We start from the raw sequence: 140,749 nt of genomic DNA, 5'->3' as shown, positions 1-140,749 counted from the left end.
CACAGCTATTTCTGATGTCCTTCCTTCAGTAGACGGCACTGTCTCTGAAGAAACAGGAAGTGTGGAAACTGGTTCTGAGCAAAGGTCTATCTACATCACTGTAGAAAAAGGATTGGAGACCCACAGACTCCCCAACACACACTGTCTGCCTTCTGTCCCATCCCCTGCCTCTGCCCCTCACTTACTCAGTTCCCTGAGCCCCCTAAACCCACCATCATCCATCCCCCAGACTGAGGGCCTGGGTGGCAGAGGGGGATGGGTCCATATCAGCCCTTTCTGGGCTCTGCCCCAGAACGTGCCTCCTCGTGGAGGGTAGAGGGCCAGGGTGCACGCCCTCCCAGGCAAACCTTCCCTGTCCTGGGGAAACTCATTCACAGTTTGAGGAGTCTGCCTGCTTGGCAGATGCCTACATTTAATGGGGACCTCCAAAGCTTCACCCACGGATGGAGTCTAGCACTATAGAGTAATGTGGTGGGAGGCAGGGCCAGCTGTCTAAGAGCTGGCTGGGCCCCTGCCTAAGCAGTAATGGCAGCAGAGGTCCCAGTGTGGTCAGTGCTGGGTGGGACAGTTGGGGCTCCTGTGCCCTTGAGCTCTCCCCTCTAGAGCAGGAGCAGTCTCTCTCTGTACCTTTGTCCAGGGCCCTTCTGGCTCCAGGCTTCCAGTGGCAAAAAGTTCTGGGAAGCAGTACAGAGGCCAGTGCAGAAGCAGCAGAGGCCTTGGAGCTATCCTCTCGTCTTTGGGGCGCTGACACCCACTCCTGCCTATTCAGCTCCTGCAATGACTTGGGTCATGGCCTCAGCAGAGTGACTGACCCCATGCAGAGCCAGACATGTGGCTGGAATCAAAGGAGCCTGGTCCCTGTTCCTGATGTGAGCCTTTGACCTGGAGCCAGGAACCCCTCTAGTATTGGCGGTGCCAGTCCCCCTTTTTTCAGCTTCCCCTCCTCTTCCCATAGCTCACTCTGGAGCTTTTTGCTGGCTGATGAGGGAACAATGCCTGTGGGAGCGTGTGGGTGCACATGGGTGGGGGGGAGGCTGTGTGGGCTGCGTGATTTTCCCAGACAGGCAGGCATGAGAGGAAAAAGAAATTATTCCGTCTAAAATCCCAGAGCTAAGAGTGACTGCTTTACATCTGGGTGGGGAGGAACATTCCCAGAGACAGAAGCAAGGTAAGAAGGGGCCAGTCCTCAGGGAGGACCCCAGGAAGGCCACCACAACAGAGATAACCCTTTATATAGGGTTATCTCTATACAAAGGTATATAGGTGTCACCTATACAAAGAGCTGTGCCACCAGAGGGACTGGCAGGCAGGTAGACATTGTAATTAACCCAGAAGACTGAGGGTCTAGGAGTTAACCAGCTTTCCCAGGCCACGAAGTAGAGCCAGGCTTGAACCCAGGCCTCTGGATCCTGAAGTCTAATCGGCCTGGCACCTCCTCCTCAATGACCACATGGAGGCGTTGCTTCTGAAAGTACAGCAGGGACCCCCCAGAGCAAACAGCCGATTCAGTTTTGCTGGATCTCCAGGCAGACATTGTCAAAGTGCCCCCAGCCTCACCCAGCCTCCATCTTCAGACATGTCCTTCATGCTAGAGGAGGGGAAAGGTTGGAATGGGAGGAGTCTGCCCTACTGGGACCGCAAGAACCAGGGTTTCATAGGGAAGCTCTGGGAATTTGTTGGATCCTAGACTCTGCCATAATGTTTTGTTTTTTTCTACACAGGGAAGGAACCAGCTAACAATGGCTAGAAACGGAACCTCCCGAGGAATCTGTCCCTCCTGGGCAACATTTCTTTACGTAGTGGGAAAGTCTACAGTGAGAAGCCAAGTAAAAAGAGGGGGTCTTGGTGACAGGTCATTACAGTAGTCACTGGGACTGTTCACAAATGTCACCTCCCTTTTATCCCAGGCTCATTGGAGGATCTGAATTCTTCATCCACTTCAGTGTAGGCCTGGCCATCTGACTAGCTCTGACCAATAAAGTGTAAGAGTGATGTGGCCTGTGACTTCCAGACAGAAGATTTAAGAGCCCGTGTTCTCTTTCTTGGTCTCTGAGGTCCTGGACACACTGATTGAGATGAATCCTCTATCAAATTAGGTCACCGAGTGACTATACCCATGGTAGATGTATTGCATGAGCCAGAAATAAATTGTAGTGATTTAAGCCATTGAGATTTGAGGGCTGTTTGCTATTTCAATATAACCCAGCCTATCCTGATACAGCCATCAAGCTGGCCAATAAGAATTTTACCTAGGGCATCAGAATTATTACCTAGGCCTTTCTAATAGGCTGGACTCATAAAATGTAAACCTAGTTGCTGTGAGGAATATAGGAGCAGATATATAATTTTTTACAGAGAGAAGATCGCAGACCCACAGTAAGGAGAAATGAAGAGACATCCCAGCACTCTTATTTTCTGCCTAGGATCTGGATGCATAAATATCCCATGCCCTTTTTATTATACAAGCTTGGGTTGGTTTAGGTTTCTTTGAACCAACAGTCCTAATACAGAGTGAAAGGGGATTCTGGACAAGCCCCTATTTCACAGATGAGGCCGCTGAGGTTCAGAGTGGTCACAGAGTCATAGAGAACAAAAGGTCACTTGCTTTCCTTCTTGGTAAAATAATTCAAACAGAAAAGATAAAATGTAAGTCTTCCCTTCTTGCTCTCCCAATCCCATCTTCCAATAGCAACTACTCTTATCAGTTTGGTGGGCATTTTATGTTGGAACTGGAAAAGTCTGCATTCACGCTGCCTGTCACTACCAGAACCAATAAGTAGAGAAAAGGATTGAATCTTTATGGGAGCCTTATTTAGATGGCAGTTTATCTGAGAAGATGGCAGGTTATGTACCCTAAAGAATCGTCTCAACATCTCATCTAATTTGGCCTTTTTATAAGGAAAAGAAAAGGGTAGGTAATGGATTTGAAATTCAGGAGAATAGTAGGTAAGTGGTTTGGAATTCAGGGAAAAGGATTAATCAGATAAAAGTGGCATTCCAGAGATTTTCCTAGAATCCCTTCACCTGCTGACCCGTGATTCTGGATTTTTTTTTTTTTTCTAAAGTAAATTTCTTTCTTTCTTTCTCTTAAAGATTTTATTTATTTACTTTTAGAGAAAAAAGAAGGGAGGGAGAAAGAGAGAAAAAGAAATGTTGACCTGAGGCTGGTTGCCTCTCACAGGCCCCCAACTGGGGACCAGGCCTTGCAATCCAGGCATGTGCCCCAACTGAGAATGGAACCAACAGCTTTTTAATTTGCAGGCTGTAGCTCAATCCTCTGAGCCACACCAGCAGGGCTGACTGATGATTCTTTATCTGCATCCTGGTTGGCAGATGTTTCCTCCCTGGAGCACATTGGCCTGATGTCATCAGAACACTTGCAGTCCTCCTGGTGTTACAGAACCCCTGGGCTGCTCCAATTGGACAGAAACCCACGGGCTGTTTAGTTAGGGGCCCGATTGCCCGCCGTCAAAATTATAACTCTCAATACCAGAGTTTAGTGAAAAGAAAAAGAATTGCTTATTTAACAGTTATATAGATTTAGATTTGCGGATTTCTGCCATTAAGTTTTATGTTCCTTAAAACACCCTAAACACATATCCTTGCCTCCCCCTACCAAACCAGGCTAGTTTTAGAAAAGTTAGAGAAACCATTTCCCTACTTTCCAAACACAGTTCAGCTTTACCAGTAGCTGCCAATCATTCAGTTCTGATTGGGGAGACCTCGTCTGTGTTATGGTGTCCACCAGCTTTTAATCCAGAACCTCATGGATTCTCAGCCTCCTTGTAAATTGCATGGTTAGTCCTTTGTAATCCACACGGTCAGTCTGTTCCTTTTCAAAGCAGCAAGGTAGACCCTTCCTTAAAACTGCATCGTCAGACCCCTCAAAATGTCTGCCGCTTATTTTTAAATCCCTGACTACGTCCTCTGACGCAGTGTGTGTGGTAACCAGTTCTGACCATTCACAGAACCTTACGCAAGCTCTGTGTGCCTTTTCCATACCATCCCCTGGTGCAAGACCCCTCCCATCTGCCTGAGGCCTTGGAAGCATTAAAGATATTTTGCATAACAAAGACACTAGCCACCAGCCTCAGGCATGTGGAGGCATTCTGAAAGCTGCTTCCTTCTCCCCATCCCCCAGCTGCAAACTCTGGGGTTTTTTGGACACCCCTGTTTCTGTAACACCGGGGCACAAAAGTGGAATTGCTTGAGTGTCTCCTGGAATCAGGATAGGTCCAGTCATACATTCCAGTTCCTGGAACAACAGCTTTCTATGTGTATTAATCGCTAAACCTATTAACTATAACCTAAAGCTAAAATTTTTTAATTCTTGAGTTTCTCCATCAACCAGACTTCTTAAAAAGCTATTTATGAATCCTGGCTGGTGTGGCTCAGTGGATTGAGCATTGGCCTGCGAAGCAAGTGTCACTGGTTTGATTCCCAGTCAGGGCACATGACTAGGTTGCACGTCAGGCCCCAAGTGGGAGGCGCGACTGAGAGGCAACCACACTGTGATGTTTCTCTCCCTCTTTCTCCTTTACCCTCTCTCTAAAAATGAATAAATAAATAAGCAAACAAACAAATATTTTTTTTAAAAAAGGTATTTACAAACATATGTATAGCACACTCAAGGAGTTCTATTATAACAATGGGATCATATTATACCCACTTTTCTGAAAATTGCTTTTTTCATATCAGATTGCTGCCACTTTCAAATTCTGTCTGTTCCTGACCAGGCTAGTGACATGCCACGTGGAGAAGTGGTGAATGAGGTCAGGGGACAGACCCAAAGGACTAAGGTCAGAAAGCCCTCCAGGTGGGCAGTGAGGCAGGGCAGGAATCGTTGAGCTCTTGAGGCTTCCTACAGTCCTTCCAGCTCTGCAGATGAGAAGTTTGGCCTCCGTTTGCATTGAAATTTGCTCCCTTTTGAGTCCTCTCATTGGCCCAGGACCTCTCTATTAATTCCTTTATCAGCCTTCCTGCCTCCCATAGTAGATCAGGAAGGAGTGAAACCCTCACAGAATGGCCAGCTCTGCACAAGGTGGGAGCAAGCACCATTACTGACCAGGAAGAAATCAGGACCCCAAAGGCAGAGAACCAAGAACCAGGCAAGTGGAGAGACCAGGAGTCGCGAGAATGGGAGGAAACCAGGACAGCCAGAAGGCAGGTGAGCAATTAAAGGAGGGGGCTGAGTTTTCAATTAACAGGCTCCTCCGCTAGCAGAGGATAATTAACAGATTAGCAAGGCTGTTAGCAAGGCTGCTGTCAGGGAGGATTGGTGCTGACTCTGGGGTGGGGGAGGACTGGAGCTCCAGATTCCACAGGAATGAGGTACAGGTACCTGAGGGCAGCTGAGACTCCTGGGACTGAGTAGGGACAGTGTGCAGGCTGGAAGGTGGGAGGGCAGGCCCAGAAAGCAAGGGGTGGGGTGAGCGGGGGCAGTGCCATGGATTGTCCCTGGTCTGAAAGGGCCCTTAGCTTGCAGAGAGGATGGGTAGACAGTTTATGAGGGTATGTAGGGCTGGTGGTGTTGACATCCTTTGAACTTGCATATCACCCACCATACAGTTCACAACAAACATTCGCATCATTTTGGGCTGCATCATGCTGAATAGTGAAGGGGAAGAGCAAGGACTTTGACATTTGACACTCCTAAGCTAAAATCCTGCTCCCACGTCCTAACTGGGTGTGGCTCATCAGACACCCCAGCTGCTCTCCTAGATTTCTCCACTCCTTTCTAGTTAGGCAGGGTCACAGCAAAGCACAAAAGAACCGGGTGCCCTCCCTTCAGCTGTGTCTTTTCCTGGAGGAGCTTGAGAGGCCACTGTTCCAGAGAGCAGAGCCTTGATCACCCTGTGTCCCTTAGTGAAGTGACCTGTGTGAAGGAGATCCCCCGCCAGCCCCTGGGAGCCAGAAGTAAACTGTTGTGTTATGAGACATCGAAGTTGTTTGTTACAGCAACGTAACCAAGCCAATCCTGGTTATTTCACAGGGTAACCCTTGCCTCCCTGAGGCTCTGTTTCTTCATCTATCCAGTGGGTAAGAATGATTCTCACCATGAATGATTATTGTGAGGTTAGTAAGGGTACTAACACGTTGGCTGAAGGGTACTTTCAGCTCCTGGAGCCCACACACCTTCTAAGAAAAAGGAGTGCTGCCATAGGCCAAGGTCAAAGTCAGGGACATGCACTTGGTTAAGGCTAGTGGTTGGAACGTGTACAGTGCTGAGCAAAGAGTATACAGGTTGAGCCCACATGGGACTGGACAAGGTCCACAATTGCTGGAGGCCTGGGCTGTGGCTTCCCAGGGGAGGCCGGGTCAGCGCCCTCCCTCTCTGGAGCCCTCAGCAGTCTTCTGTCTGAAAGGTGAGGACAGAGGCCGAGGGCTGCAGGGAGGGTTGGCTGGACTGAAGAGTGAGTCTCCCAAGCCGCTGGCCCCAGACCACTGTCCTCGTTCTTGAAAGGCCCAGGCTGTGAGAGACCCTGTGAGCTGTCAGCAGCACAGGCTTTCCCTCTGCCCCTCTCCTGCAGCAGCCCCGCCTCCTTCCTTTCCTGGCCCCCTCCTTATGCCAGCCCTCTCTGTCATTACCTTCAGTGTGTTCTTAAGCTGGTTCCACTTTCCACCACAGAAGCTAGCAGGTCACAGCCATGGAAATGGCTGCCTGTCTTCTGCCGCTCTGCTTTTGGCCTGTTCCCCACTGTTCCTGTTTGGTCTACAAGATCAAACCCACTTTTTTCCTAGCTGATCTCATTCCTCTTGGAGTTTCTGACACTCAGCAAACAAATCCTGAGCAACAGTTTTCTGTCGGCTTTCCAAATGAGAAGCCCTGTCATGTTCTCGCTGCACTGGCTCCTGTTCTGAGCTCACCCAATTTTTCAGAGGCAGGATGTTCCAGCACAGGCTTTTGACATTCCCTTCCTAGCCTGCACATAGCCCATTGGAACTCTAACCCCTCATCCCAAGAAGCTGCCATTTCCTCCCAAAGCCAGCAGCCACAGCCCTCTCTTCTAGAGCCTTCCTGCCCACCATGACTGAGCCCACAGTTTCGGACTCAGAAATGCAAACATAGTCAGGTGCCCTCATATCCACTGAGGATACCTGACTGGGAAAGAACTGGGCTCTCACACGTCCTATACACAGCCACAGGCCATCAGGGGCTGGTGGGTCCCTTGTCTCTGTCACAAATGAATTCCTGTTGTGGCTAATGCCAGCTGCTACCACCCCAACAACCAGAGATACATCCACTAGGCCTGGGCTGTCCAACACGGTAGCTGTGGAGCCCTTGAAATAGGGGCAGAAAAATTCAAATGTGTGGTGAGTGCAAAATACATGTGGATCCTGAAGAGTCAGGATGAAAAAAGAAAGCAAAATATCTCACTAATCTCTAACTACTAGCATAAGTTATTTCACTAATTAATATCATAAAAATCTCAGTAATTTATACTAATTACATGTTAAATGATAATGTTTTGAATATATTGGGTTAAATTATATTATTGAAACTAATTCTACCTATTCTTTGAACTTTTCTAATGTGGCTGCTAGCAAATCTGAAGTGACATACGTGGAACTGCACTAAAATTCTAGGATTCCCTCATCACAGAAGAGGAGAGCCAGGGAGGCGGCCATCCTCAGAGGTGCTTGTTGCATTTCACTGATGAGGAGATGGCTCTGTGTCACTTAGGGTGAGCTTGGCTACAGGTAAAGAAAGTGCAATAATTGGGGTTTTAATTGAACAGGACTTTATGTCACTTACATTTCTGATCTATGTGGTTCTAGGATTGCCTCACAGCCCGATGGTCAAAGCATGAGGTTAGCATGCCTGAGATTTTCTTGGCCTTTCCCTCATTGTTGCAAGATGGGTGCTGTAGCTCCAAACATCACACTCTCACTTAATGGTCACCAAACTGGAAAGAAGGGAGAAGGACAGAGGAGAGTAAGGAAGAGGGGGCTTTCCTTATAGAAGAAAATCTTTCCCAGAAAGACCCTTCTTTTTCATTGCCTGGGAATAGGCCACATGGTTAACCCCAGCTGCAGTGGAGGCTGCCCAGGCAGGTATTTAACAAAGGGTAGAGGTGCTGCTGCAACTGCTTACACAGTCATGCTCCATCCCCTGTCTGGGCAGATTACTACTAAGCCAAATCAGGCTGTGAAGAGAGAATGCCTGCCAGGTGGGTGACTGACGGGGACCTGACTTGTCCAGGGTCAGGCAGTGACTGTTGGAGAAGACAAGACTAGAGCCTCAATTCCCTGTCCACCGACCTCTGAGTGGGAAGTACCTCTGCTTCCTGGTACAGCAGATGTCGCCAGGCATGTGCTAGAGTATATGGCAGGCGTGTGCTGTTGGGGTCATTCACGCCCTTTAAGCCAGTCATGGTTTTCTTGTGCATTTTGCTGGAGACTGACCAAGAATGGGTGTGTGATGTAATTCTGGCCAGTGAAATATGACAGGAGCTGCTAGGGGCATTCTGGGAAAAGTTCCCTCACTCTTAAAAAGACATACCCAGGAAAAGCTGGTTTCCTCTGCTGGGACTTGTCATGTCTGAATGTGAGACCTGGAACAGTGGCAGCCCTCTTGCAAGCTTAAGGAAGATTGTCCCGAAAACAGAGCTGGCCCACTGAGGAGGTCCGCAGTGAAATGTAGATGAAACCTGGGTCTCTGGTGATGTCATGCAACCCTGAGCTAACTAGCAAGGGCTGTTGTACCTTGGGGCTTTTTTGTGCAAGAGTCACATCTCCCTTAGTGTTTGAGCCCCTTTCAGTTGGGCCTCCAGTTCCTTGCAGCTGAAAGCACTCTAATTTCCCTCCACTCCATTTTCTGCTCCAGAGGCAGGTGCAGATCAGAACCAAGCAGCTCCATGCTGGAAAAAGCAGCACCCCCCAATCTTTGCCCACACATGGAGCAGAGCCTCTTGAGGCTGGCTGCTCATCATATAACCATGCTGTCCACCACAGCCAGAAAGGGGACAAGAACTGTGTCCAAAACTCTGAGCAAGTAAGGAGGAATGGCTTGGGTGGGGAGATATTGTGGGGGCCACATCAAGAAAGGCCATTCCTGACTCTAAGGAACCCCATGTGGCCCCCAACCATGGCTCTGCCCTGCCCCACATTGCCCCCAGTGTTCCAGAGACAATGCCAGCAGCCACCCACCAGCAGAAAGACTGGTGGTTAAGTACTGGAGAAGCCAAATCCCAGGTCTGGCCTGAATGGCCTATGGTTGAGGGAGTACGACCATTCTTCCTCCAAGGCTGCCTGGCGCATGATAGTACATACAGGTCAGTTAAGTACTTTTCTGGCAACTGATTATATAGATTTGCTTTCACATGAGCTCTCTCTTGCAATGACGCAGGACATCTGGAGGGCCCTCCCCCAGACATTTGTGTTGAAAACATTCTGAGCAGACTAGGCTCTTTGCTCTTAGGGAAAGAGGCTCTTTTACAGGGAAAAGGACCTAGAGGGAGGTACTTTATGAGGCATTGCTTTCTTGGAGGAAATGCTAGAGGGCCTGAATGTCATCACTCCCACCAGGCCACCCACCACTAGCAGCCAAGAGAAGCCTGCAAATTGCAGATCAATCTTGCTGCTCCCGGGCCAGGGATGCTGATGGTGGCTGCTGCCCCCGAATTGCTATGCCTGGTCCAGGAAGCCAGCAGTTCTGCTGTTCAAGCTTCATGGTGCTGAGCATTTGCTCATGCCATTCTCTGTGTCAGAATTCCCTCATTGTCCCTGGTGGCTGTCCCACCCTGGTGTGAACATCAATCATAAAAAGCCTGTGACTCTTAACGGGCCAAAAAGGGTCAACCCTGAGGCCCTTGGGGGAACCTATGGGAAGGCACCCCACATCTCTGGGTTTGTTAGCTGAAGAGCATACAGGTGGCATTGCTGGGAGGATGTCTGCCCCTCAGTGGGGTCAGCCTAAGAATGAAACCAACCCAGCCTTGGCCAGTGTGTCTCAGTTGCTTGGAGCATTGTCCTGAACCGAAGAGTCACAGGTTTGATTCCGGGTCAGGGCACATACCTGAGTTGTGGGTTCGGTCCCTGGTCAGGGGTGTGTACAAGAAGCAACCAATCAATATTTCTCTCACATTGATATTTCTCTCTCTCTCTCTCTCTCTCTCTTTCTCTCTCTCTCTCTCTCTCTCTCCGTCTCCCTACACACACACCAGCCCCCTCACTCTGGAATCAATAATATATATATAAAGAATAAAACCAACCCAGAAGAAAGCAGGTCAGAAAGACATCAGGGAATATCCTGATGACATTATTTGACCACCTTGAATCTACCTATACTTCTGTATTTTTCAGTCATTTGAGTAAAGAATTTCCCTTAAAAAAAAGTTTGAGCTGGGCTGTCTCTCATTGAAAGTCATTAATAATATAAAGCTGTGACTCCCTACCAGGTAGACTCAGTCTGTCCTTTGTTGTTCTTCATATGCTGCTCTCACGGCACTTACCCCCACTTAAAAGCTTTCACCGTTACTTTTTTCTTTTGTAGTTTTTTCCATTGCCATTTATCCCCCTTATACTCTCTTCTATCTCCCCCTCCTTCTCCCCACAGCAATCACCACACTGTTGTCCATGAGTCTTTTTTCCTTTCTGCTCAATCTCTCCACCCTCTAACTGCCTCCTCAACCAGAGCTGTCAGCCTGCTCTCTATCTATGAGTCTGTCTCTGTTTTGCTTGTTAGTTCAGTTTGTTCATTAGAGTCTACATAAGAGGGAAATCATATGGTACTTGCCTTTCTCTCACTGGCTTAATTCACTTAGCATAATATTCTCTGATCCATCTATGCTGTTGCAAAGGGTAAAATTTTCTTCTTGTTTATAGCTGAGTAGTATTCCATTGTGTAAATGCCCCATAGTTGTTTTAGCCACTCATCAACTATTTCCAAATCTTGGCTATTGTAAATAATGCTGCAGTAAATACAGGGGTGCTTATATTCTCTCGAATTAGGTTTCTTTGGATAAATTCCCAGAAGTGGAATCACTGGGTCATAACGCAGTTCCATTTTTAATTTTTTAAAGTATATTTTATTCATTATGCTTTTACAGTTGTCCCAATTTTTTCCCTTTTGTCCACCTCTGCCCAGTACCTCCCTTCCCTCCAACAATCACCATCCCCCGCCCTTAGTTCATGTCCATGGGTTGTGCATATAAATCCTTTGGCTTCTCCATTTACTTTACTATTCTTAACATCCCCCTGTCTATTTTGTTCCTACCAGTTATGCTTCTTAATCCCTGCACCATTTCCTTCATTCTCCTCCTTCCCCCTCCCAGCTGATAACCCTTCATATGATCTCCATATCTATTGTTCTGTTCCCGTTCTAGTTTGCTTAGTTTCTTTTTGTTTTTTAGATTCATTTGTTGATAGTTGTGAGTTTGTTGTCATTTAGTGTTCATAGTTTTGATCTCCTTCTTTTTCTTAAGTATGTCACTTTAACATTTCATATAATAAGGACTTGGTGATGATGAACTCCTTTAGTTTTACCTTGTCTGAGAAGCACTTTATCTGCCCTTCCATTCTAAATGATGCTTTGCTGGATGGAGTAGTCTTGATTGTATGCCCTTGAGTTTCATCACTTTGAATACTTCTTGCCAGTCCCTTCTTGCCTGCAAAGTTTCTTTTGAGAAATCAGCTGACAGTCTTATGGGAAGTCTTTTGTAGGTAACTCCTCTTTTTTCTTGCTGCTTTTAAGATTCTCTGTCTTTAACCTTTGACATTTTAATGATGATGTGTCTTGGTGTGGTCCTCTTTGGTTCCAACTTATTTGGGACTCTCTGTGCTTCCTGTACCTGTATGTCTATTTCCTTCACCAAATTAGGGAAGTTTTCTTTCATTATTTTCTCAAATAAATTTTCAATTTCTTGCTCTTCCTCTCCTCCTTCTGGCATCCCTATGATTTGGATGTTAGCATTTTTTGAGATGTCCCAGAGTCTTCTTATTCTCTCTTTGTTTTTGTTTTTGTTTTAATTCTTGTTTCTTCATTCTGTACCAGTTGACTGTATTTCTTCATTATGTTCCAAGTCATTGATTTGAACACCAACTTCCTTCCCTTCACTATTGGATCCCTGTGGATTTTTCTTTATTTCACTTAGTGTAGCCTTCACTTCTTCCCTTATGCATTTGCCATACTCAGTGAGTTCTCTGAGCATCCAGTATTTTGAACTCTGCTTCTGATAGGTTGGCTATCTCTGTTTCGCTTAGTTCTTTTTCTGGAGTTTTGGGCCATATTTCTTTGTCTCTATGCCTCTATCTTTGTATCATTATCTTTGATATACCTTTGATTTTAAAGTCTACTGTGTCAGATATAAGTACTGCCACCCCAGCTTTTTTTTTTTCCTTTCCATATGCATGAAATATATTTTTCCATCCCTTTACTTTTTTCTCTGTGTGTATCTTTCATTCTGAGGTGGTTCTCTTGGAGACAGCATATATATGGTTCATATTTTCTTATCCATTTTGCTATCCTGTCTTTTGATTGGAACATTTAAGCTATTTACATTTAAAGTGATTATTGATAGATATGTATTTATTGCCATTTTATTTTTAACTATTTTCCTCTGTTTTTCTTTTTTATCTTATTCTAAAGCAAGCCCTCTAACATTTGTTACAATACTGGTTGGATGATAACACACTTCTTTAGCCTTTTCTTGTCTGGGAAGCTTTTTTTCTCCTTTAATTTTAAATTATAGCCTTGCTGGGTAAAGTAGCCTTGGTCGTAAGTCCTTACTTCTCACCACCTTGAATATTTCATGCCAGTCCTTTCTGGCCTGAAATGTTTTCGTTGAGAAATCAGGTGACAGTCTAATGGTAGCTCCCTTGTATGTAACTAACTGCTTTTCTCTTGTGGCTTTTAAGATTCTCACCTTGTCTTTAAGCCCCGCCGTTTTAATTATGATGTGTTTTGGTGTAGGCCTCTTTAGATCCATCTTGTTTGGGAATCTTTACTTCCTGGACTTGTGTGTCTTTTTCTTTCACCAGGTTAAGGAAGCTTTTGGTCATAATTTCTTCAAATAGATCCTTGATCCCTTGCTCTCTCTTTCTTCTCCTTCCGGGATCCCCATGGTGCTGATGTTAGGCTTCACGTAGTCCCAATTTTTAAAAAACTCACCTCATTTTTAAAATATTATTTTTTCTTTTTGCTGCTCTGCTTGGGTGTTTTTTCCTACCATGTCTTCCAAATCATTGATTTGATCCTCTGCTTCACCTAACCTACTGTTTATTACTTCCAGTGTGTTATTCATTTCAGATATTGTATTCTTTATTTCTGACTGGTTCTTTCTATTGTTTCTATGTCTTTCTTCATGCTGTTGAACATCCTCATAATCATTACTCTAAACTCTATATATGATAAACTACTTTCCTCTATTTCACTTAGTTCTTCTGTAGAATTCTCTTGTTCTTTCATTTAGGGCCTATTTCTTTGTCTTTCCATCTTGGCTCCCTCTTTGTGTGTGCCTATATGTGTTAGGTAGATCTGCAAAGGTTCTGATGGAACCTATGTCAGACACTTCCTGTGACTGGCCCTGGGCAACCTGTTTGGAGCTATCAGCAATCAACAGCTTGTGACTCTCTCTGCTGGGCTTGGGTGTGTGCAGAAAGAACCAAGCTGTGCACCAAGGCTGTCTTTTACCAATATCCTTGCCATTTCTTTCTCTACCTGCCCAACTGAACTGTTCCCTTCAGGAGGAGTGGACAGCGCTGCACTTCAGCTTCCCCTGGACCTCAGGTGGGTTTATTTTCTTTTTCACTCTGCACATTACCTTTGGCCCACATAAGACTCCTCCCTTGTTTTATTTATTCTTTTATCTCTGGATCCACTCCATAGGCAATGTGCTAACAAGTCTTTTTTTCCTTTTGTATGTGCTCTTGCAAAATGGATATTGTCTTTATGTGATTTTAATTTCTACAGATGATAGTGTTTGGTTCTCATATTGTTTCTTACTTAAAAAAAAAACACAACAAAACTCAGCATCATTTTAAGGCCTAGCCCTGCTGCTGTTTGAGTAGCCACTCTCTCCTAGCTGCTACATTATTCTTCATGCTATGAACCATTCTCATTTTTCTTCTCATTATCCCTAAGTGGACCTATAGGTTACCTCCAAAAATCTCTGCCCCCATATTACCACAAAAAACTCTGTAATGATCATAGCAATATGGGTGTCCTATGGATCTCTGTCAATTTTGTTTGTATCTCTACCTGGACATGGAATTGCAGGGGTGTGATAAATGTGCACTATTGACTAACTACCCCCACAGTGACTCTTTGCTCTACCCTCCCATAAGCACTGCCCTCACCAACATCCCCACATCTTCACCCAACACCAACACTTGTCTTTAACCAGCTAACTTTGGCCTCCCTAACAGATTTCATTAGTTCTCTACTACTGGGTAACAAGTTACCACAAACCTAGTAGCTGAAAATAACACCCATTTTTTTGTCTCATGTTTTTTTGTGGAACAGGAAACTGGGTACAGTGTAGCTGGGTCCTCTGCTCAAGCTCCAGTCATGGTATTGGCCAGAATGCCTCATCATCAGAGGCTCAATTAGAGAAAGAGCTGCTTCCAGGCTGCCTCAGGTTGTGGCAGAATTTGTCTTCTTGTGGTTGTAAAACTCAAGGTGACTTGCTTCTTCAAGGTCAGCAGAAGAGACAGTCTCTGACTTCTACGTCCTTTTTTTTTTAAAGGATCACCTGATAAGTTGTGACCCAATTAGGTTACTCTCCATTTTGATTGACTTAAAGTCAACCATTAGGGGTGTTAATTATATCAGCAAATTCTTTTCCATATAGTGTAATATAATCAGGGGTGATACCTCATAAATTTTGTGATACTCTATTGGGTAGAAGTGAGTTACAGACCCTGCCCATACTCAAGGGAAATAATTATATAAGGGCTTGGGCACTTGGGCTCATCTTAGAATTCTGATTGTCATATGAGTGTAATGCAATATTTTATTATTGTTTTTAAAATTGTAGTAAAACGTATATAGCATAAAACTTACCATCTTATCCATTTTAAGTGCACAGTTCAGTGATATTAACTACTTTCACGCTGTTGTGCAGCTATAAGCACCATCCATCTCCAGAACTTTTTTCATTTTGCAAAACAAAAACTCTGTACCCATTAAACACTAACTTTCCATTTCTCTGACTCCCTCAGCCCATGGTAACCAACATTCAACTTTTTCTTTTTTTATAAATTGAATTACCCGAGTTATCTCATATAAGTGGAAACAAACTTCTGTGACTGGCTTATTTCACTTAGCACAATGACCTCAAGGCTCATACATGCTGTAGTGTGTGTCAGACTGTCTTTCCTTTTTAAGGCTGAATAATATTCCATTGTATGTATCTACCATACTTTGTTTACCCATTCATCAGTCAGTGGACACTTGAGTTGCTTCCATATTTTGGCTACTGTGAATAGTGCTGCTATGAACATGGGCGTATAAATACCTCTTTGCAATCCTGATTTTCATTCTTTTGGGGTATATACCCAGAAGAGAAATTTCTGGATCATGTTGTAATTCTATTCTTAAATTTTTGAGGAACTGCCATATAGTTTTTCTGGCAGCTGTACCATTTTACATTCCCACCAGCAATGCACAAGGATTCTAATTTTTCTATATCCTTATCAATATTTGTTATTTTCTGTTTTCTTCATAGTAGACATCCTAATGGGTATGAGTTGGTATCTCACTGTGGTTTTGATTTTCATTTTCTTAATGATTAATGAAGTTGAGCACCTTTTCATGTGCTTATTAGCCATCTGTATGTCTCCTTTGGAGAAAAGTCTGTCAGATTTCTTCTTATTATAATCTGCATTTCTCTACTAGTGATTTTAGCCATCTCGTCATATATTCTTGCTTTTTTGGGTTTCCCCTCCCAAAAATTTCCCGCACATAATCTTTGTCCATTTATTTTTCTTGTTAATTTGTAGGAGTTCCTTGTATATTCAGGCTCTACTAATCTTGTAAATTTTAGACTATGTATATATCTTGTCATGTGTCATTTGGAACAAATAGTTTTAATTTTGACATAACAAAGCCCTTTTTCTCTGCTTTATGAATTGTGCTTTGATATTTCATCTGAGAAATTCTTTCTCCCCTCTAGGTCTCAAAGATGTTCCCCTTCATGGTTTTTTTCTGCCAATGTTACAATTTGGTTTTTTACAGTAACTTTTTTTAGACTCCTTTTTAATCCTCACCAGAGGATATGTTTTCATTGATATCAGAGAGAGAAAGGGTTAGAGCAAGGTAGAGAAAGAGGGAGAGGGAGAAGGAGAGGGAGATGGGGGGAGGGAGAGAGAGAGAGAGGGAGAGAAAGGGAGATAGAGAGAAAGAGAGACATCAATGTGAGTGAAAAACATTGATCAGTTGTGTCCCATATGCACCCTGACTTGAGGTCAAACCTGCTTCAACCAACTGTCCCACCCAGCCAGGGCCACGTTGACTTTTAAATCCACCTTCTGAGCACTCATTTTGTATGAGATTACATTGTTTGTTTTTTTTTTCCTATAAAGCCAGAGTTTCTCCAGTAAAAACAACTCTTTCCCTACTGATTTATTATACAACTTTTATTGCACCTTAAGCTCCTCTATAACCAGTATTCATCTCTGAACTCCCTATGCTGTCCCAATGGTTGATCAATCTTCCACTAACACCATACTGGCTAAAAAAATGTCATTGTATGTCTGAATCTCTATGGGAGCAAGTTTCCTGTGCCCCTCCTGTTACTTAGGCATCTGTAGACTTTTCTCCCTTGTCACACATTTCATTGTAACTTCATGTAGCTGCAATTTTTATTAGGATTACAGTGAAGTTATAGATACATTTAGGGAGAACTGACATTATCATATATTAGGCCATCCCTCCCAAGAGCACAGGATAACTCTACTTGAGAAGTACAACCCCAGTTTGCAATTAGCATGCAATGGAATTTGCTAAATTAATGCTTCGGAGGACATCTCCAAGAGGAAGAAAGAGTGGGCCTGGAACGTTCCTTAGCGCAGCTCCATTCCCAACAAGTTGGACAATGGGGAGGAAACATGCTGTTACAGAACATATATGTTCTGTATAGAAAAACCCCAAGTAACATGGAGGAAATGCACATACATGTAAGCCTTCCACCCCAACCTGAGGTGGAGACAAGGAGATCACAGAGCAACAGAGCAACTCCTGGCTTTCTCTAGAGTGGCCTAACCCTCCTGGTCATCACTACTTTGTGGCACTCACTGGCTCACCATCATCCTTGATGTGTGCAGGATCAGTCATATTTATTAAACCCATGCACTCCACAATCTTACTGAGTCACGCCCCAACATACCAAGTAAGTAGACAGATTATCACACCCATTCAATAGAAAAACTAAGGTCTGTTCACCACTCAACAAAAATTTATCACCCTGGCTGGTGTGGCTCTGTGAATTGAGCATTGGCCTGCGAACCAAGTGTTGCTGGTTCGATTCCCAGTCAGTGCACATAACTAGGTTGTATGTCAGGTCCCCAGTTGGGGGTATGAGTGAGAAGCAACCATACAGTGATGTTTCTCTCCCTCTCTTTCTCTTTTCCCCTCTCTCTAAAAATAAATAAATAAATAAATAAACAGACAAATAAATAAATTATTTTTAAAAATAATTTATCAGGAGTCCACAGTCCTGGTCCCTGGGACACAGCAGAGACCAGACAGATGTTCTAGCTTAGTGTTGGAAAGTCAGCAGTAGACACCATGGTGGACATACTGCTTTTGTCAGTCACATCCCTTCTCTGATGGAAACAACCTCTCCATACTCCATTCCTGCTGGAGTAGTCATACAGTCAGGGAAGAGTGGAGCCAATACAGTACCATACCTCCTAGACTCAATGATTGGCTAAGAGAGTGGGCAGATTATCCTAGCAGGACAGAGTCTCCCCTGGGGTTTTCATATGGATGTTGGGGAAGAGATATTTTTCTTTACTAAGGTTGCTAAAGTGGGTGGGTGAGTCTTGGGCAGTCATCTTAGTATAGGAGAGAGTCTTCAGGCAGACATATGAGACAATCAGAGGCCTGAGAATGTTGTTTTGATCACTGGATCTGGTCATGCCTGAAGCTAACATGCCCATGTTTTCTAGTTATGTGAGTCAACCCATTATCTTTTGGCTTAAGTGTGCTTGAGTTGGAATCAGTGGTAAGTAAGAGTCCCATTGAACAGAAAGCCCAACAAGTCCAGCTTTCTGCCCACTCTATTGAGCTGTTATCCCTCAGGTATCACCAGGCTCTTTTAGGTTGGGGCTCATTTTGGTTATAATTCCCCTTTTCTCAAAATCTCTTTGAATCCTAAATCTGTTGGCAAATACCCTTTATTTATTTTTGTTTATGGCATCTGCTAGAAGGCTAAGCTAAACCTGCCTTCCGGGATATCATCCAAGTTGTTGGGGCAGAGGATAGAGTCCTATAACATGAAATACCCTTTTCCTCAGGCCATTAGCTCATTAGCTTTTCATACCACCTCCAGCCTTCACAGAATCCCAGATTCCCATTATTACAAAGAGCTTTACACTCTACACCGCACCCTCAAGCCTCTTGGCTCAAGTTTTTGTCCATAGAGCAGCCAACTTTGGCCCTGGAAGAAGTGGCCTGTGTGGTGAGCATCTGTTGGTGGCTGCCTAGCATCCATTTCCTCACTCTCCTGCCACCAGCACCCAGATTCCACTCCTCCATTCTCAGCTGTGTGGTTTACTGCCATGTCTAACAAGACTGTATAGAAGGTTTTGGAATAATGGACAGGAACTACGACACTGAGCACAACCCGTGGTTACCTCTAAAGGTGACTGCTGAACTGGTGGACCTAGGGTGATATCCAAGAAAAGGGCCCTGTCTCCAACCCCTTGGTGAGCCCTAGAGACAGGGACTGTAGCACCTGTGCCCAGATGAATGCCAGCCCAAGCCCTCTTCTCCAGATAATGTACAGCAGAAAGGCCCATCACATTCAGGGGGCACAGGCCCCCAACCACAGGGAGGACCTTTATCCTTGTGGGCCCAAGGTGTCAATTACACATGCCAGGACATTCTAGGTGATGTGGTCTGGCCTGAGCCCAGGGTGGGGCTCCCAAAGTCCATTCTAGTTTGAGTGGGGCCAGGCCAAATGAGTTTCTGTTTCTTCCAGGGCCAGTTAGCCACAATCAACCTTGGAGGTTTTGCTACACTGACGCTTTGCATATTCTGCAAATGACTTGAAGAGGAAGGAGCACACCGACTCCTTGGTACCCCAGTTAAGATCCAGGTCTGAGAGGTAATGCTTCTTTGAAATATTTAAATTGCAGCAAACAAAAACAAAACACATTTCTTCCAAAGAAACAACATAACAGAGGACGAAAGTCTACTAGAGGAAAGACAGGTCTCTGCCATCACAATCTGCTCAAACTTTCGAGTCTGAAGCCTCTCTCTTCAGACGACTTCTCAGCATCAAATCTCCCTCCTGACAACTGCAAAACTCAACTGCCTCCATAGATGGAGTTCCCAGAACAAAGAAATGTTGGGTAAATTCAAGTCTGTACTCTTAGGAGACAACATACAACTTCAAAATAAAGATGTTTTTGTTTTGTTTTGTTTTCAGCTTCAGAATCTCAGGGTCTAGCTGTGGCCAATGTACTCTGATACCAAAGGAAGTTAAAACAGGGAAAAAAATGGATACTGCAAGTGCTAAAAGGACATTGCAAACCTGGGTTAAAGTGGGTGGACACAGACATACAGGCTGGGTAGATAGACACAAAGTGCCCCGCCCCCAAAAGGGAGACACGGCTACACCCTGAAGGGGAAGGATGGAGGCAGTCACATCAGAAGTGGTGAGTCAGACAAGATGGAGGAATGTGAACCAGCCTTGTGCTCTCAGGGCCAGCCAGGTTCCAGTGTGTCTTTGCTCATGCAGTGTCATAGTGTTCGAAACTGTGGAATTCTCTGGCATTTCAAGTGGGTTCATTATATAGGTGGCTGTGTGGGAACAGTCATTCCCTCTTTCATGTTGTCTATATGGCTTGCCTACTGCTTGCTGGTCCCCTGGCGGGTGCTGGGAATAATCAAAAGATGCACGAGCTCTTTCTCGGAGCTTAGCGCCAAGAAAGGAGTTAGGCATTAATCAAATAACCACGCGAATAAATACCGGTCATAGGACCAGCTGAAACCCAGGCACGTGACTGCAACACGTCCCTGACTGATTTGGAGTTCTAATCAATAAAGGCAACGACACTGGGGACCCTTGATTTGTTTTTCATGACCCAAACTGGCTCCTGGTGATCCTTTGCCTTATCTAAGTGGCCTCCACTCCAAAGTTTGCTAGAACCTAAATTCTGGTGGTGTGTGTAGCCTGGAAATTTCTGTCATTAGAATCTGGCTGTCCTCGAGTTCTTGTCCAACCTTCGGGTACCTGGGGTCTTGTGGACGGATCCCCAGGTACCAGGGGAAGCCTGCTTGGGAAACAGCAGGTCCCAGCACACTGCCACCGACTCAATAACACCCCAGGCCCATCATGGGAAGTCTGCAGCAGACAGCGCACAAACTGCCCCTCAGACCTGCCTTAGGCACTGGGTCTCGTAGCCAAGCAGCACGCCGTGTGCGTAGGGTGGTGTATGGGGCGGGGCTTCGGGCCCAGCGTGAGTTTCTATTGGACCTCAGGGCTGCCTTCCTGACAGGCGCACAGAGCCTCCGGTCTGGGCCATTGACCTACTGCTAAGCTGCGACTTTGACGGGAGTCAGTGGTGGGTGTGAGGTAAGACTCACAAAGTCGCTGCTAGGCTGGGCCGGACCAGTCCCAGGATCGTCTAGGGCCCTTCCTGCTACAGTAGCCGCCCGGGTAACCCTCCTGGGGACGAACGGGTGGAGGAGCGGTGGCCCTGAGGGCCAGCCGCGCAGTGAGTCCTTGCCGGCAGTGGTGTGAGGGCCGCATTGGCAACACCGGTGCACTGGGGCCTCGCCTGTGGTCACCCTAGACGTGTATGTGTGTCTGTGCGTGTGTGCGCACGTCAGAGTCAGACGCTGCACCCAGCTTCAGGTGCAGGTGCCCTCTCTTTAATCTTCGGCTGTGCAGGGAGCATGCGCCACGGGCCTGGTGTGGGGCAAGTTCTGACGGCCGTCAGGCTGGGGCCTAGGGGTGAGGTCACATTTAAACTGTGCTTCTCTGTAGGGAACAGTTTGGGAAGTCATCCTCTGATGACTTCAAACTTAGGTATGAGCAGGGGTGGGGGCAGGCAAAAGGTGAGACTGATGTGGTGGCCAATGTGGCGGTGCCTGCTGCCTGGCTGCCGGGACAGTGACCCCGGGGCTCCACCAGCTAGTCTTGTAGGCTGCCTGTCACAGGTGCCACATCTCTGTTTTTTTTTTTCTTTAACCGCAGCAGCTGGAAACTGATTTTTAACCTAACAAGTTCTGTAGTTTTAAATGTTTATGTTAATTCATCAAGTTTAAGAATATTGTGTGTCAGAAAGCAAGTACAGTATTCCCTTACTTATCGCGCTTATTACGTTCTAGACCCCCCAGTGACAGGTGAAAATCCGCAAAGTAGGAACCGTACATTTATTTTAGTGTATATATATATATATATATATCAGAGAAGGAAAACTCTGATTCCAAAAAACCTCCGCTGCCTTGCGGCATACCTCTTCAGGGGAAAGGCTAAGGGAGTAAACCCCGACAGAAAATCCGGAGCCGGAGTCCCTAAGGCGGTTTGACGTTGTAGTCAACACCGGCAACTCCTGCGGCGCACCTGAAGCCAAGCTGTATTGACTCCGTCTTTCCCTTGGACCCTTCAGCTGCGAAGAGGGGGGGGGTCTGCTGCATGGGCAACAGCAGACCCTCCATATCACCCTGCCCAGGCTCTGTAGCTTCAGCTTCACTGGAGAGGACACTCCAGCGTCATCGCAAGATGTCGATTCAACACGGGAGGAGACAGATACCGTGTCACTCCCGAGTCGGACTGCACAACCATTCTCGGCGGTGCAGATAGACTCTTAAGAAGCTACACCATCGTCTCTCGAGACGGACGGCTGCCGACGAGGGGGATATATATATATGTTTTAAGGCTTTATAAACCCTTCCCACACACTTATAAACCATTCCCAGTCCCTTAACCTTCCCCACTCCCTTAACCTTTTCCACACTTTTATAAACACTACTTATGTCCTTAAACATATTCTACACTCTTAAACCTACATAACTTTAACAACATGCATATACAGTACCACAAAAATCCCACGCTACAGTGAAAAATCCGCGATAAATAATTAAATATAATATTTTAAAAAATCCCGCGATATAGTGAGGCCATGATAAGTGAATCGCGATATAGAGAGGGACTACTGTGTATGAACTGCATTTGGCTCTCAGGATGCCAGCTTGCCACCTGGGGGCGGGAGGTGTCCAGGTAGGAGCTACAGGCTGACACAGATTCCCATTTGGGGGGCTTGGGTGCTGAAAGACATATCCCAGAACTGACCTCTGGATTGTGTGAGGTAAGTAGTTGACCCAATTGGCGAATCGGAGTACTCCTAGTCCTGTCTTTTACTCTTTCTGGTCCCTTTAGGGTTAGCATATATCTAGTGGGGTTAGATTTTGAGAGTGGGGTGGTCTGAGGCTGAGGAGCAGACATTCTCTTTGCAAAGCAAGCAGGATTCTCCAGATAGTGTAGGAGCTCCCTATATCAAGTGTCTGTGAATGGGGCTATAAGAACCTCTTAAAGTAGGAAGTGCACTTGGAATGAGTCTACCAGAACTCATGCACTGCAGGGATTGTGATCCTAGTACCACCTGGCTTTATGGTTTAAATGGGGAGAGGAGGAAAGACCCAGTGGAATTCTGGGAGAGGAAATTAGTCAGTCATCTGGCACTTCATGGGTTCCTCATCTGTGCAGGGCAGACTGGGGGCGTCAGAGGTGAGTCAATTGCAGCCCTGGCCCTCAGGACATTTTCAGATGGTATGAGAAAGTGAAACCTCAGCTCTGAAGGAGGTTCCTAGCTCAGTGAGTTTGGGCTGGGGGAACCAAGGAGAAGGTGAGAACCCTAGAGGATGATCCAGAAGCATCGTAGACTTAGAGCCATGGGTAGAATTTGGTAGGAAGGGAGAAGGCACGCACATAGGCATGTGCGATGTGTGGTGGGGACACCGATAACATAAATAACTAGACCAGTCTACCCATCAGGGATGTGGTGAGAGATCAGGGTAGAGGGGTTTCTTAGGGTCTAATTTCTGGGCCCAGAGAGGTTCAGTGCTGCTTTATGGAATAGATGTTTGTTAGTTTAGAGGAAAATTATGGGAAGGAGGGGCTGAGGAGATACCCAGTGTGGTCTTCTGCTGAGAGTGCTGTTTAAGAGGGGATGTATTGTGGAAGTTTGTCTTGTCTCCAACCATAACAGCATTCCTTAGGGTATTTCTCTGTGTCCTGACTCCCCAGCTGTCCCCCACCTAGTACCTGGCCCACATTCCTGTAATGATTGAGTAGGTGAAAGGCCATCCTCTGGTGTGGAGGAGAAGAGCAGCTGGGCAGGACCTGGTGGTCTTGCGTCAGTGGTCCTGTTCCTCTTTGACAGTCACATGACTCTTTTCTGCCAACCCAACCTTGTTTTTTCCCTCTGCACAGAAAGGGTCTGAGTATCCAGTATTGCCCTCATCTGTGCTGGGACATGGCAGGGTGGGTATTGATGGTAAGGCAACTGATCTCCTTTATGTTAGCCCTCAGGTTGCTCCTGATCTGGACACTGAGACTTTTTGAGGACAGTTTGGTCCTTGGTGGGACCAGTTGGATATGGGCATGGCTTTGGTCTAAGCCAGCTTCCAGCCCAGTTTCTCACCACTGCTGGCCTGGATGTTGTCTGTCTGTCCCAGGGATGGGAATTTGGTGGTCACCACAGGAACCCCATGTTGTGGCCCAGACTCCAGCACCCCTTCCATCCTTCCATTTCTCCCCAGGTCCGATTCTTGTGGTGACAAGAAGAGAGGCAGAGGTGGCTGGTTCTCAGATCTTATAGGACCCCATGGACACCATGTTGGGAGCTAGACTCCAAACTCAGCAGAGGAGCAGCCAGAATGGCCAAGAGGTAGTATGGTCCCTTCTATTCCCAGAACACCCTCTGCCCTCCCACCTCCCCTCCTGAGCAGCTCATTCTTGGAGCCTCCCTCTGCCAAGGACCTTCAGTCTTCCCATCTCTCCCTGTGGCCACTTTCCAGACCAGCCTGTGGTCCTCAGGCTTGGGGATGAAGCTAGAGGCTGTCACACCGTTCCTGGGGAAATATCGCCCCTTTGTGGGTCGCTGCTGCCAGACCTGTACCCCTAAGAGCTGGGTGAGTAATGTAATGTAGGGGAGCTTTGGGGAGCTTGCTTGTGGGAGCCATAGCTTCCTTTATGTCCTTCCAGGTTTGGCCCTCCCTGCCCATGCCTTTGCCCTTGTCTTTCAGGGGGATAGAGGCACTGGTACTGGTTGCGTTGTTGGCCTGGGGCTGGGTCGCAGCCTAGGAGAGTTGGGTGGGGAAGTATAGAGGTGCCTGAGAAGATAGGGTATGGCCAGAGAGCTAGGATCTGAACATGCTTGCACAGTCTTGTTGTTCATTTTGAGGGACTCACCCACTCAGAGTCACCCAGCACTCAGCACTGGCTTGAGCTCTTCCTGTGTCCATGCCTCATGTGCTGGTACTGATGAGACCCATAGTTCTGGTGGAGATCCAGGCTACATGTACGTTCCCTGCGGTAGACGAGAGACCTCAGAGACTTTAATATGCTGCTCTCCAAGAGGGTGGTGCTGTACAGAATGCAGCCCTTCCGTTTTGACCACAGAACCCTGTTTCCTGCGTGAGCTTCAGGATCTTTTGGGAAATGCTGTGCTACAGTCCTGTCTTCTGGTAGGCACGATAGTCCATCAGGCAGAGACCACAAAGATAGAGCAGGGGCTTTCCTTTGCTGGTTTACAAAGGCCCCCCAAAGTCATGCTATCCCTTTACCTTCTTGGGTAGGAGTCCCTCTTCCACAGAAGCATAATGGATCTGGGCTTCTGCAATGTGATCCTGGTAAAGGAGGAGAACACCAGGTAGTCAAAGCCAGGGGTGAGAGCAGGGCCCTGAGGTGTGGGGCTGCTAGGACCCTGCTTTGTGGTGTCAGTTTCTTCCTCTAATGGGAAAGAAGTCCCCTGTCCTTTGCTCCACACCCACAGGCAGGAGGGGCAGGGAAGTGCAGAAACTCTCCTGTAGTTCCTTCTGTTAGCATTTACGGGCTGCCCATTGTGTGTCAGTACCCCACTCAGAGGGAGGGGGTGGGAATGGGGTAGGTGCTTCCTCATCCTGCTCTGTGATAAGCCAAGCTCAGGTGTTCCCAGGCCATGGGACTGGGAGGAAGGCCTCATGGACTACCCTCTGTGGGTCCTAGTGGGAGGCAGACCCTCTAAAAGATCTTGCCTCTACTTCTGGGGCTGTACTCAGGTTTCGGGGCTGGCTGGTTCGGAGGCTCTGCTATTTCTTGTGGTCCCTGGAGCAGCATATACCCCCCGGCTGGGATGAGCTACAGAAGGTCATGGAAAGCACTGGGTGAGGCAGGGATTGGGCTGGAGGCTCTAGGCAGGGGTGGTTGAGAGGGCTGGCTTCTAGAATGTTAGCTTTGCCTAGGTCCCTACCTTACAAATGGAGGGTAAAGACGAATCTGTTCCCTGGGGAGGTGGTGTGGCTGAGGGAAGTGACCTGAGAAACCTTACGCCTGCCCCAGCCTGACACCACTCCCCTCACACTATAGTGTACAGAATGCCATCTCAGGAAGGGCCCCAGGAGGGGCTGCTGAAGGCCAGGTGCCTGGCCTTGTGAAGAAAGAGGTACAGCGCATCCTGGGCCACATCCAGGCCCCGCCCCGCCCCTTCCTGATCAGGTAACCTTGTGCTACGGGACACTTGTCCCTAGAGCCTTCGCCCTTCTGGAGGGTGTTGACTGGGCTTGAGGGAGGACCAGACTCCACCCACTGGGGAGCCAGATGGTGTATTTACCAGAAGTCCTGAGGGAGCCCCTGACCTGGACACTGAGACCTTTCTGAGGACAGCTGGCTCCTTGGTGGGACCAGCTGGAAATAGGATGGGGCTTTGATCTGAGCCAGCCCCCAGCTTCCAGCCCAGTTTCTCACCACTGCTGGCCTGGGGCTGGGAATTTTGGGGTCATACCAGGAACCCCTGGTTGTGGCCCAGACTCCAGTACCGCCCTCCATCTTTTCACCCCTCTGCAGGTCAGATTCCTGTGGAGAGAGGGAGAGAGGCAGTGGTGACTGGTTCCCTGATCTTATAGGCCCCCATGCTCCCTCCTGCACCCATCCTGCTGTTACCACCTGCTCCCTCTCATATTCATCTGCACAGTCTGAGCTCCTTTTAGATGCAGGCGCTATTCCAGGGGAATGAAGGGGTGTGCAGGTCAGAGTAAACAGAAATACACATGGCTGCAAACACAAATAGGGCTGGGACTAAGAGTACCTGGAGGAGAGGAGGAGACTTGTAAGATAGGGATGAAAGGGGGAAAGGAACCAGCCTTGGGGGAAGGAGTGCAAGGATGGGCAGTCCCACTAGAGCGAATAGCATGAGTTATGGCCACAGGAAAGGGCGAGGTTTGTTCATGAAGCTGAGGTGGCTGGAAGCTGGCCAGTGAACTGGTGGAGATAAAATGAGAGGCAGAAGGGACCAGATACACAGGACTATACAGGTTTGGATTTTGATGTCTAAGCGCCCCTGTAAGCCTTACCGGCTGTCAGCCAATGCCCAGTCTTGTGCTGTCAGATGAGGGCATGCTGCTTGTCCACCACATCATCACACTACCTGCATCTATGCTTCTGCTCTCACTTAAATTGTCCCCTTCAATTGTCCTCTTTCCTTCTTGTATTACAAAATCCTCCCTCCTTATTTCACCTTTCTCAGCAGTTTGCAAAGAGCAAGCCAGGTTATGCCTGGAGAGAGTCTTAATCCTGTGATCTCCTTTGGGGAAGGGCGATGTTCTGAAAGCGATGTGAAGCAGCTGTACCAGCAGGTCTTCCTGGGGACGTATCAGCTTCTCACAGGCATGGGCTCTAGTGTCAGGCCTGCCTGCCAGTCCTAGTACTTCTTAGCTTTCTCTTCTACTCAACAGTTTCTGTACCCTCTCTGAGCCTCACTTTGCTCTTCTGCATAATAGGGACAATACTGGAGGCCCTCTGAGATGCTGGGGGCCTTGCCTTGGGGGCAGTGCCTGCCACACCTCATGTGGCTCCTTCTGCTCTCCAGGCTGTTCAGCTGGGTGGTGCTGCGGTTCCTGAACTGCTTCTTCCTGAATGTGCAGCTCCACAAGGGCCACATGAAGATGGTCTGCCAGGCTGCCCAGGGGGTAAGACTGCCCTCCAATGGGATGGGATGGCAGGACAGAGCTAGGCCAAGCCCTTAGTCAGGCCTAGCCCCATGCTCTGGTGGGAAAACTCCACTGCTTTTTGGTGACCTCTTCATGCCTCACAGCTCTGCTCCAACAGGGCTTCCCCTAACATTTTTTCATCATGGTCTTAACAACCATTGCATCAGTGCGTTTCCTTAAAAGTTGTCAACAGAACTTCTCTCCTTTTGGGAAATGTGCTCCAAGGAAGAACTGCACAGCTGAACCCTTCGTCCCTCTGTGGCTGCCCTGGGTCTGGAGGCTCAGGGTTTCAGCTCCCTGCATCTTCCGGGTGGAGATGGGCTGGCACTTCCCTCTGGCTTTCCCCAAGCAGGGCTCGCCGCTCGTCTTCCTCTCTACCCACAAGTCACTCCTGGACGGGATCTTGCTGCCCTTTGTGCTGCTCTCCCAGGGCCTGGGCGTGCTCCGGGTGGCTTGGGACCCCTGTGCCTGCTCCCCCACCCTCAGGTAAAAGCTGTGTGCCCCTAGACATACGTGGCAGTGCCCAGGCTGGGGTAGGGGTATGTGGGGGTGTGCTGGCAACAGCTCCCCACAGGCCCTCTTCCTGGCCTCGTAGCGCCCAACCTTCCACCAATTCAGCCTGTGAGCTCAGATGGTCAACTGTGGCTTCTGGGGCCATGCCTGGCCACAGCATGTTCAGGCAGAACCCAGGCTGGCCCTCAGTGGACCAAGGCTCTCACTAACTTCCTGCTTGGTCCCATCTCCTGAGCCTCTTCCCTTATCAGGTTCTGTCTGCCCTATGCCCCACAGAGCTCTGCTGAGGAAGCTTGGGGGGCTTTTCCTGCCGCTAGAGGCCAACCTCTCCCTGGACAGCTCCGAGGGGGTTCTTGCAAGGGCTGTGGTCCACGCGGTGAGTACCCCCAGTGGTGTTTCTTTGGGGTCAGGCCAGCTCTGGCCTTGATGCCTGCTTCTGCCACTACCTCCCCACCCCCTTCCAGGTTGTGGAACAGCTGCTGGCCAGCAGGCAGCCCCTGCTCATCTTCCTGGAAGAGCCCCCTGGGACCCAGGGCCCTTGGCTATCAGCCCTGGGCCAGGCCTGGCTGGGACTGGTGGTACAGGTGGTCCAGATGGGCGTTGTCCCAGATGCTATGCTGGTGCCAGTGGCCATCACCTATGACCTGGTTCCAGATGCACGTGATGCACACCATGTGAGACCCTCCTGCCCTGTGGGACCCCAAGTGGACACCATCTCCAGAGAAGAGGCACAACATATTGTGTCCTATGGCTGAGTGCCCCTCAGGGCTAGGGGCAGGGGGTGCAAAGGAATTATACCCCTACAGTCATCCTGTGGCACTGTCATACTATTTCATCCTCAAAAGACCCACTAGGGAGGGATTTCTCCTGTTTCATGGGTGAGAAAATGAGCTTGGAGAGGTCATGGTCATGTACCAGTTTGCAAGATCATGTTGAGTAGAGGGCAGTGCTCCAGGCAAGCCAGCTCCCTCAGCCCCTTCCTCCCTGCAGGCCACGGCCCCCCTGGGACTGCGGACCGTAGCTCTGGCTGCCCTGCGGAGTCTGGGAGGCTGGCGCCGCAGCCCTCGAACCTGCATTCGTGTGCACCTGTCCCAGCCCTTCTCTCTGCAGGTATGGAGTCTGTTGGGCAAAGCTGTGAGGACATGAAGTCTGTTCTGGGGCTTCTGGCAGCCTTGCCCTCAGAGCCACTGCAGGGATAGCCTCACCTACCTCATTGGGCTGTGTGCAGGTTTCTTGGTAGGCAAGCAGGCAACCTGAGAACTTTGTCTTGGGCAGGAATACACTGTCAATGCCAGAAGCTGTTGGGGCAGCAGGCAGACCCTGGAGCAGCTGCTGCAGCCCATCGTGCTGGGCCACAGGTAGGGGCAGGGGAGGGTGTGGGTCTCCAGGGCACAGCAAGTGGTCTTTCAGCACATACCCACAGACATCCCCAGCTCCGGCCTCCCTCACCAGATACAGTGCCTCATCTAGAACAGTGCCTGGGACCCCTCCTTGCCTGTAATCTGAGTGTGGGAAGTGGCAGAGGCTGAAAGGGGCTGGGGTTACAGGACCATCCCTGCTCTGGAGCCTGCCTGGCCTGGGGAAACACCCTCTTTTGCGAAACCTCTAGACTTCCCCAAGACTGTCTAGATTGGCTCCCCTCATCTTGTGATCTGTCTCTGTACCAGTACTGTCATCCCAGACACTGAGAAGGAGCAGGAGTGGACCCCAGTAACTGGGCTCCTTCTGGCCCTCAAGGAAGAGGATCAGCTACTGGTCAGGAGGCTGAGCCGTCACATCCGGAATGGTGAGGGAGACTAGGTTTGGGCCTTTGGAGAGGGTCCTGAGCTGCTCCCTCTCTCTGGGTCAGTGGATTGTCAGAGCACTCCATCCCAAGTAGGTCTCTGCACCTGACCCTCCAGCCTGTGTGGCCCACTTGTAATAGTGAGGAGGAACGTGGCAACCAGGGAGAACACAAGGGAGCCCCTAATGAGTACACACAGATGGCTGCCTGGGCCACAGAGGGTGGGGAGTACAAAGGACAGATACCTGGATCTAGGCCACCTACCCAAGGTCACCCAGGCCCTGCCTTGGCTCCCCACTTCACCTTTCTGAGCCTGGTCTCTGAACTGTAAATGGGGTGACATTGACTCAATGGAATAATGCCTGTGAGGGACTTAACACAGTACATGTCTCAGAGGGGACTTTGAACAGAATGATCATTACAACTGTCTTCTCAGGCACCCCTCTGTGGCACAGACCGCGGGTTGGCGGGTAGACCTATGAGGCAGGGAACGTCCCTGAGTTCCCTGTCTGACTCAGCATCTGTTTGATAAATGCCAGTTCTCCACTGGGGAGGGTGACCCCCAAGGACCAGGCAGGCCTGCTCTCCTCTTCCCTGGGGTGGAGTTTTGGGGAGGAATTCCAAAGAGGCAGGGGAGGACTGTCCTTGGCCTAAACACTGGGTGACGGAACTGGCTGCTTGGCCATGTGGCCCCTGACCAACATCCCCAATCCCGGCTGCAGCCAGTGTGGCGAACTCTGCGGTGATGAGCACAGCCATCATGGCGACACTGCTGCTGTTTAAGCACCGAAAGGTAGGCTCAGTGTGGCAGGGGCAGGAGAGGCTGAGGGAATGGTGTGGCCCTGCTGCTCAGTGCTGGCACCACCCACCTAGGGGGTGTTCCTGTCTAAGCTCCTGGGAGAGTTTGCCTGGCTGACAGAGGAAATGCTGCTGCGTGGCTTTGACGTGGGCTTCTCAGGTCAGCTGCGATGCCTGGTACAGCACACGCTGAAACTGCTGCAGGCACATGTGGCTCTGCTGCGCATTCACCAGGGGGACTTGCTGGTGGTACTTCGACCCAGCCCAAGCCTCATGCACTTGGCGCGCCTGAGCTCCGAGCTGCTGCCTGTCTTCCTGAGTGAGGCCGTGGGCGGTGAGTCCTGAGGGGTTCAGAGGTGGGTGAGGTGTCAGGTTAGGGGATGGCTTCCTAGCTTATAGTGGCTTCCTCCCCAGCCTGCGCAGTTCGGGCCCTGCTGGCAGGCAGAGTGCCGCCAGAGGGCCCCTGGGAGCTGCAGGGCATCGAGCTGCTGAGCCAAACAGAGCTGTACCACCAGGTCCTGCTGCTGCTGCACTTGCTGCCACAGGACCTCTTACTGCTGCAGGTCAGGCCTCCCACTGGCCCCCTCAGACCTGGGTGCCCTTTGGTTGTAGGAGGGGCTGTGCCTGCCCTGCCCCTAAGACCCCTGCCCACTGCCTGGCTCCCCTGAGGCCACATAGAGATCTTTCTCCTCAGCCCTGCCAGTCTTCCTACAGCTACTGTCAGGAGGTGCTGGACTGTCTCATCCAGTATGGGCTCCTGGTTGCTGAAGAGGTAGGTAGAGCTGCTGGAGACAGAGCCCCTGGCCAAGCAAACAGGGAAGCCTGGGTCCTGCCTTAGCAACTCTGTGCCTTGGGATTTGTTTGTCTGCCAGCTCTGGGCCCATGTGTGTCCGTCATGACAGGACTGCACAATTGTACCTCTGAGGTTCTCTGCACACCTCCTGCCCCCCACATTCCTTGTCCACAGGGCTGTGGCCCTTGAGGATGGGTGCCTCCTTCCTCTCACCCTACAAGCTGGCTCAGCAGGTCTCATGTGGGCTCCCTAGGTCTGCTTTTACTGGTTGTACCTCCATGGGCTTGGTCTGCCATGTATCTGATCTGGGGGGCTCAGGGCTGAACCTTGGTCAGCCTGACAGAGACTAATGACTCCTCTGGCCCCAGACCCCAGGCTCCCAGCAGGCCTGTGACACCGGACGACGGCGTTTTAGTGCCAAGCTGTTGTGGAAACCGAGTGGGGACTTCACTGATAGTGACAGTGACGACTTCGAGGAGACTGAGGGCCGGCAATTCAGGGTGCGTTGGGAGAAGCCAACGGGGAAGGGAACAATAGGGAGATGGTGGGAGCTGCTCTCACCTCCTGGCCTATTTCCCTCCAGCTCAGTCAACAGTCTCGCTGCCCTGACTTTTTCCTCTTCCTGTGCCGCCTGCTCAGCCCACTGCTCAAGGCCTTTGCACAGGCTGCCACCTTCCTCCACCAGGGCCAGCTGCCCGACACAGGTGAGGCCCACACTCCCCTGGCTGCCCTCAGAGGGGCTGAGAGCTCAGGGCAGGGCCATGCCTGTTCTGGGCCTCAAATCTCCTCTGCTTCACAGAGTCAGGCTACGTGGAGCAGCTGTTCCAGTTCTTGCAGGCCACTGCCCAGGAGGAGGGGTGCTTCGGTGAGTCCCAAGAAGCCAGGTGGCACCCAGGAGGCAGGGGCTTGCTGGTAGTTGCTGCCCTCTGCTGGGCAGTGCCAGCCCCACTCCAGGAAGGAGAGCTGAAGAGTAGAGGTCCATGGGCTGCTGCCTTCTTTCAGCAAGAGGAAGAGAAGCTTGTGCCAGTGGCTGCCTGCACCCACTGCAGCTTCACTTCTTTCTCCTTCAGAGTGTGTGGACCCAAGTCTTGCCATCAGGGCTGTCTGGACCTTCAGAGATTTGGGGGTGAGAGGCCAGTTTCATCCTCCTCCTACCCCTCTGCTTTCACCCTGACAGAACTGCTCAGGGAAGCCCACCTGTGCCCACCCCGGGTTTTCCCCATGTCTCCCAAGAACAGGTGTGGTGACAGGAGTTGGAGAAGATGGGTAGGTTTTCATGCCCCTCTTGGTCTCCTGAACCACTGCGTCATTCTGCTCCCAGGTGGGGTGGGGTACTGGGGATGGTTTGAGAGGCAGCACTGCTCAAACCCTGAGGCCTAAGGAGCCAGAGGTCTCACTGCAGGTTTTCCCCGCGGTGAGTGCTCACAGCCCTTCTCCCTGGCACAGGTGCTGCAGCAGACACCCAGCCCTGCAGGCCCCATGCTCCACCTGTCCCCTACCTTCACCAGCTGGGAAAATCAGGAAAAGCTGGAACAGTTCATCCGGCAATTCATCTGTGGCTAGAATTGTGGGGTAGAGCCTGTGCTGAGGCTCCGCAGCCAGCCGAGCCCTGAAGCCAGAAGTTGAAGCTAGAAGCCAAAGCCTGTTTGAAACCCTTGGTTGGCCAATAAAATTGTTGAGATTTGATTGTCTTTTACCGTCTCTTGCACTCTCCATCCTTTGGTGTGGTTAAATGAGGGGACTAGCCTGGACAAGTCCTCTTTCCAAGCCCAGCAGTGTCTTTTGATGTGTGTACATAGTGTCTGCTCTCCTTCCCCACTCCGTGACGATACCCTATCTTGCTCCCTGAAACAAACTTAAAAGTCAGGCAGAAGCCAAGCTGCTGCTTTAGCCTGAGAAGTTTATTGAAGAGGAGAGTCCCACTTCCTCCTCCTCTACCTAAATGTGGAGCCTTGAGGGGGCTGGAACTGGGCCTCACCCTGGACAGGGCTGAGTGGGAATGGAGGCCTCACCTCTTGTCTTAAGTCCAGGGCCTGCGGCAGGAGCCATCCATTACACCACCTTGTTGATAATGACTCCCAATTCTTCAATCTCACACTGGACTTCATCGCCCTTCTGCAATGGAGTGGCCGCAGGTTGTCAGTCCTCAGTCTGACATACACATATATTCATACACAGGCCTGGATTTCTCGGGTCTGAGCCAAGCCTGCCAGGCCTCTGGGTCCTTCTCCCCTTCCTCCTTTTAGCCAACCTACCTTGAGAAAGACAGGAGGTTTCCTGAATACACCAACACCTGGAGGGGTCCCCGTCAGGATGATGTCCCCGGGGAAAAGAGTGACAAACCTGGGGCAAAAGGGCCAGGTGAGACCAGGGACGGAGGGCTCGGCTCTGCTGCAGGAGGCTGTGCAGGTCAGGGCTTCACCCCACTTACTGGGAGACCCATGCTATCAGCTCTTCTGTCTTAAACACCATCTGATTGGTGTTGCTGCTCTGGACCACTTCCCCATTCACCCGGCAGCAGATCTTTAAGTTATGTGGATCTGAAATGCAGAAACACCACCTTGGGGCTCCCCTCCAGGAAGAGGAAAGATGGCAGTTTTTTGCCTTAAAAAAAAAAAAAAAAAAAAGAAGACACCTATCCACAGCAAAGGCTGACAACTGCAGATATGGAGTCAACATCTGAAATACCGCAGAGGAACAGCATGAGTGGGCAGTGAACCTCCTGCACCTGACTCTTGACAGGGGTGGCTCACTAGGAAGTGTCCTGGCTAACCACACTTTTCACTTCCGTTTTACACACTCACAAATACACCCTCTTAGACAGCTGGAACACAATCTAACTTCACTGTTAACTGAACAAGGTGGCGTGAGGCTAAACCCTCCCCGACACACCTGCAACCTAAATGGCCATGCTCTGCCTTCTGCACCACCATCTGCCCTCCTGGCTCCCGGAGCCCTTGCCGGTAGCCAGTGCTGCCCTTGTCATAGTGGCTGGGCAAGATCGGTTGGTCCTCTCCATCTCCCTGACTGAGGAAAAGGAATGGGCTTTGTGACAGTCCCTGCGATGCTCAAGGGCCAGCTTTGCTTCCTTCCAACCTAGACTCTCCCAGATGGTGGCAGCTAGAGGAAGCCAACAACCTATCCTGGGGAGCACTGTTCTCTATAATTCACTTGATGAATGCAGATTTACCACCTGTGTGACTATGGTCTTCTAGGGGGTGAGGGGATGTGCTAGCAGCCCAGTTGAGACTTGCTCTCTAAGGACTCAGTGAAAGGCAGCTGGGGCGGAGGCTCCACATTGAGCCATCCCCACAGTCCCACTTCCTGAGTGCTATCTCTTTGCTCTGACATATCTGAGCAGAGCAAGAAGAGTCATGGGGGCTGTCAGAGACTTACCTGCTACACTGTCCTTAGTCACCAAGGCAGGGCCCAGGGGGCAGAAGGTGTCAAAGGTTTTTCCCAGCAGCCACTGCTTTCCATTGCGTCCCATTTGCCAGTCACGAGCGCTTACGTCATGTGCCACAGTGAAGCCAGCCACACAAGCCATGGCATCTGTGGCCTAGGGGGGCAGGGGATTTGGCCAGATAGGAGGTTACATCACAGTGACACCAACCCCTATAACAAAGCCTTTATCCCATACTTGTAGCCAGAGCTCACCAAAGGTGCTAGGTGAGGGACAAGGCAGGTGCCATGGCTAACCACTTTCCAAGGCCAGGGACAGTGGGTACCACCCTTTCAACCTCACCTTGATGTGCTTGCCTTTTTTCCCAATGACCACGGCCAGCTCCACTTCCCAGTCCACCGCCTATAAAGTGGGAAAGGAGCAGTAAACCACATGGCCCTGGGGCCTGTTTGGTGCTGAGGGGCTGCATGCTATGTCTTCAGGGCCTGGGCCTCTAACAGTGGGGTCAGTTGCTGGCCCACAGTCATAATCAAAATGAACCAGAGTGGAGGGTGAAGTGTGACCTGTAGATCCGTAAACCTCAGGCAATGGCAGGCAACACCACTGGATGCAGGCACAGTTCCCATGGTGACTGAAGGATCAACACTGGTGTGTGTTAGAGGGTATTTTTCAGATGTCCAGCCAGTAGGGTAATTAGCTGAACTTGGGTCCCGGACTCAGGATCCCCGTGGTTGCATGCTCCAACCAAGCAGAACAGGGAACTTAACCTAACTGTTATTCCTTTGAGCAGTGAATTGTTCTTTGAGCAAAGACTTGGGGAATAGCAGTGACCTATTCCTTTGAGCAATGACCTGGGGAATAGTGGAAAATTTTTGTCTATACAAGCTGTATTTCTGTCCAAGTTCCTGCACCTGCAGGAACAAGAATGCACCTGAAATGCTTTATAAACCCCCCAATCCCTAAGGTCGGGGCTGTTCACCTAAGTCCGGCCTGTGGACGGGTGGGCAGTTGCTGGCCAGCTAATAAAGGCTCTTTAAATTCTAATTTGGTTGTCTCTGACCGTTTGGTTCTCGCACTTGCTCCACAACAGTGTGGGGACTGAATTTAAAACTCACTCTTGATACTTCCAAAAAACAACGGATACCAAGTGATAATAGCTAACCCTACCATGCGCCAGGCACCATTCTAGCGCTTTAATGTATTAACTCACTTAAGTGTCAAAAAGATCAACACACCAAAATAAATGTGGGCAAAAGGCTTGAATAAACAGTTCACCAAAAAATACACTGGGCCACAGAAAATGAAAACACACTCAGCCTTAAAGTGCTACAAAACAGATACAACCTAACCCTTCAAACTGGCTGCTCTTTTGAATGATCCAGAACTGCTATAAACACACCTGACACTGACCTTGGTCTCTAGTATCACTCCCCACTAGAAAGAATCAGGTTCATTCAAGGAAAGGACTCATTCCAGGTGCAACACAGTACAAGATAAGCCTGTGCTACCTTGGAGAGTAAGCAAGAAAGTGTTCAAAAAGTGTCGAGGGTGGGGGCCAACTTGAAGCCCCCCACTGGCCAAGCTGAGATCATTTGCATATCAGAAAGACTATAAATGATGGATTGCAACATGTTGGATAAAAATAAAAATCAAGAATTCACAGTGATAGCAAAGTAATGGAGTTAAAAAAAAAAAAAGCAGATTTTGTTCACAAAATGCCTGCTAATAAATAGGAGGCACAATAGAAAAATCACATTTTTCTAACCCCCAGTGCAATAACAGAGTCCCATGGTCTCAAACAACTTCAGATTGGTCGTTACCAGAGAACAGCACCTTCCCAATGGAGACATCTAGTGAATAGCGAGTAAACCAAATGATCAAACTCGAGGCAGCTGACAGGAGCCTCCCAGTGGGATGCAGTGTGAAGATACAAAATCTGTGTTATATAGAATGAATGTCTGTGTCCCTCCAAATTCCTATGTTGAAACCTATCCCTCAATGTGATGGTATCAGGAGGTAGACCCTTTGGGAGGTGATTGACATGAGGGCAGACCCCATGAATAGGATGAGTGCCCTTATAAAAGACCCCAGAAAGCTCCCTGGACCCTTCCACCACATGCAAACAGGGAAAGACATCATCTAGGAACCAGGAAGTGGTCTTTCCAGGCACCAAATTTATCAGCACCTTGATCTTGCACTTCCAACCTCCAGAACTGTGGAAAATAAATGTCTGCCATTGATAAGCCAGCCAGTCTATTTTGTTATAGCAGCCCAAGTGGACTGAGACACCTGTGTGGAACACTTGGCGAAATGTTTAATCTGAATCTAATCATGAGGACACAACCAGGCAAATCCAGACTGTGGGAGATGCTATGAGACAACTTGCCTGGGCTCTTCAAATAGTGAGTGTCATGACATATAGAAAAGGGCAGCAGGCTGTTGGTCAGAGACCAGAAGTCAGCAAAGTGTAACCTATGGGTGATTCTAGCTCGCTGACTGTTTCTACAGATAAAGCTTTCCTGGAACACAGCCATGTTCATTCATGTATGTCAGCCATGGCTACTTTCGCACTACAGTGGCAAAGTTGAACTATTGCAACAGCCACCATCTGGCATTCCAAGTCTAATATTTACTAACTGGCCCTTTTTGAGAAAAAGCCAGTGGATCCCTGTGGATCTGTAGATTACAGGCTGTAAAGAGACATAACCAAATACAATGTGTGGCCTTGTTTGACCCTGGGTCAACAAACAACAAAACAGAACCCAAATTGGAAGTCATCTCCCAGTTGGACTATATATTAGAGACTATTCATGTTGATTTGCTTGGTTGTGATAATGGTATTATGATCATGCAGGACATTGTTCTTATTCTTTGAAGGGGCATGCTGAATTTTATAACTATCTACAGTGAAGGTATATTACTTTTGTAATTCAAATGGGAATAAATAGAAAGTCTTCTCTTCTATTAATTATTTTTCCTGAGGCCAATCTTATTACTGTAAAATCCCCTGCGGCTTCTGTTTAACGCACTACTAAACAACAGGTGGCTCCTATAAGCTGAATGCTGCGCACCCTTGTGATGGGCCCCAGTGACTCAAGAGGGCAATGGGAAGGCACCGACCTGGCTCTCAGGTGGGAGGATGATCTCAGCGTAGGGCCCCACGATGGCGCTGGCAAACTTGCTGAAGATGATGGGCTCCTTTGGCACAGGCACGTTCTGTTCCTTGCAGTGGTCCGCGTAATTCATGCCCACACATACCACCTTGTCTGGCCGTGTGACTGGAGCCAGGAAGGTTACCTCTGATCGTGGAAGGACTGGCAACTGGGCAGCCAAGGCTCTGCAGAGACCAGAGCAGGAGAGAGGGGCTGGTTGGGAGCCGGCCGGCAGTCCTGGGGCACATTGGGTAGATCCTACAGCAGCTACAAGCTTTGCTGTTCAAAATATATTTTTTAGATCTATCAGCCATCCGAGTTAGTGTGAAAATCGAGGCTAGCTATTGTCCCTTAACACCAGAGCACTGTTTATTATTTGTCCAGTGCAGATTTCCTTTTCCCCATCAGGTAACACACCTGCATGTAAGGGAATTCAGAAGGGGCAGATAGGAGTAATTGGGAAGGTCCTTCTTCTACCCTTTCTCCTAGTCACCCTGCTCCAGCCTTGGAGACACACTGTGTCCTATGCAGCTCTTCACAGCTACTCTAGTCTTCTCATTTTATATGAATGATAGCACACTACATACACCCTATTTGAAATATATATATATTTTAAAGATCACACCATAACAATATATTATGGCTGTATATTACTGCACTGTAGACACACCCAAATCCCTGTTGAAGGATATAAAAGTAGGCTCCAATCTTTGGAGAACATGATGCTTAGGAAATATACTCTTTCCCACACTATGTGCTGTCCAACATTTGCCAGTTTAATAGGTACAAATGTATCTCAAAGTGGTCTTTACTGTTCAATACTTTTAGAACAGATGTCATATGGCTCTTGGCTTCAGAGAAGTCCCTATCTAATCTAGCCCAAACCCAAGAATCATCTTTAAGGAAACCTCTTTGCAGTCCTCTTTCCCCTAATAAGCCAAGAGTCCAATCAGTCCCCCAGCTTCCTAAGACACCACTTAGGACTGCAGGTCGCAGATCCCTCTGGCAAGCAGCAACTGTACCCCCAGGGAAGGCAGTGTGATGAAGTGGAGTTTTGTGGTCTTAGGATATCCCTCTCCCTGGGCCTCAGTTTTCCCCTCTATAAACTGAGGCTGCTGTCATATAAGATTTCTAAGGCTCTTCACTAAGAGAACGGAAGGCTGCGGCTACTATGCTCCCTTGCAAAAGAGCTGCCTGCAGGTCCCATTTCCCAGGGCAAGGAGGGGGTGGGAGGAGAGAAAAGGGAAACAGGGCAACTGCCATGGGGTGATGCTGCTGCTGATTTACCTTCTTGCCACTGAGAGAGTGGACTCTCCCTGCTCCAGGAACTCCACCATCGTCTTGGGCAGTGTGGGGTCAAAGGCGTTGAGGTTGATGAGCCCCCCACCGTTCCCTGACTCCAGGCCCAGGTGAGGTCCCATCAGGTGGGGTGCCTGGAACTGTACCAGTCTCATGTCTCTGGAGGGTTGAAAGGGCCACCGCTGAGCCTCCAGCAGAGCTCTGAGCAGCCTTTTTCTAAGAGGGAACAGCATCAGAGTCTATGGAGAAAAAAGCGGGTCACAGAGTACAGAGGGAGCTGGCAACCCTCAGCAGGATCCCAGAGCCTTGAGCTATAGCCCCAGGCCCTTTAAGTTCCTCTCAAGTTCCTAGTACACCACATGGAAGTGATCTGGATTTATAAGTTATTTCACAAGGTGATCTTTTTGCTCAATTCAGTGCACAAAATGAAACCTTTCTAGAGGAGCAACTACTTCATGTCAGGTCCCAAGCTAGGTGCCAGGGAGTCCTTCACCCAGTGCTTTCTGAAAGCGAACACCACCTGGCACCATTGTGGCACTGGGACAAACAGTGTAACTCAGACATGCTCAGCCCTGCCGTCTTGCTCACAAGGAAGACTGATGTTAACAACTGATGCCACAAGATTCAGCAACGGGACTTTTGCTTTGACAATCAAGGGTCCTGCAAGTGTGATCGAGGCAGTGTGATGAAGTAGAGTTCTGTGGCCTCTGGATAATCACCCTCCCTGGGCCTGTTTCCCCCTCTATAAACCAAGGCTGCTGTTGTGTAAGATTTCTAAGGCTCTTCACTAAGAGAACAGGTGAGAAGGAAGGCTGAGGCTACCCTGCTCCCTTGCAAAAGAGCTACCTGCTGGTTCTGTTTCCCATGACGGAGATTTGACTAGTTTCTTAAGGAAGTGATGCTAAGTTGGAGTGGGCTAAGAGAAGCAGGACTGGGAGTTAGATAAGAGTGGGGCACATCACAGGCAAATAAACACTGGGGAAACTGGCTTCACACCTACCACAAACACGTCTTTAAATGCCAGTTTGATCCTGTTACCTTCCTACTGAAAATGCTTTCTGCTGCTCACATTAACAAGCCATAATCCCTCTGTTCCACCTGCTAGGAGCAGCCCCCACCTATCTCCCCAGACAGTAAATATTTGTTTTTCCTGCTGCAGCACAGACTGCCTGAGGGAGGCTGCAGACAAAGGGCAGGGCCTAGGCCTGACATGAGCAGCTGTCCCTTCTCTGGGTTCTAGGGCCTCGCCTGTCTCTCTCTCTGTGGAGTCCACTGTGCCTGGCACACAGAGGCTCTCAGCTACTGGTCTCTGTTGAAACAGGGGCTTGGCTTTTCACTACTTGGGGAAGCTTGGTGATTGTCAAGCTCAGGAAGTGTGGCTGTGCCCTCCCTCTTCAAACCACCTAGAATTGGTACCAGCAGAGCTCAGACTTTATTTCAAGTTCCACTCAAAGACAAATAAATCCCTTTTTCTTGTTTTGTTCCTAACCTAAGTCTGGCCTCCAAACAGTCGCTCTTGTACCTGGTTCTTTTCTTTACAAAACAAGTCTTTATGCTCAGGCATGTGGAGGACTCCTGGTCCTCACCCCAATGAATCAGTCTCCCTTGTTCTACTAAAGATGCATTAGACTCAGGTAATGATCTAACCACTGTGCTGGCCGATGAGTCTGACCAGAAAAAACGGGGGCTTGAAGCCTCCTGCCCTCCTGTCTCACACAGGCCCATCCACACCACTGATAGTCTGTTCCAGCCAAAGCTTGTGTGCTCAGACACTCCACCCGCTAAAAGATATACAATAGTTAACCACTCCCACTGAATGCCAGGTCTCATTTAAGTGCTTTATCCAAAACATGATTTATATATATAATTGTGGAAGGTAGGTATTGTTAGTCTTATTTTACAGATGAAAAAACTAAGGCTTAGAGAAGTTAAGGGATTCTCCCATGTTCCCAAGGAGGGGAAAGAGCTGGGATTTGAATCCAAGCCCAGGGGTGTGTGGAAACAAGATAATCCAGCTTTAGCACACCTGCTACCTCCACCCCCTAGGGCACGTTAGCCTAGAAGGTTGTGGTGATGTTACAGAAACAGGGGAGTCCAAAAACAAACCCCAGAGTTTGCAGCTGGGAGATAGGGAAAAGGAAGCAGCTTTCAGGATGCCTTTGCATGCCTGGGGCTAGTGGCTGGAAACTTTGTTGCACAAAGATCCGCTTTGAAACGTCCAAGCCTCAGGAAGATGGGAGGGGTCTTGGACTGTGGGATGGTAAGGAAGCCTGCGTAGGGTTTTGTGAATGGTCAGAACTGTTTGTAACACCCACTGCCTCAGAGGAAGCAAGTAGCTGTGGACATTTCAGTGGGTGCGCTCCCTCCATGTGGCTTGGAGGAGGGGGTCTCCAGGCTGCTTTAAGAAGCTCTCGCCATGCGATTTTGAGGAGAGGAGATCCATGTGGTTTGCAGGAAGAAGACAGTTTACAAGGAGGCTGAGAATCCAGGCAGTTCTGCATTGAGAGCTGGAGGGCACCACAGCACAGAAAGGACCTCCCCAATCAGATTTGCGTGATTGGCAGCTGCTGGTAAAGCTGAACTGTGCCTAGGAAGTAGGGAAATGGTGTTTCTGACCTTCATAAGACTGGCCAGGTCTGGGAGGGGGAGGCAGGACTATGTGCAAATAAACAATTCTTTTTCTTTTCACTGAACTCTGGTATTGAGAGTTAGAATTCTGGTGGTGGGCAATCGGGCCCCTAACTAAACAGCCCGTGGGTTCTGTTTCAATCGGAGCAGGCCAGGGGTTCTGTTACAGTGAGAAGTAGGGGCCTCCAACGGGAGATCCTCTGTTCTCAGCCATGCTCAAGGAAACTTGGTCACCTGCTGGCTGCCGCCTCAGGGATAAGGCTGGTCAGGTCACCTGCTCTCCAAGATAACCCGAGGACACACTGACTGTGCCCTTCCCACGAACTGCACGTGGAGGTTCTTCCTCGGTCCTACCACAATCCCCTCGGGCAGCGCGCCCCGTTTTACAGGAGGCAGCACTCCGGCCTAAAGAGGAGCTGTCACCTGCCAAGGTACCAGCCAGAAAGCAGCCCCGCCGCTTCTGCGTTTATGACTCTGCAGCAGAACCCGAGCTCGATCCAACTCTGCCGAAGGGTCCTTAAGCAAAGATGCGGTGACGAGAGGCGGAAACAGCCCACAAGCACCGCAGCTTGGAGATGTGTGAGTACCGGGGACGGCGTCCCACGATCGGTCCACACGCACGGCACTCTGGGCCAGTCCCTCGGTTTCCCTACGTGCGTAGCTTGGTCCCCTGCATTCAGAGGGCGCTCTCGAGGGCCCGTCCGTGTGGTCCGAGGTCCAGCCCTGCCCTTGGCGGGGGGCCTCGCGTGGGGGGTTGCCCCTTGGCCGACCAGAACCCGACCTACCTAGACGCGGCGGCCGGTCTGCAGGCACCCCACGCTATCGGACAGGCTCGCGGGGCCGGGGTCTGGGGTTGGCGGGCGCCGAGAGGCTGGTGTCACGTCGCGACACAGCGACCTGCCCCGGGCACCACCGCTGCAGCGCGCGTGGGGGCTTCTCCAATAAGATGTCGGCAGAGGCGGCGCTCCCTGGTGACGCCCAGGACGACGGCCAATAACAGGCGCTGTGTCCTGTTCCGGAAGTCACGCATGGTGGGGGAGCCCAGCTCTGGAGGGCGAATGGTCTGCCAGGGGACCTTCAGGCCTACGTCCTGGACCCGCAGGAGCTAGTCCAGCAGCGCCCTGCGCTCACAGTGATCAGAGAGCGAGCGCTTCTTGTGGGTTTGCTCCCTGAGCGCGGCGCTCCCCTCCCCCTGCCGGGCCCCTGCCTCTGAGCGGGGCGCCGCCTTTGTTTTTGTTTTTGTGTTTTAATATGGAACCCTACACGAATTTGCATGTCATCCTTGCGCAGGGTCCATACTAATCTCCGAATCGTTCCAGTTTTAGTATGTGTGCTGCCAAGCGAGCACAGGAGCCACCGTCTTGATGTTGGGCAAATGCGGTAGAAGAAACCGCATTATAGCGTGCTGGTTAACAAAGACAAATCTCTGGCATATTATTGAGGAGAGGAGGGATGATAGAACCCACTTTACATATGGGGCATCTGAGGCTGGAAGTGCTTTGTGCAAGATGACACAGGCCGTGGGGGGTGGGGTGGGAGCCACACTTTTTGACCCCAGGGACAGCATTTTACACTAATCTGCAGCAGCGCTGTCTTCATATGCACTGTGTTGGGCTCAGGGCAGGGTAGTGGGAAATAGCCTCCAGCGTCAGAAGACAGGCATTCTGCTGCAGAGGTGGTTTAATTAATCAGGCAGTTACAACCTGAGCCCTCCAGGCCTCTGGCAAATGACAGCCTATAAGGGCCTGTGGGCGAGAAAGAGGTCCAAGGCTTAAGCAAGGACTTTACTTATCCCAGAAAGGAGTCTGAGTCATCTAGCACAAAGGAGGCCAGTGGAGGATCCTCATAGGACTTGCATTTGGGTAGTTTTATGCTGGTCACGCCTCCAAGGAAAGGTGTCTGGGTGAGACTGGTGCAGATGAGAGCAAGGGTGGCTTGGTGTGCATTGGAGAAGATGAGAGTTCATCAATGTTCAGGAGGCAGAACTGACAGCCCTCAATGAAGACAGGGGGTGGGGGGAGGGGGGAGGAGGTGCAAGGCTGCTTCCTAGGTAGATGGTAGTGCCATTCATGAAAACAGCTTCTGGAGGGATAGCCGTTCTGGGGAGAGAATGGTGAGCGCAGTTTTGGATGGGGTGTAGTTAATGTGCCTGTGGGACATTCAAAGGTTCATTGCAGAGTGGGCAGTTGGAGTGTGGGGCTCTAGTCTGGCTTCAAGATAGAGGTCAGCATAGAGATAGAAATGAAACCTGTGGGGATGAGTGTGACCAGGGGAATGTACTAGAGAGAGCCTGGCATAAACCCCAGTCAGGAGACCCGCCCTGTAAGAGTGGGCAGCAGCAGAGGAGCAGTCAGAAAAACAGGGAGATGGGAACACATAACTTAGGCAGAGGTCAGGAGGCTATGCCTTCCACATGCCAAGGGGAGGAGGACTGCTTCTGAACAAGATCGATTAACAGGGACAGGATTTATCCGTGCATGAAACAACCAAAGAAACTCAAACAAAATATCCAAAACAATGGTTTTCAAGAAATTGGACCTTAAGTAATGAAGAACAGTGATGACAGATAGGCAATAAATGAGACTGCTGCTTAATGCTTTGAAAGAGTTTCTAGGCTGTGGCACAAGAAATGGGGACTGAGGTGGAGCCAGCATCCCCATGAGTTGCAGCTATGGAGCTGAGGGCCCGGTAAGACCTAGGTAGCTAGAGTTTGCAGGGAAGTGCTAGAGAGATGACACCTGGGCAGAAAAAGAGCTCAGCATTCTGTAGAGGTTCCCCCTCAAGTGTCCAGCAGGATCCTGAGCAGTGCATGCCTGTGAAGCAGCTACCTGAGACCCAGGAAAGCATCATCAAGAAGAATCAGAAGGAACAGCATCAAGAGATTGCACAAGGCCAGAAACAGTGCCCCTTTCCACTAGTCAGATTGGAACAACAGAAATCATGGGACACTGGGTAAAATTCTCATAAAGGTCTTGCTTCCGTAGGGAGTAATGAGCCCTAGACCAGCCTGACAGATCATAAAATCAAGACCAAAAAAGATCAAACTGTTTTCGAGTAACTTAACTATGTTACAAACCAAGCTCAATAATGTTTATAGAAATTACAAAATGTCCAGCAGCCAACAAGATAAAATTCACAAGATCTGTATCTGTTCAAAGGTAACCCAAGTTCGGAAAGAAGCAGGAAAATACGACCCATGGTGAGAAGAATCAAGCATTTTAATGCAACTCAGAACTGACAGATATTAGAAATAACAGACAAGAACATTATAACAGTTACTATAACTATATTCCATCTGTTCGAAGTTAGAGACATGGAAGATATTTTTTATTTTTTAAAATATTTATTAATTTTAGAGAGGAAGAGAGGGAGAAAGGGAGGGAGAGAAACATCAATGTGCGAGAGATACGTGGATCGGGTTGCCTCTTGCGTGCCCCCAACTGGGAGCCTGGCCTGCGACCCAGGCATGTGCCCTGACTGGGAATTGAATGGCAGCCTTTTGGTCTGCAGGTCGGCACTGAATCCACTAGTCACACGAGCCAGGGCAGAAGGTATTTTTTAAAAGGACCCAAAATAAACTTTCATTGATGTAAACTACAATGTCTGAAATGAAAAAATGCACTAGATGGGTTAATGGCAGATTCAGCATTGCAGAGGAAAAGGTTACTGAATTTGAAAACAGCACCAACCAACACAAAGGGAAAGAGAAGAGGTCAAAATTACCAACACAAAAGGAAAGAGGAGAGGCACCCATTCTGTGTTCTCTAAACATGGAGTTGTTTTTTGGACATGATATGCATACCGTAGACATCAGGGAATAGGGACTGTTCAAAAAGGAGCACCCACAGATGTTCCCATGGCAGACAAGCAAGAGTCTGCAGTGTCACTCAGCGTGCTGTTGGCATTGTCACAAACAAATAAGTTAAGGGCCAAGATTCTTGCCAAGGGAATTAATGTATATATTGAGTGAACATATAAGCACCCATAAGAGCTGAAATAGCTTCCTGAAACCTGTGGAGGAAATGGTCAGAAAAAGAAGGAAGCCAAAGAGAAAGGTATAAGTTTCACCGAAGCACCAACCTGCTCTACCAAGAGAAACAAAATGGACAAATGGGTTCTCCACTTGTGAGAACTGGTGTGAAGGGGCCTTGAGGATTTCACAATCTTAGTTGGCTGGCAGTTGGCAGTCTGGGACTGACTGATGGCCTGCTCTGTGAGGCCTTATTTTTACTTTCTGATGTTTTACTGTATTTGGTGATTTTTCAAAAAGCACCACCTGGCTTCATTAGCTAAGCTCCAGGGAATGGGATACAGCTAGAATTGCTGAAGAAAGGAAAATGGATGGAAAAGGGCTATGCTGGGGTGAGGTGGGGGTGGGTGTTCAGAAGGATGTGCCCGACAGTGCAGCTCACATGTTTCAAACAGACTTTGACCCTGATGCCTCCCAAGCTGGCCCATGACCCAGCAGACTCACTCTGGGCTGTCTGCTCCACAGCAGCGGCTCCTTCCCTACCTTGGGTTCAGCAACATTATTGACCACGCCCTCCCCCATGTGCCAGCTGCAGGGCCATCCTGGGTCTGCAGGAGTGAATACCATGGCTCCTGCTGGCAAGAGACCCACAGCCTGGCAGGCAGAGACAGCACTGGGCATGTTGGCCCTGCCAAACCCCCTCCGCCACCAGGTCTCACTGACATCTGGAAAGCATGTTCTACCCCACAGCTGAGCTTGACATTAAGGGCTGTAGCAGTGGAGCATTTTTCAGCTAAGAGTTCCAGATTGCCCAGTTCTAACTAGCTTCCAGTGGAATGTTGGGGGCAGGGGATCCTATGAATGGCTCATAGAAGTGAAGAATCTAGAGAGTGGGAGGGCCTTGCTTAAGGTACACTTTGATTTAGAGCTCAAGGGCTGAACCCTGTCCCCCACCCTCAAGCAGCCCTTCTTCTGCTCCGGCTTCATTCCCGTGGCTCCTGCAGTGACAAAATGGCAGCACTGGCCCCAGGACTCACGTCCCTGAAGCTTCAGATGTGAGAGGGTAGAGCCTTTCCCAGTATTCCAGGCTTGGTTCTCCCTGGGCCTCCTTGCCTCCAGGTGTCCACCCTCAACCATTTACTCTGATCAGGAAAGCCATGTACAATGGACTTGGGGCTGGTCTTGGAGGCAGGGCCCAGACTTCCTGGGTAGAGAGGGGGAGTGATGCTCAGAGAGATACTGGGGGCTACCACCAGAAGAGAGAGAATGCTAGAGAGGCAGCAGACTGGTGGCCCACCAGCTGACCTTGCTCAGTGCCCCCATGATGCCCTGGGATGTCATGAGAGAAGCTCCTGAAGGCCTTTATTGCTGAGGGAAAAAGGAAGGGCCACCTCAGGCAGAGGGGTGGGGTAAATGTAGATCCTGCATCCACACAACAGTTTGAGAATTTTCAAAGCCAGCCAAGGGAGCTGAGCAGAGGGGCCCTGTGCCTGAGTCCGGGTGCGAGAGCAAAGATAGGCAGGGCTGGGGCTGCTGAGTTAGAGTCCAGCTGAGGTTTCCTGGTCAAGAAACAGACAGAACAAAAAGGTACCCAGCAGATGGCAGGGAGCCCAGTTCTAGCACCTATGGCCCTCAGCAATCGGGAGCCATCAGGGGGAGTTTGTGGGTTGAACAGTCTCCTGACTGGGGCCACCACAGCCCAAGAGAGGGCTACGCTTAGGTGCCCGCTCAGGAGCCTGAATACCTTCCAGGGCCACATGAGGCCTCCCGCCAGGCCCACTCCCATTACACTGCCCCTTCTCCAGGATCTTTCAATGCTGGACAAAGCTAACTAGACCTGTATCTTCCCTTTGAGATAAATGCAATTTCCCTATGTAAGTGGGCAGGGTGTGGGAGAGGTGGATGGAGAGTTTCTTCCAGATCCCCTCATCTTGGCCCTATGTAGGGACAGAGCCATGCTAGCTCTGGCACCAGCTGTAAGCTCCCTCCCTGTGCAGATTGAGCCCCGCCTGTATCCCACTTTCCTCTCCAATCTCAGAACCCAGCTGAGTTCACTCTGTAGGCAGCTAGAGTCTGCACATTCCTTTTATGACCAGCTGGTTCGGACAGTCCATGCAACTGTCGCTGACCCAGGTGAGACCAGGTTTTGTGTTGTTTTCAGTGGAAGGAGTAACACAGATTCCTGGATACTCCATGTTATTGGATGCTAAAGTACTTATATTTTTAAATGTTAAATCTTGCATTTCTAGGATAAACCCAAATCTGTCATTTGTTACATATATCTTGTATATATAACTTACATTGTTGAAATAAGTTACTAATATTATGATTTTCACATTTTTAAAATATATTTTATTGATTATATTGTTACAATAGTTCCAATTTTTTTCCCTTTACTCCCCTCTCCCAACAATCCCCCCCTACATTTTTGTTTATAGTTGAGAATGTCCCATAATTCTTCTTTCTTATCCTACCCATGACTTTTTTTTTAATCCTGGTAATACCAGATTTTAGAATGAGATGGGGAGTGTTCCCTCCTTTTTCCCTACACCAAGAATCAGAGAGAGAGAGAGAGAAAGAGAGAGAGAGAGAGAGAGAGAGAGAGAGAGAGAGAGAGAGAGAGAGAGAGAGACTTGTCTAAGACTACATGAGTTTTATGGCCCAGATCAGGAGTAAGGTCTCCTGACCCTGAGCCCAGGGATCATTCTAGACCCCTCACTGCCATCTAGCCGCAGAGAGCATAAACCAGCTTCCCCCTCTGCATTGAGTGTCTGGATCAGGAAAGTGCTGAGCAGATGAGTGAGACACAGACGTACAAATATATGGACGGGGGTGAGTGGGGGTGGATGGGTGGTAGATAGATGGACTTTCCTTACTCTGAGCTCTGTGGCCCATCATGGAGTGGGTGGTTCAGTGCTTACATTCAGCCTGGAGTCACCATCCTGGATCTAAGCCCTGACTCAACTCTAATGGCTGAGAGGTCTCAGCTCAGTTTCCTCATTAGTGGCCAGCCCATGGAAAATGCAGGTCATCCCACCCCAGACAGCCCGGATTGTGCCAAGGTCCTCGAGCTCAGGTTCTCAACTCATTCTAAAGCACTGAACTTTTGCTGTGTGTGGTGGTGGAAGGGGGTCCTGTCATCTTCCCTCCTGGCTACTGCTGAGATGCCCACCAGTCACAGCTGGTGACCCATGAAGGCTTAGGTCTGCATCACTGTGATTATGCCACATGACCCTTGAAGACTACCCAGAACGTACCTCTTCTCTATCCCCAAGTTGGTGGCCCCCCTTCTGCTCCTCCCTCCAGGTTTTCATTTCTTGTTCCTCCCGTGACATAACCCTTACTGAACTTACTTACACCTTTGAAAACAAAAAGCAGGAAAGAGACATCATCAGGCAAATTTTGTTTCTGCCTTGTGACCTGTACCCTCCAGCCAAGGGGACATGCAGAAAATACTTCCTGGAACTGGTAAAGAAAAATGATCTGGGAATAAAATATAAATGGCACCTTAAGAAGGTACCCTGCCTGCTGGCTGGCTTTTCTCATAAAGGCTTCTAACTGTGGTCATCGCATCCCAACTCTGTCTTTAGTGACATCGTGTTATGATCTTGAAATCCAGCATGGAAATTGACAAATGCTACAATTCAAGGCATGTTAAACACTTGCCAGCATAGCGCTGGGCAGGAGCCATGGATAACAGCAGAGATGGGAGGAGCCAAATCAAAATTCACAATCAGGATAAAGCCAAGAAGAGTCCCTCTCCTTTGTCAAGTTTATTTTATTAAAATATACAGGACTGAATATTGGTGGGCGCTGAGAACAGGAACCACCCTCCTGGGGCGTGCCCAAGGGAGACACTTCTGCCATGCAGACATGCGGCCAGTCCACGTCCCAGCATGGGAGACAATCCTCTCCTGGCTGGAAGACAGCCAATCTGGCCGAGGCCAAGGGGGACAGGGGAACAGTAGTGACCCTCTCTTATGGCCTGGGCCAGAGAAGCAGAGCTACACCAGCTGGGAGGATCAAGCTGGGGGGCAGGGAGGAGGATCCCTGAGCCAGGGAAAGCTGATGCCCTCCTGGAGGGGGAGAGAGGGACCCCTCCCCAGTCAGACTGGAGACGGGGTGTCAGTGCAACTCCAAGGAGAGGACCACTTGTGGGTGCCAAGGAGTCCCCATGGCCAAGCCAGGCCAGTCTCCACAGCCTCTGCCATCCCACCCTGCTTCGCAAGGTCTTGCTCACCCTGGGGCCAGGCTAAGCACAGATGGGGTGGTAGCCAATGGAATGTGTTTGAGAATGTTCCCCGGCAGGGCCTGTGCCGCCTGAGCAGGCAGGGGCAGTCATCTCCATCTCCTGGAAGCCCTTGTGAACCTGCCACCAACCTCAAGCCCCTCAGCCCTCACTGCTCTCTCTGGCCTCAGGTGGACATTGGCCACATCCCCAGAGCAGAATCCAGACAAGCAGAGTCCTGGGGTTTGTGCTTTTGAATGTTGGTGAGCTGGACTGGGGGTGGGCTTTGAACCCCCACTGCTCTGAGGCACAGAACTGACCCCAGGTTCCTTCCCCAGACCACCTGTATCAGGGATACTGGGACCCACGTCTCAGCCCACCAGGAGGGCCTCTTCTGGGAAAAGCAGTGCCTTCAGCTCCCCTTGTGGGCTCAACCTGAGCTGCTAGAGCTGCTTGTGCTTTTTGTATGGGGTCAGGGTGAGCCTCTGTGGAGGGGCAGCAACACTGCTTCAGGACCCTAACCGGAAGGGAGGCTCAGCCAAACTGCGAGGCTGAGAGAGAGGGACCACGAAGCCCTTCCTAGGCTCACTCACCACCCGGGCTCCTGAGCTGCCAGTGTCTGAGCCATGTGACCCCTTCTCAGGCCCTATAATGCCCTTGGGATGAACAGTTTAGAGCCTGAGGGGTGGTGGCAGCTCCACTACTCCGTCCCCACTGAGCCAGGCAAGTGGGGAGAACTTCTCCCCTCTAGTGGAGTCAGCTGACAGTCCCCCTCACATTCTCTACCAGGAAACTCAACCCTGAGCTTAAAGGGCCCCCTTCCTGGGATGCAGGGACAGCATGGCCCAGTGGTCCCTCATCCCTGCAGCAGAGCTCACCCTGCAATCCTTTCCCGGAGGAAGCAGCAGGCTCTGCCTCCACCATCACTTCTTTCCTTGATCCCTAGCTGCCCCTCCAGGGTCCAGCGGTGAGGGGCATTCTGGGAGTGTGATCAGTGGGCTGGGAATGGCTGGGGAACAAGGAGACCAGAGCCTGGCTGATGGGTGGTGGGACAGAAGGGCGGCAGGTGGAGGAGGCGACTGGGCTCACACAGGACGGGCCTTTGCTCTGGAGACACACCCTCCTCTGCAGGAGAGCTGAGAACTTCCCTGCTCACACCCAGCAGCCAGCAGCCATACACACTGTTCTTCCACGAGTCTGCCCCACAGGCAGCTTCCCCCCACTGGCCTGGGACAGGGCTGGCTGGGGGAGTGTGGCTCATGTCACTGGGACCCAGCTCCCAACCAGAAGCTGTCCCTCCCTGACCCCGGTCCCCCTCTGATAGCCCAGAGGAATGGCATGTGTTTGTGTGTGTCTGGAGGAAACTGTTCACTTTTTGCATATATATTAGAAAAATGTTTCTCATGGAGGCTGTTCCTGGCAGGATTGAGGTGGTGGCAATGGCCACTTGGCGATACCCCATGTGTCCTAGATGACGTTCTCAAACAGCTGCATGGAGCTCATGATGTTCTCATCCTGTGTGGAGAGGGGATGAGAGGCCAGGTCAGGGCAGTGCCCATCTCTGGCCACATTGAGCAGATTCTCCGCAGGGACCCGGAATTCATTTCAAAGGGACTGCTGTCTCTGTCCCTGGGCTATGGGATACTGATCAGGCACAGTCTGTCTTTGGCCCCATGGCCTAAGTGCAGCCCACTTGGGATCAGCTAACTCACTGAAGGACAAACCTTCCTGGCTGCTCACCTAGATGGAGGCCAAGATTGCTCTGGGAGCGAGGCAAATGGCAGAGGCCCCGTGCTCTGCCCCACCCCCCACCCCCACCCCAAGAGTGCTCTGCAGAGGAGGGTCAGCGAAGCTGAGGAGGCTCCAGGTGCCTGTTCTCGAGTGACCCTGCTCAAGGCCACATTGCCCCATCATTCCCCTGTTGGCCCCATATCGGCCTCTAATTCAAAGCACACAAGGGAGGTACAGTGTGCCCAAGGGGGCTGTGGCTGGCAGGAGCACAGGGAGGAGATGGGTTCAGATGAAAGCAGGGAAGTGGAGCCTGGAGGTGGGGAGTGGCCTGAGGACTGGCAGGGGCAGGACACTCAGTGTTCTCAGCTCCCAAGGACACCTACCTTCTGACAGCTCTCCAGAAACTCATCAATGGTCACTACCCCGTCCTGATTCCGGTCCATTTTCTGCAACCCAAGTCATGCCCTTGGTGAGTCTGTGTCTCACCAGGGACAGTCCCTGCCCCAGGCCTGAGGATGTGGACTGTTGGGCCTCCTCCACCCCAACCTGTCCCTTCTGTCCGTTACACTGGATCCCAGCCACATACAGTGCCCTCCCCAGCCTCTCCCACCTTGAGCTGCTTCTGACATCCTCCTGGGCTTACACTCCCTGGAATGCACCCTGATAGGCAACCAGGGCAGATGGAGTGACTAAAGCACAAGAAGGCCACATGTCTCATGGACATAGAGAGAAGTCACTCCAATCCCTCTCCTCTTGCAGACAGTTTCCCTGGAGGAGCTGGGGGAGCTCTTGGAAGGCACCAGAACACTGGCTAAGATGTGAGCTGCCTTGCAATCTATGAGCCTCACTCAGCCTTCCCTGAGCCAAGGTTCAGCCGATCAGGAGTGGAGATGGCATTTTAATTTGCTCCTCTGATCCTGACAACAAGCAGAGTGGGATGCCTATTTAACCTCCTTGTGGGAGGGGGAGGGTCAGAGAGGGGAGTGGCTTGCCCAAGGTGCCCTGAGCAAGAGTCCCTTGCTCTTCCAGCTGCTCTTCCCTGCACATCCAGACTGGAGCGCTTACCTGGAAAAACCTCTCCACGTGCTCCAGAGGCTCATCCTCCCGCAGGAGGGGATAGGTGTGCCGGCCCATCATGTCATAGATGGACTTCATGATGGCCAGCATCTCCTGGAGGGGGTGGAGGGGCTAGCATGAGTTCAGCTGCAGGAATGGGGAGAGGGTGAAAGGACCTGAGGGGCAGAGGCTGCATCCATGAGTGGAGAGCATCTCCATGGCAGGTATGAGTGTGAAGGAGGGGCCCCATCAGCTCTGCCCAGTGACAGCTTCTGACTCTCCAAAAGAAGTTGGAGATAGATTTTTGTCTCCAAAATTTGAAACTGTAGCAACTATTTCATATACAAAAAATTGTTTGGGCCAGAAGAACCCAGCTGTCACCCCATGTGGTGAGGGCCTTCCATATCTTATGGGACCACACTGACCCTTGACTGGTGGGAGCCAAGGCCAGCCCCACCCTAGGCTTCTCCAGGCCCTCCTGTGAGAAGAGATGATCCTAGGACACTTGTTGACCTGGATTGAGACGTGTGGTGAGGGGCACACAGCCTCACACTCCCTGCACACAGGGGCCCAGGACCCGGAGCTCCCTGGTGGCTACCCCGCACCTGGTCTGGGTGGGGAGTGGAGGGCAGATGGCCACGCCCCAGTCGCCACATACCTCTTTGGTGATGTAGCCATCCTTATTAATGTCATAGAGGTTAAAGGCCCACTTGAGCTTCTCCTGGACTGTTCCTCGAAGGAGGATGGAGAGGCCAACCACAAAGTCCTGGGAGGAAAGGAAGGTGAGGAGTGACAGTCGGACTGCAGAGTCTATTTCCAGTTCACTGTGTGGCTTCCAGTGAATCCACAGTTTAGAGGAGAGGACCTTCCATTACAGAGCATGCAGGTGGTGTCTATCAGGTTGACAATGTGTGTATGCATGTGTGTCTGAGTGCATGCATGTGTGCACGCATGGATGTGTGAGTGTTACTGATCTTCTCAAGTAAAGACACAAACATATGGTGTCTCAGACCATAACGCTATGATGGAGGATCCCAGGAGGCACTCTTTCATAAAAGGGGTACCATACTTGTAGTTTATCCCCCTGGCTGGTTTGGCTCAGTGGATTGAGCGTCGGCCTGCGAGCTAAGTGTCGCTGGTTCGATCTTCCAGTCAGGGCACATCAGAGAAGGAAAACTCTAATTCCAAAAAACCTCCACTGCCTTGTGGCATACCTCTTCAGGGGAAAGGCTAAGGGAGTAAACCCCAACAGAAAATCCGGAGCCGGAGTCCCTAAGGCGGTTTAACGTTGTAGTCAACACTGGCAACTCCTGCGGCGCACCTGAAGCCAAGCTGTATTGACTCCGTCTTTCCCTTGGATCCTTCAGCTGTGAAGAGAGGGGGGGTCTGCTGCATGGGCAACAGCAGACCCTCCATATCACCCTGCCCAGGCTCTGTAGCTTCAGCTTCACTGGAGAGGACACTCCAGCGTCATCGCAAGATGTCGATTCAACACGGGAGGAGACAGATACCGTGTCACTCCCAAGTCGGACTGCACAACCATTCTCGGCGGTGCAGATAGACTCTTAAGAAGCTACACCATCGTTTCTCGAGACGGACGGCTGCCGACTCGACTCTCGACTTGTAGTTTACCAGTATTTGCATGTCAGGGTGCTTGAAAACTTTCAGTTTCAAAAGCTAAACTAACAGTGCTCAATTCTGATTCAGAACAAAACTCTGAGTGTGATGGATAATTGATTACTAATGTGACAAGACAAGGACATTCCAACAGCTTCCATGGAGAAAAGTCAACTTTGTGTACTAACAGTTGGTGGGACACAAGCCTTTCCCTCCATTCCTGGAAGCTTGCAGGTCAAGCCTCCCTGCCCTGTGGGGTCCTTGCAAGATATTCTGAAAGCAGGGGAGCAGAGGAGGCCTGTCCCAGAAAGGCAGAGGGTGGTGGATGGTGGAGCGACAGAACTATATACCACAGGGCTTAGACCTCATTCAAGTTTTATACTTTCTGGTTCTGAGGAAACCTGTATCACAAAAGAGCCTGAAGGAAACAGAGAAAAGCAATTTAGAAGAGACAAAAATTATTACAGGAGAAAAAAACCTTAACAAAAACTATTAGATTTGGAGATTAAAAATCTGACATCCCTAAAATAAGAATAGGATGCCATAAAAAAGAAATCACTGAGGACAAGAAAGAGCTCTTGGGAATTAAAAATAAGAAAGCAAAACGACAGACTTAGAAGAAGAGTTGGAGAAGCAAGTGGAATCTTCCATGACGTAGGGGGAAGGCAGAGCTGGAAATAGGAGAGGAATGAGGATAGAGGCCCACTCCACGGGCACCAGGAGGAAGCGAGGACTCAGGGAAAGCAGGTCAAGAATTTAGGGGAGATTTCCCACAACAGAAGGCCATGCATGCCCAGGGTCTGCCGAGGCCTCATGCATACCTGCAAACAGCTCACCTGTAGGCATATATCCTGATGCCATTTCAGAAAACTAGCCGCAAAGAACATCCTACAGGCTTCCAGAGAGAAAAGCAAAACCAAAGAGAAAAACAGAATCAAGTCCCGTGCACAGGGTCAGGGATCAGTAGGCTTGACCTTCTGAAGCAACACTGGGGCAGGAAGCCAGCGGCATGATGGCCACCATTCCCAAGGAGCACAGCTTCCCACTGTGGCTCTGGTCCCACACAACTTGTCAAGCAAGAGTGAGAACAGAATGAAGACTCTCCCAGACATCCAAATGCTCAGAATTACCTCCTACATACTCTTTCTTTCCTAGGAAGCTGCTGGAAGACATGCCCCTGAAAAGAGAGAGTAAAGCAACACAGAGGAAGGTGACGGGATCCGGGAACCAGGAGACCCAGTGCAGGAGAGAGGGGAAGAGGTCCCCAGATGGTGCTCCGTCCCAAAGGATGAGGGAGCCGGGAGGCTGGGGAGGCGTCCTCCAGGAGGTGTCCATTCAGATGACTGGAGAAGGGCCTGGGGCTGAGTTAATGCTGAGGTCACAGACACCAGGCAAGTGAAAACTCAGGGCAGTTGTCAATGGCAGGCAAAAGAAGAACACGTGCAGGAGAGCAGAGCACTGCCACAATTTACCGCGTGGCTCCCTGGGCTCAAACCCCCACAGTCAGGGTAAACTGTGAGTCCATGTCCAATGCAGCTGGGCTTGGGAAAGTGTGTGCACGGGAGGCCTGAGCCCTTGCCACCATGGCAGATGCCCACAGGCATGGCTAAGACCGGATAGGCAAGAAGGAGTAGAGGCTTGCCACTGGGAGTCACGGAGGCAAAGAGTGACAATCAGCTAAAACAGGAGAAGGTTGACTCCTTAGGTGCGAGAGGTGTTAACTGCTGTTTTCCAAGGTACACCCTGCAACCTATAGGACGCTTTAAGTCATGTGTGTTTTAAGTAAAGAAAATGAAAGAATGCTCATATCAAGGAGAAACCACATGAGAGTCCTTGGGGGCCTGAGTTGGGGGTGAGGTCATCACTGAAGCTTGTCTGTGACTTACTTAGTCGTGAAGACTCACAGCATCCCTGAGTTCACATCACTCTTCTCTGGGGTCTGACAGGCTTTCCCAGTGGGAGGCAAAAATATGGGGTCCCACGTAGGACTGTTTTCTTGTGTGGGCCATGAGAGGGTACCACTGTCCTCCTCTCTTGTCTTCACAGACCTCGGCCTGAAGTGTGGAAGCCCTTGCGGACCACCACAACCAACAAATGTCCCCATACAGTGTCCCTAAATGTGTGTAGTATAGTAATGACAGAACCAGGAGAGAGGCGGGTGGCAATGTGCCCTGTGTAGTCACTAGCCTGTCCTCAAAAATACAGATGACCCCAAGCCCAGCAGCTTGCTAGTTCTAAACTGCTAGCCCCACACAGCACAGCTGCATATGAGACTGTCACTAGTTGTATGTGACTCCTTCCTCTTAAATCTGAGGTGTATGAAGCCTATCACATCCACAGTCCTGCTCTGTGGCTGTCCCTGAGGCAGAGCCTAGGTAGAGTGAAGGGTTCCTACAAGTGACATAGTGATGCAGAGAGGCCTCAGTTTCCCAACGCCCCAGAGTGCCCACGAGGGGCACCAGGTAGAGCACAGAGCAGCAGCTCAGCCCAGGAGTAGGACCAGAGTTGTGACTGCAGGTTGCTCAAGGCACACCCTGTGTGATCAGTGGCTCTGGGAGTGAGTCACTGCAGGCAGAGGTAAGGCAGAGGCAACCACAGCCTCTTTAAGACGCACACCAGTCATAACTCTCCAAGAGCAGCCGCCCCAGCATGATGAATGAGGCGAATTAGCAAGGCCCTGAACTGCATCTGTGTGCAGCATTGTCTGTGCCTGCCAGGGGGCCAGCCCCAGGCTTCTTCCTGTGGCACACCCCAGAAGACCAAGGAGGACCAGGGCAGGAGGCAGGCCCTGAGGGAGAATGTGGGACCGCACCTCCACGGGGCAACGCTAAGGTCTGCTGGCTTTCCCAGTCTGTTCTGAGTCTTTTTGGTGAGGGCAGGGAAGTTACAATATTTTCCCATATCAGTGAATTTTAATTAATATGGGTCTTGTCTCTCAAGAATATACAGAAGAATTGGGATCACTGTAGGTACCTATAAATTGACCTGAGTTTCCATTTTCAGAGCATGCAGAGTCTGAGGCCATGAGGGGGCCGAGTGTCACCCCAGCCTGTCAGGACCCTTCCTGGCCTGGGGATAGCCAGGATGGTGCCCTGCTGCATAGAAGGTCCCTGGGGAGATACATGCCCTCCTCCCTTCATGACAAAGCCTTCCTAAGAGCAGACACTGAAATCAAGAACAAGGTCCTCATGGCAGACAAACACCATGTGAAACCACAGGATTAACTTCACATGCAGAGAAGCACGTGGAAGGCTCAGGATGACTCCAGAGGGGACAACCTTCTGAGAAGGTGCCAGGCAGAGGGCTTCAGCACCAGCACCCTCAGCTCAGCCACTGACAGCACCCCCACCAAAGAGCCACCACCTACCACCTTAAAGGGACCACAAGACCCCTCCCTTGAGAGACTGAAAGTGTTGACTCCAGGATGGTAACTAGACCTTCCTGACACCCACTTGGACACACTGGGGCCCTGCTGAGCAGTTTGAGCCTCTGGTTTCAGAACAGGAGTAACAACCCACAATGTCCTGCTGGGCCCGTTATACTAGAGTCCTTTCCACTCTTCACTCCCAGGTGTCTCAGGTGCCTTGGGAAGGAGCTGCAGAAACTGGTCCCAGAGGAGGGGCCGGGGGGTACAATGAGTTTTCCCTGTTCACTCCTCTGCACTGATTGGATTTTTACTGTGTGCAGGTATCACTGAAAATAAAAAACATGAAAACGCTGCAGGTTCACACGCGCACATGAGCCCTAAGAGTGTGGCTGCGGAGGGCAGGCCCTTTGGTCACCCAGGCTGTGTGTCAGTACACCGCTGGGTGGGCCGGCACCGAAAGAGGAATGCAGCAGTGTGAGGACAAGTTATTAGAGTTGCCGTCATCCCCTTGGCTGATCCGGGGGCTTTCTGAGCGGCCTGCTGGCCCTGTGGCTTTCCTGTCACTGCCCTTGGGCCAAGTGGTTATCGATCACGCCTGGTTCTCAGCATGGTTTTCCTCCCCAAAGAGGTTTCAGTTTTTCACCTGCAGCTATTTTTAGGGGCCTGGGCTGCAAATATGCCTCCTTCAAATGATCCTGTGGCCCGGCCTGGGTGGGGCCCATGGCCGCCCACACAGAGCCAGGCGAGGCCCTACTGGGCAGCGCTGTAGGGGATGCAGGCTCATTTAGTGTCTGGCTGGGATGGCAGGAGCCTGCTCAGGCCAGGTGCTCTGTTTTCTGACAAAGGGAGTGAGTTCTGGGGCTGGGTGCCTGGAACCCCACAGTAGCACAGATCTGTGAGTGCAGCCCTGCCTCCTTTTCAGATGCTAATTCACCCTGGGTCACTACCACCTCGGGGTGCCTTCGTAGCTCCCTGGGTTCAGTGGGGCTGGATTGGAAGACAAGGCTGGGACTAGGGTGGCCAGACAGCAAAACGAAATTTCACTGATGTCATAGTTAGACCCAGGGCCAGTCAAGTACTGTACAGTCTACCCGTTCCCTGGGGGACACACTGGAGCGTGCACACCAGGATCATGCCCGACCCTCTAGACGGCCCGAGGGTGTGGCATCGGGGCAGAGGGATACATGGGAGGGTACAACAGAGACCTACCTCAAAGCAGATGGCCCCATTCCCATCAGCATCGAAGGCATTGAAGAGGAAATGTGCATAGGTGGTGGCATCTGGGGAAGCAAGTGCACTGGTTGGGGCGTGTTGGGGCCTCTGATAGTCAGGCCCTTTCCCCAGACAGCCCCACTGGGGGTCCACCTGTGTCTTGAGCTGGGGTCCCCCTTCCAATGGGATAGAGGCAGCAGCAGGCCTCCAGAAGGCAAGTGGTGGGGGGAGCATAGAGGTGGAGGTGAGGGTCCCTCCCCATAAAGGGACACCCACCCTCTGCAGAACTGCCACAGGGACAAAGCTGGGGCTTCAGGAAGAGCGGGGAGACGGGGCAGGGGGGCTGGCCTCAGACTCACCTCCCTGAGGGAAGAACTGTGCGTAAATGAGTTTGAAGGTATCTTCATCCACCAGGCCCGAGGGACACTCCTGCGGCAGGAAGTCACCCCCTCAGCAGCCTGGGCCACCCCAGCCCCGCGCCCTGACTCTGCCCTCTGAGGGATACCTGCTGTCCAGGGCTCTGCTGGGCTCCACCGGGCGCCCAGGAAAAGCCTGCTGGTTGGGTGGAGCAAAGCAGGGGCGGTGGTAGGTGGGGGCCCTCAGGCCAGTCTGGTCCCTCCGTACATCCCTCCCTTGTGCCAGCACACAGATGCACAGAAAGGAGCATGGGGCCTTCAGAACACTGATTCCGGGGCTTGGCCCACACACTGCCCACATAGGTCTCCCACACAATATGAGCTTCATCAAGGCCCTGGGATATTTGCTATGCCACGAAAGTTTCTAGAAGGACTGCCAGGGGGCAGAATCCCCCTTTCTGGAGCCAGGGACAAAAGGGCTGGATGTGTCAGGGCCTCTCTTGAGGGGTGGGCATCACTCACATTCTTGAAGCCCCTATATAGGGACTGCAGCTCCTTCTTGGTGAACTTGGTCTGTGCCTGCAGCTGCTCCAGCCCCTCTGGCTGGTGGCGCACCATGGATAGCTCCACCTCAATGTCGCTGCTATCTGGAAGAGGACACAGATCCAGGATGGTGGGACATGTAGCCCCCCTTCTCCATCTCACCAAAGGTGGGGTGCCAGGCCATGGGCTGATGTCAGGGGTAGAGGGACTCACCTTGCATGACTACTGTGTATGGCCACACAGGCTGCACACTGGACAAATGGAGGAGCTCCTGTGGAGCAGCACGCTCAGGCCACTCTGCCTCCCTGCTCCTCATACAGAGTGGGCCCTCCCCACTCATCTCACCTGAGCATGCTCACCCTGTCAGCCACACAGTGGGACAGAGGCTGGGAGCTGGCTCTGTCCTTGAGAGACACTGAATAAGGGAAGGTGGAAGGGATAAAGACAGCAAGACAGGCTCAAGGGACCCTCGACATTCAAAACCCAGTTCATGATCACCTCGTCCATGTAGTCCTCCCTGACTTCTACCAGGAACGGGAGGTGACCCTTCTTGGCCCATTCAGCCTAATGCACTGCTGCTTGGCTGCATTTGGTGGGGGGTGTTACTCACATTGGACAGGAGGTCAGACCTCAAGAGCCCATTGGGCAGGGATGAGCCCCTTTCTCTAATAATAAAACATCCAAATGTTAACCCCAGCTGCCCCTTGCGTGGCAGGAGTTACATTTCAGGTGGTCTTTACTATTTTATTTATCTTTTTTTTTTTTTTTTTTTTGGTGTGGCATGCATCACTTCTGTAATACAAAATAGAGCTATAGACAGAGAAACACTGAGTACCTACACCTGCTGAGCAGTCTGATCATATAATTACAGACCTTTCCACCACACCCACCTTCCCAGGCACCCCACAAAACAGTGAGTCCACCCCCACCTCCCCAGGCACCCCACAAAACAGTGAGTACATGATGATCTGTAGCCCCTTTGCACTGCCCACCCTGTGCCTGTGGAGCCCAGGATGGCGCCGGGCATGGAGCACTGCTACCTGAGCCTGCAGAGCACTTTTCTGGGCCTGCTCCATGCCCGGCCTCTCCCAGAAGCACTGCTCACTCTCAAACTGCAAACTGCCCCAAAGTGGAATCTATTGCCTTGGTCGTGCACACTCCCAGTCGCCAAGATAGCTACTTGATACCTTCCTCTCTTTAAACTGGCAATACCTCCTACCTCTTTCTGCCCCTCATGTTGTTTCCTATATCGCTAAGAATATAGAAGCCACAGAAAATTTCCCCAAGTTCCTGTCATCTACTGAATCTGGCCCAGACCTCCACTTCTCCCCCTTCTCTGAAGATGAACTGTTCCTATTCCTGGCTAAGTTTTCTGCTTGCACAGTGGGTACTGGCCCCTCTCACCCACTCAAGTATGAGGCTCCAGAAATTCTCCCCACCCTCTCCTCTCTCCTCACCATCTTTCTTTCCTCCCTTTAGGATTATCCTATCACCATATGGCCACCTGGCAATTTTCAGTCAAATTTACTATAGGCAAACCTTGCCAGCCAGCAATTCCACTCTGGATTCTAACATCCCAAATAAAATTTTACCCAGCTAAGGCGACCTGTAGCCATCTACAGGTCATGGCAACAGTATTTTTATGGGGATCTAGAGGCATCCCTGGGGTCCATCAAAGGCAGTATGGAGCAGCACAGTATGGGAGAGGCACACCAGGGAGAACTGTGCAGTGAATTAGAGGTAGACATCAATACACTGATCCAAGAAATGCAATGAACCCCAAGAAAGAAAAATAAAAAGACAAATACATGCAGGAACAGCATGGTCAAACCGATGAAAATCAAAGATAAAGAGGCAATCTTAAAAAGAGTCAGTGGGGAGAAGGAAACCCTACAAGAGAAGAGCAATAAGAAAAACAGCTAACTTCTCACAAGAAAGTATGCAGAACAAGAGACATTGGAACAATACTTCAAATTGGTGAAGGAAAAAAATCTGTTAACCTAGAATTTCATATCCAGTGATAATATCCTTCCAAAAAAAAAAAAAAAGGTGAAATATAGGTATTTTCAGATAAATGAATGCTAGGGAGTTTATTGCTAGCAGAATCACATTATAAGAAATGCTAAAGGAAGTACTTTAGGATGAAGAAGAATGATAGCTATAAAATAAAAATCAAGATCATAAGGAAAATAATAGTTTTGAATTGAATGCATTTGAAAAAATAGCATCAAAATCTGTGGGATGCAGATAAATTATTTAGAGGGACATTTAAAGCATTGAATACCCATTTTAGAAAAGAGAAAAGATTTTAAAGAAGCTTCCACTTCAAGAAAATAGAAATAGAAGAGTAAAATAAACCCAAAGCAAACAGAAGGAAGGAAACAGGAAGTGGTAAGAACAGAAACCAATGAAACTGAAACAAAATACAGGGAACATCAGTAAAATCAGAAGATGGTTCTCTAAAAACATGAATAACATTGATAAAATTCTAGCAAGAATGAAAAAGACAAAAAGAGAGAGAAGGCACAAATTACCAATATCAGGAATAAACAGGGAAAATAATTATAGATTCTCCAGACATTGAGAGGATAAAAAAGAAACTATCAGGAACAAATCTCTGTACACAAATTTAATAACTGATAGAATGAACCAATTCCTCAAACCCAAAAACTACCCAAATTCACCCAACATGTAAGAGATAAGCTGAATAGTCCTAACCAATATTCCCTATGAACTTAAATACAAAATTCTTAACGAAACATTCACAAACTGAATCCACCGATATATAAAGAAGAGCATGCCACAAATGGAGTTTTCCAGGAATGCAAGGCTGATTCAATATTTGAGAATAAATGAACTTCATCCACCATATCAATAGTCTAAAGAAAAACACATGATCATATCAATTATGAAAAAAAGCATTTGACAAAATTCAATGTCCATTCACAATAAAAAAGCTCAGTAAATGAGAACTGCAAGGGAACTTCCTCAATTTGATAAAAGACATCTACAGAAAACCTACAGTTAACATCCCATTTAATGGTGAAAGACTGAATATCTTCCCCCTAAGATTAAGAACAGGCAAGAATATCTGCTCTCTCCTCTCCTACTCAACATCATGATGAAAGTCCAAGCCAATGCATAAAGGGGAAGGGAAGGGAGAAAGAAAAGAAAAAAGAAAGGAAGAGAGCAAGGAAAAGCATACTGGTCAGATTGGAAAGAAAAAAGAAACTATTCTTATTTGTAGGTGACATGAGTATCTATGTAGATAATCCCAAATAATATACAAAAAAAAACCAACCAAACAAACAAACAAACCCTCCTGTAATAAGTGAGTTTAGGAAGGCCACAGGATAAAAAGTTAATGAAATCAGTCATAGTTCTATAGACCAAAAATATACAACTGAAAAAAAGATGTAAACCAATACTATTTAGAATTGCTTGCCCCACAAATGAAACACTTAGGCACAAATCTAACAAAACATGCAGATAATCTAAATGTTGAACACTACAAAGTGCTGATGAAAGTAATCACCGAAGATTGAAATAAGCAAAGAGACATACCATGTTCATAGACTGAAACACCCAACATCATAATGATATCAATTATCTCCAAAATTATCTACAGACTTAACAAACTTTCAATAAAAATCCCAGGAAGATTATTTGTAGATGTAGACAAAATAACTCTAAAATTTACATGGAAAGGCAAAGGAAACAATAGCTAAAACAGTTTTGAAAAAGAAGCAAGTGGGGTAAATCAGTCTATCTGATTTTAAAACTTATTACATAGTTATAATAACCAAGACTTGTGTTTGAGGAGAGAAACATAGATGAATGCAATGAAACAGATAACCCAGAAATAGATCCACACAAATATGACCAGCTGATTTTTGACAAATGTGCAAAAGCAATTCAGTGGAGAAAGGATAGTTTTTTTCAACAGACAGTGCTGGAAAATTAAACATCCATAACAAAAAAAAAGAACTTTGACTAAACCTTATTGTACACAAAAATTAACTCAAAATGGAACACAGATTTATATGTAAGACATACAACTATAGAACTTCTGGAAAAAACATACAATCCTAATACAAACCTAATCCTCTGCCTCAAAGGCCAAAAAAATAAATGAAAGAAAAACTTCAAATATCTATCTATCTATATATGATGCTATTTCTTCCATTATAAAAATAAAAACAGGAAAACAAAATGCTCTTGGTCCTACTTTTCCCTCCTTTAACTCACTGTCTTCACTTCCTCTCCTATTCTCTCTTGAATGCACTCCTCTAGACCATTTGCCCACTGCTCCATACAAATCACTATTAAAAGTACCACCACTGATCTCCATGTTGCTAATTCAGTGATGGATACAGTCATCTTGATTCCTAAGTCATATATGGGCAATGTAAGAATAAAAATTATAGTGTTGACATGGGTGGACCTTAAAGACTTGGTGCTACATGAAATAAGTCAGATAGAGGAAAACACATACTCACTTATATGTGGAATCTACAAAAAAAAACCACACTCACAGAAACAGAGTAGAATGGTAGCTGCCAGGGGTTGGAGGTGGGGGAAATGGGGAGATGTTGGTCAAAGGTACAAACTTCCAGTTATAAGTAAGGTCTGGGGATCTAATGTACAGTATGGTGACTACAGTTAACAATACTGAAATATATACTTGGAATTCACTATGAGAGTAGGTCTTAAATGTTCTTAGTACCGTCGGCAGCCGTCCGTCTGGAGAGACGATGGTGTAGCTTCTTAAGAGTCTATCTGCACCGCCGAGAATGGCTGTGCAGTCCGACTCGGGAGTGACATGGTATCTGTCTCCTCCTGTGTTGAATCGACATCTTGTGATGACGCTGAAGCTACAGAGCCTGGGCAGGGTAATATGGAGAGTCTGCTGTTGCCCATGCAGCAGATCCCCCCTCTCTTCGCAGCTGAAGGGTCCAAGGGAAAGACGGAGTCGATACAGCTTGGGTTCAGGTGCGCCGCAGGAGTTGCCGGTGTTGACTACAACGTCAAACCGCCTTAGGGACTCCGGCTCCGGATTTTCTGTCGGGGTTTACTCCCTTAGCCTTTCCCCTGAAGAGGTATGCCGCAAGGCAGCGGAGGTTTTTTGGAATCAGAGTTTTCCTTCTCTGATGTGCCCTGACTGGAAGATCGAACCAGCGACACTTAGCTCGCAGGCCGACGCTCAATCCACTGAGCTAAACCAGCCAGGGCATTCTGTTAACATAGAGCATAAGCAACACAGTGACCTCCTTTCTTTCTCTTTGCAATCTGCCAAAATTTACTTCTACATGAAACAACGTCTTTTGCACCACTTCTTGCCCAGACCAGTTTAGTTTATTTTTCCCCTAACTAGATTATAAAGCATCTGGCCAAAATGGATTACTTCTCCTTCTGCCCCTCCTTCTGCTTCTCCTTATTCTCGTCCTTTTTTAAAAAAATTTTGGCTAGCCCAGTAAGCTCTCTGGCATGGAGTACTTAAAAAAAATTAAAAGCTTGTTTATATCCTCGGATCCTTTGGCCATCACTAAGAGACTGTACTATCAGTGTCTCAGTTCTCTCTCTCTCACTTCATTCATACTACCTTCATGTCTCTGTGTCTCTACCCCACCATGGCCCCTTTTGATGTGTTTATAATTGAGGCTTGGCACCCTCCTGGGTAAGACATGATAAGGCAATGATGACCCACATTCAGACTCTAGTGGAGAGCTCACCTCCTGTATTTACCTTATGCTTGGCAGGGTGGTGGTGGTCATAATGCCATATTCAAATGTCCACATTCTTCAGAAAACAGGTATGTGTTTGAATTCTCTGGGGACACTTCCTTTTTAAAGCTTAGTTTTTTTTTTTTCTTCTTTAAATCTTGTTTTAGTAATGAGTTGCAGTTCAAATGTATAGTACCAGCACAACAAAAAATAATATTAACGTGAGGTGACGGATATGTTAACTAATTTTGTTGTGCCATCATTTCATAATTTAGACATGTATCAAATCATCACACTGTGCACCTTAAATTTATACAATGTTATATGTCGATTATATCTCAATAAAGCTGGAAAAACAAAAAATAATATGCTCATTTCACTTTTGAGCATAAAAGAAACCTAATGTTAGCTAACTTAATCCAACCATATTTTTAAAAAAGATTTTATCTAGTTATTTTTAAAGAGAGGGTAAGGAAGGGAGAAAAAGAGGGAGAGAAACCTCTATCAGTCAGTTGCCTCTCCTAAGCACCGGGACTGGGGACTGAACTTGCAGCCTACGTATGTGCCCTGACTGGGAATTGAACTTGTGACCTTCTGCTTTTCCGGCTGATGTCCAGCCAACTGAGCCATACCTGGCCAGAGCTTCAACAGTATTTTGTTGTTTGTTTTTTTTAAAGATTTTATCTATTTTTAGAGAGAAAGAGAGGGAGAGAAACATCAATATGTGTGATTGGTTGCCTCTCCTGCACCCCAACTGAGGACCTGGCCCCCAACCCAGGCATGTGCCCTGACTGGGAATCAAACCAGCGACCTTTCGGTTCGCAGGCCAGCACCCAACCCCCTGAGCCACATCATCTAGGACTCCAAAAGTATTTTTAAAAAGTGAAGGTATACCATGATCAAGAAGACTTTATCTGTAAGAGAGTAAGAAGGAAATATCATTAAAAATCTTAATGCAAAAGGCATTGATAAACACCCATATCTATTTATAATTAAAACAAACCAAAACCCTTAGCAAACTAGGAATTCAAAGGAACTCTGCAGTCCCAGCAAAGGTAGGAGAGGGTGCTGGAGGAGAAGGAGAGCAAGAGAGGAGGTAGGAGGAGTAACAGTGGCCCCTTGGGCCTGCTCCAAGCCAGGAGTCAGCCATGGACCTTCCAGGATCCCAGTTCACCTTTGCAAGGCCAGGCCCCCCTGGGTGCTGTGTGAAGAAGGCAGCTACAGAGGGTTGGGGCTGCCCGCTGGAGGAACAGGGGTTGCGGGCCAGGCTGTGCACATCTGTTATGGCCATGCCTGATTCTCCCCTTCACTCCTCTGTCCTCTTCACCAGCCTATACTCAGGCCACACAAATGAGCCTCCAGACATTACCAAATGTCCACTGAGGAGCAAACTGCCCTCAGCCAAGAGCTACTAGTCTAGAACTTAGGAAACCTGAATGGAGATAAGAAGCAGCCAGAGTCGAGCCTTGAGCCACAGGTGTAGACACAAAGGTCTGGTGTTAGGGCTGTGTCGTTCTTGAGAACAAGGCTGGTCTGCCCAGGTGTGCCCCACCCCTAGAGTTTATTAGAGTTGGGTTCCACTTTTAACTTTTACAAAGTGCCATAGTTCACCACACCCCTTTGAAGTGGATAGGGGGAAACGGTCTATTATTATCCTCATTCTACAGATGAGGAAATTAAGATACACCAAAGCCACCCAGCAAGCTGGTGGCCACACCAGGCTGGAACTCCCCCTGACAGAGCCACCAGAGATAGAGCCTGACAGGGGACCAGGGCAGAGAGGAGGGCCTTTTGACTCCTGCATCTATTTCTAGAAAGCTGCATCCCTACAACCCGGATCCATTAGTTTCTAACAATCCCCAGGAGCCTCATAACTCTGGTCTCTTTCAGATGAGAACTATGGAGGCTCAGAGAGGACAAGAGACACATCCCACTGTGCACACACAGGCTTGGAGGGGCCCTGGGCATCAGCTGCCTTCCCTCCATGCCAGCTCACATCCAGGCTGGGGTCCAAGGGCTGGGGCTCCTGACAACCCATCTGACAGGCCTTTAGATACTCCCTGGCCAGTGGGCCCTTCTAGGCACTTACCAGATCCCACTCCCCATCAACAGGGAACATCTGGAACTTATAACCCTCTCCCTGTGATGCAGGCAGGGAGTCCTAAGTGAGGGATGTTTTCAGCAGTGAAAACACTTCTGTTAGTACAACTCATCATTTTATCACTAGTTATTGGTGATGGCAATGGTTCACAAAGCTTGTGAGTTTATCACAAGCCAAGAATAGTTCTGGAGTCATGAAAGCCCCCACTGGTCAGTTATAAGTCTGCCACAGCCCCACAGGCAGGAATTCCTACAATCCCTACCTTACAGAGGGTCAAACTGAGGCTCAGAAAGGTTAAGGGAGTTTTAGAGCCAATATGTGTGGATGACAGGCTCCCAGCTCGGACCTGGCTGACTCTAGGGTACTGTGCTCTTCCCACAACTTCAACACCCCAGAACTTCATGGGAGACAAGTGGGCAAATACACCAGAAAAGAGAAACTCATTTGAGTCTGATGTGGATGTTTTAGCGGGTTGACCAGAGCCTCTGTAGTCCTGTGCATACTCTCCACCTCCTGAATAAATCTGTTCTCCTTAAGACTCACAAAGGCTGACTTCAGACTGGCCCACACCCAGGAGTGTGGTGCCCAGTGGCGCATCCCTGACCTCCCTAGGGCTGCCCACCTGTCAGAGCAACCCCTGGTGAGCACAACTGGCTTGGCTGGCCTAGTGGAGAGAGGTGGGACCCCCACACAGACCTATCATAGGTTGGAATAGAATAGGGAAGAGGGAATATGCTAGTGCCCGGCAAGAAGCAGGGTTCCACAGCAGTGTGGGATGCTCAGCCCCCAACTTCACGCAACTGCCTGCATTTTCCACTAAGTTCCCCATCGCAGATTACTCCTGCCAGGGTCAGCATCTGGCCAAGTGCAGAACTGGCTTGGACAAGTCTCCTCTCTAGGTGCCAAGTTTAAGGTGACACCTCTCAGAACCTCCTTGAACAAGTTCCTTCTATCTGGGCCTCCCAAACTCACCTAGAAAAGGTGTGTGATGGAACAGGATGATTTCTCAGGGCCACATGGCCATAAACACCAGGGAAAGAGTCGGCCTGGGCTCTGAAGGCAGAATGGAGGTCAAGCATGGCTTTCTAGCCCTGTGCCCCTTCCTGCCCTCAGCAGCCCTCCACAGAGGTTGGAGTGCATCCCCATGCCCAAGGAGCTGGGGCAGTTTAGAGGCAGGGTCAGGTTCTCCCTCTCTCACCTCCCCAGGACTCTGGGTTTCAGTCCAGGCAGCTGGACCCTGGCAAGTTCAGCAGAGTGCTGAGGCAGGCAGGTGCCCGTCCTCCTCTCAGAGGACAGCAGGGGAGCACAGGTGACAGGAACAGGACCAGCTAGCCCCTTCCCTGCCGTCGGAGGGTGTAGGACTGCAAATGGCCTCTTTGGAACTGCAGGAGCACAGGTTACAACCCTGGTGAGTTAAGGTACCCTTCATAATGGCTGTACCCTGCAGGGGCCTCTCCTCCCAGAGCATAGGGAAGCGTCGAGGCTTGAGAAACAGCTCCAAGGGCGCCTGCCAAGGGTCTGGGGAGGTGGCAGTGTCTGATTTAAAAGTAGGTCTGTCTCTTCAGTTAATATTTCATCGGGACACAAACGTGGCGCCTGAGGTTTTGATTACTGATCCCGCGAGCCTGAGCCATGCCTGAGGAGGGGGAAATGGATGTCGGACTGGGGACGAGAGTGACGGTCCCATAACACGGCAGAGGCCTTATATTACCCGCCGCCCTGTGCGCTGAGTGCAGTCTTCCTGCCGTTTTCATCCTGCACCATCTCCGCTGGCGGCGGCCTAAGCCGGCGGTGCTCACAGAGGGCTGCTCGGTCCGGAGGGCCTGAGACGGCCAGGGATGAGGCTCAAGGTGTCACCTGGTATCTCGCTCACACCCACCTTAAGCACCGCGGCGGCTCCGTCCCCTTGGAGGCTACTTGGGCTCGAGCCCTCACTGACCCCTTAGTTCAGGCCCAGCCTCCGGAGCCGGGAGGCGACCGCGCGGCGGAGCTAGGCGTACCGGACTAGAGCGCGTGGGGCTCCCTCCCCACAGAACGCCGGCCCCGGCAGAGGGCAGCAGGGGCGGGTACCACAAGTTACCTTCCATGGATATGGGCTCCAGGATGCCGAACTGCTTGAGCACGGCGATGAACAGCAGCACCACCACCGCCATGGCGCAGAGCTCCATGCCTTGGATGCCCATGGCGGCCCGCGCGCTGCCTCTGAGGCACCGGGCCGGTGCTGCCCACCCGCGGCTCACATGCCCCCGGCAGGCGGAGCTGCCGGTGTCTGCGGGGCCAGGGCCCGGCGCAGGGCGGCGGCGGCTAACTGGGCCCGGCCGGGAGATGGGACGCTGCGTGGCGGCCGACCCGGAGCGCAACTTTCCGAGTCAGTTGGCAAACTTCGAGGCACGGCGGCGGCGCGGGCCAGAGGCGCCTCCATGCCCCGCACGGGTGCCGCGCCTCTCGCGCCCTCTCCAGCCCCGTGGGCGAAGGTGCCCAGGGGTCCCGAGCAATCCTGGTCGCCCAGTCTCCATCGCGGCTCCCCGTGTGCTCATTGGCCTAGGCGTGGCGACCCCCCGGGAGGCGTCCCCTAAGACCCCCCCGTGGGCCAGGGAAAGGAGATGGGGGGGGGCGGCCCCGCCCCGCGCGGTTCTGCCGGAGACGGAACCTGGCGCATGGCCACCGCTTCCCTGCCAGCCTCAGGAAGCCGCGCGGTGGGTGATTTCACCGAATCCGTGCTGGGAAGAGAGACGGCATCGGCATCGCTCCCTGCGGAATCGGGGCTTCCCTCTCCTGGCTGACCGTGCGGAACCCGGGCGCCGCCGCTCCCACCCGGCCATCTGCGCAGAGTTAGTCTTTGAAGGATCCGGGAAGCCCTCTGTCCGCGGGTGTTTTCCATAATCTAGCCCTCGGCCGGGATTAAATTTGGCCCTTGTCTCCAAAGTTGTTCAGTTCTGGAAACCCGGGTGTGGACTTTGGCCCTAGAGTCCGCGAAGCTGAGTTCAAGTCCTGCGTGACCTTAGGGAGTCACGGACTTGCAGCGTCCTCCTCCAGGAGGGCCTGGTGCCTGCCTTTCCGGCTGTGGGAAAGAGCTAAGTGGATGCCAACCGTTCCGCGAGAGCAGGGCAGGGGAGTGCTTATTAGTTTGTGGATAGCCTTTTTCCTGCCCACGGCACTGAGTCGGGAAAAAGAAGCCGCAGGAAGGAAGGAGAAAAGAAGGGGAGTGGAGGAGGGGCATAGCAGGGCGGAGACCTGGATCCCCCAAACTCCGGGACTCGGGGACTCCGGGACTCCGGGACTCCCGGGTGCGGGTGTACGGGCCGGAGCCGCTACTCTCTGCTTCCTCCAGTGGCCGCTGCGCACCAGCTTGGATTTAGGGGGCGGGACGTGCGCGCCGCTGCGGACAAGTTCTATCCTCAGGGGCTTTAGTGGAGGGAAATCCAGCCCTGGTCTACGTCCTTGAGCGTGAGCCCTGTTTGCACCTGGAGCCTGAACAATAGCAACTCCCATTTATGGAACCTCTGCTACACATTCATTCATTCATTCATTCATTCATTCAACAAATCTACTTGTGTCCTAGCACAGAGTTCCGGTGCCTGGTGGGGTGGGAAACCACAGCTGGCACTGAGGACCTTCCTGGAGCTTGCAGACCGGAGTCAAATCTTTAGGGTTACTTGTCATCCTCCAGGCCTCCCTCGGCGGGCATTTCTCTTCCCCTATTGTACAGGTGAGGAAAGCGGGACCTAGAGGGCACAGGTGCAGCCAAGCCTGCTGGGGTCCAGAGCCAATGCTGTCCCCAGCGCGCCACACTGCTCCCATGGAAACTGAAGGGGAGGAAGCTACCTAAGGCCTTTCTTTGGGCCTGAGCAGTCCAACCTCACCATTTAACAATGGTTAAAAGTCTAAGTTGTTGGAGATACTTCAAACTAACAGCTTTTAATTCCATTTTAGTGGGATGCGATGAGTCTCCACTGATGAAAGGCGGAGTTCTAAGCAGAGAGGCTAAGATGGCAGAGATCATGGCTCTGCCGGACCAGGCAAGTCACTAAAGTGTGTGAAAGTATTTAGAAGTTAAAGAGCCTCCATCAGGTTGATCAGGGCCTCTATGGTCTTCTAGGGTGTGTTCTGGAGCTGGATGTGTCCAGCATCCAGATATGAGAGAGACGGGAGGACAGAGAACCAGGCAAATCTTGAGGCCTTCTCACCCCTGCTCTCCTGCCTTGGTTTCCCCTGATGCTCCTGCACATCTTCCCCATGAAAGCTTCAATGACTGCCCATAAACACTGCGCTATAAACAAGACATTGATCCCCTGGTTCTGCAGCGTAAAATATTAACGATGCCTAAGTAGATAGCAGGGCTTAGAGCAGAACGTTCAGCGTCAGCACCGGGCCACAGGCCTAATGGATGGAAAGCTGACTCCCTGCTCACTTATTAGCTTGGGGTCTGCCAGCTCTGGGGCCAGCCCAGGCCCACTGAGGCTGGATTGCCAGCCTCATCACACCTGCTTCTTCCCTGAACCTGGAGAGAGAAGTAGGAGGATGAGCCTCCAGGCCCCTTTAGTGCACCCTACACTCATGAAGTGCCTAGCCAGGGTTACCCCAACCACCTCAAGCTCCCCTGCTAGGGGCCATTTACCCTGACATGCATTCACCCCTCCCCAACATCCCCCAGGGCCTTCTGTGGCAGAGAGTTTGCTGGTGTTGACAGTGCTCCCTGCCAGTTCTCTGCCTTAGAGAGGCGGTGGGCTAAGGGGAGGCACACAGAGAAATCTCTGCAGGTCAGGGTGCTGAAGGCTGCCACAGATGTAAGGAAAGATGAGGGGCCCTGTGGAAGAATGTGGGGGACTGCCCTTACGCAGCTTCAGGAATTGTAGCCTGGTTGCAAGCTAGGCCCCCCTGGGAGGCCTATAAGTCTTGACCAGAAGACCGAGAAGGCTGGAGATGGACATGACCTGAAAGCCCATTCAGTGGGTCCCTGTGGGAATTGGATTTAAAGAATGAATATTCTGCTTTGAAGCTTGCTCTGTTTTTCTTATCTCTTAAGTTAGCTATAGACCCTGTGTAACATCAAGTACCCAGGCGGTGTATTCACTTGATGTCCACATAGTGCCAGGATGCCTAGTAGACTGTAACCCAGAATGCTCACTGTGTTCTTTAAATTGTGATTAGTAACCAGTGATTGTTAACAGTAATCCAAGCATTTCAAATTGATTGATCATTTGTGTATTCTGACTCTGTATCCCCGGATACCCTCCTCGATAAAAGGAGCTTGGAAGGCTTGATCGGGGCTTTTCTCCCCTAGAGAGATCAGCCACCTTTCCTCCTCCCAGACAGAATAGTGTTTGGGTTACTTATTGTCTCTCATCTGCGATCCTGAGACCTCTGCTGGACAGTGAGTTTCCACTGAGCCAAGGGCATTGGGGGCGACCTGCCTTAGAAGAACAGCTCGCTCTTTTGCAGCTAATCGGGAAGGCTGGGGGCAAGCTCTCACTTAAAGATCTCAGGTTGTCTGGGAGGCCCAAGGAGGCCCTGATGTTCTGACCTAATTTAGAAAGTTTTTAGGAACCCAGCTGCTTTGGGGCAGGGTGGGACACATTCCACACCTAGACTTGCACCCCACATCTGAGGTCATGGTCTTCCTTTTGTCTGGCACATTGATGATACCACTCTAGTTCTGTCTCCAGGAAGCAGCACCAGATTCTGCCAGCCCTGCATTAACCCCCTTCCCCTCTGAGCCCTCGGGCCTCTGCTGTCTGGCCACGCTGTGCGGCACTGAGTTTTGGCTGTCTGCCCAGACACCTTCTGTGTCACCCATGCTCCTCATGCCTAACCATGGCTGCACTGCCAGCTCCTGGAGGCTGGAACCCCATCAGTTTGACTAACACTCCTTGCATGCCCCCAGCCTCCTAGCTGCCCAAGGAGTTTTTGACTCTTAAGGAAGGGATGGGACCAGGCATATGTTGTTTCAGGGACAAATTCCCTACCAACAGCTCAGTAAGTTGTTCCTGGCGTGAAGGCCTCCCTTGGTTCTAGTGCATTCTACTGTGCAGAGAAGGCATTATTCAATGTATTTATCCTCATATTTCACGAGGACCAGACAAGAACACCCCAAAGACATGCCTCCTGAATCCCTACCAATGGACATCCCAAGGCTGCTCAAACGCATGGCATCTAGAGTTGAATTCCGACTCTTCCTCCCAAATCAAACCCCCCTCAATCTGCCCCTCCCTGAAGCTCCCTGTCTCAGATGCTTGGGCCAAATCCTAGCTCTTGGCCTAGAACTCGCCTGACCCCACTCCAGCCTTGTGTGTCACCAAGCCCTGGCTCTGGGCCTCTTTCTCATCTATCTTTGCTTCCCTGCCACCAGCCCAGCCATGCCATCCCCACTCTCCCCCAGACTGCTGACATTGAGCCCCAGTGCCTCTCCCACCACTGCTCCATCCTCCTCCCACCTTCTCTGTTTAGCATCCAGAGTGGTCATCTCAGGGGGAAAGTCAGACTCTGCTCTTCCCTGCATAAAACCTCCAGTGTCTCTCTGACTCAATGCTGCCTATGTCTGCCTGCTCAACATGCTTCTCCTCAATTTGGGAAAAGCACCTCAGTTTCCTTTTAGAACCCCTGCCAGCCTCAGGCCAGTGATCTTGAATGTTTGGGGCTATAACTGCCCACTTAGCATCAATTCCTCCTTTCCCACCCCACACCCCTTCTCCACTGCCATGGTGGCTGGCTCAGGGCTGGGCACTAGTTGGGAACTAGGACAATGAGAGCCTCCATGAGACTGGCCCTGGGACAAGCAGGAGAGAGGTGATCTCTTTCACTGTGATAGCTAAGTGTCCTCCCTGCCTCCTTGTGGGGACAGAGAGCCTGAGAATGTAGCCACCTCACTGGAAAACAAAGCAAACGGTGGAGAGAGAGTGCTATGTGCCTGGATCTAGCAGTGCCTGATGACACATCTAAACCTATATTTTTCAGTTTATAAGCCAATAAATCCCCCTTAATGTTGCTTAAGCCAGTGTGAGTTGAGTTGCTGTTCCTTGCATTCAAAGGGGTCCTGATTAATGCATTCTCCATTACTCATAGAACAAGGAGTTTGATCCTTACCAAGGCCCATGTGAACAGCTGACATCTACCAAGTACTTACTAAGCATGAGGCACTTCAACACAACTCATCTCCTTCGTTTCTTACAGCTCCAGATAAGGGGAAGACTTGATAAGAAGAAGAAATTGAAGCACAAAGTAGTTAATGGTTTGTTTAAGGCCACACAGCCATTAAACCACAGCATTAGGATTTGAATCCAAAAAGTCCAGCTCCAGAGCCTATGATTTTAATTCAACAACACCCTTCCCTTTTAGACCCATGCGGTTGGGCCCCATCCTACTCTCCCTTGTTCGTAAGAACCCAGCCACATTCACAGCTACCTGAGTGAGCCCAGGACTCTCGCTCCCAGATCTCTGTGCACTCTTCCCTGAGCCTGTGTGCTCTCCCTCCTCCTCTTCCTCTTCCTTCTCCTCCTCCACCTCTACCTCTTCACCCAGCTAATTAATGCCTGCTTGTCCTTTGGGTCTCAGCTAATGTTACTTCTACAGAGGTGTTGCTCCTGACCTCTTCCCTCTTGTTAGTCTACCATGGTCCCAACCCATTCTCTCTGGGCAGTTTTCACAATGTGAACTGAGATATTTGTGTGTTAATTTATTTGTTTCTGTTCTCCCACTAAATTATAAGCTTCTCAGAGGTACTGGAATTACCTGCCTTTTATAAATATTTACACAATTAATGGGGATGTCTGATGATTCCTTTTCCCCAATTATTCCAGCAGAGGTTGTCTTGTTGTCACCAGCAAGACCACCGGACTGCTGTCCAGGAGAACCAGGGCTCAGTCCCTAGTTCCAACCCTAACCTCTCCAAGCCTTCCTTTCCTTCTTGTAATATAGGGTCATTTGGTGACATTTGCCTGCTGGTGAGCTATGGGAATCTGAAAAGCTGATGAAAGAAAAAAGCACCCCAAGACATACATGAGGGACCTTTTTCTTTCCTAGGACATTGTCATGTGGGATGTTATATCTGGAACTAGGCATGTGCATGTATCTTGTGGTCATGAGGGGAGCAGGCTGTGAATGAGGTAGATGCTGACAGGTAGATACAAGAAACTAGGTCCTTAATGATACTGCTGGATCTGAGTTGACTGCCCCTGGAGCCACCCTCCTGCTGGACTTCCTGTGTGTGACATGATACATTTCCTTATGAACGAAGCTGAAGGAACGGAGCTTTCCTGTTACTTGTGCCATAAACCTCCCACACTTCATCCCAAGTTGGGCCAGAGCAGACGATGTGTGGATGGGTTCTGTGTGGCCCCCAGGAGTCTGTTGAACTGGAGGCCTTGGGCAATACCATGAGATAAAGAGAACTAGACTCTCTCAGTGTCACTTGCAGGTGGTCCTTGCTCTGCAAGGTAAATTAGGACATTCCAAGTTAAGCAAAAACCAAGAGTATATCTCACCAGTAAGCACGTTCCTCAGGAAATACTAAAGAGGTAAGTCTCCTGTGTCAGAGCCAGCTTCTGGAAATATCTTTCACCATCACAGAACTCATGAGCCAGAATCAAGGCCAGTGGTCTCTGGAAGATAAGCAACTTCATGCTCCTTAATTAAACAGTTCTGGTTCCCATGGTTCCCACGGTCGGGAAAGATTTGGAAGCCATGAAAGGACTGAGCTACTGGCCATGTAGACACATGTCCAAGTGTCACTGTGGTAGTGGACCCCTCACTGCCTACCTATGGGAACACTCTCTTTGATTTCCCAGCCACCTGTTCAATTCCCCCTAGGTCAGGAGGAAAGGATCCCTCTTTATGCCTCCATCCCCACACAGGGCATATCTAAATCCCCATCTACTGTTCCAGGGGTTTACAAGAGTCTAGGAATATTGAACAGGTGATGCAAGGAGAGACACTTAAGAACCCCTTATCCTCAGCGCCCCTCACTCTGCTCCCGGTTCTCCTGTGATGACATATTCCCAATCCCTCTCTCATGTAGAACACTCTTCATCTCTTCCTAGGCCTCTTCTATGTTCACTCAGCTCAGGGGAACCAACCAGCCCCAAAACAACAGGACCAGATAAGGCCAGCTATGGCTCTTCTCAGCAACTTTACTTCAGACCGTTAGAGTCTATACAATGTTCACCATGTTGGTTCATGAGGTCCTTTGAGTAAATTTATATTTCTTGGCAGAATATGGCTTTCCTACTTCTCTGTGTTTGCAAGAGCACTGGGTAAATGATGAGTCAGGAGGGCCAGGGCTGTGTGACCTAGGCTACATTGCTTCTCATCTCCTTCAGCTTCAGTTTCCTCATCTCAAAAGTGGGGGAAACATTCCTTCACCCCTGGCTTGCCTCCTCATGAGGGTGTTGTGTGGATCAGGGGCATTCATTCATGTGGGAGTCCTCTGTACCCTGGGGGCTCTGAGCACATGTTAACTGGTGTTGTGATATTTTAACGCCCAACTGAATCTAGGCTGGGGCCATGTGCACAGACACACAGGAAATATCACTGGCAGCTTAGAGTTCGCTGGCTCTCCTGGCAGTCGCCCCAATCACACAAGGCCATCAATCCTCACGGTTTATGACACTGATGCTAAGTGCTCTCAAGTCCCTTTTTTGCTGCTGAGCTGTGAAGTTGTCAGGACATAAACATTTCTTTGAACTCGAGCTGAGGGCCCCAGGGTATCTTGGGGAATTTCCATTCTGGATGGTTGATGCCAGTTTCTCAGTCTTTATGGTGGCCTTTGGCAGCTCATGAGGGTATGTTTATTAGACACTTGTGTCAGCTGGATGCAGATGAGTGACTTGGGAATCAAAGCCTTGGGATCTGAGATGAAAAACAGAGGGAGAGAAGCAGAGTCCTGGCTTCGGAGCTGGAAGTCCTGGATCTGAGCCCCGTCTTTGCTGCCCATAGGCTGGCGGCCTCAGCCAGTCCACACTTCTCCCTGAGCTCAGTGAAGCAGGGGAACTGGTTAATGATAGTAATAGTAGCAGCTTCATTTATTGAGTGTTTACTCCGTGCTGGCCACTCTCCTAGGCATTCACATGCATAATATTGTTTAATCCTCACAACACTCCTATTAACATTCCCATTCACAACTGCAAAGAACAGAGGCTACAGGATTTGCCCCACCTACTACTTTCCAGAAGTGCTGGGACTCTAATCTGCGCTGCTGAGAAGCACTCAGCACGCCCCTTCTCACTGGGCAAGATCTGCCTCAGGCTGGTACTTGTGAGGCCATCACAGAGGAGGGGTGAAGCCCAGAGGAGCCTGTCAGCTAAACGCAGAGGAGGAAACATGGTTTTTGCATCTTTCTTCAATCCAGAGAGATGTAAGATTCAGAGTTAGAAGATGCCAAAAGTCATTCATGCATTTACTCAGTTGACACGTATTGTACTGAGTGTCGCTCGGTGCCTGGCAGATATGGCACTCGTGTGGCAGACGTGCACTGGCCTCAAGGAGCTTGCCTTCTGGACAGGGAGGCAGACAGTGAAAGAGCTGTGGTGGGGCGCAGCAAGACTGTGACAGGAAGAACATGGCAGAGGGGCTCCCATTCCAGACTCAAGGCCCAGAGGGATCCTGGGCGTTCCAAGCCCTGTGAGAAGTAAGGAGGATTTGGTACAGAACGACCAGGCTATGCAGCTCCAGGACAGCAAAGAATGACATGGCATGAGCCGGGGGAGGGGGGAGCAAGGATGGAATGTGAGCCAGCAAAATGGACCACAGAAAACTGGGGGTTGGGGGTGGGGTGGGGAGAGCAGAGGGCCAAGCAGGACCAAGAGGTCGAGAATTTATTTGGAGGGCAGTGGAGCTTTTGTTTTGTTTTGTTTTGTTTTCCTTTCTTTTCTGGAGGAAAGGATTGCTCTAGCTGGGGTGGGAGAGGTGGCAGTGATATCCTGCCACCTGTCATTTCACCAATGACACAAGTGAGACCCAGCCAGGGGCTGTAAAGTCACACAGTGGCACAGTGGGGACAAGAGCCCAACCTCTCAATTCCTTGGCCAAGACATTCCTCAACCCATCCCTTACCTGATTTGAACATCTAAAGCCTGGCAAAGGCTTGAAGGGGCCAGGGTAGCACCTACAGCCCCACTGCCCAGCCCAGCAGCAGGACAGCTGCGCCTCTGGCTGCCCTGTGCTGTACCTAAGGGTCCAAGGGCACAAGGGCCAGAGGCAGATTTAATGGTGGGCGCACTGGGCGCGCGCCCTGGGCCCCGACTTCTGAAGGGCCCCACAAAACCCCAACTTTACACTTTTTTCTAATGACACCAAGTTTGGTTTCATTACTACGCTGCATAAAATATGGTTAACATGTATTTTTATTTTTCCTGTCTCTCTCTTTTTTTTTTAAGGGGCCCAATATTTTCTTCTGCACCTGGGGCTTCAACCGACCTTAATCCACCTCTGACAAGGGCAGGTACAAGGCACTGCCCAGGACTTCCCTGAAGTGAGCATTCTTGTCTCTTCTCATTACTTGCATATTTGCCAAAAGAACAGAGTCTGCAGTTCCCATTTCTAAGTCACGTGTGAAAAGTCGAGTCTGTATAGCTTCCCATCAGAACCTGAAGCAGCAGATACACAGGGACCTAGTGACAGAGCCCACACAAAAAGGATGTTCATGTTTGTACATTCTTACACGCTATGGAGCAGTCTCATGCTTGTCATTTCCTTGAGTCCTTGAAACCAGGAAGACAGCCAAGGATGCAATTATGATTCCCTTTGAACGGATGAGAACATCAAGACCCAGAGGGGCAAAAAGTCTTCCCAAACATCGCAAGAAGCAAAAAAGGCAGGGAGGGTTTGAGGACCCAGGTCTGACCAATTCCAAAGCCAGCAGGCTCTTATCCACCACCTTGTCTTCAAAATGTGCAGAGTGCGCGAATTCACTGCATCTCATCTGATCAGCACTTCCCATAGGTATTTGACCACAGAATCCCTTTTCACATAAGACATTAACGTCCTGTGGGTCATGCTTGGTGAAACATTGTTCTGCCATGTGAGCTTTTAGGGACTACCCAGTTGTCTTAGTTACTGTGAAGCAGACCTGGGAGCAGATCTTCCTTCTGGCCATGGGGCCCTGGAAATGTCCCACTCACTTCTTCTTGGGTTTCCCATGTATCAAGTGTGGCTTCCTTACTGCACTTCTGGAAGGTTAAATGAAGTGACACAATTTTCCTATTAATGAGTCTTTCCTATGCTCTGTTCTCTCAATACCTGCTTTCTGGAACTGCTGTTAGATCAAAGTTGAAACTTTCCTCCATTTTTATATTTTCATCTCTTTATCTTTTTGTTTATGTAACTTGATGGAAAGTCTAGGTAGAGTCAAATTCATTAATTTGCCTTTTAGGGTGATTGGTTCTGCTATTCAAACCATCAATGAAATTTTCTACATTTCAGCAATTATGCCTTCACTTCCAAAGCTGTTGATTCTTTGTATGCACATAACGTCCTCTTGGACCTCTGAGAATATTAGTTATATGTTTTCTAGTCTATGCTTTATCTTTTGTTTATCTTACTAACTCTGTCCATTTGCTGTTACTCCTTCATTTAATTGAGCTTAATGTCTCTCTGTGGTGTTGCTTCCTCAAATGTCGAGTGGTAGACGTAGTTCATGTCTACATGTGAAGTGCATGGGGATCTGTCCTCCTGGAGAGGGTGAGGCGGGAGCAATGGGCAGTGCGTGGGGTGTGCCCATGGCTCTCCTTCTGAGAGGAAAAGGTGCCCTGTGCTTCTTGGGCATGGCCAGTCACCTGGGGCACTGCTGTGCCGCTCAGCTCCACATGCCCACATGAGCTCTGGTGTGCAGTGAGCACCTTCATGCGCAGACGGGCAGTGGGCAGCCTCTCACCCGGGGCTCCTGCTTGTGCATTCCTTCTGCTCTCTGTTCCACTCACTCCTGAGTCTAAAGGCTTTGGACTCATGCACCTCTGCCCCGCAGCTTCCTCCTTCCTGTGAGACCTTGCCTGCTGTCTTTTGGGGGTTCTTCATGATTTCTGGCCTGCTCAGGGCACCGCTTCTTCATTCTTTTCTGGTTGTTTCTTCTGTCCTTCATAGAAGAACTAGAAGCAAATGTGCATGGTGTAGCCTTGGCCCAGTTTCCTACCACATCCAGTCTCCTCACACATGTGGTCTCCTCACACATGCAATCTCCTCACACATGCAGTCTCCACACACATGTAACCTTCTCACACATGTAATCTTCTCACATATATAATTTTCTCACACATGCAATGTCTTAACACATGTAGTCTCCTCACAATGCAATCTCCTCACACATGTAATATGCTCACACATGTAATATGCTCACACATAACCTTCTCATACATGCAGTCTCCCAACACATGCAATCTCCCCACACAAGCCGAGTACCAGCCAGAGTTCAATGTTGCTAACCCCCTCTTCTCTCAGAGGGTGTGCAGTAACTACTTGTGAAGGTGACGCCTGCCAAGCCTGGGTGCATGCTGGGCCTCCCTGGTGTCCTGTCCACACTCTGCCTTTCTCCATCTGACTGCTGAGGTGTTGTATTAGGGCCCCTGGATTGAACTTGCTTGGGCAGAGAGATTTATCGTCCCTTAAACCAAACCACAGGAAGAGAAGGGGACAGAAATGACAAGAAACATGAGCTCAGACCATGTCTCTCTTCTCACACTGCCACCTGCATGTCAGCCTTACTCTCCTCAAATGGCTTCTTTCATGTGGCTTGACATTTGGCTACTAGAAGCCACCAACCAGGCCTGTGTGTCACAGCCTCTCTACTCCAGAACTGTAGCTGCTTGCTGTCAAAAGACCTGGGAAGGGTCTCCCTGGCCGGGCTGAGCCAGGGGCCCACCTCTAGATCAACACAAATACGAAATCCTGGGAGCCCTCATCCAACCAATGGTTAGAAATAGGATGAAGGTCTCTTTCTGGAACATGGATAAGTGCCTTTCCGAATAGAATAAACCATGGAAACCTTCTGCAGACATCAGGGGCCAGCTCAATGCATGGGTACAAGAGCCAGAGACCTTTAAACATGTGCATGCTTGGCTCAGCCCCGGGCCACTTCTGCCCAGTCTTTTGGCTGTAAGTCCTGTCTACGTGCTCCCAATGTTCTCTCTCTAGTCCAGCCTCTCTCATGTCCCTGCTTAATACTGTACTAGGTTGTCAGCAGGTGGCTCAGACCTAACCTGCCACAGCTGAGCTCCCCTCCTCCCTCGCCAGGGCTGCTCCTCTGTGTTCCGCACCCCAGTAAAGAACCGCTCAGATCCCTAGGTCCTCAGAACAAAACCCTGACCTGTCATTAACCTCAACTGTTCCCTTTCTCTACACGCTATGTTTCGTCCACTGGCAAACGTTTTCAGCTCCACTTTCAAAATGTCCCCACAACCCTACTGCTTCTTACCCCCTGGCAATGCCTGTGGCGACCTCAAAGCCACCACCTTCTTGGCCCCGAGGCTTGCTCTCCACCAGCAGCCACAGGAGGGTCAGCTCAGGCAGCAGGCAGCCCCCTGTCCTGCTGCGTTCCAACCCCTGGGTTCTTCCCTCACTGCCCCGAGCTGCTGACGCCCCCATAGTGGCCCCAGCCCCTTCTCCATCTGTCTACATGCCTTGACCTCTCCATACAGGTCACCTTCCTGTCTCCTAGACAGGCCTGTTCACCAACCTCTGCCTGGAAACCTTTCCCTTTGGCTCTACCCTACCCCGTTAAGGTCTTTATTCAAATGTCACATTCCCTCCAAACCTTTCCCTGAGTGTCCTCCCTTTTCCATCCCTATGTAACTTCTGCAGCCCTTTCTGATATCCTTTCTAATACACAATTTATTTACACATCTTGTTTTATAGCTGGTATACTCAAGAGGGGTTTTCATTTGTCCAGGGCCCAGGGCAGCACCTGGCAGTCAAACTCCACTACTTGTTGAGTAAATGTACCACTGGATGCTCTCGGCCTGGCCTGGGCCTGGAGGGCAGAGGGGTTCCAGAAATTTCCATGGGATCCACAACAGCCAGGTAATCTCACAAAGATTGGGGGCTACAGCCCCAGTGCCCTGACCCAGAGATGGGCCACCACGCACTGACTCCCTCCTTGCTGCCTTGGTGTCTGCCTCTGTCAGCTGGCCTGCATGGCCATGAGGATTTCACTGGGCATGCTCCACCTTGGGCTCAGATGACTCTTTCCTACATCCCTGGTCACCCTGGGTGGGTCTTGAGGAAGAAGGGAAGTGGGGCTCAGAGTAGCACTATTAGTAGCCTCTGTCTTAGCAGCCCCCCACACCACCCCTACATGAAATGTTCCCCAGAGGGTGCCAGGGAGCACTAACAGCCAAGAGGCCCAGGACAGAAGACCTCAAGACTCCCCCATGTCCTCACCTTTCCCTCCCCATTCTCCAGCACTGCAGGGCTCACGGGGGAGCAGCAGCCAGACCTCCCTGCCTCTGCCTTCTCTCTTCTGCCCTCAGCCCTGCAGCTCCATCACTCCAGGCCCTGCTCCTTCTTCTCCTTCTTCTGCTGCTGCTATGGGAAACACCAGAGCCTCCCAGGCTGAGCCCCTCCCAGAAGCGGTCGCAGGTGGTCAGCGAGGCCTGCGTCTGAAGCAGAAAGGGGTGAGGGCTCCTAGCAGGGAGGACAAGAGGAGGAGCAGAGAGGGATGAAGGCCCTGAGCTGGCAGTTTCAGGTTGGCTTTGGAGACAATTAGGAGCTGAATTATTAAAGCTGTGTGAGAGCAGAGGCTGTTTTTAAGAAAGCATGAGTAAGCAGGGCTTGCCCAGCAGCGCCTAGGACCAAACCGATCAATCGCCATAATAGCTACAAATATTTACTCGGCTTGTGTGAATGTGTACACCAACGGGTCCTTACCAGGGGTCCATGCACAACAGACCCCCATCAGGCTGCCCAGAAGGGTGCAGCTCAGCCTCCTGCATGTTCCCCACTAACAGCAGCCAGGCTGCACTGTGCACAACCAGAGGTGAGGGCCCCTGTGACATGGGCTCTTTGAGGGAACAGGCTTCCGTGGTCAGACACCTCAGGGCCCTCCTAGCTTGGTCACCTGGGGTCGCTGCTCAGCCTCTCTGGACCTTAGGACTCATCGATGAAATGGGCTGGTAACACCCACCTCAGTGCACATAGCACTCCCAGGTGGCAATCAGCAAATTTGGTTCCTGTTGGCCAGGGCCCAGGGGGCGGGAGGTGAGACCCACCTGGGGCAGGTGCCTGGGGCTCTGGTCTTAACCTGGCTTTCTTAGGTAGAATACAGAGCCAGTTTAAGCCTCAGATATGGGTGCTCTCAATAGTAGCCCCGTCAGTGTGAGATGGCCAGTGTGAAGCTCAGCCTTGAGCCAGGACCCAAAGCATTTACTGTGCTTGCTGGGTGCTGGGCGCTGCTGGGCTAAATGCTGCATCTTATTTCATCCTCACCGCAGCCCAGAGAGGAGAGTACTTCTATCATCACTTGCCATTTCATAGACAAGGAAACAGCTCAGAGAGGTGAAGTGACTTGCCCAGGGTCACATAGCTGTTAAGTGGCAGAGTCAGGACTATAGTCCAGGCCCCTCCCACCATTTCTGGGAACCCCTGAGTTACATTTTGAACCCATCACCCAATCTCTGCCTTCTCCTCCTCCTCCATGGCACCCCCTCTTCTACTGCGAGGTGCTGAGTGCCCTTCCCTGCCAGCAGCTGACATGCCCAAGGACATGTCTTAGAGTTGACAAAGGCCACAGCCAAAAGGGTGCCCAGCCCCTTCACTCATCTGCCAGGGCATGCTCTGCACAGCAACCCCTCCACCCCGCTATCCTGGCTCTCAGGGGTCTGCCTGCACAGGTCAGGCTGTCCCAGGGGTCAGCTGGCCAATCTCTAAGGACCCTCTGATTGTGGATGAGGCTGCTGCTGCAAGATCAGTTCCTGGTTTTGCCCCCACCCCCACCCAACGGGCAGTCTCAAAGGCCACAGCCCTCTCAGAGGACGCATAGATGGTAGGCATGTGCACACACACACACACATGCGTGCACATACAGGGGCACCCAGATAGCCAAGCCAGCACATGGTGGCTTCTGGCCTCCCTACAAACTCCCCTTAACCATATTTTTCATGAGATCCAGGCTTGGAAATAGCTCAGCTGCCCACCACCCTTCTTGAAGTGTGGGGACAAAGGCCTCAGCCTCTCGGTCAGGGACACTGAGGCTGAGACAGCTGCGGGGAGCTAAGGAAAGAGCACTGTCCTGGGAGTCCCCAGACCTGTGCCTTGTGCAGTTCCCATTCTCGTTCCAGGACTCAGTTTCCCAATTTGTGCCATGAGAATTGAGCAGGTCCAAGAGGAATGTCACAGGGTTGGGGAAGATGTAGTCTACCATTGTATTTGATCCCAGGCTTGGAGAAGATGAGGGGGTGGAGGGGTGGGCGACGATAAACTGAACTCAGACCTGTGCCTCTGAACCTTTACCCCCCAGAGGGTGCAGAGCAAGGGGAGCCTCAGATTTATCCAGCACAAACTGGCAGCAGATCCCAAATACCCCCAGCTCAGGCCTGGCCCCGGGGCCCCAACCATAGCAGGTTCCCAGCTGTGTTGGGAGAAGGGGTCAACAAGAGCCCAGAAAGGTGGGGAGGGTGGAGGGGAAGACCCTCCGGCTCCTCTTCCCTTCCAGCTGGGTTCATGCCCTGGTCTGTGCCAGGCTCAAGAGGTGCTTCATAGATGTGTGTTGGGTGGATGGATGGACGAACTATTTGCTCCTTAAGTCTCAGGTGCTCCTAGAACTGCCCACCATGCAGGATCTGTGTAAGAGCTGGCTGAGGGCAGAGTTGTGGTCCCAGCACTGCTGGACACACAGAACTCACTCTACCCACTCAGGTCTTTCTCCTGGGACGGCTCTTCACTATGGCCCAGCAGGTGCTCAGAAGAAACTGGCCGTAAGTGAAATAATGACCCTGCTTCCAGGCGAACCTGGGTGTGTGTGAGCACATGCACACATTTCCATGAGGAGCAGACAGGAGGTCTGCCTGTCACCTCAGAGCCATTTAACTGGGATCGCTAAATGCAGTGGGGATGATGAGACCCTGGGTGCAGGGCTGAGTGCTGGCACTTAATGGCCAAAGCCGAGGTCGGCACGGTCAGTGTGAGGTGCAGGCAGCAGAGGGTCTGACTCTTAGAGTCCCTTGAACTGGACCAGCTGGGCAGCCTCCTGAAATGCTCCTTGTTCTACACGTGAAAAAGCTCCGGGGCTAGGAGAAGAGTTGGCTTGGATCCCCAGGAGAGAGAGCCGTCTTTGTTAGATGCCATTTGATTGGGCACCTGTACACGTGGGGCTTGTGGTGATAGCACAGGGCTAGTGCTCTGAGGAGGTGATATTTGAACTTGGCCTGAAGGGGGGAAAAGAGCAGCCCAAAGAGGCTCTGAGCAGAGGGGAACTTGTACTAACCTTCTACTGAGCAAGGGCAGGCAGGGACACCTCCCAGGGGGTTTTGGATTTATTCCAAGTTCCAGGGACAGCACCCATGAGTTTTGGCAGGTGAGTGACATGTTTGTGAAGCTCCTCTGGCTGCTGGCTGGGAGGAGTATGTGCCTGCAGGGAGAGACCTGGGTAGGACAGATGGGAACGAGGAAAGGAACAAGGAACCATGAATAAAGAGCAGCTCCCCTCTGGTGCTTTCCTGATATGTGCTTCCAAGGCTCACAGAGGGGGGGTCACCTGCAGAGTCACAGTCGACAGGGCAGAGCTGGCGGTAGGGGGACACCCTTACCCTCCACCCCAAGGCTCCTGGCTCTCTCCATCAGCCCCACTGGCCTGCCCCCCCCCCCCAGGCTCTTCATACTCCTTTTGGGGAAGCACCTCTCTTTTGGGTGAAGCAGCTTCCCGCCTGGCTGGGGGACACCCTCAGCGAGCCTTCTTCTGCTTGCTCTCATTCTCTTCCCTTGCTGAAACCTTTGGCGGTGAGGAGACTGCCAGTGGCTTCTCCTCCTGCAGGACTGAGCGACTGCTTCTTTGGTTACTCCCCTCTGTCTTCCACTCCATTCTCTCCCCTCTTTTATTCATTCACCTGCTCTTGGTTGCACTCTGTTCTGAGGTCTGTGCAGTCTCAGAAAGTCCCCCACCCCAATCCCCAGATTCTGGTCACTGCTCAGGCCCAGTCCTCAGCTTGTCCTTCTCTGATCACCAGAGTCGGGGGACCAGGTCGGCAGACACCACCCCCCCAAGAGCATGGCCAGATGTAGCTCTGAAGGGAGGTGGGGTAGCATGTTGTCCCTGGGGCCTAGTCAGGACACCTGCCCTCCCCATCTGTCCCTGGCCTCTGCCTCTCACTCCTATCACTGCCCCTTTCTAACCTCCCAGCCCAGCCTCAGCTGGGTTCCCAGGCTTCTATACACCCCTCTTATTTCCCCCAAATTTGGAAGAGGCCAAAAAAGTGTCATTTTATTTTGCAATGCAAGGGCTCTAAAAAGCAACCAACCATCCAACCAAACAAACAAAAAACCTGAACTACTCTCTATCTATAGGATCATTTCAAAGAGAAGGAAGACATGAATTACTGAAGGGAATTTACTGACAGTCCACTGCCGTCCTTCCCATTTTACCTCAGAGACTCTGCCAGCCCATGAACTGGTGGTCAGAAGCCTGGTCTCTCTATCTTGGGGAGCATTTGTTTCAGATCATTGTAACCCTTCCCCAGGCCAGGCACAAGCCAGGGTGTGGACATGGCCCTGGTCGGAGCCTATTCCCTTACTCACCCCTGAGGAAGACGAAGACGGCTAAGGAAAGCTTTCCTGTGTAATACATTAGGATTCACTCCACCCTCTTGAGGCCTCTGGGGGGTGACCTGTGAAGGAACCACTGCCACCCTAGAGCACACAGAGCCTGTAACTGGGCAGACACTTCAGGGGCAGCAGAGGGGAGGGGATGCCTGCTGGGGAGAGGGTCCCAGACTGTTCCGGGCTTAGCTCAGGGCATCAGGAGCCAGGATAAAAGGATGAACCCGGACAAGAGATGGCAGCCAGAAACACCAGATGCCTGTGTTCCTAAGCCCCAAATGTGTAAAGAGGCAGGGAGAGGAGAGAGAGTTGTTATCAGAAAATGCAGAGTTTGCGACCTAAGATGAAAATGTTCCAGGGTGGCAGACATGCAGGTTCCCTGCTGCCCTCTGGTGGGAAGAGAGGGGAATGCCTGTCAGGAGAGACCCTGTGGCAGACAGGTGAGGCAGGAGGGAGGCCACAGGACAGGGGCGGCCAGGCCAATGGACAGCAGGCTCGCCAGCCTGTGAGTATATGCCCAGAGCCCCAGTCACTCAGTCACCAAGGTTCTTTCTCTTCCCTGAACAGCCCCAAGCATGGCAAAAATACATTTCTACCTGGAGTATATGGGAACTATTTGCTCCCCTCCACACACGCATCAAAAAAGCCCCAATCCCCTGCCATCCCAGGGATGAGGAACTGAGCCTCACAGCAGCAGGAATACCACACACACACCCCCACACAGGGAAGGAGGTCCCACACAGGAAGGTGGCAATGGGGCCCAAGGGGCTCCTGTGTCAGGGCAGCTGACTCTCAGACACCTTTCTGTGGGCTCCCCCTGCCACCTTTCTAGCCAAGTGCCCAGCGAGCCTTCCCGCTGACCCTCCCTCTGCATCCTCATCCACATTTCTCACACCCAGCCTGTTCCTGCCCCTCTGGCTGCCCACTCCCAGGTGGTTCCTCCCCACCCCACCACACTTCGACTCCAGGGTCTGCATCCCACAGAGCTGGAAGGAGCTCAGAGTTGGGTTGGGGACCCTAGGCCTGTGTGTTTTTGTTGGGTGAGGGACCTGCAGTATCACCCATCCCTTTTGAGGCAGACTGAGCGACACCCACAGGGTGCGAGAGAAAGCACCCCAAGCCTACAGGATATCAGGCAGGAAACACTGTTCAAGGACTCAGTAAGAAGCACCGGAAGGAAAGACTCCCAGTTACTGAGACTGCAATAAGCATGCTGTCGTCAGCCCCTCCCAGGCGACCCGGGCTCCTGTGCCCCTTCGCTTGCACCTCTGCCTCAGACTCACACCTCCGTCCGATTCCACCTCAGCCAGCCTTCATTCTGTCAGAACTCTGTCTTCTTACTCCTAGAGATGTTATTGCTTTTGAGTATTTTAAAGCATTATTATTGCACAGATTTTGAGATGATTGATTATATGCTCAATTTTATGCTTTTTTTCTTAAAATGTTATTCATTAGTATTGAATGACTGACAAGGATTCAGTGCACAAGGCTTTGGGCTAGGCTCTCAGGGCAGGGCAGAGAACAGGGTGGGGGATGAGCTCCCTCCACTGGCGAGGGGACAAAGCCAGGCCTTTCTGGCCTGGCCCAGCCATGCTTGGTGTTGGTCCCTCCACAGCTACTAACATCTTGGGGATGCATAAGCGGCTTTTAGCTTTGATTTAAAAGCCAACAGTCACATGTCTGTACTGACTCATCTTTCTGTGTTAGGGGTTTATTATGATACCTCTTTAGGGAATCATGTGATTTGTTTAGCCTCCTTCCCTTTGAATCCCTACAGGAGAACAAAAGGTCTCGGAAGTTGCTGGGGTCTCTGCTTGCAGAGTACAAATCTCCTGCCAAGGAAACAAGGGATCCCCACATGAAGGGGTCCCTGTCCCTGTGCCTGCCTCCTGGGCCCCCTGGCCTCACCTGGTCTAGTCCTGCTCAGCCCTTGGGCACCTACAAGGTGAGGGACAGAGGAGGCCTAGTAGAATAGGGTCTGGTCTGCCATAGAGTCGCTCCCACACTGGGCTTCTCCCAGCCCCAGCCTGAGAACACAGAGTCCAGGGGAGACCCAGGGAGCCCTGCCAGCAGCCCCAGGATGGCTGGTTTTTATAGATTTTGGAAGATGGCTATCACCGACTGAGCACTGTCTACCAGATCTTTCAACATTCTTGCTCATTTGTCACATCTGTCTTTGATGGACTCGGGAGAGGGGTTCCCAGGGAGGGAGGGAGGACAGTAGAGGAGCGGGCAATGGGTCTACATCGCATCGCAAGTTGCCACTAGCTCCCTGACCACCTGGACTGGGCCTGAGTGTGGGGAGAAGGAACACCCCCCTCCCTATGTCCTTTCCCTCCCCCAGGGCCCGAGCTGGACTCCAAGGCTGCAGTCAGGGCCCCTGCCCCCCAGTTATTCTGCCCTGTTCAAGGGAGGTGCTGGTAGTGAGTCCACACATGCCCCTTCCTGCCCCCTCATCCCTACCCCTGCTGAGCAGTCCTCACCTCCAGCCAGGTTTCCTGAGTTGAAGTGGAAGAAGCCGCTGAGGACATCACCCAGGAGTTTCCTGCAGCCCCGCTGGCACACCCGCAGCCATGGTGACGCCCCCAAGGCTGGGCCAGGGGCCTCTCCGCACCCCACCATCCATGGGTCCCTATCCTGCCCTCGCTCTCGCTCTGCCCCCTCCCCCACCTTTTCTGACCCTCCTCTACCTGCCTTTCCCCAACTGGACCCCGAGAGCCTTTTTTCTAGAACTCTCTCCCTCTCCCTCTCCCTCTTCTGGTCTGCCTCTCTGTCCCTCAGTCTCAGCACCTCTCCTGTGGGTCACAGCCTGTCCCTCGGCAGCTCTGGCCTGTCCACCCTCCTGCTCTCCTGGCCTTTCTCAGACCCTCTTCCAGGGGTCAGCTTCCTCCAGCAGCCCCTGCTCCCACCCAGGGCCAGCCAGGCCCCTTTACCTTGCGCCTGGCCTGGCTCCTCAGGACCCCAAGCTCACTCTCCCTGGAGGTGGAAGGGCTCCTGCAGCTTCCTGGACTGGGAGCAGGGTCGGCCTTGCTCCTGAGCTCCCAGTACCAATGGGGAGGTACCACTGGTGTGATTTTTGGCTGAGGGTATGATCTCACTGCAGAGGGGCCTCATCCAGATCCCAGGACTTCTCTGTAGCCAGAAAGGGAATAGCCTGGCTCCAGCCCAGTCCCTGCTCAGGAGGCTCAGGGGCCAGGGACATTGGGCAGGACTGGGGGATAGGTGGGATTCTTTGCTCACTGACTCCATCCCTGCTGGTGCCTCTACAGAATGGAAAATGGGGAGACACACAGGGGTCCCTCTGATGAGGAGAGTGAGGGAAAATCAAGTGCGTGACTGGAGCAGGAACTGCTAACCACCTGCTTGGCCCCACATTTATTGAGCACCTGGTGTGTGCAGGCAGCTTGCTAAGGTCCTCTGGGCACCAGTGCTTTCAGTCATCATAACCCTACGAGGCATGTCTGGCAGAGAATGTCACATCGGTATTCAATCTCCTCTGCTTTTTCAACTACATGACTCTGATTTTGTTGGAGGTAAAAATGTGCCCAGCTTAAAAAACTGCCATTTCCACTCCTTCCTTGCAGGCAGTGTGGCCCAGTTTTGGCCAGTGAAATACATAATGAACTCTCCAGAGATGTCTCTAGTGTTGCTTTCCTGCTGAAGGCACCACCACTTCCTCCTTCCACCAGATTTCTCCTTCCTTTTGTCTGGAACAAAGCCATGTAGCTGGAGCCAGAGCAACAACCTTGCAGCTAGGAGGAAAGGGCAAGAAGCCCAAAGACCTTGACTCTGACATCCTGAAGCTGCTAAATTGCTACCAGCTAGCCATTGCCTACCTGGTTTCTCAAATAGGAGGTATGTGCCTCTGCCTAAATTAGGTCATTGTTATTTGGGTTTCTTTTATATGCAAGTAAGTGTGGGTTTGATGAACTTTCTTAGGCACCACGTTAAGGTGCTCCAGGCCCGTTCCTGAGTGCCAGCAAAGGCCTGCTGCAGGTAAGGCTATGTACTAGCTGCTCTGCCCCTGGGACCTGATGACCAAGCCATTTCAAAGGCACACCCTGTACCTAAGGCTAGTTAGGATGCCCCATAGGGCCTTTGGTAGGCCTCAATACAACGGTCCATGGCTTCCTCAGGTTTTAAGCAAGGCCTGGCTTTCTTTGGCAAAAATCTGTTCTTCTGACATACAATTAGTGGCTCCTTGCTGGGTGCTCATGGAGAGGGGGTGCCTCACTGTGGGACACCAAGTAGCCCTGAGACCGGGGTGCCCACCAGAAACACACACCGACCTCTCCCTCAGAGCTAAAGGCACTGTCATCATGCAGTTGCTCTGTAGGGGCTTAGCATCAGTGCATCTAGAAGGCTCAGATGTATCTGTAGGGGCTCAGTCCCCTACCTCACCCCAGGATGACAGTCGCAAAGCCACCTTCCCCTCAACCCACACCTGAGGCCCCTGAGGAATCCCTGAGACTGTTTGAGGAGAAGTGCTTGTATGTCATTTACAGAAATGTTGGCACCAATTCTAAGTTGACAGGGCAGCCCACTCGGGGAGGGATGTGAAGAGACATCCTTGTGGGCAGGATGTTGAGCATGTCTGCTGGCCCAGGTGGCCTGGCAGGAGAGATGACCTGGGATATAGACTACATTGTCTTGGGCAATTGTCAGCCACTTGTTCAAGGGTCAGGGGAGTGGAGGAAACAAGGCGGAGGGGTGGCGACCAGGCAGTGTGAGGACGTCAGAGTCTTTTGTGATGCTCTCCAAAGGTCCCCGAGGCCTGAGGAGGCTCCGTGCCAGCTGGACAGGACAGCCTGTTCTGCACCGCAGCCAGCCTGGATTCCTGTCTGCAGCGGACTGAGGCTTCTTAGGTTCAGTAAAAGAAGTTCCCCGTGCTGCGCTATCTGGCCACAGCTGGTGTCCAGTGCGCAGCTGGCCAGCAGGTGGCAGGTCAGCTACACTGTATCCCTTCCCTCAGGATTAGATACTCATTCTGCACGTGGTCCTTCCTTCCTGCCCACCCTGCTTCTGCTAACACCACCAGCCATCAGTGTCCCACACATTACTGTTACTCACCAAGGGACTCATTTTACAACAAGGAAGTGTGGCCAAAGGCCAGTGCCTACAAGACTCCCTGGCCTCACCCTGTCCTGGGGCCCAGAAGCCTTACAGAGCAGTGGTAGAGCCTCCTGCCAGGTGGCCCTTCACCAGCACCAAGATTCAAGTGCTGCCCTGTCGGATGCTGGTACTGCTCCTCCTCCAGCCAGAAGAATGGGTCCTGGGACCAAGGAAGCGGTAGTGGTGGCCCTCACACCATGCCAGGCCACCCACTCACAGTACTTTTGCTTTTTGTTGCCAGTATTGTTGACTCCAGCCTAGAGGTTTTAGATCCCAAAGAAGAATGCTTCCCCAAAGGGCAGACACCTCTGGGTCACTGAGATGCACCCCCCCCATCCTCAGTGTTGTGGAGGGTCTCACTTATTGGCTGAAGTTGGGAGCTCCTCCTGGGTGGCGTGGGGACACTTTGTCTGTCCTGGGCATAATCACTTTAGAGGCCACTGCTGATCAGCTCCCAGCTCTGTGTTGGAACATTCACAGCCGAAGAGTGACACCAGGGCACAGTGGCAGCTGGTGGACCCTGCTCACATGACTGGCCCCTGAGTCCCACCCACTTTTGGCCAAGGTGGCCTGAGCTCAGTGACACAGTGTGGTTGCCTGGGCCTGGGCCCAGGTTTCTGCTCTGGCTGTCCCAGAAACCTGTCTCTCTGGTTCGCTTCTGTGAATGGAAAAACCCTTGACAACAAGGACACAGTGTCTCAGCATCCTGCCACTTTCCACACGCACCCACTGCCCGGGCCACCAGGCCGGGTGTGACGAAGCTGCACTGAATGGCACCCATTGTTTCCTGTGCCCAGAGCCCCAGGAAGCTCCTGGAGCAGCAAGGGCACCCCATCTGCTCACAGTTTAGCATTTCGGGTGCACACACAACCCTCTGTGTGACCAGCAGTGCTGTCTTTGTGGGACACGCACAGGATGTGTTGGCCGGAGGAGGCAAGTGGAGTCTCGGCTGCTCAGTCCAGAAGCATGGCTGCTGCCCACACAGACCCCAGAAGCTCCCTCTGGCCTTCAGCTCTCAAGAGACAAGACATAGGAGACACAGGTCAGGGTGGGCACCTTGCCCAGAGCATATGGCAGAAGCTCCAGGTCAGACCCCCGCTCTGCCCCTAACTCCATGCAACCTGCTGAGTCATGTGATCTCCCCGTGCGCCAATCAAATTTTTAGTAACACAGTGATCCACACTGCCTGCCTCACACAGAGAAACAGGACATCGTTTTCCTGTGCTTCACATAACCTCTGGGGGCCTGGTGTGCTCCCTGGTAAACACATCACCCAGGGACTGGGCCAGAGCCATTGATGGTGTCCTGGGCCTGCCCCCACCCTCCAGTCCCCTCAGCTGCATGACTGTGACAACTTGCTCAGCAGACACATCCAGATAACTCAGTAGAAGCTGAATGTGAAAGGTCCTGCCCTCTAGGAGCCCACCCTAAGCTGAAGGTGGGATGGGCGGGTCTGGTCCCCTTGGCCTACTCTCATTGTGACCTTGAACACGGCAAGCCTGCCCCAGCTTCCATGCTAAAAGCCCAGTGAAGGGGTGGCGCATCACACCAAGCCCCAGCCTGAAAGCTGGAAATTGGAGGCAGGACACCACAGAGAAAGGCTTGGGGTGGGGTGTGGCGCTGGATGGAGAGAATCAGGGAGGGAGAGGCAGAGAGAGACACTGAGGCCAGGCTGAGGGGCTGCGAGATCTCTGGGAGGAAAAGGAGGACCTTGCACTGCCACCTGGTAACCCTGGGCAGCTGGTGGGAAAATGAAGCTGTGTCAGCCAGAGAGCCAGGCTGGTCACGCGGGAGTGCCATGGCTCCCCGCTGCTCTCCACACTGACTGAACTGTTACAGAATGACCAGCATCATGTGGGAGCTTCCCAGTTAACTGTTTGCATACACTTGTAATGACTTCATGTTTCTGCCACCTGCAAAATCTATCCCCCCTTCCGAGAAGCTGGGGAGTGCTCATGGACCCCACACATGTTCACGTGCATTAGAGCTCCCGTGGGAGGCCACTGTAGGGAAGGCTGAGAATCAATGTCAGGCAAGGGTGACAGAGCAGCACAGACAGGCAGAGGCTCTGAGGGAAACAGGTGCGGCTGGAGTTGTGCTGGGAGCTCCCTGGAGCGGGTTCTCAGGTAAAGGACAGGGGCCTGGCTGGAAGCCCTCACACGCAGACTGGAGTTGGCTACCAGCCTGTGTGCCTGATCCCCTCCTCACTCCTACCCCATCATGCCTGGGGCACTGGGGACACGATTGTGCCATTCTTCAGCCAAGGGGACTGAGGCCCCCCGGAAATCACACAGATCATCTGAGGCAACCAAGACAGCTGTTAGCCATGTTGGCACCTTTTCCTTAAAGTCAGAGAGCAGAGTCTCATGCATGCCTGTTCATGTGTGTGCCTGTGTGTGGCATGGACATCTGCGTATGTGTGTGCCTGTGTGTACCCACACATGAATGGTAAACATGTGTGCACATGTGTGCACAGTGGGTGTGCACAGAGTGAGTGTGCGGTGTGTGCGTGTGTGAGTATGGAGGCTGCACACAGCAAACACCAAACATTGCCAACAGCCAGCCCAGGGCAGCCACTTCTATCTGAGCCTCACCAACACCCCGAATGCAGGCTGAGTAAAGAGACAGCACCAGCTCTGTGTGCACTAGGCAGGGCCTCCCCTTCCCAGGCCTCTGCACACACTGTTGCCCATCATTAAATGTGCCCTGCAGGTGGGCCACCAGTCCCTTTTACAGAGGACTTGGGAAGGATGAGTTCCAGCCCCAAGTTACCTTGCAGGTGAGGTAGGCGAGTGAGCCCGGCCTGTCAGCCTCTGAAGCTGGTCTCCACCCTCCCAGCTACCCAACTGGACTTCCAGCCTGGTCCCTCCCAGTCCTGTCTCCACCCTTCATGGGCCCTTCCTTGAGCTCAGTGCCCTGCATAGATGAAGGAAGACGAGTATGAATGAATGAAAGCACTTCTCCCAATGAAGGCAGAGGTGGTCTGGCCTGGGTTGGGGCCCCAGGGTGGTCTATGAGCACCCAGATAGGACAGAGCTCAGAACAGGTTGCCCAGACCTTCCCCAGCCCTTACCTGAGCCCCGCGGAGCAGCGCTGGACAGGATCCACTTGACCAGACAGCACCGCATCAGGGCCTGGCGGGTGAGCCTGGGCCTCTGCCACTCGACACCCTGCTTTTTCTTTAGTGGACTGCGCCCGGGGTCCCCCAGGAGGCTGCCATCTGACACCTTCATCACCTCCTGCAGCAGGAATAGGCAGATTGGCCCTGAGCCCTTGCTCACCAAGGGGACCTCCAGATACCCCCAGGCTCCCCAGCCTCCTGGATAAGGCCATGCTTAACTCCACCCAGGGTCTTGCCTTCCAGGGGTGCATGCTAGGAGCCCTAGTCCCAGCTGGAGACTTCCAGGGCCCTATTCCCCCTTGCATTGGCCATCTCCTGCCCAGCGTTGCACCAGCCTGACTCTCTGCAAGAGCCCTCAGTGTGCATAGCAAGGGCATCTCACAGGCACAGACTGCGTCCACTAGAAAAGCAGCCCAGGTGCCCAAGACAGGAGTGGGTAAACTGATGACCAAGGCCACCCTGCACCTCCCACACATATCCTCACCCAGCCGCACCGACCTGGCCTGTGAACACACCATTCTTTCCCTCATGTCAGTGCCTTTCACCGGGCTGTGGAAAGCCTTCCTTTCACAGCCAGCAAGCCACAGGTCACCCCTCCATGAAGTTTCCCCAGCTTCTTGGCTGAGGGGATTGGGTCTGGCCTTGTGTCCACAGTCCCACAATGGCAGGGACTGTGCAGTGGAACTCCTGGTCAAGGGCAGGGCCCATGGGCTCCCCACTCTGCACTCTGGTCTGGCACACGATGGGGCCCTGGAAGGAGGGAGGAGAGGTCCAGACTTGCTCATCAAACTCCCACAGTGGCACAGGCCTTGTTGTCAGAACTAGATGGTCCCTTAGAGATCACAATCCCTCCCTTGGCTGAAGCCCAGAGAGGGCAGTGGATCTGCACAGGGTCACACAGCAAAACTGGGCTTCCTCACTTCCCTCCTGCACCCCTTGTCTTCTTCTGCCTGAGGTGAGGTGGTGCTACATGAGAGACCCCCCGCCTCACCAGAGGGGCACACGGATGAAACCCACTGCCCTGGGTTGCCCAATAATCTGAATGACCAGCTCAAACAACAAAACTGGAAAAATCTGGGAGAGGCCACAGTTGGTTATTCACAGATGCTGGACCTGAGCTCTGGCAGTATGGATGGGAAAGGACAACCTGGGCAGAGGCCCCAGCACAGTGAGATTTGTTTTTCTGCAACAATATTTTGAGCCCCCACCCCACCCCCATCCTGGCTCCCTAAGCACCCACCATCCTTAATGTCCACACTGGCAGCAGGTGGCCCCTTAAGGGCAAGGCTCAGGGAGGATCATGGCTATGGTAGCACCTTGGGGAATCTTCCCAGTCTTGTTTGTGGCCTTGTGCCCTGCTCTCCTGCTGGGGACAGCTATGCCATAGGTATGAGCTGGCCAACCAGGTCACTGCTATAGGCAGCCCCTTGACTTATTCCATTGGTGATGTGGCCTAAATACCCATCGTGAGAGGCAGCAGCACACCTGTGTGGGGGTTTGGTGGCCAGGATGATGGCCAATGGGCTGGCTGGCAATGTCCTTTTAGGGTCAATATGCTATGTTTTGTGGGTCCAAAGAAATAACAGAGAGCTGTGCAATTAGGCGGCTTCTGCAGAGGCAGAGCCCTAGACATAGCCCCTGCCTCAGTTTCTCAGGGGCAAGGAGCAAAGAGTGTCCAGGCTGACCTTAACCTTTTGAGTGCCAACATTGCTGTGAGCGACGCTGACAAATTTTCCCAAAAGTGCCATCGTTGCTCCCAGAGACTTTTTTCGATGGCTATAAATGTAAATAATGAAATAATTTGTATTTTATGTTTTGTTCTCCGTTTTTATACCTCAGGTTATATATTGATATAATTTTTTCTCATGTTGATCCAAATTTCGAATTACACATGGCACTCAAAGGGTTAACCAGAAAGAAATGAGAAACACAGCAGGGTCACTCCTAGCCTCTCCAGGGAGGAGAGACAGCCAGGCAAACAGGCCAGAGCAATGAGTAGGCAGCTGGACAGCCAGACTCAGCCGTGGTCACCCCACAGAAGGGGCCTGTGAACACTTCTGCTGCTGCTGGGTAACACTGGCCCTGCTCCTGGTGCTGCCATCCCAGGGGCCCTGGGCCTGGGATCATGGCCCTGCTGTCCCTGGATCCTGGAGGCTGCCACTGTGGCCATCTCAGTTGGGTGACTAGCTTCAGGTTTAGGTTCAAGCCCTGACTGGTGTGGCTCATCCTGCAAACCAAAACATCACTGGTTTGAGTCCCAGTCAGGCACAAGCCTGGGTTGTGGGCCAGGTCCCCAGGTGGGGGTGTGTGAGAGGCAACTGATTGATGTTTCTCTCACACATTAACGTTTCTCTCCCCCTCTTTCTCTTTCCCTTTCCCCTCTCTCTAAAAATAAATAAATAAAATCTTAAAGAAAAAAATAGAGTAGAGGAGACCAGTGTCCTAGCCCAGTCCCTGGCTGCAAGGGGAACAGGGAAAGCAAATGTCTGGCCTGTTAGACTCTCTCATCATACCCTCAATGGGGGCTTTCCTAAACATGGGGAATAAGAAACCCCCACAAACCTCTCCTAAATTGTGGAATTTGTGAATGCCTGAATGGGTGAGGGGAAGCTGGTCTGTTCATCCTGAAGGATCACATTAGGTGGGAGAACCCCAATGAGACCCAAATGCATTTATGAGGGGGAATTGGGCCTCCTAATCAGGTTTTGGTTAAGTGGCCAGCTACACGGGGCAATTCCCAAACCTCTAATCCTGGCTTTTGGAGCATTCCCAAGGCTGGCGCCGGCTGCCAGATCCCCTTCTCATAGTCAACACCCCCTTCCCCAAGCCACCCCCCATCACACACTTTCCTTGGTAACACCCTCACGTTCCTCCCCTCTTCCAAGGCTCACCCTGGCAGGGAAGCAGGGGAAGTGGTGCCCAGAGCTGCAGGAATCTCGCCATACTGAGGGCGCAGAAAGACGCAGGGGTTGACAGGGTCCCAGGATGCCAGGGGTGCTGAGGGGGTCCCTACACACAAAACACACACTCCCATAAGCACACATGCACACACACGTACACATGGGTCCTGTCTGGTTGTCAGAGAGGTGCCTTCTCCATTATTAATGATCTTATTCAGGAGAGAAATGGCTTCAATGAATAAAGTATGTATTTTGGTCCCCGGGGGTGGGGGTAGGAGGAGACAGGCAGCTGGTGCTTCATTATGACATGAATCCTTTGCTGTGGGCAAGCACTTACATTAGAGGGTAATGTCAGAAGGGGTCTCAGGAAGTTGGGCGGGACCCGTCTATCTCAGGATAATGCTGGCACTGGCTGACAGGGGTGTCCTGGTGGTGCCTGCAGCTACTATGGGGATTCTGTTCTGCGGCCCAGGCCTGAGCTGATGGGAGAGACCCAGCCAGGGGTCCTGGGTTCTATCCTCCAAGAAAGTCTGGAGGAGGGCCCCAGGGTAGGGCCAAATGTTCCCTTCTTGCATATTATTCTGGGTCTCAGTGTCATCTCATTGTCATGACAACCCTAGAGGTGGGCAACACCACCCCCACTTCAAAAATGAGGAAATAGTCCCAGTGAAGACTCATTTCAGGGCCACACTGTGCTCATGGTGTCCTGCTTCTACAGGCTGGGTGGTCTTGAGCAGGGGTTGCACTGCTTGGCTCTCCTGGGGCTGGGCTGCTGGAGAAGGCTCAGAAGTTGAGGAGGGGTTTCCTAGCCCCCTAACCATGACGGAGTCCCTGTTTAGAAATGCTCTGCTGTGCTCCTGGGCTAAGGAGCCCGTGTGTGTTACCCCTGGTGCAGAGTCCAGGGAGGGGGATGGCAGGGGTCCTGAGCTGGGTTCTCCACCTGACCAAGGGCCAGGACCCCTGGGAACTACCCTCTATGAAGTGGGTGGGGGATCCTTACAGTGAGGAATGAGGACCCCGTGGTGGCTGAAGGAGGGCAGGGGCACACAACTATCAGGAGGGGTTGAGTCCTGTGGACAGATCCCATCAGACCTTGGGGGAGGACAGCAGGGGGAGGAGTGACAGCGTCTCATCCTCATGAATATTTGACATGTGTCTGTCTGGGAGAGGGTCTGACTGGGCTGTCAGGGACTGTAAATAGCCACTCCAGCTCCCTTCTCCAGACTGGGAGGCTCTGGGGCACCAAAGGGAGGGGCCCCTGAGAGATGACACATCACCTCCTCACCCCATGGGCCCTCTGTGCTGGGAGATAACAGAATCTAGGACAGCTGGGTCAGTGAGGACACCCCAACACAAATCAAATCCCCTCTCACCCCTGCTTAGAACCCCCACGCCCTGGTTCAGTCTGCAAACCCCACTCCAGTCAAGGCCTGCCTGACCCTGGACAGCCTCATCTCATCTGCCTGCCACCACCTCACTCTTCATGCCACATGCCTAACACAGCCTGCTGTCCTCCACCTGCACACTCCCTGCTCCACCTGCATACTTCTCCCTCCACCTGCATACTTCTCCCTCCACCTGCACATTCCCCCTCCACCTGTACACTCCCCCTCCACCTGCATACTTCTTCCTCCACCTGCACACTCCCCCTCCACCTGCATACTTCTCCCTCCACCTGCACACTCCCCCTCCACCTGCACACTTTCCCCTACACCTGCATGCTACCCCCTCCACCTGCACACTCCTCCCTCCACCTGAACATTTCCCCCTACACCTGTATACTCCCCCTTCCACCTGCCTACTTCCCCCTCCACCTGCACAATTTCCCCTCCACCTGCACACTTCCACCCTCCATCAGCACACTTCTCCCCCTGGACTCTCAAGGCTGACCTCTTCTCCCTTTCAGGCCTCCTTTAGGTCGGGCCCTGGGACCCCCACCTCCAGGTTGCCATCCTTCATGCAGGCTCCATTTCAGTACTTGCTGTGCCTCACAGCATGTATGGCTTTTGAATTTATCTTGTGTATTAGTTTTTCTGGTAAGTTTTCTGTTTTTCTTTTCCCCCTGCTCATGTCAGGTCTGAGGGCTGACCCTGCCTGCTGTGTGAATTGCTCTTGCCCATCAAGTACCCAGCACCCAGGAGGTACTCACTTCCAAAACCCAACTGTGAAAGAACAGAGTATCAGGTAGATGACCACAGACACATGCACAGACAATTCCCTGAGGACATGCAGGAAGTCAAGAAGCACATGAAAAGATGTTCAACACCATCAGCCACTGGGGACATGCAAATGAAAACTATTATGAGATGTCACTCATATCTATTGGAATGGCTAAAATAAAAAATAGTGACAGTACCAAATGCTGGCAATGATACGAGGAAAAAACCTCACTCTGGCATTGCTGATAGGAATGTAAAGTGCTTTGGCCATTCTGGCCACAGTTGGTGGCTTCTTACAAAAACAAAATGCAACTGCCATTTAAGCCAATAATTGCCCCCTTCAGCATTTATCCCAATAAACAAAAGCCTGTACATGAATGTTTACAGTAGCTTTACTTATAATAGCCCCAAACTGGAAACATCCGAGATGTCCTTTTTTGGGTGACTGGTTAAACAAACTAGTACATCTACACCATGGAATACTATGCAGTGATCAACAGGAACACACTATTGATACGCACAATAACCTGGATGAGTCTCCAAGAAATTATCCCGAATGAAGGGAGCCAGTCTCAAAAGGTCATATACTGTACAATTCTACTTACACATTATTTGTATAACATTTCAAAATGACAGAATTTTAGAAATGGAGCAGATTGGTGGGTCAGGGGCTCATAATGGGGGTAGACATGAAGGAGGGAGGTGTGGCCAAAGAAGGACAACACAAGAGATTCCTGAGAAGGACCCACGCTGGGTGAGTCTGTGCTGGTGGAAACACAAAGCTATATATATATATATATGAGGGGGGGGACACAAAAATTTACTTCTAAAAAATTGTGTATTTACTTTTCAGTCACTCTCAAAGTACTCTCCATTTGATGCAATACACCTATCGAGACTTTCCCCACTGCTCAAAACAGTTTTCAACTTGTCGATTTTGATGCCTTTTAGTGCTGCTGCTGTTTTTTTGTCTCACCTCTTTCACATCAGTAAAATGTTTCCCTTTGAGGACTTTTTTTCATTTAGGAAAATATAAAAAAATCACTCAGGATGAGACTCGGTGAATAGAGAGGGTGGGGCATGAGGGTCATGCTGTTTTTGGTCAAAAACTGCTGAATACTCAGTATGATATGGGCAGATACGCTGTAAATCACTGATCATTAAATTCTTTGGAAGAGTCTTCAAAAAAATTCACTGAAGCCAAGCACAACAACAACAATGCCAGCTGGCACACTGATGCAGATGGGCTCCTAGAACCCTCACCTGGTGGGGTAAGCCTGTACTACAAGGGGCTCGCCCTTCAGAAGATTATTTGGTTTTTGGGCTCCCCCTTGTACATAAAACTGCACAACACTAATCACGCACACATAAATGAACACATGTAAAACTAGGGAGGTCAGAATGAGATTGGTGGACTGCATCACTGTTAACATCCCACTGTGATCTTGTACTACAGAACAAGGGGAGCTGGGGAAAGAGTATGCAGAATCTGTCTGTATTCTTTCTTACAACTGCATGTAGATCTATAGTTATCTCAATACAATTTCAGTTCAGGAGTACTCTCTTATCCACACAAAAAAAAGGTATTAAAAATACGAACACACACAAAGCCCTCAATAAGTAGTCATTAATGACTGGGTTCAAGTCCCATGATACTCTCCATAATTCACCTCCTCCCACTCCTGCATTATAACAGGGGACAGAGCTGTCCATCTTCCATGGGCCTCAGGGGTTTGCCAGGGTTGGGTGACAGAGACCAATGAAGCCAGAAGATCTGGACCCTCAGGTCATACTGAGTCCCCAGAGGCACATCTGGCAGTGGAGGCGCTCTTGTACTGGTCCCAGAAGTGTCTCTAGGCTGGGCCTGGGGACCTGGAGCCTCCCCTGTGGCCTACAAGGTTCTCTCAGGGAAGAGGCTGCAAATGGGCAAGGCCATTCCCTGACACCCCAGAGCTGAGAGATTTGCAGCTTCTGCCTGGTCAAGCAGGCCAGGGGCAGATCTCAGTGTCCTTTCAAGTCCCCTGCCTGTGAGGAGCAGGGGAGGAACAGAAAGGATGCCACATGGCAACACACCTACTATGTGCCAGGCACCAAGTTAGATGTTGGGCAAGGCTGCCTTATTTCATGCTTACATCAACCCTTTGAGGTCATTTAGACCCTCCTCCAAATCACCCAACTGAAGCTCAATCTCTACTAGGTCCTTTCTCACACACTCTTACCAAGCTCCTCCAGTCCCTGTGCTGTGTGTTCTCACTCACTCAAGGACAGTGAGGAGTCAGCCCAACTTGTTCCATTTCAGGTGTGCCCTGGTAGGCTGGGTTGGAGGTCAATGGCTCCAGGAAGTAGTGTTGCACCATTGGGCACCTGGGAGCTGCCTCTGTCTGGCACAGGAGATGACAGCACCCCTCTAACTCCTGATGACCCACACTCTTTTACAAAGACAGGGTGGTCTTAGTAGGCAACATATGGGGCAGGTTACAATGAGCGTTTTCTTTTGGTGGCATTGCTATGGATACCTTTGAAGAAGGTAGGTAGGAAGGTAGGAAGAGTGAAGGAATAAAATGGAGTCACTATAGTCAAGCTGCTAAATTACTAAAATCAAGTAGACTGAGGCATGAGGAAACAATTTTACTCTTGTTATAAGTAACCTGGGAACTTGAATTTTTGAACTCTCTAGTTATGGCTGGAGATAGATATAGATATAGATACAGATATAGATATAGAAATAGATATATGGTTATATGTAAGATTTATATATATACAGATAACCCTCTGATCATCTACTGAAAGACTTAGAAAAGAATGTTCACATATTCAGACAGCCTGACATCATCCTGACCACCAGCCATCTGAAAGGTTATTTCCTGGACCAATCCAGAAGCTAAGAATGCAGGACTAATTCTTCTGAAGAATGTTGTTTTTTCATTAAGACTTCTTAGCTTTTCTTTCTTCTTCTTAACATTCTGGGCAATGCCTAGTTGTGTTTCTGGTTTGTAAACCGGAAGACCATTGAATAAATTGTTATCATTTATTTCTAGCCTAGAAAGCCTCCTTATTCACTTATGCTTGGTCAACACCTACTTGAGCAACTGCTAGCAGCACTCCATTTATAATAATGATTTAAAGGTTCACTTTTAGATACCTTTGTTAAAGTTTACATGTAAGTTAACTTACAGAAACAAAACAAAACAAAAAACCAGCACAGATAAGGCAGACAAGGCAAAATTCGTGAAGGCAGACGACAAGCAGGAAAGTTGGAGGCTGAGATGCCCATCAACTTGACCTGACTCTGGGTTATATGGTGGCCATTTGCCACATGTGGTGACTGGGCACTTGAAGTGTGGCTAGTCCAGCTTGAGATGTGCTGTCAGTGTACACATACACTGTGATTCAAATCCTCACTCACTAGAATGTAAAATGGCTCATAGCAATTTTTATGTGGATTGCTCATTGGGATGATAATATTAACACTTACATTGGGGAAATAAATGACACAAATGACTTCATCTCAAGATCATGAAGTTCAGGAGACCAAGGAGACTGCGCCACTGAATCCCACACGTCTCCTACCACAGAAGTTCACAACACGAATACAGGAAGTCAAAGCAGATCAATATAAGAAGGAGAAACCAACAAAAAGAGTCACAAAAATGGGGGGACAAAGAAACAACCCCCCCATCAAAAGGAAAGGAGGAATCCCCAGAAAGTGTGCTAAATGATATAGAGGTAAGCAAACTATCAGTTATGAAATTCAAAATATGGATTATAGGGAAGCTCAATGAGTTCAGCGAGCTCAACGAAAACTACTAAGAACTCCAGCAAAGCTACAAGGAACTCACTAAGAACTACATCAGCATTAAAAATGACATAGAAATTATCAATAAGAGCCAGGAGGAAATGAAGAATACAATTTCTGAGTTGAAGAACACAGTAGAAGGAATCAAAAGCAGGCTAGAGGAAGCAGAAGACTGGATCAGCAAGCTGGAGGACAATGTAGAAAAAAATTCCCAGACAATGCAACAAAATGAAAAAAGACTGAAAAAGAATGAAGAGGTTTTAAGAGAGCTGCAGGACAACATGAAACACAATAATATCCATATCATAGGAATACCAGAAGGAGAACAAGAGGAGCAAGGGATAGAAAACCTGTCTGGAAAACATAATGACAGAAAACTTCCTTAACCTGATGAGAGAAAAAGTCACACAAGTCCAGGAAGCACAGAGGGTCCCAATGAAGATGAACCCAAACAGGCCCACTCCAAGACACATCATAATTAAAATGGAAAAACTCAAAGGCAAAGAGAGAATCTTAAAGGCAGCAAGACAGAAACAACTAATAACATACAAGGGAGCTCCAATAAGACTATGATCATATTTCTCAATACAAACACCACAAGCCAGAAAGGAATGGCAAAAATATTCCAAGCAATGAAAAGAGAAGGTCTACAACCAAGACTACTCTACCCAGCAAGACTCTCATTCAAAATGGAAGGTGAAATAAGGAGTTTCCCCAGACCAAAGAAGGCTAAAAGTATACATCTCCACCAAGAGAGGCTAAAGGGTCTGCTTTAAGAAGATGAGAAACAGACTTCCAGCCAAGAAGGATGCCTAGATAGACACAGTGCATCTCCCTCCACAACTAAAAAAGAATACAAATACAAAGCTAGAGACAACCAGAAGTTCCAGAAAACTGAGCTGCATGGAAGTCCAACAAACAAAGATATAAAGAAGAAATACTCATTCAGATATGTAGGAGAGGCAGAGCTGGGGCAGAGAGTACTCAATGTGGTAGTGGCAGCCGCAGAAGCAGGAACAGGCTGGTGGAAAGCACAGTCAAGCATTTTCAAAAGGCGAGAGGAACACCTGGGGAGCACTCCTAGCACCAGACCAGACCACACACTCACGGTTTTAGCACCAGGAAAAATAAAGCCTCATTGCTTCTGACTGTGAAAACCAGGGGGGGGTTGGGGTGGAGGCAGAAACTGCCAGTCTCTCAGCAGAATTCACTTGTTTAAAGGGCCCCATGGTCCTAGAACATCCACAGACCCACCCACTCTGGGAGTGAGGGCCAGGGCAACAGCTAGAGAGGTGCCAGGAAGATACAAATAAATGGAAGCATATACCATGTTGATGGATGGAAAGAATCAACATTAAAATTTCCATACCACCCAAAACAGTTTATAGATTCAACCCAATCCCTTTTAAAAAACCAATGACTTATTTTACAGACCTAGAAAAAATACTTCAAAAATTTATATGGAACCAGAAAAGACCCTGAATAGCCACAGCAATCTAAAGGAAGAACAACACAGTAGGAGGAATCACAATACCTGACATCAAACTATACTACAAGGCCACTGTAATCAAAACAGTCTGGTACTGGCATAAGAACAGACATATAGAACAATGGAACAGAATAGAGAGCCCAGAAATAAACCCAGGTCTATATGGTCAACTAATATTCAAGAAAGTGGGAAGGAACATAAAATGGAGTCAGAAGAGCCTCGTCAACAAATGGTGCTGGGAGAACTGGACAGGGACGTGCAAAACAATGAAACTAGACCACCAGCTTACACCACACGCCAGAATAAACTCAAGATGGATCAAAAACTTAAATGTAAGCCATGACACCATAAAAGTCCTAGAGGAAAACATAGGCAGGAAAACATATCCCATGTAGCAATATTTTTACTGATATATCTCTGAAGGCAAGAGAAATAAAGGAAAGGATAAACAAATGGGACTACATCAAACTAAAGCGTTTCTGCTCAGCAAAAGAAAACATCAGCAAGATGAAAAGGAAACCAACAATATGGGGAAACATATTTGCCAATGATACCTCAGACAAGGGATTGATCTCCAAAATATATAAAGAACTTATAAGACTCAGCACCAAGAAGATAGACAATCCAATTAAAAAAATGGGCAAAGGACCTGAGCAGACACTTCTCCAAAGAAGACATACAGAGGGTCCAAAGGTATATGAAACAATGCTCAACATCATTAGCCATCAGGGAGATGCAAATTAAAACCCCAATAAGATACCCCTCACACCAGTCAGAATGGCCATCATTAACAAATCAACAAACAAGTGTTGGCAAAGATGTGGAGAAAAGGGAACCCTACTGCACGGTTGGTAGAAATGCAGACTGGTGAAGCCACTATGGAAAACAGTATGGAATTTCCTCAAAAAACTAAAAATTGAACTGCCTTTTGACCCAGCAATTCCACTGCTAGGATTATACACAAAGGATCCTGAAACACCAATTCAGGAGAATCTATGCACCCCTATGTTCATAGCAGCGCTAGTTACAATAGCCAAGTGCTGAAAACAGCCTAAGTGCCTATCAGTGGATGAGTGGCTCAAAAACCTGTAGTACATTTACACAATGGAATACTATGCAGCAGAAAGAAAGAAGGAACTCCTGCCATTTGCGACAACATGGATGGAACTGGAGAGAATTATGCTTAGCGAAATAAGCCTGGCAGCAAAAGAAAAATACCATATGATGTCACCTAACACAGGAACCTAACGAACAAAACAAATGAGCAAAATAGAATCGGAGACAAGGACACAAGGAACAGACTGACAGTGACCAGAGGGAAGTGGGGAGGGGGAGAAGGGGGAAAAGAAGGGGAAGGGTCTAGTCAAGGAACTAATGTAAATGGCCCATGGACATGGACAACAGGGTGGGGACTGACTGTGGGAGAGGGGGAAAGTGGGCGGGGCAGGGGAGAGCAGTGGGGGAAAGATGGGACAACTGTAATAGAACAATATAAAAATGGAAATAAATATTTACATTGGGTTAATTAAAATATATCATTAAAAATAATTTCACCTTAAAAGAAAATTCTTTTATGTACCTACCTGAACGCTTTAAATAGTACCTGTGGCATGCACTGTGTTTCTATTGGCCAGCACAGTCCTAGATGGCTTTCAGAGCTGCCACTCAGATGGTCTGGGACACCACCTCCTGCTGGGGCTCACCCTGCCCTCACTCAAGTCCCAGCTGGGATCAGGCAGAGTTGTTTCAGAAAGGTGACCTGCTGGAGTATGAAGGAGGGTTGGAGGACAGTGAGGCAAGAGGCCAACCTGGGAGCTACTCAAGTCCAGGGAGGAAGGGGGCCTGAGTGGGAAGGGTGTTGGGGATTCTTGTGTGACAGATATTTAGAATATACTGTAGATGGAGGGGCTGAGGTGACTCCTCAGTAAATGAAACTTGTCACCATGGATATGTAAGAGGGAAAATCCCTCATGCCATCCAGCTCCCCCAGCATGTGGTACAGACTCCCCACCAGGAGCACCATTATCTGGAAGTCTTCACCACACCAGAGAGAGGCCAGATCATCCTAGACAAAGCACGAATCTGGACCCAGACATCTTACCCCATGGCTCCCCAGCCCCCACAGGCCCCTGGAAAGGTCAGTTGCCCATAGGTCACAGCTTCATCCTGTGGGGCCCATCTGGACCTGCCATTAGGGAGGAACTGAGGCAAGACCTTTGAGCAGCTAGTTCAGTCTATGGTTCTTGTCAGCTGTGCTCTGAGAACCCCCAGAGAGCAGCCCAGAGCAGGCTTGGCAGAGGCCACCTGTAGGCACACGGCTGCTGTTGGGATGGAGTGTGCAGCTGGAGGCCATGGAAGGTCCTGGTCCACCCGAGTTATGATATCCAGGCTCCTTTCCCAGAGGTAATGTCATGTGAGTGAGGAAACACATATGTGAAAGGCATAGCTAACTTCTCCCAAATGTCCACAGACATGTATGGATGCCAAGCAGTGTGGACAGTTTCAGAAGGGGCACCAGGTGCTGGTTCAGAAGACGCACTTAGCAGGGAACGGGAGTGGATTTCAGGCAGGTTAATGTTGCTTCAAGCAGCTGAGTGTAGTAGAAAGAGGTCTTGTTCAGCTCGACTGGGACTTGAACTCTGGGCCCTCGCATCCTGGCTGGGTGACTCTAGACTAAGTACCTGGCCACTCTGATCCTCAACTTCCTCACCTGTAAATGGGGATGATAATGTGCCCTCACAGGACTGTGGGAAAGGTTAACTGATGTGACATACACAAAGCCCCCAGCAAGAGTATCATCACTATCCTTCATCCTTCTGATGCTGGGTGCGGGCCTGGCCACCCAGTTCCAGGGGCACAGCCACAACCATGGCCTGTGATGTCCGGCAGGGAGATCCAGCCTGTTCTGCTCAATTGGCTGCACATTAGAATCACCTGGGGCTCCCTACTCCCTGTCTGAGGGCTGCATTGTTTAATTCAGTGGGGCCTGCATCATTCTATTTGTAATATTATATAAAGCCCCCCAGTCCACTTGAAAGTGCAGCTCAGGTTGAGAGAGCTTGTTCCTCCAGACAGTAAAAGCTGGACCTGATCTTTGAGAGGGAGAGGGCTCCAGGCCTCCAGGCTCAACCTCAGTCCTCTCAGGAGAACAGCCTCGGGGCCAGAGCCTGGGCCCGCTGGGGACATGCAGGCCTGCTCTGGTGGAGGGCTGCCTGGCCTCCATCCATGGGGATGCTGCAGCACAGACTGGCTCACTGAGCACCAACTTGTCGCCTTCTCTATTTCCAGCCCTTGGGACAGATGGCAGGAAGTGGCGGTGGGCGTTGTGTCATGAGGCGCCAAGCATTTGGAATGGAGAGGCGTCTGGGATCCTCAATTCTCCATCCACCCCTAGACAGAGACAGATGTGGGCCAGCAGCTTGCCTGGTGAGGGGGGAGCTGGGTTTTCTATGAGTCCATGCAGACACTCTAATATATACATGCTTGAGTGAACACACATGCACACACACACACACACACACACACACGCACACGCCTGGGCGCCACCCCTCTCCGAGCTCTGGAACAGGAAGGGAGAACTGGCCTCTGATGACTGCCACCTTGGCCAGGACATAGGTCCTCTCGCTCTCTGCCACCTTGCTGCCTAGACCATGAGGGTGTCTCACTAGCCCAGGGGTCCGCTTGAGCTGCTCACTGACAACCACTATTTTCAGAGCCTCTCCCAGCTCCACTGAGTCATCAGAAAACAGCAGTATTGACACTTCCCTGCATTAGGGAGCTCTCACCATGTTCCCAGGGCCACACTAAGAGGACTGTCTAGGAGATCAATGATATTTCCCCAGGAAAATGAGGAGACTTTGGCACAGAGGAGCTGCCTAACTTGTCCGAGGATAGAGCCAGCTCGTGTAGGGCATGGCACTGAGGCCAGACCCACTGATGCAGAGTCAGGTTAACAGCCCACAGGGTGCAGCTACGTTACCTCTCTAGGCCCCAGGTTTTCTGGCTGGAGCCCTATTGAAGGGCCCCAGCTGGTAGGGATGGAGCACCGTGACAGACCAGGGTATGTATGTTGTGCATGTGGGACAGGGATCTATGTCATGGCACTTTTGGTGGTGATCCTGACCTTGACATCCAGCCTCCACTGGTCAGCACATGACCCTGACCTCATGTAGGAGCTGAGCAAAGGCTATGAGTGTATCTGGTTCCAGATGGGGAGACTGAGGCCCAACCTCCCAGACTCAACAGGGAAGAGTTGGGGCTAGAACTGGCTCTCTGAGGTCACTGCCTAGATTGCCTATCTTGAGAGAGAATCTTAAAACAGGGCCAGGACAGACTGGGCATGGGCATGGCACCAGCAGCAGGAGAACACAGGTTTTCCTCTTGCATACCCTGGAGGTGTCCATGTGTAGGGGGTGGGGACGGGTAGGGGCAGCAGGCAGCACTGGAAAGGAGGCTGGTGAGAATCAGCAGCTGCTGTGCCCAGCTGAGCGGGTGGGCACAGGCCAGCCTGATGGGGCAGGGCTAGGTAGACACCTGAGGAAGCAGGTCCAAGGTGGGGGTTGCTGTGCCAGCTGGCAGGTGGAACAGGCCTCCTCTTGGCTGTCCTGTCTCCCCTCAACTCAGCCCCCACCCATCCTGCTCTGACACCAGCCAGGCCCCTGGATTCTCTCCCTGTCACAGGGCTGCTTTGTGGTTCTAGGATGTGGGCTGATCACAGCTGACAGATGCACCTGTTAAAAGGGAACATCAGTCAACTGGGGATGGGGCACTGGAAGGGGGGACTGGGGGTACAGCACAGTGACTCACTTTGCACTGCACCCTCTTCCTTTCTCTCAGTCTCCTTCCTGCCCCTGGTCTGGAACCAGTGAAGGAAGACCTGCCAAGCTCCCTTTCCTCTTCTTCCTTTGCCTCGGAAGTCAAGGCTGCCCTTGTCCCTCACAGTGGCCACATTCAGGGCTCTGCAGCTGCTCCTGGACCTCACCAGGGCTGCCTCAGCGGGGGGAGGGGGCACCGGGTGGAGCAGATGGCCCCAAGCCAGACCAAGTCTGCAAAGCAGCCCCCACTCTTTCAGAAAGTTCCAATAAGAAAAGGGATCCTGAATTCAAACCCTGGGGGTCCTCTCCTTTGCAGCTCTGGACCTACAGCCCAGAAAGGGCTCAAAGTTGAATGGCTGATCCAGGGCACATGGCTGGGTGTGGTGTCTCTGCTTGTGTGCAGTCACTGAAGAGTCTAGAGGACTCGAAGGCCACAAACCCATAGAGCCGCCCCCAGCTGGGACAGGGTCCCTTCTGAGCCACTTGGTTCCAGGCATGCACCTCTCCCCTGCAGTCTTCTCCCATGACACCCTAGGGAAGTGAGCTTTGCAGTAAGACAGAGCAGGTTTCAAATCCCAGCTACAACACTGTGTCACTTGTAATCTAAGGCAAGCCTCAGGTTCCTCATCTGTGAAGTGGGTACCATGCCAAGAGCTATCTCATGGGCCACATGTGGGTCCAGGGAGATGATGCAGGTACAGGGTCAGCCCTGACCTCCCAGGCTCCATCTGGAGAACAGTCAGAGCCATTTCTGGCAGCTGACTCATGCCCCATCTCCAGCAGAGCTGACTGAGAAAGCAAATTAGGGCTCCGTTCCTGAAAGTTCCCTGTAGGAAGGCTGGCAGCCTGTCAAGTAGCAGTCCCAGGGCACACGCCGGGCTGTGAGGATGTCACTCCCTGGAACCTCAGACAGCAGGCATGCCCACTCCAGCAGAGCCCACAGCTCTGTTCTGCTCATGGAGTTCAAGTCTAGGTGTGTGGACGGGCTGCTCCCTCCTCTGAGCCTTGGTGCTTGCAGAGGACAGTGACCATGCTTGCCCTCTTGGGCTGTTGTAAGGACCCAAGAATGACTGGAGGGCATGTGCAGGAGGCTGAGGACTGGGCACATTATTGGAGGCAGCACTGACCATGACAGTGACAGGCAGCTGCAGGCAGATGAGTCCAGCCAACTCCCAGCCTGTGCTCTGACTTGCAGTCCCTGCTGCCCCTAGCGAGGAAGGTGATTTTCAGAACCAGTCCCCCTGCTGACCTTAGTGAGCAGCTGAAAGGCAGCTTCCCTGAGGACCACTGTCCCTACCTGGCCCAGCACCAGCAGCTGTGGGACCTGCTTGTCACAGGAAGACAACTGGCAGGTGCAAGGCCCAGCAAGATCCAGTAGGAGCAGGAGCCAGTTGGGGTGGAGGCAGACAGCAATATGGGGCCACAATGGCTAAGGGAAGGGGCCAGGTGTAGCTGCAGGACTCGAGCTACTCACTTCACCCGTCTGGCAGGGACAGAGACCACCAGACTCCCAGGACGAGCTCTTGGCAGTTAGGGCCAGCAAAGGAAAGGCAAGAGGACTGTCCTCTGCCTGGTGGACAGAGCAGGCTGCACGCGGCCTGACAGTCCAGACACCCTGCCTCTGGGGCATGCAAGTTGTGCTGCCCCGAGCGCGGGGGCAGTTGCTGACTGTGCTCAGGCAGTGCGAGCTCACAGTGACACCTGTGGATGCACACGGACTGTGCTGGCAGAGCATGCGTGTGCCCTGGGCATGGAGTGTGTAAGCCTGAGACAAGGCACTGAGTTCCTCTCCTTCTGCCCTGCCCACCTGGAGGTGCTGGAAGCAAAAGCACCTTTTCAACTTACCCTGTAGCCGTGCTTGAAGAGTTTCTTGTTGTCACCTCCACTAATTTCCTCGGCACCTCTGGGAGGTGGTCTAGGCGGGCAGAGGCGACCTGAGCTCTGGGCAGTGTAACTTGACACCAGCCACAAGCCCACTGTGGAGTTGGGGGAGACTGTGAGATGCCGGCCTGGCATCCATTCTCCCTTACTCATGAGACCCTTATTGTATTGAGATTTTTGCCCTTCTTCTTCCCTTCTGCAGGTGCTGGCTGGAGCTCCAGCAGCCATGTCGGACCTTAAGGTAACCTCCAGAATGGAAGCCAGGGAGCCAGGCGGAGCCTGAGTCCCTGCTGACCACGGGCCTCCATGCCAGCCCCCTGTTGCCTGTCTCTGGACTTCTGCTTGAGAGAGAAATGCAACCAGCCTTGTTCCAACCATTGTTACTTGGGACGTTCTGCTGCAAACAGCCAGACTTAATCTCAGTGCTTCTTCCTCCCAAAGAGAGGCTGCCCCAAACATATGAGGAGCTTGAAAGGCCTCAGGACACATTCTTGAGTGTTAACTCTTTTCTGGGGGTCAGCTTATTTTCCTTTCCCTCGTTCTTCTTCATTTAATTATTCTTCATCCTTCCCACTACCCTGCCACCATTTCTTGAACTCTAGCCCAGGCATTTCCTTGCATTTTCTCTCTCCAAACTCCCTACGGCATGTATGCTTGCTAGGGGTCTCATGGCCCTTTAAGAAGAAGGTATTCATTAATTTCTTGAATAATTAAAAGGTGAATTCATTGACCAGCTCCCAAGCATAAAACACCCCCTCCTGGCACTCAGCTGTCCCCTAGCTCTAAGAGCTACAGAGCCTAGGCTCAGGGTCAGCTGCCCTAGCACCTGCCCAGGGACTTCACAGAGCAGGACCAGCCACATGGCTGACCTGAGTTCCTCCTCTGTCCAGCTTCTGTCCCACAGACACCTGAAGCCTCTCCCATCCAAGGGGGGCTCCAAGAGTCTAGCCTCCCAGCCAGGACACCCCAACACTTACTTTCCCCAAAGCAATCCTACAGGGGACAAGCCCCCAGCCTTCACCTACCTTGGCCCGCTGCATCCTGGGTGCTGAAGGAAACAGCTGCCAGCCTCTCCTCCTCAGAGCCCAGGAGAGCAGGACTGCTGGGCAGGGCTGGCAGCTGCCTCATGCTGCTTGGACTGGCGGCTGTTTGCCCACCCCTCCCTGCCTGCCTGCTTCTACCGGCTCCACCCCTTCTGCATGCTCCCTCCCTCTCTCTCCCCACCCCGCCCCCTGGCCCCCAGCCATCACTGTCCCACTCTCTCTATAAATGGATAATCTGGCTCTCAGGTCTCCCTTCAGCCCCTGTCACCAGGTGTTCTCTCTGTGCCACAGCCATTCTGTCCCTTTCTCTGACACACACATTCTCTGCTCCCCCACATTGGTTTTGGGGAGGGTGGGATACGATGGGGGCGCAGAGAGCCCAGGCTGGGGGGAGAGGAGCTCTGGCTTGAGGTCCTGCCCCAAGTAAGGGGACAGTCCACCTCTCCCTGCTGGCCCCTCCTCATGAACACCCTGTGGAGGGACCTGGAGAGGACCTCAGGTCATGCATTGCATTCGAGACACTGGTGCCCCTTCAGCCGGTCCTCTCCCATGGGGACATATTTCTTGAGCGTTGGGTCCAAAATGACCTCACGAAAGGAAGCTCACCACCTGGAGCTGGTGACAGCTACCAGGGCCACATCATGTGGGTCACACACAGGGTTTCTCCCACCTCTTTCACCCGCCACCCCTTAATTACCTCTTTTTTACCTGTGAGTTCTGCCATGTGAGAACCCTATTCAGGGTCTGTCATCTGTCCCTGCCTGGGTCCCAGGTTGGAACCCATCAGGGTGGCTGAGGGAGCTCGTCAGCTTCACTGGGTGGGGGTAGATGAAAGGGGTCAGGGTCCCTGGGCACCTTTGGGAGGGGGGCAGACTCTGGCGCATTTGCTCAGGTGCTTGAAACCTCCACCAAGTTTCCTTTTTTCTTTTTACCCTAGTGTGGTGTGCCTGAGACAGTGGTTCCCATGGAAACAGAGCCCTGTGACACCCTCCTCTGCAGCAGGCACAAGGCCCTCACACGCTCTTCTTTCTTTTAGCCAGACAGTTTGCTCCAACTCTCAGATCCACAGGGAAAAAGAGTGGCCTGGAGCTGCTGACCCACTGAGTCAGGAGGACGTCTCCCAGAGTGGGAGGCAGCCCAGGTGTGTGGCCGGGCTGGACTTCCAGGACAGGCTGGGACCTGGGAGGGGGTGCAGGGAGCTCCTCCTGCAGCTGTTGGCCAGTGGCTGAGCTCCCTGGGAGCCCAGAGCTTTTCACTGAGTGGCCTCTGGCTCCAGGTAAGATCCCACAAGAGACTCACTGAGCACTTTGAGTCTTCACAGGACAAATGCCTCCCACCCTAGGCCTTCATGCCTTTGGGCCTTGGTAACCTCCCGCAGCATCTGCCACCCGAGGGGTACCCCTCATAAAACACAGACTTCAGGTATGTGTGGCCTGCCATGCCCTGTGCCCGCCCCTTGCCCCCTTCCTCCCCAGCACCCCAGGAACGGCCAGAGGTGTTCCTCTGCTGGGTGAGGGAAATGGAGGTGGAGTCGGCCCCTGGAGGCCCCAACACATGTGATGGACAGACTTTCCCCAAGAGAATCTCGGAATTTCCAAAGAATCTTTGGCAGTGTATCAGACCCCAAAAAGGTTAAGGATAAAAGGCTGTAGGAGGACCTCCCTTGGTCAGCACGAACACTTCACCCTGACACGTTTCAGCTGTGTTTTTTTTCACCCTGCGGTGAGGGGCAAGGACGGGGGAGCTGGAAACAGAGAAAGTTAGGGGTTGTTTCAGAAGGTGAGTTTCCTTATGTTGCATTTGAGTCCATTGCCTTTAAGAGGAGGCAGTGAAGAGCCATCTCAGCTGGCTGGGGCCTCACTCTCATCTGCCTTAGGGAGGGGCTCACAGCACCCCCACCCACAGGTGTTGGGGTCTTCTGGGCCTTCCTCCATTGCTGGTCACAATCCTCTCCATCCAGGCTCAAGGTCAAACCCCCCTCAGTAGGCACCCAAACCTGGCTCCATGAAACTCTCAGGCTGTATTTTTTTTCCTGGGCTCTTTTCTTGGGCACTGGCTCTGCCTACCCTTGGCCAAGGGCAGGGGAGAGTGAGAGAAGAAGGAATAGGGGAAGGAGGAGGAGGAGGAGGGAGAGAGGGAGGGAGGGAGCGGAGAGGGAGGAGATTGAGAGAGAGAGAGAGACACTCAGCACCGTTTCAGGGTTGGGGCTGCTGCTCTCCAAGAGCCACTGCCTGTGAGGAAAGACTCTCTGTGTAGAGTTTGGTCTCACCCTGCACGTGCACTTCAAGGAATGTCTGTTGCCTAAAATCAGCCGTCCCCTGGAGGTCTCCACCCTTGGGGGTCACTGTGAGCCAGCACAGCTGTGGAATTGGAAAAATACCTGGTTTAGCCTTATCTATGTCTCCTACTGGCCCTCGAGATCGCCTGCTGCCTCCCCTCCCTCCTGCACCTGCATGGAAAGCTAGCAGAGCCTGGAGGCAGCCTGGTAGGGAGACCCAATGGTTCTCTGTCAGTCACTTCACATCCCAGGGGGCAGTCTCTGCTCTGGTCTAGCCCCTGTCTTGGTCAGCCCTCCTGCTGGGCAGCTTGCTGCTGGACCAGATAGCTCCACCCACCATCTCTCTCAGGAGGTTTGTTCAGCCTCTTGGGGCTGGGCCTGAGGACCATGCTGACATCCCCTCATGATGCCCTCACCTGGATTAGCAAAGAAGTCAGCCTGTCTCTTGCCCTGTAGGCTTTACAGGTGGGGGTGAAACATTAGTCCACCGGGTTTCTTAACCTGCAGGGACACTGTGAAGCTTTAGGAGACTCTCTTTAAAGCCCCTTTCCTTCTGGCTCAAAGCAAAGAAAGGACACCCATCCCTCCCTTTGGGCTCAGCTCATATACCTGAAATCCCCTCCTCTAACCTCAACACCTGACTCGTGGGTCCCCTCAATGTGGTGGGGGTTTAGGCACTTAACTTCTGCATCTCTTGTGGCAGAGTCACATCATCTCTGCACACACCCACCTTCTTCTCACCAGGCACTGTGGTGCCCAGTCAGTGTCTGTAAGGTGTGTGAGCACTGAGTGCTCCAGGAGGGGCATGTCTAGGCAGCACCAGAAAGCGCTGGGGACCATGAGGAAGGGGCTTTATTCAGCAGCAGCACATGGTGTGTGGACCAGGCTGGCCACGTCTCCGGATGCAGTCCCTGGCACTCAGGCCTGGAGACAGGGCACTGGGAGCTAAGCATAGGGAAGGCCTGGCTCTGGGGTGGCAGAGGAGGACACTGTCCATGACCACCCAGAGCAGAGCCTCAGGCCCAGAGACTCAGATATCCCCTGAAATGTCCTGATTATAAGTTGATTCCTCTGGGGAAGTGGTGCCTTTTCTACTCAGCCTGAGATCAGTCTCGGTGCCTTAGTGTTCTCAGCAGTAGATAGGTAAATAGCAGTGTCAGCCTCTTAGTCAATTCATGTAAAGTGCTTAGCACACTTCCTAGTGTACACTCATAGCTCCATAAATGTCTCTGTCCTCTATCCATGTGGCTTTTCCTCTGCATGCCTGAGGCAGCCATAACTGGCCTGCCCAACCGCCTGGGACCTCAGACCCATGTGGACCTTCAGATGCCCTGGCCCACATAACATTTCTTTGGCAGAATCTGCCAGTTGTGGTTCACGGGGCCTTTGCTCTGGGATGGCCAGGCTGGAATATCTGGCAGAACCTCCAGGACCTCCAGTCTGCCATCCTTTCTGCTACAGGGACAGCAAAGATACTTGTATCAGATCTCTTTGGAGACAGGCCCACAGGGGATGGGGACTGACAGCATGCCCAGGAAGGAACGTCCAGGGCGACTGGGACTAGGGGCCCTAAATCCAAAACAGGGCTGGGCTCCTACTTGTGAGACCTTGAAGCAGCCACCCAGCTTCTCAGAGATTCTTTTGCTCAATGTGAGACAAGGACAGTCCCATTCCATCCAACAAATGTCATGGTAACAAGTAAGTCTGTGACCACCAAGGGGCTTTATTCCACACACAAAGTAGGATTTGCATTTTAAGATCCTGGCATTTTAAAATCAGGGAAATGTCTATTTTCTCTGTGGCTAGTTTTATCTCTCTGTCACCTGCCAAATGCCACCCCTATCCCCAAGTAGCCAAAGCTTATGGTGATATTCTCCAAACAAGCCCCTTGAAAAGCCAAGGCTGAGCCAAGGTGTCTGGACAATAACTTCAAAGAGCAACAGCCTTTTCCCAACTCACAGGGGAAATTGAGTCAATTTTTTAGGATTACTACTTCTGATCATGGTGGACGAAGTCATGTGGACTAAATCCCCAACCGAGTACAACTTAAAAGTTACTCCAATATGTTTTTAAAAGTCTGATTGGGAATGCTAAGAAGCAAACAAGGCAGTGAGGAATCATAGGGACAAGATCAGGGAAAAGAAGGAATCCAGAGACATGTGCCTGGCATCTGAGGCTACTTTTTTTTAGGCATGCTGGTCCTAAAAAAGTACAGCATGCTGCTGAGAAGAGGTGGGGCTAAGGAGGTAAAACTAGGCCCACCATGAGGGTGCCTGACAAACCTTTCATGTTTTGGTCCAGAGGGCTTCACTCCCAGAATATGAACAAAACCAGAACAGCCCTCCAAAAGACTACAACTCTCAGTCTCAGAAAGTTGAAAGCCATCCTGCTTTACTAGATCCCAAGCCAGATATAAACACAATCCTCGTGGGGGAAGAAAAGTTTATCCTACACCTCAAGTTATTTCTACAATTTTCCTATATAATATATGGTACTCAATCAAAAATCACTAAGTACATGAGGAGACAAAACTAACAAACACCAAAAGACATAAGAGACACTAGAAACAGACTCATGGGGGCTCCATGTTGGGGAGTTACTTGAATTTTACATAGGATAACTATGCTTCTGGCTTCCAACCAAGATAGAGGCCTAGACAGACATGCTGCATCTCCCTCGATAACTAAGAAGGGATAAAACTATCTCAAAACTAGAGACAACCAGAAGTTCCAGAAAACCGAGCTGCGTGGAAGTCCAACAAATAAAGATATAAAGAAGAAGCACTCATTGAGAGAGGTAAGAGGGGCAGAGCCAGGTCAGAGAGGAAGCAGTGTGGCAGCAGCAGCAGCAGGCCAGCAGAAAGCACAGTCACATGTTTTATAAAGTAGCGGGGGACACCTGGGATGTGCTCCTAGCACTAGACCAACTGCATAGCTCACAGTTCCAGCATAGGGGAAAATAAAGCCTCATTGCTTCTGACTGTGAAAAACAGTGGGGTTTGGGGCACAGGAAGAAACTGCTGGTCTCTCAGCAGAGTCTGCTTGTTTAAAGGGCCCCCATGGTCCTAGAATGTCCACAGACCCACCCACTCTGGGAACAACAGCCAGCGCAACAGCTAGAGGGGTGCTAGTCCCATACGGGAAGTGAGAGAAGTACCTGGAAAAGGGGCAAGTGCTGAGCAAGCAACACAGTTCCTTTTCAGGCCCCTCCTCCACATATAGCACACAACGTGGTGAAACAGGTTGCTCTGTACTGATGAATACCTAAGGCTCCACCCCTTATAACGTAACAGGTACAACAGCTCTACCTAAGAGACAGAAGAAAGCAAACATAGGATCCTGTCAAGATGAGGAGACAGAGAAGTCTGGCCCAAAAGAGGGAAGAGATCAAGGTTCCAGTGGGAGAACTAAGCGACAAGGAGATAGCCAGCCTAACAAACAAGGAGGTAGCCAACCTAACAGATGTAGAGTTCAAAACACTGGCAATAAAGATGCTCACAAACTTGACAGCTATGCTTAAGTTATGGCAAACTCAGAAAGGAAGAAGTGAAGGATACACTAAATAAAATGAAGGAAAATCCAAACAAAACCAATGGTGAAGGAAAGAAAACCAGGGTTCAAGTCAATGATTTAGAACATAAGGAAGAAAGAAACAGTTAACCAGTGCAGAAAGAGGAATCAAGGATTGAAAAAAATGAGGAGAGGCTTAGGAACCTCTAGGACAACTTTAAACGTGCCAACATCCAAATCATAGGGGTGCCAGAAGGAGAAGAGGAAGAGCAAGAAATTGAAAGCTTATGTGAAAAAATAATGTAGAAAAACTTCCCTAATTTGGTGAAGGAAATAGACATCAAGTCCAGGAAGCAAAGAGAGTTCCAAATAAGCTAGACGCAAAGAGGACCACACCAAGATGCATCATCATTAAAATACCAAAGGTTAAAGATAAAGAGAATCTTAAAAGCAGCAAGAGAAAAGCAGAGAGTTACCTACAAAGGGGGTGCCTCTAAGACTATCATTGATTTCTCAAAAGAAACTTTGCAGGCAAGAAGGAACTGGCAAGAAGTATTCAAAGTGATGAAAAGAAAGGACCTACAACCAAGATGACTCTATCCAGCAAAGCTATCATTTAGAATGGAAGGGCAGTTAAAATGCTTCCCAGACAAAGTAAAGCTAAAGGAGTTCATCATCACCAAGCCCTTATTATATGAAATGTTAAAGGGACTTATTTAAAAAATAGAAGATCAATGCCATGAACATTAAAATGACAACAAATTCACAACTATCAACAACTGAATCTAAAAAATAAAAACAAAAACAAACTAAGCAAACAACCAGAATAGGAACAGAGTCATAGGTATGGAGATCATTTGGAGGGTTATCAGCTGGGATGGGGAAGGGGGAGAAATGGAGAAATGGTGCAGGGATTAAGAAGCATAATTTGTTGGTACAAAATAGACACGGGGAAGTTAAGAGTAACATAGGAAAGGGTGAAGCCAAAGAACTTATATGCATGACTCATGGAGATGAACTAAGGGGGGTGGAATTGCTGGAGGGAAGGGGAGTACTTGGCAGAGGGGAGCAAAGGGAAAAGAAGTTGGGACTACTGTAACAATATAATCAATAAAATATACTTTAAAAAATAAAATAACTATGCTTAATATGCTCAAATATATTAAAGATAGGCAATTTTGATAGAAAGTTAAAAGTTATTTTTAATCATTTGTTTTTTTATTTTTATTCCATCAATTTTATTCTTAAAACACAGGGGCTACAGTTTCTCTGCACAGAGCAACAGGTGAGAAACAAGAAGAAAAACTCTGGGAAAAGCCAAAAAAGAGACAATTGTGCTATATTCTGGGATGCTGATGTGAGAGTGTGCATGTGACAGTGACAATATATTGTGCACCATCCTACTTCCTAGTAGCAAATTTGTTGTTGGGTTGTAAGATGCAATTAAACACAGACACTCCCACAACTCAGCAGACCACAATGCTAAAGCGCCTTTGTGCAGGGGCTCATCTCCTTCCTCCCTTGCTCCTGCCTAGACCCAGCTCTGCCCCTGGTCCAGAGCAGTCATGGCAAAATGTAGCAGCATTTCAGCATGTGTTTTGTGCCAGGCCCCTGCCAAGGGCTTTCCACACATTGTCACATTTTTCACAGCCCTACTTAGGAAGCTATGACTCTTCTCCCCATTTTGTAAATAGCGAAACTGAGGCCCAGGCATCCCATGTAACATGTTCAAGGTGCCCCGACTAACAAGCATTAGAATGAGCACATGGACCCAAGTCTGCCTGCTCCTGGAGTGGGCCCCTCTTCACCTGCTGATTGCTGGGGGAATCCTTGGATGCCTGTGACCATGGGAGGCCTGGGGTCTCTCTTCGTAAGCACTCATTAAACACCAACTGCATACAGGGGCCCTAACCTAGGACACCTAGAAGTAAGGACCCAAAGCCAAGGCTTAGAAAGTGAGAGCACTTTAACGGATCAGAGAACTTCCTCTCTCTCCGCTTTCTCTTCCTTTCTTCTGGAACTCAGGATTCAGCATGCAGAGTACAGGGATGGACCAGGGATAATCCCAGGCCACATGTACAGGAGAGAAGGAGTAAGGGTCATAGTGAAAAATCCTGTTGTGACCCCCAGATCCCTCCTGGGGAAGCTTGGTGGGGCCTGCTCTGACCCAGGTTCTAGGTTTCTTTCCAGGGAACCAATACTCAGGGCATTACTGAGAAACAACAGTACTGTTTCCAATCAAGGGTATAGGCAGGGAGGTCAGCCTTCACACAGGCAGGGGGGCCAGGAAATCCAGGCCAGGGCTTGTGGAAGGTACAAGTCCCCAGGCAGTAGTGGGCTTGAAGGCTATGAGGCAGCCAGTCAAGACCTGGACCATGGTGGTCCCTGTCAGCTTGGTGCCTTTACTGGATTAGTTTGGTCAAGCAGGAGAGGTCCCTGGGGACCAGCAAGGTAGTGGGATAAACTGAAGAAAGGACAAAGGGGAAAGAGCTTCCCTGAGAGGAGGATGTAAGGGCTGAGGAGGGGACAGAGTGAAGCTGGGGGAAGTGGGGGTGGTGAGAGGATAAGGGGCAAGGAGCCTGGAGAGGAGTGGGGGGGTACATGTGTAAGGGGAGGAGTGGATGATGACAGAGTGGGGTGGGCAGGGCCTCTGCCCACCCAAAGGGCTGAGGAAGGGGTTCCACTTTGTGGAGAACAGGGTCTTCTAGGTGCTGACATACTACAGCGAGGAGGAGAAGGAGGGATAGACACCTAGAAGAACCTATTGGCTCTGTAGCTCTACAGCAATTAAGTCTGCTTTTGAGAATGAATAAAGGGGGTGGTGGGAAGACAGGGGTAGAAAGGGAACAGGCAAGATGGGGTCAGGAAGTGGAATTGGGGAACAGTCCAGGCCTGGATGCCAGCCTGGGCTCTGGGGGCAAGAGCGATAGAAGTCTTCTGGTCCAGGCCAAGTCAACTGGGGAAGGTGGCAGCCCCGGGCATCACTTTGTAGCTAGCAAACCCCTGTTATGGATTCAGAATGAAAGAGGTGAGTGAGTAGGATGGGGGCACAGGCCTGGGCTTGTCAGTCCCACTGCAAGATGGACCAGACCCTCACACTCAGACCCAGAATCTTCCTGCCCCCCTGGGCCCTGGAAACCCCAGGTTGGAGAGACAGCCTGCCTCCAGGACAGGGAGAAGGATGGTGGCCCATGACCGCCCAGAGCAGGGCTTCAGGGCCCCTTCCCTTCCTCCCCCTCAATTCCCCTGCCCCGGCACTAAGGAACTCAGTGGGCAACTCACCCAAGGGGGTCCTATAGCTTCAGGGAGGTGACCCGGGGGATGTGGAAGAGCTGAGTCTCCTCAGAGCTGCTGGAGCTGCGGCATCACGGGAAGAGAGTGGTGATCCTGGCACAGACCCTCAGCCCAACACAGGGATAAACCCGGATCCCTGATTCTCCTGCCTCAGGAGCTCTCAGGGCAGGCAGAGCTCCAGAAAGCTATGCCGGTAAGTGTGCTGCAGCAAGGACATGGGGAGACCTTCCTGACCCTGGAGGTCCTTGAGTGTGTGACTCCTCAGGGCCAGCATGTGCCTCCTCTGCTAGCGGCGGGTGTGGGTATGGGTTCAGGACAGGGTGTGACAGGGCGCTGGGGCCCAGTGGCTGGAAGGACTCCTTCCTGGGTCCTTGTTGCCCCCACAGTCCTGGCAGCCCCCTTACCTAAGGCGTTTCCAGATGGGATGGAAGTATTTAGAGGTCTTGATGGCAAAGATGAGGCTGGGGACCAGAAAGAAGGTGCACCACGCAAGGCAGAACCAGAAGGCATTCTGGAACAAAGCGTGTGCACTTAGCTCAGTGGAGCTGGGCAGTGACTTCTTCCCGGGCTGCTCAGTATTCCAGGCCCCGAATGACTCAGTGTTCCCAGAGCCGAGAGGGTGGTGCTGAGGTGCAGGCCTGGGGGCAGGGCTTCAGGTCCTGCTCATGCACCCCTCCCACAGTGTCTTCATGTCCATGAGCCCAGATGAACTCCCCAGCACTCACCCAGGGGTCAACCACCATGTCACATAGGATCACACGGCCGTTGTCCAGGGCTCCAGAGAAGGGCTGGCACGTGGCAATATGCTGAGTCACCTGTGGCATCAACATGAGGCAGGTCCACTCAGGCCCACAGGTGCACACCCCATAGTCAGAGAGAGAGGTTGATAGGAGCACAGCTGTCACAGACACATGGACACAGGAGCACAGGGATGTAAGGACACACTGACATAGGCTATACAGACACATGGATGCAGGAACACAGGGATGTAAGGACACAATGACATAGGCCATACAGGCACGTGGATACAGGAACACAGGGATGTAAGGACACACTGACATAGGCTCAGCTCCTGCCTTTTCCTTTCTGTGCACATCTGCATTAAGCCCCTACTGTGTGCACAGTGCTGTGCTTTCAGTCACACTCTCACTGGAGAGCTGCACAGACTGCAGAGGCTGGGATCAGCAAGCGTCTTCAGGAGGAGGTAAGCTTGAGGGCTGGGTTGGCCTCAGACAGAATGGGCAAGGGGCCAGAACAAAGAAGGGTATGGGGGCCAGGTGTGAACAGCATGTTCTGGACTCATGGCCAGCCCTGCTCATACTTGGGTCTCAGAGAAGGGCTGCCCAGAAGGTGGGTGAGCAGAGCCCAGCTAGCAAGCAGGGGCAGGGATGCCAGATTTGGAAGATTGGGTTCCAGGGCACCTCCAGGGCACCCCCAAGGGGCTCTACAGGTGAGAGGGATAGAGCAGAGTGAATGGCAGGTGCTCCTGGAAGCAGGTGATTGGCAGTGGCCCTGAAGCCAGGAGAGGTCTGTGCCTCACTCACCTCCTCTCTCACCCAGGCCACGTATTGGGAAAAGTAACCAATCTCCCGGGTCAGGTAGCACTCACTCTCCTGCAGGAAAGAGGGGATCCCTGGGCTGGCAGGAATCTCAGGAACCAGCACCCCACCCCCATGCCCGGCACCATCAGGACAGGCTGAGCTGGCCTTCCTGGGAGTCATGGCGAGGGAACAGGGCTGAAGGAGTGGCCTGAGGTGGGAGCGCTGTGTGCGTTACCCCTTGGTCCACCTCTGGCTCTGAGGTAGCCCCCACCCCACTGCCATCCCCCCACTCACATTCCTCAGGATACGGGTGGCCCAGGCAGGCAGCTCTCCTTTTAGGTGAGTGACCCTGTCCAGGACACCTGAGGTCTCCAGCTGGGAAAAGGAGAGGAACTCAACTCAATATCCTGCTCAGTCAGAGAGCAGCCGTTCCTTCATTAATGCAACATATAGCACCCACAGCACACTCAGCTTGGGGCAGGGGGCATTAAGCCCTAAGGACAGAAGCCAAAGACTGGTCCTCAAGGATCTGCTCACCCACCCCCAATTGTCCCCACCCCAACCCTCAACCTCCCATGGGACCAGGCAGAACAGGTGAGGTCCCATGCCAGCTGAGCCTCCTCCTCCCTCTCTGCTTCCCATTTGCCCCATCCCATCTCCCAGTTCCAGAAGCCACCTGGAGGCCTGGTGCGGAGAATGCCAGAGCCCTGACACTGATGCTGAGCTTGGCCTGTGGAGGGGAGATCAGGGCAGGTTAAAGGGAGAGCGGGACATGGGCCCTGCCTCCTCTTTTGTGCCCCCTCCCTTCCTCCCCTATTCCCCAGGCCCCAAGCTCCCTAGGCCTCCAGATTTACCACAAGGCTCTGCTGGGGGAGGACCTTCTCCTGGTAGAAGTTTCTGAGTCCTTGGGCCTCCTGCTGTAGTTGCTTCCCTAGCACAGAATTGTCCTGAGGGGAGATAGAGATAAAATGGCCCTGTTCCCAGGCTAGGACAGCTTTTGCCAGAATGTTCTTGACCAAACTGTTCAACCAACATGCTGAGGGGTATGAATGCCAGGCTCAGACCAAGACAATGAAGACCTCCTTGAGCTCCCGGGCCTGATTTGGGTGTGGGGGCCTAAGCCCATGTTCTAGGTCTCCTGGCAGCTTGCTGGGCATCCCTAAGTCAGCCACAGACTGGTCTGAGTGGCAGTGGCATCTGCTGAGGTGGGTGGGGTCTATAAGATAGCTGGAAAATAACTTTATAAACTTTAAATACAGTATTCCTTCACTTATTGCAGGTATTACGTTCTAGACCTCCTTGCGATAGGTGAAAATCCACGAAGTAGGAACCTTACATTTATTTTAGTATTTATACATATTTTTAGGCTTTATAAACCCTTTCCACACACTTATAAGCCATTCCCAGTCCCTTATTACCTTTTCCCACTCCCTTATTAACCTTCTCCACACTTTTATAAACACTACTTATGTTCTCAAACATATTCTACACTTAAACCTACATAACTTTAACAACATATGTATACAGTACCGCAAAATCCTGTGATATAGTGAAAAATCCGTGATAAGTAATTAAATATAATATTTTTAAAAATCCCGCAATACAGTGAGGCCGCGATAAGTGAACCGCGATATAGAGAGGGACTACTGTATTTGTAAATATAAACTGTTATTTTTCCCAATAGAGTTGAAGCTCCTGGGGCAACTGTCACGATATCTGATCCATCACACTGTCCTCATGCCACCTGTCCCGGTGGACCCCACAAGTAGCAAGCCCTTAGAAACCCTTGCCCTCAATCACCTGTCTTTGCCCTTGCCCCTGCCCCAATCCAGCCACTCTCATCCTCTCCCACCTCTCAGGCTTCTCCCTGACACCTGCCTTCCTGGATGGGTCTTTGCTCCCTTTTCACCTGTGAGAGGGCCAGTCTTTCCAGCTCATGGGCCAGCTTCTCCACACTGGTGTTCACCACAGGCTTCTGGATCTGGAGGCAAATGCAGAGGCTGAAGCAGATGAACTCCAGTTCCACCTCCTCTGAACTCCCATTACTTTCAAAAGTACTGCACACCAGGTAAGTCTATCGGGACACATCAGCCACAGAGGGTTTCACCTGAAGCTGTGACTGATATACACCAGATACTTTCCATTCACATAGAAGAAAAAAGTGAGGCGCCCTCTGGTGTAACCCAAGGAAGAGGCGACTTCCTGCCATCATTTGCCACAGCAGAGGGTTCAGAACCATGGACAGGGACACAGTCTGAGGTTGGGGGCAAGTTCCCTCCAGCCTAGCAGGATGGGAGACACCAGGACAGGCCTGGGGCACGTGGGCTGGAGATATCCCCCCTGGGGTACGGGGAGTTGAGGGAAGATGGAGAGCCAGGACAAGGCGAGATGCATCCCCTAGCGCCTCTGCGGGCCCCTCTGTTCTGCAGCAGTCTGGCCTGAGGGGCCCACTGCTGACCTGGATGAGGAAGCCAGGGTAGTTGATGTTACCAAGCCCACTGCTCTGCAGGGCCATCAGGTCCCGGTGGGCAGCTGGGCTCAGCAGGTCCAGACTTCTGATGTCCACTGTGAGGTTTTGCAACTCCTGCTCCAGGTTGGCCATGTACTGGGAGGGAGAGGACAGAATGGGGCACGCCTAGGCACTGAGCCAGGACCCCAGAGCTGCTATACTAGGTGAGGAGTCACCAGAGTCCCCATCCTGGATCCTCCCAGCCCCAGACAGGCCCCTCAGAGGTCCCTGCTTCCTTCCTATACCCCTTTAACACATCCTCACCAAGACCCAGCCCTCCTCAAGTACCTATCGGGCTACCAGACAGCAACACAGACCTTCCCTGGCTATCCAGTATAAAGTAGCTTCCCCAGCCCATCTTCATCACATCATCGTGTGACAGGTCTTTAGAGCACCTGTTGCTGTGACGTTATTTATGTGTGCACTTGCCTATTGCCATCAGCTCTGTGAGAGCAGCACCTCGCCCACCCATTCTGAACCAAGCTCTCAGTGTCTAGAGCAGAGGTTCACACATGGTAAGTGCCAGACAAGTGTGCTGAATGTGTAAAAATGAATGGATGGATGGATGAATGAATGAATGAATGAATGAGTGAACACAGTCACATTTCCAGACAGATCACACTTTAAAAAGGGACACAGTATTTTCCCACCATTGCTGGAGGAGATTTAAGGGCATGGCATTCAGCCCAATGTTTAACGAATGAGAAACTGAGCGTAGAGAGGAGCATTCACCTGCCTGCGGTTCCACAGCAGCTTAGAGAATAGAGCCCCACTCTGGTCCTCTCCCACCCACCACTCTGCCTTCCCAGGGGTAGAAAGGACTAATTCTTTCTCAAAGGCATCAGTAACAGACAGGTACAGAGGTGTCTGAAGGTGGCCAGAGCTCTCCTGGTGCCCTGGAAAGCACACTTTGTCACACTTATCTCTGCCTCATCAGCTCGTTATTATCTTAGAGGACAAACACTCTTAAGGTCATGTTTGATGCTGCCAGACAGCCCACAAGGACTGCCCAGTCCCTCTGAACCTGAGGCCCTACTTGTCCAGCCCCCTTTGAGCTGGGCCCCTCCCCTCCTAGGACTGGGGCTGAGGACCCTCCCCATAAAAGCCATGACTCCCAGCCAGCAAAGCATGGGGTCTGCCCAGGCCCCCTGCTGAAGCCCTTCCTGGCCACCAGCCCTCCTCTGCAGACAGTGTATGTGTGACTGAGAATGTGGTATCACCTGCTCTGTGAGCATCTCATCTGGGTAGAGACTCTGGAGGAGGAAAAAGCTAAGGCACTAGGGAAACTGCCACCAGTTACACAGTTTAAGGTGTGGAGTTGGGACTGTTATCTGAACCCCTTGGCTACGCTGCCCTGTGGGCTGAGAGTAAGTGGTGGTTTCAAGAGGAGTAGGAAGGGTTTCTGGATGGAGAATTAGGAGTCAGCATGCTTGGTGGGCAATGGTTCTCTGAGGGACCTGGAAATGAAACAGCTCTCCCCCACCACCATAGGCATGGAGAGTGGAAAGGAGAGAATGTACATCCCCATTCTCCAAGTAGGTCCCCTCTCATGAAGTAGCTCTTCCTTCTCTGTCCCAGAACTGTCTCTCATCAGTATGAATCCTTTCCTCCAGTTCTGTACACCAAGTTCTGGCCAAGTCCCGTGACTGAGGAATTGAATCCTGCCTCCACCTACTGACTCTGTAAGCTCAGCAAGGAGCCTGGGGGAGCCATCCCCCAGTGGTATCCAACTTTGTCACCATAATTTTCACTGTCAGCCCATCCCAAGTGCAGCATACCAACCAATGCCTGCCCAGTCAGGACACACACACCCTCAGCCTCTCATTCACTGTCATTAGCCTTTCCTGCTATGGCCTCCGCTGCATCCAGTTTTCCTGGAGCACAGTGCTCAGAGCTGGTCACAGTGCTCAGAGCTGGTCACAGCCTCCAGGCACTCTTCCACTTACCTGCACATCCCAGAAACCTCCTGAGCTCAAGCCCTGGGCCAGGCCCTGAGTTGGCACCTGGGGCCCCTGCCTCTGAGGCACCTCAATTGTTCTTGAAGACTTCTCAGCTTCAGGGAGATGGTCCCACCATAGAGGCAAAACCTGAGGAGGGGGATCTGCAGGAAGGGTCCCCACAGCCTTCTGGAAGGTTCCTTACCTGGCTCATATCCAAGTACATCTCCAGGTCATAGGAGTCATTGAGTTTCAGGACCTCCCAGAGTGGGGCCCCTTTCCTGCACTGTCTGGGGAGGAACAATGGGTATCAAAGAGGAGAGAAGGAATGGCCAGTGGGGGCTGATGTCACCCTAATGTAACACTCATCTCAGCTCCTCCTCACACCCTGTCCCCAGCCCAGGCTTCTTACTCACTGATAGGCCAGGAGGATACTGATGTTCTTGTTCAGGCCAAGAAGGTGGGACAAGTTCATGGACGAGGGCAAGTTCCCCGGAGTGTCAACAAACTGGAGATGGATCAGGGAGAATGAGCCTGGAGTGGGGAGGGGCAAGGCCAACCCAGACGAGGGCCGAGTCCCATGACACCCTAGCTCAGCAGAGGTCATACCCAAACCTGCCTCAGATTAACTCACTGTGGAGACCCTTCTGCAACAGAGAATCTGGGATTAGTTGCTAGAAGCACTGGAGGACCAGGACCTCCAGTTTATAGACTCAGAGGAGACCAGCGGGGCTCAGGTCTGGGTTGACCCCCTGGGAGTCACTGCCTTGGGCCTGCACATCACCCCAAGGGTTCACTGGCTCTCTCTCCCACTGCCCACCTCCTGGTGGTTTTCTGTCTTTGTTGGGCCATCTCCGCCATTTCCCTATCCCACTCTCCCTCTTGCCTTCTCTGGCCCCCACTTCCTTCTAACCCAATTTCTCTGCTCACATCTCCCTCCACTCACCTCATAGAGCTCTCCCCTCTCCCAGCTCCGGCACACGAGCGTCTGCACATTGCCACCCACCAGGAAGGTGGAGAAGACGAGGAGGATGAGGGGCCCAGCAAAGAGGAAGCTGAGACCCACCCCTCTGGGGAAGGAAGAGGGTGGTGGGTGAGGCGGGAGAGACCCTCTGTCCCCACCCATATTCCAGGCCAGCATAGTCATCAAGTTGGCCTGCGGCAGAGCCCTTTGGGGAGAAAAATTAGGAAGGCTCTGCCACTTGGATCAGGAGTTAGAACTGCTGACTGTCCTTACCTCTTCCACCCCCATCCTCACCCTATTGCTGGTACCCTGGCTCATCTTGGCAGCCTAGGGGACAGGGTAACTGTTTTGCTCTAAGAGGCAGGCCTGTTGGCCTCTGGGCCCAGAGCACATAGAGGTGACCAACACCAGAGCTCAGCCCTCAATGGGGCCACCTGTATGGCCAGCCATGACCTGCCAGCAGGGCCAGCCACTTAGAGGGTCTGAGGAGGACCAGTGCAGCTGATCTGCAGGTCTCCTTTGGGAGACAGGCACAGCCCCATGCCAAGATCTAAGGCTTAGAGAGTAAATCATGGGCTGGATTTCAGCCCCCACTTGCCCCTTCAGCCAGAGACCCTTATGCAGTGACCAGCCTGCACAATTAAATGTGCTAGCCCTGCCCTTCAAGACCCAGGCCCAGCCGAGAGAACAGCCCTCAGCATCCCCCCACTGCCCTGCTCCTCTCTCTACACGCCTATTGTTAGGGGTGGGGTGGCCTGCTAGGCAGCCAGCCAGTTCAGGGATGGCAAACAAAGTCTATCTCTGGTGTCACCTCCTAGTGGTGGTGCTGCCTGGATCCTGAGTTAAGAAAGGTTCTGAGACTCTGTCTGGGCTCAGTGAGAAAGACTGCCTCTCAGTTACTATAATTACCACTGATGTGGAGGCAGGAGTGCTTCTTTATTGTCATTTCTGCTCTAGTCAAATCTTTTATACAGATGAGGACACTGGAGCCCAGATGGGTTACTAATTTGCCCATGGCCACCCAATGAGTCAGTAGCAGAGCTCATTCTCTCTGTATCCAGGACAGAAGGAGCAGTCTGTGGGCATGGAGAAACCTGGCTAGCCCGGTGGGAGAGACCCTACCCCTCTCCACAGTCCTTCTTACACCATGAGAATGCGGGCTCCAGCCCTGCCTTTGGCTTCCAAGTGACTGGCGTGTTCCTGTGCAGACAGCCCCCAGATGCCCAAGTTGAGGCCCACCAGGTTGCAGACCACCACAAGCAGGACTGCAGAGCACAGCACACAGCCCACAATCCACCTGCCACAGAGAAGGTACAGGTGTCACTGGGAAGGGATAGGCCATCACAGGACTTACTGACTGGGTGGGGCCACTAACCCCAAGGCTGGGGCTTTAGAGCTCTAGGTATAAATACTTCCTGAGGCCCCCCCTACTCCTATGGGGTCCTCAGGCTCAGATTTCAAGGGTACACAGCCAAGGTGGGGGCACATAAAGGATCTTGGCTGAAAGGAGACAGAGGCTTAGTAGAACAAGGAGTTGATTGGGGCTGGAATCGGGCCCTGGTGACCAAGAGGCTGGGCTGCCTACCCCACCCCACCCCCATGATTGCAAGCACCTGTATTTCTCGTATCTCTGCACCTCCTTCAGGTAGGGACGACTACTGTTTTCCACCTTCTCCAATGCCTGGCTCCAGCGAAAGGCTGCCTCCCAGTCTGGGAATGCTTTGGCCATTGTCTTCAACCCTTCAGGCTGCTGGGCCACCACCTTCTTCAGCTCTGCCCAGAGCAGCAGGGGCTTATGGGTTGGGGAAGATACCCAGAAGCCCCTGGGGAAGGATGGGCAGGAAGAGCACCTGGGACCCACCAAGGGCCCACTCTCTGCCCAGGGCCAGCCAAGAGAACAGCCTTCGGCCTCCCGCACACTGCCCCACTTCTCTCTCCACAAGCCTGTTAGAGGTGGGATGGGTGAGGTGGGCTGGCCTGCTAGGCAGTCAGCCTGGCCCCTGGGCAGGCCTTACCTGTGACCACGTCGGCCATCTGCAAGGAAGCCAGGAGTGGGAGGGCGTTAAAGGTGCTGTTCTCCTGCCAGAACAAAAGGCGGCTGTGCCTCCTGCTCTACACCTGGGTGTCCCAGCTTGGGGACCCTGACATCACCAGGCCCAGAGGGAGGGGATTCAACTCAGGAAATCAGGAAACAGCCTTCCCTTTGTTTTCTTGGTCAATGGCATCTTCTCCCCTTCCTAGGACCCACCTGACTCAACTCTCCAAATAGTGCTCAAAGACCCCTCCGTTTTATCCCCATCCCTTCTTGCTTAGACAATTGCAGTGGACTCCGAACTATCCTCTCGTCTCTCGCACCCATCCTGCCCATGACTGTCAGGTCTGTTTCTCTAAAGTCCAGCTCTAATCTACTCTTCCAGGCTCATCTCCCACTTTCTTCCTCTTGGAACCTTCTGCTCCAGCCATTCAGCAGAGATGACTCAACATTTCCTCAACTCAGGCATTCTGGGCCCTGGGTCACAGGCGTTGGCTTATGCTGCACTCTCCCCCGTAGCCCATCTTCAAACAGGAGATCTTGCCTGTCCCCCAGGGCTCAGCTACATGCTCCCTCCCTTGCCATCTCAGCTCTCCACCCCCTTAGGGTCCTAGCCTTGCTTCTGAGTTCCAGGCCTGCCTCTCCCACCAGACTGTGCGCACTCAAGAACCGGCATTGTGAGATTCCAGCCCGGGGTGCCATGTGATAGGTGAGGCCCTGACTTGACCCAAATCTTAAGTTCAACTGGGTACCCACCCAAAAGGGGGAAATTGAGGCCTCTCACTTGTGAGTTCCCAGGCAGGTTTGGGAGAAGTCAGGTAGACCAGGGTAGGCACTCACCTCCTGGACCATGCTGGAGAAGTTGGCCTCTGGGATACCCTTCAGGCGATGTAAGACATCGTCCACATGGGGCACCTGAAATTGGAGAGGGGAGCGGATAGTGGTAAAAGTCTGTGAGGGATCCCTGAGGGAGGATGGGAGGTGGGGGGACAGAGGCCACTGAGCCCTCAGTGTCCTCATGTGTAAACTGTGGGGACCAGCACAGCCCTCCTGTCCTGGGTGGCAGCGAGAACTCAAGGAGCTACTTCACGTGATGTTCACAGCACAATGTGCGCCCCAGGAAAGCTGTTGTCCCTCTACCAGGATGACCATCATTATCCCTGGGTGTGTAGAGAGGGGTGGGAGTCTGTCTCAGGACACATGGGGCCCAGGCTGCCTAGGAATTCCTGTGGCAGCAGTAGAGAAGCCCCCCTTGCTCTAATGGCTTCTGTCCAGCCTGCACCTGGCCAAAGTCAGCTCCCAACTCCAGGTCATGGACCCGCCTCAGGATCTCTGAACAGCCCCGGCATCCAGGCTCCTGCAGCAGATCATGGAGGCGCTCTCGGTGCACCCGAACAGCCTGATCCAGGTCTTGCTGCCCCTCCCGCAGCTCCACGAGGGTGACATTCAGGGCTTGGAGTTGGTCCACAGAGACCTGTAGGGCTGAGACCCACCTAAATCTTGACTGAGCAATCTCCACTGCTGCTTGCATCCTCAGAGTTCTTGCAGGAAGCAGAACATCTTCCCTCCCCACAAGCCAAAGGGACCTGCCAACATTAACCTCTAACCTCAATAGTTGTAATGGAAATGGCCTCAGGGCACATTGAGGCAGGATGCGGGCAAGGGTGCCCAATAGACCCTAGGATAAAGCCAGGGTTGGTGCTTGCTAAGGCAGCAAAAGACCCAGGTTGAGCAAGGGTGGGGCCTGCCCTCAAGAGACACCACCCTGGACACTGGTTCCACTCACCCTGGCCCAGGCTGAGCAGTGAGGCCAGCATCTCATAAACTGTGCTCCTGAGTTGAGTGTGGATTGTGCTCCCGATGCTCATGGCAACACCTGAAGAGCACGGGCAGTCTGAGGGCTGACCACCAGGAGCCAAGAGCTCTCCCTACCCATCCACGCGACCTCCCCAGGTTCTGCAGCAGACTGCCTGCTGTGCTTCCCAGCTGGCCCAATCCCCACCCCAGTGAGGGTGTTCCCAGGTAGAGCCCTGGATGAGGGAATGGGAGTGATCTTCAAGACAGGCCTGGGCAGGAGGCACCTGGGGCTGGCCCACCTGCCAGCCAGCTCTAATCCTTACCATCCAGGTCCTTCAAGACACGTTTCTGGGGAAGGGAGAACTGCTGTGCCACAGCCTGCAGCTCCTAGGCAAACACAGGGCCATCACTTGACAGCTCTCCCTTCCTCTAGTCCTTTCCCAGCCCTTTCTGTGACTCTCCAACATTTATTTATTACAGCGACTCTCCAGCAGGGGGGCAGTCAGATGCACGTTTGAAGGGGCACGCCTTGGGCTAATTTGCAGGACCCACCCTGCTCTGACCTGCCTGGGCCTGGTGCTCATGTGGGTAAGTGAGGGTGAGGGGTTACCTGGTACTCACCTGGGGGACATCAGAGACTAGGCCCCGGAGGCTGAGCAGTGTCTCGGGCACAGCCGAGGCACTGGCGCCCATCTGTTCATGCACAAGCTGGTTGGTGATAAAGGCACAGACGATGCCAATCCTGCAGGATGAGGGCGGAGGAAGGGACTCAATGGATGTCCTTGGGCACTTGGGCCTGAGCCCACCCCTCCCCCCTCACAGCACCCCTCACAGCAGCACGAGGGTGGTCAGCAGCAGGAATGTCATGAGGGTGCCACGCTCACAGGCCATCTCCTTGTGCTCCGTCTTCACCTGGCCCCCACAGTGCCGCCGGCGGCCACGGCAACAGCAGAAACAGAGACCAGCAGTGGGCACCACCAGGAGGTAGAGGCCCGCGATGACAGCACATCCCACATAGCCAGCCTCATACTGCACCACCTGGCAGGGCAGCAAGGCAGAGGCGCTGTTCCGACTTCAACAGCCAGCCTGCCCCCCAGGACACCAGAGGGGAACTAGGAAGGGGGATGTACACAGCAGGCACTTTCATGAATGTCCTTGAACCCATGCGAGTTGCATGTGTCCTTATTGTTTACCACCTTACTCCATCTGGAGAAACTGCCCTCCAGGTAGGTCGGGGTCACTGTAAACCCCAGTTAATGGCAGAGCTGTGGTTTGAAATCAGGTCTGCTAACTGCAGTGCTCATGAAAGAGGGGAACGGATGCCCAAGACCCCACCCTGGGAGACAACCAGCAAGGCCGGCTGAGCTGAGGGAGCCTGCCTTTTCTCGATCCCAGGCTCAGCCTGGACTCCAGCCTTCTCTGGCCCCACGCCCGCCCCAGCCTCACCTCATCCACCTTCACAGAAGCTGGCTCATTCAGCAGGGCCCTCACCAGCTCTATGGAAAGAGTCAAGTTGAGGTTTTGGGGGTAGTGACTGCCCTGCCCCTGTTCCCACCCCCACTGCCAAGAGAAGGTGGGCTCTCTGGAGGGGCTCCTCCCACCACCATGACACCCTGGGAAAAGGCAGTGTCACTGCAGCCCCTTGCCAGCATGCCCAGGCCTCATGGTGGAGTGGCTGACAGGAGGCCAGGCCAGCCCCTCCTTCTGGATCCTACAGGGTGGCCCTGCAGCAGAAAGCCAAGCCACCAGCCTGGTTAAAAGCAGAGAAGAGCCTGGCCTAGCAGCTCTTCCCCTCACAAGGCAGGTAACAGGCTGAGAGCCCTGCAGCCCCTCCTCTTCCTCCCAACCTCTAGTATCACCAGACCCAGAGAACATCTTAGCCAGGTCTTTGGGGACTTCTAATGTCATCTCTAGATTAAAACAGAGAAACTAATACTCAGAGAGGGAAAAGGGCTCATCTAAGGTCACACAGGAAGGTCCTGGAGGGGTCTTCAGGTGATGCCCCTGGGCAGGAAAATGGGGGTGGGGAATGCTGAGAACCCTGCCCTCCAAGCACCCAGTCGAACCACCTGGGGAGAGCACACTCACCGGCAGGGAAGGGGTTGCGCTGCACAGCAGAGAGGAAGCGGTGCACGGTGCCATAGAGGTGGTCCAGGGGCCCTGGAGTGCGTACACGAGGAGCCAGCCCCGGGTCCCTGGCTGTGGGAGTGAAAGTCAGGCGTGCAGCTGGGCCAAGGGAAGCACAGTCAATGGCCCGCACCCCCTGCATGCTCAGGGACAGCATCAGGCTTAGGCCCAGTCCCAGTAGAGGCACCAGGAGGCCTGGCCCTTGCGCCATGAGGTCGCCAGTGGCTGTGGGGGTCGGCGAATGTGGGGCCCAGGCGGGCTCAGGCGGCAGAGAGAGTCGGAGGAGCACAGGACCAGTCCTGCATCTTTCACCAGCCTCTGTGCTTAGGCTCTCAAAACTGGCCTGACAGGTTTGGGCTCCACAGTTACCTGGGCACCAGCCCAAAGCGCTGGAAGGGCAGGGCGGAGGCCTGGAGTTGGGGGCAGGGCCTGACCAACCACCTTCAGCAGCCTGGGGTGGGACCCTGGCGCTCTTACCCCTCCTCAGGTCCTCCTGCGAGGGCTGCCTCTGAGTTGGGTAAGGGAGGCACTCTGTAGCTCTGGATTAGCTAGGGTGGCCCAGTCAAATATAGTATTCTGTGCTCAGACCCAGCAGCCCAATCTGGGGGCTGGGAAACAGTCACCCAGGGAAGCCCTGGCCCAAGGGTGACAAGAGGCAATCTTACAGGCCCAGGAATCAGGCTCCTCCTCCCTCTCCTTCTGGGGCCTGCTCTGTCCTCTCCGGTCATGCCCGAGCCTGCTGCCAGGCCAATCTGAGAGGCCACCAGGCTTCGTCCCAAGTGGCTTTCGGAGGGGCCACTCAGGCAGCCACATTCCTTTGGGAGGGCAAATCCCCACAAAGGTGGGCCCTTTGACCCAGCAATGCTCCATCTAGTCATAGTTGAGAAAACTGATCAAGGTTTTGCGCAGAGATGTGTCTACACAGGCCTCTTTTTCCTAAGTGGCTATGTGCCCAATACTGAGAGGCTGCCTGTGGCTGAGCAGGTCCTGGGAAATAATGCTACGTGGATGGGGGTGATCCTGGCAGCATTATTCATTATACCCAAATCATGCCTGATGGCCACCCAGATGAAGGAATCAGTAAAACGAGCATCTTACATTATACACCAGGCAGTCATTAAAGAAAATGCTTAGGAAATGGCTCTTTTGACCTGAGAGGTACCCACAACACACTAATGAGCGCAAACGGCTGATCACGTAACAGTACACGGAGGGGAGATGTAAAACACTGATCACCTCTGGGTAACTCCAACTAAAATCATGGGCAATTTTTATTCTCTCCTGCTCAGCTCTACTGCTTCTTTGCCTTAAACATGTGTTGCTGGTGTCCAAAGAAGTAATGGAGTTTGTGAGTTTCTATGGCACCTGGTTTATGGGGTGCGTGAGTTGCACAGGAATCTTTTGCCGCTTGTGGTGGGGTCACTTAAGTCCAAGTCAGAGCCGAGTCTGCAGCTATATTCCTACCCTTCCCATGCTGCCCCCACATGGTTCTTAGAGGTGGGGGACAAAAAGCAGTCGCAGAAGGAGCAGTCTTGTTAATAACAGGGTGCACACAAGAAACAGACCTCATCAACCAGTTACTCAGAGATGAGGATCAGTGCTGCACTGAGGAATGGGCTGAGGGTATCCTGGCTCCTCAGGTCTGGGAAAGGGGGTGGTCCAGAGCCAGCAATGCCCCTGGAAGCCCAGTCCCAGCCCCTGGCAGCAGGCCCCTGACTGCTCTGCTCTGTGACTATGCTGTGAAAATTCAGGCTGTGTCCAGCTCTCACCCTTCTGTTCTGACTCCCCTGAGCCCAGCACCTGTGCTGAGGACCCTGCCCCCTGGAGGCTGCCATCAGGAGTGGCTGGGTCTCCCCAGAACCTACCTGTCCCTCTACTTTCTCTCCTCCAATGTGAGCTGTTAAAAAGTTACTCCCCTGACCAATGTGCCTCAGTTGGTTGGGTGTTCATCCTGTAAACCAAAGGGTCACCCATTCGATTACCAGTCAGGGGCCTGGGTTGCGGGTTAGGCTGTGCAAGAGGCAACCAGTTGATGTTTCTCTCTCACATCAATGTTTCTCTCTCTATCTTTCTTCCCCATTCCACTCTCTTAAGAATCAATTTTTTTTAAGGGGGAAAAAAAAAAGTTATTCCCCTGGCAATCACTTTCTGACTCAGTTCTGCCACCAGCAGGATGGAAATAACCCTTTCCCAGCTGGATCTAATCTGCCGATGGTGCAATCGGTAGCTACCATTTAGGCTTTTTTTGTATTTTCTGAGTTGAGTGAACTGGAAGCAATGGAGTTGAGGTCCCAGCCTCCTGGGGAGCATTAGGAACCCATGGGGCACTCTGGCTGGTGTAACCCAGTGGATTGCGCACAGGCCTGCGAACCAAAAGGTTGCGGGTTTGAGTCCCTCTCAGGGCACACCCCCAGTTCAGGGCGTGTGAGAGGCAACCAGTTGATGTTTCTCTCCCTGTCTTTCTCCCTCCCTCCCCCTCTCTCTAAAAATAAAAATAAATAACATAAAAAGAGAAAAAAAAAACTTTTGGGGCTTTGGGCCATAACCAGCCCAGGCCTCCAGGCTCTGTCTCCCACTCTTTCCTCTCTTAACTCCAAGGCAGGATTTTTCCAAGGGAAAAAAAAAAAAAATGTACCAAGCCTCTCTTAGCTGAGGGGCAGAAGGGTTGATGAAGACACGGAATCTGCCTACTTGACAAGTGGACAAAATGAGGCAGAAAGAAGAGAACTTTAGGAGTCAGTGCCCATGCCGGGACTCTCCTTCCCAAGCAGGATCTTGATGGAACAATCCATCAGCAGACAGGCCAGCCAGTCCCAGACTCCTCCTTTCCCACAGCCCCACCTGGAGAGCAGGTGGGGCTCAGGGGCCAGCCCTGGGTGTGAACAGAGGGGGAGATGAAACTTCTGGTTCAACTGAATTCCTTGGAGGGCTGAGCAAGTGGGCTGTGTGGGAGCGGGGCCGCTCGCAGCAGCCATGCCCCTGCCACAGGACTGGAGGGCTTTTAGAAGTGGGAAGGGGCTCCAGGTTTGGTCCTGTTCTGCTGCTTCCTTTTTTCACACCTACTCTGGGCATACCTGCTGGTCCCTTCCTCCTGCTACCCCCAGGGGCTCTCTGCCCTGGAAATTCTTTGGTTGACCTGAGATCAGCTAACCCTGGTTACCTTGGGAACACTTCCTGGGGCCACTTTCCCAACCCCTGACTCACACATTCTCAGAAGTTTGATAGTCCCCAAACCCTACAGCCCTGATGCGGAAAGGGGAGTATGGAGGGAGAGACCTGGGCAAGGGGAGGGACTCTGCCCTTCAGAAAGCAGTTGGAAGGACGCCAGTTGTGGCCACCTGCTGGGAACAGAGAGGAGGAAATGTCCAGCTTTCCTCAGAATCTGCAGGCCCGAGGGCTGGTTCCTCCTTTTGCTGGCCTCAGGTGTCCACCTCGTGCCCTGGGAGCAGGTCATAAACCAACCCAAGGGGACAGAGGCCCCTCTATCAGATCACTGAGGCTAGAACTCTTTTGATGGCAAGAAGCAAATACCTGCTGGGGCTGCTAAAGAATCTGAAAGGTGGCAGGTGGAACTGGGCCTCAGGGGGCTCGGAGCCCAGATCATGTGCTCCCCGCTCTGTCTTAGATGCTCTCTCTGGGGCCAGGCTCTCCCCACCACACACTGTCTGGGCTCCTGGGATTCCAGCAAGCCAGGGTAGGCCATCCCACCAATCAGAGGCAACCTGCTTTCCCAGGTAGACTGTCAAAACAGCCCACAGCCCACAGCACCGCAGGCCACATTCTGAATCTTGCTGCCCCCAACTGGAGGCAGCATCCCCTGGGCTACAACAGTCCAGCCTTCTGTGACAGCCTTTTATGGTGCAGGCCCAGCTGCTGGGCCACCACAGTGGGCAGTGGCTATGTGGGGATAGTCCTCTGAGAAGGGGGTAACATCAAAAGGTGTTGGTCACAGTCATGGAAGCACAAGTCTTATTCTAAAAAGCCACCAAATGCACAGGCGACCCATGAAATGTCATTCTGAAAAGCTTTGGGTGAGAAGTCCATGAAAGGGAATGAAAGGCTACCTTGGTGAAAATATTTTGGAGAATTTCCACCACCACGAGCCCAGAATCACCCCTGACTTCTTGTCCCTCACTCCTGCATTCAGCCAATCAACTGTGTCCTTCCAGTGTCACCCCGCAAACCCTGCTCCAGAATGGACCACGGAAAATGCAGTTCAGACCATGTGACTCCTGGGCATCAGCAGTCCCGTACCAACCTCAGGATAAGAGTGAGAGTTGTCATCTGTCCCACCAGGGCCTTCACACTGGAGCCCTCTCAGTTCCCTGGCAATTTCCTGTTAGTGCTCAGTCACTGTCAGACTCCTCTCTGTCCTTCCCTGCCCACCTGATGCCCCTGTCCTCCACTCCTCTTTTACCCCATGTCTGCTCATCCTTTAAGACTTGGCTCTGTGGCCATCTTCTCCAGCAGGTGCTGGCCCTCCCCAGCAGAGTGAGGGGTCTCTTCAGGCTGCATGCATGTCACCTGTGCACACATCTGTCTCCCCATGTGTGCGGACTTGCAGCCCCGCTCCTCAGCCCCGGCACAGACCACAGCACACAGACATTCTCCAAAAGTGTCTGCCTGGACGTGAAGAAAGTGAATTTCAAAACATTAAAAAATAAAACACTTTCTTGTGGCCAGAGTCTGAAAGTGAACGTGATTCCAGGCTAGATGGGAGTTGCTCCACACTGAAATCTCAGGGTGCGGTGGTGAATGCACCTGTGAGGGCGGGGTGGGGTGGAGCAGGGAAGCAGCTCCTCATCCCTGGGAACCTCTTCACGAGCCTGCCAAGCAGTAAGGACATGCGTGGGGGTTAAGCAACGTGCAGGAGTGTTCCTGTGACAACCACTGGAGGTAGGTGTGGCTCTTGCTCGGCTACTTGGGCACCACCCAGGAGGCTGCAGGTATGTGGGGACCTAAGGCAGGTCCCTTAGTCAGAAGTGGTCAGAGTCAGGAGGACTAGTGTCTAGGCACAAAGGGTCACAGTGGCAGGCTGAGCTTCTAGAAGAAGGTCTTCTAGGAAGGCACTGTAGGAGCTT

The 140,749-nt window shown here is 51.3% G+C and overlaps 4 protein-coding genes and 1 non-coding gene across 6 annotated transcripts; 1 reads left to right on the top strand and 4 right to left on the bottom strand.

Annotated features, from left to right (window-relative positions):
• Positions 1-23,949: 23,949 nt before the first annotated feature.
• Positions 23,950-32,929, top strand: GPAT2 (glycerol-3-phosphate acyltransferase 2, mitochondrial). The gene is made up of 21 exons (XM_090281781.1): positions 23,950-24,063; positions 24,194-24,307; positions 24,974-25,047; positions 25,436-25,540; positions 25,743-25,871; positions 27,241-27,340; positions 27,714-27,847; positions 28,151-28,250; positions 28,339-28,548; positions 28,865-28,984; positions 29,150-29,232; positions 29,542-29,660; positions 30,380-30,450; positions 30,531-30,789; positions 30,870-31,018; positions 31,150-31,227; positions 31,617-31,748; positions 31,832-31,952; positions 32,048-32,113; positions 32,319-32,374; positions 32,695-32,929. The coding sequence occupies exons 1-21, from the start codon at positions 24,001-24,003 to the stop codon at positions 32,809-32,811; spliced, it is 2,400 nt and encodes a 799-aa protein (XP_090137907.1). The 5' UTR covers positions 23,950-24,000; the 3' UTR covers positions 32,812-32,929.
• Positions 32,930-33,128: 199 nt separating this feature from the next.
• Positions 33,129-42,677, bottom strand: LOC150006516 (oxaloacetate tautomerase FAHD2A, mitochondrial). Its single transcript, XM_090281780.1, has 8 exons — positions 42,516-42,677; positions 39,091-39,341; positions 37,772-37,988; positions 34,994-35,053; positions 34,645-34,807; positions 33,680-33,788; positions 33,504-33,591; positions 33,129-33,363 (listed from the first exon to the last, which is right to left on the bottom strand). The coding sequence occupies exons 2-8, from the start codon at positions 39,333-39,335 to the stop codon at positions 33,301-33,303; spliced, it is 945 nt and encodes a 314-aa protein (XP_090137906.1). The 5' UTR covers positions 39,336-39,341; positions 42,516-42,677; the 3' UTR covers positions 33,129-33,300.
• Positions 42,678-42,975: 298 nt separating this feature from the next.
• Positions 42,976-43,078, bottom strand: LOC150006515 (U6 spliceosomal RNA). Its single transcript, XR_016512071.1, has one exon. It is a non-coding gene; the product is annotated as a U6 spliceosomal RNA (small nuclear RNA).
• A 6,361-nt stretch (positions 43,079-49,439) lies between these two features.
• Positions 49,440-113,761, bottom strand: KCNIP3 (potassium voltage-gated channel interacting protein 3). 2 transcript variants are annotated; one of them, XM_090281778.1, is made up of 9 exons: positions 113,663-113,761; positions 95,551-95,716; positions 59,790-59,914; positions 59,271-59,340; positions 58,909-58,979; positions 53,374-53,481; positions 52,725-52,829; positions 52,043-52,105; positions 49,440-51,443 (listed from the first exon to the last, which is right to left on the bottom strand). In XM_090281778.1, exons 1-9 carry the CDS (start codon positions 113,675-113,677, stop codon positions 51,396-51,398), a joined length of 771 nt encoding a protein of 256 aa, XP_090137904.1. In that variant the 5' UTR covers positions 113,678-113,761; the 3' UTR covers positions 49,440-51,395. The 2 variants fall into 2 exon arrangements, with proteins under 2 accessions (XP_090137904.1, XP_090137905.1); XM_090281779.1 differs by lacking the exons at positions 95,551-95,716; positions 113,663-113,761 and adding an exon at positions 69,715-69,835.
• Positions 113,762-120,663: 6,902 nt separating this feature from the next.
• On the bottom strand, positions 120,664-136,006 carry PROM2 (prominin 2). The gene is made up of 24 exons (XM_090281777.1): positions 135,630-136,006; positions 134,988-135,037; positions 134,374-134,579; positions 134,163-134,283; positions 133,865-133,928; positions 133,531-133,620; positions 133,027-133,226; positions 132,585-132,659; positions 131,728-131,791; positions 131,326-131,485; positions 130,857-131,009; positions 129,695-129,818; positions 129,165-129,256; positions 128,954-129,038; positions 126,761-126,907; positions 126,212-126,283; positions 125,157-125,249; positions 124,979-125,032; positions 124,597-124,677; positions 124,306-124,374; positions 123,487-123,576; positions 123,166-123,272; positions 122,750-122,824; positions 120,664-122,470 (listed from the first exon to the last, which is right to left on the bottom strand). Exons 1-23 carry the CDS (start codon positions 135,877-135,879, stop codon positions 122,761-122,763), a joined length of 2,511 nt encoding a protein of 836 aa, XP_090137903.1. The 5' UTR covers positions 135,880-136,006; the 3' UTR covers positions 120,664-122,470; positions 122,750-122,760.
• Positions 136,007-140,749: the final 4,743 nt, after the last annotated feature.

This window comes from Furipterus horrens, unplaced genomic scaffold (assembly GCF_987537825.1).
Source record: "Furipterus horrens unplaced genomic scaffold, mFurHor1.1.pri manual_scaffold_6, whole genome shotgun sequence".
Lineage (NCBI taxonomy): Eukaryota > Metazoa > Chordata > Mammalia > Chiroptera > Furipteridae > Furipterus > Furipterus horrens.
The sequence above is the reverse complement of the archived record's forward strand: the minus strand, read 5'-3'. Positions and strand labels throughout refer to the sequence as shown.

Coding starts and splice junctions, on each gene's coding strand:
- GPAT2 (XM_090281781.1), top strand. CDS start 24,001: ATGGACACCATGTTGGGAGCTAGACTCCAAACTCAGCAGAGGAGCAGC. Junction 29,233..29,541: donor CCCATCGTGCTGGGCCACAG/GTAGGGGCAGGG, acceptor TCTCTGTACCAG/TACTGTCATCCCAGACACTG. Junction 30,451..30,530: donor TGCTGTTTAAGCACCGAAAG/GTAGGCTCAGTG, acceptor CCACCCACCTAG/GGGGTGTTCCTGTCTAAGCT.
- LOC150006516 (XM_090281780.1), bottom strand. CDS start 39,335: ATGCTGTTCCCTCTTAGAAAAAGGCTGCTCAGAGCTCTGCTGGAGGCT. Junction 33,592..33,679: donor CTGATAGCATGGGTCTCCCA/GTAAGTGGGGTG, acceptor CTTTTGCCCCAG/GTTTGTCACTCTTTTCCCCG. Junction 33,364..33,503: donor AACCTCCTGTCTTTCTCAAG/GTAGGTTGGCTA, acceptor ACTCCATTGCAG/AAGGGCGATGAAGTCCAGTG.
- KCNIP3 (XM_090281778.1), bottom strand. Junction 52,830..53,373: donor ATGGCTACATCACCAAAGAG/GTATGTGGCGAC, acceptor CACCCCCTCCAG/GAGATGCTGGCCATCATGAA. Junction 52,106..52,724: donor ACGTGGAGAGGTTTTTCCAG/GTAAGCGCTCCA, acceptor CTTGGGTTGCAG/AAAATGGACCGGAATCAGGA.
- PROM2 (XM_090281777.1), bottom strand. CDS start 135,879: ATGGCGCAAGGGCCAGGCCTCCTGGTGCCTCTACTGGGACTGGGCCTA. Junction 134,580..134,987: donor CTTCTGTGAAGGTGGATGAG/GTGAGGCTGGGG, acceptor CTGCCCTGCCAG/GTGGTGCAGTATGAGGCTGG. Junction 124,375..124,596: donor CCACCCGTATCCTGAGGAAT/GTGAGTGGGGGG, acceptor TCTTTCCTGCAG/GAGAGTGAGTGCTACCTGAC.